Here is a 144,179-nt window from a genome sequence, read left to right as displayed (position 1 = left end):
TTTGAAGTCCCCAACTCCATCTTGTATCCCTGGCCTCCATTTTGAATAAGCAAAAGTGACTCCACCATTAGATGAAAACTCTAGGTAACATAGTACTGAAATTGGCAAGGAAAGCAGTGATGAGTTAATTATTGAATATGAGGCTTTCCACATGCTAGGAACATTAGAGACAATGTTGCAAAGTGGTATGAGAACACCAGCAATGAGGCAGTTGTTGATCACGAGACTGGTTTCGTTATAAAGTATGTTGCGAAATGGCTAGTAATGAGGTAATTGTTGATCAAGAAGCTAGATATGTTGGAAACAAATTTTGCCAGTGGTATAGAATCTGGAGAGTTCTAACAGAAAGATATTATCAAAAGCAAGCAAAACAACATGCCAATCCAGTCTGTCAGAAGAGAATATGAGGAGAAACATAGAAGACATCAGGATCTGTTTGTTTCCATCTTGCCCAAACTGTCCATCCATCTGCTCCATTAAAAGAGGGAGAAGATCAAGAGTAGGAGAAACCAGAGAGAAAACATCTAAGAACTGTTACCAACAACTGTGTCAATCATTTATCAGAGGGCTGTATCTCTATCTTCTAAGATACTCCGTAGTCACCCTGGAGACCCATAACTGAGCAGAACAGTTTGGTTATAACATCTAAGACAAGTGGGCTGCTTTTAGAGAAACTTTGGCAAACCCAGGAGCAGGGAATAGATAAGCTATTCTGGGGGTACCTAGATTCTGTTTTCAGGGTAACAAATTGAGGAGTCAAACATGAGAACATAACAAAGAATTACCATGCTGGGTCAGACCAAATGTCCATCTTGCCCAGTATCCTGTCTCCTGACAGTGGCTAATGCCAGGTGTCCCAGAGAAAATGAACAGAGCAGATAATAATCAAGTGATCCATCCCCTCTTGCCCATTCCAAGCTTCTGGCAACAGAGGCTAGGGACACCATCCTGGCCCATCCTGGTTAATAGCTATTGATGGACCTAAGCTCCATGAACTTATCTAGTTCCTTTTTGGACTCTGTTATAGTCTTGGCCTTCACAACATCCTCTGGCAAGGAGTTCCACAGGTTGACTTGGCATTATGTGAAGAAATACTTCCTTTTGTTTGTTTTACACCTGCTGTCTATTAATTTCATTTGGTGACCCCTAGTTCTTGGGCTATGAGAAGGAGTAAATAACACTTCTTTATTTACTTTCTCCACATCCATCAGGATTTTATACACCTCTGGCATATCCCCCCTTAGTCATCTCTTTTCTAAACTGAAAATTCCCAGTCTTATTCATCTCTCCTCATATGGAAGATGTTCTATACTCCTAATCATTATTGTTGCCCTTTTCTGTACCTTTTTGAATTCCAATGTTTTTTGTTGGTGGTGGTGTTTTGTTGTTGTTGGTGGTGTTTTTTTGAGATTGGGGTGACCAGAGCTGCATGCAGTACTCAAGATGTGGGCATACCATTGATTTATATAGAGGCAATATGATATTTTCTGTCTTATCCCTTTCTGAATTATTCCCAACATTCTTTTCACTTTTTTGACTGCTGCTGCACATTAAATGGATGTCTTCAGAGAACTATCCACAATGACTCTTAGCTCTCTTTCTTGAGTGGAAACAGCTAATTTAGATCCCATTATTTTATATATGTAGCTGGGATTATGTTTTCCCATATGCATTACTTTGCATTTATCAACATTGAATTTCATCTTCTACTTTGTTGCCCAGTAACCCCATTTTGTGAGATTGCTTTGTAACTCTTAGCAGTTAGCTTTGGACTTAACTATCCTGAACAATTTTGTATCATCTGCAAATTTTACCACTTCACTGTTTATCCCTTGCTCCAGATCATTTATGAATATGTTGAACAGCACTGATCCCAGTACAGACCCTTGGGGGTACCACTATATACCTCTCTCCATTCTGAAAACTAATTATTCATTCCTGCCCTTTGTTTTCCACCTTTTAAGCAGTTCCTGATCCAGGAGAGGACCTTCTCTCTTATCCCATGATAGCTTACTTTGCTTAAGAGCCTTTGGTGAGGGACTTTGTCAAAGGCTTTCTGAAAATCTAAATATACTATATCCACTGGATCCCTCTTGTCGACATGCTTGCTGACCTCCTCAAAGAATTATGGTAGATTGGTGAGGCATGATTTCCCTTTACATAAACCATGTTGACTCTTCCCCAATTAATAGTTTTCATCTACATGTCTGATAATTCTGTTCTTTACTATAGTTTCAACCAACTTGCCCAGTATTAAAGTTAGGCCTATTGGCCTGTAATTTCTGGGATCTCCTCTGGAGCCTTTTTAAAAAAAAAAAAGGTGTCACATTAGCTATCCTCCAGTCATCTGGTACAGATACTGATTTAAATGATAGGTTACATACTACTGTTAGCAATTCTGCCATTTCACATTGAGTTCCTTCAGAACTCCTGGGTAAATACCATCTGGTCTTGTTGACTTATTACTGTTTAATTTATCACCACCCTCCAGTAACAGTAGGAACCTAGAAGAGCTTTTCTATTTGAATAAGCCTGTTATTGGTATATGGAAGAAGATATTGAGGAACAATATTTGATCCCTCTGGGGACCTGGAGATTGTCTATAAACTTTTGGTCTGTTGGTATAATAAGTAGCTTAGTTTTAAAGAAACATTTCTAGTCTTTAGACTCACTTCTGTGGTGGGTGGAGACATGCAGACTCATTACAATGAGTGATGATAGGTTCTTAGCTGTATAATTTCCATACATGTGAAACTGAAAACATTTTTAAACTGTCATTTGAAGCTTAAAGGTTTTGCTCATATCACATTTTAGGAGAAGAGAGACTTTATCTTGGAAAATGTACATCTGGATTAGTTAAAGCCTTTTGAAGTGGGCCCGACTATCATTTGTAGCAGAAGTTCAGATCAGTTCATACTTGATCCAGATTGATATGGCTGTCTTAATATTTATTTAGTCAAACTTTTGTATGGGGAGAGGAAAGGGATTTTAACTCTGGGTAGCTCTAGCACATAGACTACAATGGAGAAGGAAAAGCCCTTGAAACTAACCCCAATCCTTGCCTCATGCATCTATATCAGGGGTTCCCACACTTGGTTCATGGCTTGTTCAGGGTGAGCCCCTGGCAGGCCATGAGATGCTTTGTTTACCTGAGCATCTGCAGGTACAGCCTCTCGTAGCTCCCAGTAGCTGTGGTTTGCTGTTCCTGGCCAATGGGAGCTGAGAGAAGCAGTGGCTCTGCCCACACTGCTTCACGCAGCTCCCGTTGGCTGGGAACAGTGAACCATGGCCACTGGGAGCTACGAGCTGCTGTACCTCTGGACGCTCAGGTAAACAAAGCGTCTCATGGCCTGCCAGGGGCTTACCCTGAACAAGCCATGAACCAAGTGTGGGAACCCCTAATCTATATAATGGGGAGATTCACAAAGTTAGACATTTGCCTGCCTATTACCCCAGTAAGACCTGATCTGTTAGGTGTGCTCTGAACACAATTAACCAGCACAAAAGGCAGCAAGGAGCTACTCCCCTTAGGTCCACCTGCCCAGTGGTTACAGCACTCACCTAAGTTAAAATCCCCACACTGCCTGATTCAGAGCAAAGACTTGAACCCAGGTTTCCCTCATGAGTGACTTAGCCTCTGGATTATATATCTCAGTCTCCTCTTGAAGCTGTTCAACTTTATACAAAACATTCATTGGCCCAGCAAGGGGATGTGACTGACTTACTAGTCTACTGCTTAGGGCACTCACTCGGAAGATGAGTCCTGCATTCAAATGTATACTCTGATTCAGGCAAACAAGGGATTTGTACCTGTTTCTTTTATGTTGTGGGTGAGTGCGTTAACCACTGAAATATTGAGTTTTTCACTTCAGTGTGTGTGTGTTAGTTTGTTTTTTGGATAAAGGACTGCCCTGGTTTAGATTCCTAACTACATGGGAGGGATCAGAGTTCTGGATCCTGAATCCAGAGAGGCACCTAACTCCCCTTGAGGGGCAGGCCCTAAGCCTTACCCCTCTCCTCAGCATTTCTTGGATACCTTAGGCAGCTCCCTGCTCAGTGAGCTGGCTACTGTGAATTCCTTCTTGGGTACCTAATTCTCCTAATACAATGGACAGGGAGACTGGGTGCCTAACCTGGAGTTGTGAATTCCAATAGACAAGAGGGCACCTCTTGTGTATTTAGCTCTTAGTGTACTATATTTGAAGCCATTGAGTGTTACCCTGTGGGTAAAATATTGATCATTATATAATAATTGTGTTAAGACTCTTACAGTAAATCCATATTAACCTTCTAAATGTTAATACAAAATGTCTGAGAGAGAAATTATTAATTCCACCATCTTTCTTATTAAAAGTTGCCAGGTATCTGAATAAGTAGCTAGTAGGTGGTTTACAAATTGTGGGCATGAAACTTCCCTACACCCCACAAATGGTGATAATGGGAGTAAACTCTTGAAATCAATGGTGTTAAACTTGTGCAGTGCCTAGCACATTGGAGCCCCATTGGCCGTTAGGCACTACTCTAATAAACATGCTTAGTATTAATTGATGCAGATAAATTGGGCTCATAATGGCAGTCATGAAAATGTAGCCAGCAGAAGACTTATGCCCTGGACATGAAAGCTTGGCCCTTTGTGTGTAGTAATCAACATCATTTAATCTTAACACAATGAGGGCTTTTAAAATAATATAGATAGCTTAAATCTAAAAGAAAAATCACACAAATAGAAGTGGAGATTTTACAAGATGTCCCAGAATACCGAATTAGCTGAACATCCCTATTCCACAAAATGACAACTGGCTTTGTGCCCCAACTGAGCATGACACTCATATGTATGAAATACTGTATTAGCAAACGTCAAGTCACAACCAAAAGTAATATTTTTAAAACCATTTGCTATTGCATTTTCAGATTATTTCCTCTGCTTCTACAATCAGTATATGTTTAACCTAATTTATTGCATTATCTACATTTTATATCCCATTATTTTATCAGCAGTGAACTCTGGCCCTGTTCCAGCATGGTCATTTTGTGTTGCAGTATATGAACTCCTAATAAATCCTACCACTTCTGTTCCGTGGATTGATCTATAAATATTGTCCTTAGTGTACATTGGTGACTCATGGCACTGAATGTTTTTATTCATTGCTTGTGCTGTGATTCTTCACCTCTCCATCTGGGATGTTCCTCAGTTTTGTGTTGGCCTAAATTTTATGTAACTGCAAGATCAGAGGAAAGGTACAGAAGAAATTGCATCAGCTGTACAGCTAGCATTCCAAGTTTCATTACTTTTGTACTACAATGAGAGTGGATGGATATGAAAAGCAGTGATGGTCTCACTGACTCGAAGGACAGGCCTAGTGTTTCATATTAAATGCACAATCCAAGCCTCCTTAATAGGACTACATGTCATATACTATACATCACATGCCTTGAGAGCATATAGGGCCATTTTCCTAGGGAGAAATTCACTGCTGTTGAGAGGACAGGAACAAGACCTTTACACTGCATCCTATCCTGAAGGTTTAAGTCTGTCTTAGGGGTGATATCTTTGTGCTAACTCTGCACAGGGTGAATTTCAATTCATGCAATTAGGCGGGTGAAAAATGAAGGTTCCTTTCTGTAATGTGAGGTTTAAATGAGGTAACATGCATATGAAAACAGCAACACTATTAGCTTATTTTCAGATGTATTTGTGCTGATAGGAAACATGACTGAAATCCTGAAAAGTTGAATATAATTTTCAGTGATTTTTTTCATGAGTGCTATAATTGTCTTGGTCTGAGCACTAAACCACATTGGGACTAATACAATCAGACAGATTAGGCCAACCTTTTTTGGTGGAAAAGCACAAGTCAAGTTTTGATGTCCTGACCACTGTGTTCACTACAGTGAAGCTGACCTTTTTGCACTGGTATGATGGAGCTGTTTAAGCCTGACTGGCGCAGTGAGCCTTTCAGGCATTCTTTTGCTCCACTGCCTGATTTACTGTTAGCAGGAATAACAAGCCCAAGAGAGAATACATTCAAAATAAAGTGTGAGAGGGAAATAAATAAAACAAATGGAGAAATGGACTGTATCTTGTTTACCACTAAGAGCTCTCTTAATTCTTACACATAAAAGAGACAATTTTGTTAATATTACTGCTACATTTTTTTAAATAAAGATCCACTGCCTTGCAGAGTTGGTGCCAAGAGAGCTGTGGCAATAATGTGATCAATTTAGATAAATTAAATTGATCTATTACAGATAAACAGTATGGTATCAACTTCTAAGAATTTTGGGAGGGGTGAGATCTGAGATCCACAGCACACAGGAGGCGCTCCTTAACTTGCAGCATCAGGTATAAAGATTTAGGCCAAAACTTTCCATATATGTGTGCCTAAATTAGTCACCAAGATAAGCAGCCTGAACCTCAGAAAAGGGAAGCATGTTTGATTGTGTGTACAAGCAGAAAGACCACTGAATTAGATGCCTAGCTGTAGGCAGTTACATCTGAAAATACTGATGACCTTAATACAGTATTGCTAAACAAAATAGTCAAGACAAAGGGCCCAATTTATCCCTGAAGTACCTTGATTTCAGTGGAGTTAAACCACAGATGAATTGGGGTCCATTTTTTTTAGCAAATTGTTTTAATTTAATTTAAGTTTCAAGATATATTAATCTGCCTTAATTCTTCAAGCGGTGAGCTATAATCACACAAGGCACATGTGTGCACAAACAATCATTGCTCTATAACATGCTGTGATATTTAACATCTTGTGATTAGCATTACATTCTTGTTGACAGTGTCCAAATGGAATACATTTCAAGGTGTTGGCAGAGAGGGAAGGGCTGGGGAATCTTTTGATAATACAAGTTTTTTTGTTTACTCTGTTGCATTCTAAAGGCAAACTATCTGCTTTTCAGAAGTACCTTTAGCCAGGGATAAGAGTCACTCTTGGCAGGGATGGCTTAGCAGCATCCAAAGATGGGGCTGAGCACTACTAGACACAAGAAAATCCCTTTATCTTTCCTGTTTCAAATAGTGCTTGTTGGTGTAGTTAAGGCTGTGCAAGTATTTCCTTTTTACAGTAAAATCCCTAATTTCAATTCAGCAATACATTTTGCTTCAGTCTGAAAAAAATAATTTATTTGGCTAGCTTTAAAAAAAGATACTCTAAGAAATGATTTGTCATCACTACTGTTCCTGTTTGCACCAATTTCAATATTACGCTTGTGTAAAACTGGATTAACTCCAATGAACCTAGCATGAAACTGGGGCAAATCTCTAATGAAACACGCTCTCTAGCTCTTTTCTGATGTTAATATCAGAATGTCTTAAAAATTAAATGGAATTTGAAAAAGTGAGTCCACATTCTAAACTAAATTGCTTTAATATTATGGCAGGTGACACCAGAGGGTGCTACTATCTATAGTCTTCCAAGTTCTTTCATAGCATGCAAGCCACGTTCAGTCTTGGGAAGACATGCTGTAGTATTTTTATGCCAGGTTCTAAGTAGAAGCAATGATCTTTGGAGAGGGGGCTGTGTGAGCAGCAATATATATATATATATAGTTTTCGTCTCTGATTTGAGTAAGTTTTTGACAAAAAGCAGAGCGGTGCCTTGGAATCAAGTATTGTTCTTGGTCTGAGATTCTTGACAGATAGGATTGCCTGTATGATATTAGACCCCTTCTATTCCAGGACTATGGGCTGTGTGTGTAAATAAAATACATTAAAATTAATCATACCCACTGAGCAGTTAACCCACAATGTCCTGGACAAATGGTACTGCTTGGCTGGAAGGCAACACTGGTGCCTTCCAGTATGGGATGCTGGTGTTGGATGAAAAGGCAACTAATATATATTTTAAAAATCCTAGATATTTGTCAGATAGTTGCTAGTACTGGACAAACATGCCACCTAAAAGTTTTGAGGATGAGGGAGGGAGATGAAGGGCTTAATGAAGTTTGGTGTTAGAGAATCTTTAGACTTTCAGAATATAGTTGCTTAAGTTCATAATGTTCAAAATAACCTAATTTGAAAACCTACTGTGCCTTTGCAAGTAAATTTCTTTGGTTCTGACAAGTCACATGAGAGGAGGATGGGGAATGGTCAGGCTATTAATTTCTAATGTTACATTTCAGAAGCTATAGTGGGAGGCCAAAAGTAGCAGAATTCAAACTTACAGCAATATATCAAGGTAGATAATTGTGCTAGAAGCATCTGTTTGGTCTCTCATGTCTCTTTGGACATAGCTCTGAAGTCCAAAACACTCCACCAGAGACTAGTTGGGATGTCAAGTGCAGAGATTGGCCTAGAGGGTTGAAAGATTATAGTTGTGGGGAATAGTCCAGTCTGAGAACAGTTTGCTGTTCTCCTTCCCTATTTCTTCATCCATCAGCAGCCTCTCTTGCTCTAGAGAAGGGGATGCAGGCTCTCACTCTTCATCTAAAATTTCTGGATCTAAGACAGTGAAATAAACAATAGGTTAAAACACTTCATAACTATGTTTGAAAGTTCTGGCCTAGGTGATTTCTCCAAGGTCACATAATGTCTGTTCCTTGTAGAGCAAGGAATAGAATACAGATTTTTATCATACTCAGTTCTGTGATTTAGCAGCAAGACAATTCTTTCCTACTTGTTTTAAATTGTTTGCACAATTAAGATTTTTGACTTTTGTAGATTATTGAGTTAATGAAGTTAATCAAAATAGAATCAGTGAAATACACGCCTGGTTATTCTTACTTTATCTGGCAGTGTTTTGCAAGAAAATTAGAGCTAAATCAACAAATCTAGCTAGAAATCCTCTGCCAATAGCAGGCAGGCACTGGTATATATCTTACAGTATGCCATAATGAAGTGGGGAAAGTGACCACCAATAGAAAGTTGATTATTTAATGAAAGTGTCAGGAGAGCAGAGGATAAAAAATCACAGGTACATAAAGCTGTTGCTATGGTGTTCAAATCTTCTGCCAGTGGGACTGGATTTAGCACCTTAGACTGAATTACAAAATCATACATTCCAAAGCTGCTTATCATTTCAACAGTCTAGTAGTAAATGACAGTAGATGCATTACCAGTCCATGATGCCTAAGAGTACATGAGTAAAGATTGGATCCAGAGTTTCTAAAAGACTCACTCTTTTATTGCCATCTGTCTCTTCGAACGTACACACAAGGTTTATAATGCTGAGATCATGAGTGGTATTGGGAGGAAACAAAATTCAGTGACTGTAGGAGTGTTCAGGAGATGTGAGACCACGGAGGAAGAGGGATATATGCAATGTTTGCAGGTCTAGTCAAAGGTCAGACTTAATGATTTCTTTTCTTTTAAGCATAAGTGCTTTTGTAGTTTTGTAGACTATGTGCAATATTTGGGGTCAGGGAGGAGAGTGTGAGAGAACCTTAGTAGACTGCATGCAATGTGAGGCCAGAGAAAGATAATAGACAATAATGGAAAGTCTTACTAGCTAGCAGAAGCATCCATAAACTTTACTTGTGAGGTTAAGAGTTGAGGACCAGCAGAGAGTTCTGGGGCAGTGAGAGGGGGAGAAGAGACATACCTAATGAGGAACACAGCGGTGAGAGCAATAAGACCCAGAAGAGAGGACTAAAATAAGTAGTTTCTGGGAAGATGATCAGAAAGGCTAGGAGTATCAACAGTTATGGACAATTGGAGTGAAAAGAAAAAACCAAAAGGAATAGTTCCTTGGAAGCAGGTCTGGAAAAGCTGAAACACGGTGCCCAGTAAGTGAGGGAATTCTGAAAGGATTCAGTGTGAATAATGGCAGTGTAAGCTATAAGAGTGTAAAACTTATGTGTAAGTTATTGAAATATCTTTAGTGTATATATAAGGCATACATTGGTTCAGGAAGGGGGACAACTCCATGACCAGGCTGATTTCCCCCATTACAAATTGTTTATCAAACATTCCCATCCTCTCATCTTCCCTTCTCTTTCTTTCTGCATAGGATCTTGCCATTTTTTTTCCATGAGAAAATTGGAAAACTACAAAATCCGCTCAGCTTGTCTTCCTATCCCCTTCCCTGTCCTACAGTTCTTTCCTTCTCCCATGTCATAGACACAAGGATCTGTTCTGGTCTTCTCTCTTATCCCCTCTGCTTACACCAGTGACCCTCATCCCATCCCATCCCATCTCCTCATCTTCCTTATACCCACTCTTTTCCTCTTCCTGTCTTCTGGCTCTTTTACCACACAATACAAGCATGTGTTATTCACTCCTATTGTTTTTAAACTACCTTGACCTCACTCACTTCCCCAACTATTGCCCCATCTCCCTTCTCCCTTTAATCGCTAAGCTCTTAGAAGGCACTGTTTACAAATGTTGATTAAAGCTACACTTCCATCATAGTCTCTCTCCAATCTGGCTTCTGCCCCTTGCACTCCATTGAAACCACTCTTGCTAAAGTCTCTAATGACTTCTTCCTGGCCATATGTCAAACAGTACTCCAACTTATAGAATCACAGAAATATTGGGCTTGAATGGACCTTGAGAGGTCGTCTAGTCCAATTCCCTCATCCCCTCACTCAGGCAGGACCAAATGTACCTAGACCCTCCCTGACAGGTGTTTGGAAGTTTTTAAGAAGAGGTTGGACATTGACAGGGATGCCACAACCTCCCTTGGAAGCCTATTTTGGTGCTTAAATACCCTTAGTGTTAGAAAACTTTTCCTAATATCTAACCTAAGTCTCCTTTGCTGCAGATTAAGCTGATTGCTTCTTGAACTATCTTCAACAGACATGGAAAACAATTGATAACTGTCTTCTTTACATAACCTGAACAAATTAAAAGACTGTTAATGGGTCCCCTTTCAGTCTTCTTTTCCCAAGACTAAACATGTTCAGTTTTTTAACCTTTCCATGTAGGTCAGGTCATTTTTTTAACCTCATCATTTTTGTTGCTCTCCTCTGGTTTCTTTCCAGTTTGTCCACAGCTTTCCTGAAGTGGGGTGCCCAGAACTGGACAAAATACTCTAGCTCAGATCTCACCAGTTTTGAATAAACAGGAACAATTGCCTCTTATGTCTTGTGTGCAACACTCCTCTTAATACACCGTGGAATGATATTACTCCTTTGTTGCAGCTGCATCATATAGTTAACTCATATTCAATTTGTGATCCACTATAGCCCCCAGATCCCTTTTTAGCAATACTTCTGCCTGCTAGTTATTCCTCATTTTGTAGATGTTCATTTGATTTTTTTCCTTCCTAGATAGAGTACTTTTCACATGTCTTTATTTAATTTCATCTTATTGATGTCAGACCAGTTCTCCAATTTGTCAGTTACTTTGAATTCTAATCCTGTCCTTCAAAGTGCTTGCAACCAGCTTGACATCATCCACAAATTTCAAAAGCATACCCTCCACTCTATTATCAATGTCATTAATGAAAATATTTAATAGTACCAGACCCATGACTGACCATGAGGGTCCCCACTAGATACATCCTCCGAGTTTGACAGGAAACCATTGATAACTATGCTGAGTATGGTCTTTCAACCAGTTGTCTTACTCACCTTATAGAAATTTCATTTAGACCACATTTCCCTAGTTTGCTTATGGGAATGGCATGTAGAGTGTGTAAAAATCCTTACTAAACACAATATATAAATATAAATATCCTCCTTGACTTGTCAGCCACCTTCAACACCTTTGAACATGCTCTTTTTTAAATCAGTGATTCTCTCCTCTCCTGGTTCTCCTTCTACATCTATAATTGCTTCATCAGTGTGTCTTACAGAGAATCCTCCAATGCACCCTCCAACTTTGTGTAATGATTCCCTAGAGCTCTGTTCTGGGTCTCCCTCCTTCTGTCTCTAGAACTTATCTCTGAGTAACCTCAACTTCAAACACAAATTCAACTAACATCTCTATGTGGATGACTCACAGACCTATAATCATTCTCCTCTTTTGCATCATGGCTAACAGGAAGCCAGCAGTAACAAATCACTTTGTGCCACCCACACATACTTTTATTGTCAAAATAATGAACTTTTAAATTTAAACCATAGGTACTAAAAGAGATCATTTAATTTGGAACTGGTCTCAATTGCTTTAACACTAAACTGGTTTGTGGATGTGGATTTTAGTTGGAGAGTAAATTTGGCAACACACTGTTTGCACCTGGAGAGTTCCAAAGCAGAATAATTTAATGTGATTATAGTGATTCAGTAAAGCTTAACACCATCACATCCTTGGCAAAAGGCCTGTGTTGAGGTTTGATAGTACTGTAACATGCTAAATTTCACATCTTTTAATGCTAAATGATATTAAAATACATTGTACCCTGAATATCTGTAAAAATCAGGAGAGCCCCCAGCCCACAGACAAACTGAACATCAAAGAGGATGAAAGCTGAACTATGGCATATCATTGCCCTTGCCTCAGAGGCAACTTGACCTGCTCTGTTTTATTGTGAAGTACTCACTGTTTACTTTTTTAAAAAACACAAAGCTGGAGTTTGTTGGCAAGTTTCAGATTTCTTTCATGAAATCAGGAAAATAAGAGAAGGGAAGAGAGTAAATAAAGAGAAAAGTGAATATGGGAACATAACTTAAAATAGTAAATTCAAAATGAGATTTAGAAGAGAAAACCTACATCCTTCAGTTCAGTGGAGGTTGGATTATATGATAAAGGAAGAAAAACAAACAACTTGATAACCATAAGCAAGATTCCCATCCCAGCTATGCCCATGGATACAGATTCCAGTTCCATTATGATTTAGTTGGTGTTGGTCCTGCTTTGAGCAGGGGATTGGACTAGATGACCTCCTGAGGTCTCTTCAACCCTAATCTTCTGATTCTATATTCTCTTTTACTGACATGCAGAACTAACATTTGCCTTGTCTTCAATGTTGTGATCCAATCCAGAGGACCAAAAGCAATTTTATATGAGAGCTGGTCAAAAAAATTGAAACTTTCAGCAAAAAAAGGGACACATTTCATGAACATTTTCACATAAATGTTCCTATTTCTCTACCACTTCCTTTTTCGCAGAGTCAATACTCTATTCTGTAAATAGCATTGTGACCCTGGCAAACCATTCATTCAATATCTGATTTGTAGCCTTCTGGAATAAGGCTAGTGTCAGCATGATCCCAGTTGGTGTCTGACTGGTATCTGTATAGAGATTTGTATAATACAGGAGACCTACTACCAGCCTTACTGCAGCCTCTGTACTCAGTTCCATCAGTGTGAGAGTCCATACAAGAGTGGACTCATCCACTATTATTGTGTAGGCCCTGCCACAGTAAGGATATGCAAGGTTATTTCTCTCAAGTTGTTCTCTGTTCTTCCTGGCCCTGCTCTAAAGAGTGCAAGACTTTTTCCTTGCTATGCCTCATTAGTTTTTATTTTTATTTACTTGTGCTGGTTTTTCCTGTTGACATTTTCTTCTGCCTGTAGGTGTTTTCTTAATGTGTCCCTTTCAGCACACTGCTTGCATATCAAGTCTTTGAACCAGCACATTCCTCCTGAATAACCTGTCTTGCTGCATGCTTAACATCCCTAAATACATGACATTGTGCTTGAAAATGTGTCTGTTATCTTATGCGTTTTCATAGATGCATTCAGCATCTGGGACTATGCTCTTTCAATAGGAAATGGGTTTTTTCTCTCCCACAGCTTTCTGATAAGTGAAACTATGCTTAGCATTAGGGAGCATGTCTATTGCCTCATGTAGGCTACAGGGAGACCTGTCATGAAAGATGTCATTTAACACAGCATGCAATTTGCAATGTTCAGTGATCCTCTTGAAGACTGTCAGAAATAGTGAACCAGTTTCCCACTCTTTTTGGATTCTTTGAATCCTGAACCTCTCTACAATCACCAGCAGCTTCAGAACAAAATATGTATGATCACTTCACAATCATTATGTAGGTTTTGTTTTGTTTTGTTTTATTCCTGTTCCATCTGACTGCATAATAGGGTGAATGATTTACTCTTTTTTACACATACCAGGATGGGGACAGCTTCTTTAGTAGGACACTTGTAGCTACAAAATACTTAATAAAGCACCTTGACTGCTCCGTATTCTTCTCACTAAACTGTGTCTGGTAATAGCTGCCTTTGGGTGACCATTTTTTTTTTTAAATTCTAATTATCTCCACTGAGGCAACAAACACTTGACCACAACCAACTTAGATCTATTCAGCTGCATTTAAATAATATTGGAGTTTCTACCTTTTTAGTTTGTGGCTCAGTTTTTAACTTTACCATTCTCCTTCCTCCTCTGTATTAGGATCTGTTTTTCCCCTACAGGGAGCTTCTGTCTCACTTCAGTGTATCGAAGGTTCCAGGAATACAGTGTCCATTCTTTTCATGTACTAGATATCCTGACAGGTAGCCAGTTGAGTCTTGTATTTCTCTTTGCCTGTTCTTTCTTTCCTCCTCCGTTTTCCTGTGTCCTTGTTCCTGATAGTGATGTCTCAGTAGGGTTGTTTGTTCTTGTCGTTTTTTAGTGGTGTAAGGACAATCAAGTAAAACTGGTAAAAACTGGGATTTTTTAAAAAAAGTTTTATTTTTAATTTAAAATTATTTGGTAGGAAAAAAATCAATGATTAAACTGACACTTCAAAGTGAAACTAACTTTTCAGTAAAAATATCATTTATAATTTTCTATTCCACCTCCCTCCACCCTTTTATTACTCCATTTTTTGTAGGAAAAGATATATTTAAAAAGTGAGGCAAAACCCACTTTCCCATTTTTAATTTTTTTCCTACTGGTGTAAAAATAAAAGCTTATTTTTAAAAAGTCAAACAGTTTGAAGGTATTTTTGAAAACTTGTTTCCAATTTTCTTTGTTTAAAATGGGAGGGGGGAGATCTCTAAATGTCAGTCATTGAAACCTCATTTTTGACAAAGTTTTTCCATTGAAACAATTGATCGGCACCACTCCTTAATTAATCATAAGAAAATAATAATTAATAATAAAAAACAGCTGCGGGGATAGTAGCAAACTCCTTTCTTATTTCACTGATGCCATCCAAGAATTTCAAAGGTAAACATGAGCTATTCACACACAACACCAACACACATAGGATCTTTACAATGGGGCATGTCTACACTGCCCCATAGCTATGAGTAAGGGTATGTCAGTAGCTGTGCATATTCAAATGCTGTGCTTCAACTCCCCCATGTGGACTCACCTGACACAAACTTAAAGGTCCCTAATTTGAGTTAATGTAGTCCTCTTTGAACAGGCCTATGTTAGTGTGAGCTAGGATCTTCAATTTCACAGCTGAAGTGTCCATATTTTGAGAGAGGAGGGGTTGGAGCACATCACTTTATCATGCATAGCTATCCACATTCCATTACTCAGAACAGTGGAGCGGTATGGACATGCCCGTAGTCATATGAAAAAGGATTAAGAAGCCTCTTGTACAAAAAAGCATTTAGGTTAAACTCAACTTTGTTCATATTGCAAGCAGACTTTCTCCTGCTCACTTCTTCAAAATTGTTGGCAAAAACCCTTCTAATATCACTTTCATTTATAGAACATAAGCAATACTGGAGTCATTCTGAAATCATAGCACTGTATCACATGGATACAGGATACACTGACTGTTTATTTCTCTCTTTTAAACTATAAAAATGGTGTTGTGGGGAAGGAGGACCTGGGAAATTATAGATCAGTCAGCCTAACTTGGATATCAGGCAAAATACTGGAATCAGGGGCTCACAGAGGTTTTCCGGGGATCAGGGCACATTCTGAAACAGAGTCCCCACCTTCCAAAAAGTATCAGGGAGATGAAAGTTTAAGAAGTGGGGAGGGGACATGCGTTCAGAGAGGGCCCATCCCTGAAGGTTCACTCTCTCTCTTGTAAGGATGGGGGACAAGAGCATGTCTGCCCTGAATGTGGTTGATAGAGTTGCTCCTGGTTCCCCCTCCACCTGACTGTTCCTATCTCCAGACTCTTGGCCTGCAGCTCACCTTGGTGCGATGATGCACTGGTGGCAGCAATAGTGGGAGTGAGATCTTGGCTCAGGTGGGGCAGGTTGGTCACTCCTTGCACTATCGGTGGCATGTACCAAACTTCTGTCATGCTGTGACCCCATGTACCCGGTTCCAATGCCTTTCACTCAAATCTGGCCCAGCCACACCCCTTTTGTCCTCTCCCCTGACTCCCTAAGCGACCCTTACAAAGTGATTGTTTAATAACTTGTTCTAGTAAACACCTAGAGGATAATAAGGTTATAAGGAATAGTCAATATGGATTTGTCAAGAACAAATCATGCCAAACCACCATCATTTCCTTCTCTGACAGGGTTACTGGCCTAATAATAGGGGGGGAAAAGCAGTAGACATGATATATCTGGACTTTAGTAAGGATTTTGACATAGTCCTATGTGACATTCTTATAATGTATAATTCTTATAAGTAAACTAGGGAAATGTGGTCTAGAGGAAATTAGCATAAAGTGGGTGCATAACTGCCTGAAAGACTAATTAAAAAGTAGGATCAATGATTAACTGTCAACAAGGAAAGCATTTCAAGTGAGGTCCCATGGAGTCAGTCCTGGGTCTGGTTCTATTCAATATTTTCATTAATAACGTAGATAAAGGAGACTATGCTTATAAAATCTATGGATCACACCAAACCGGATCAGATTTGCTAGCACTTTGGAGGACAGGATTAGAATTGAAAATGACCCAGATAATGGGAGAATTGGTCTGAAATCAGCAAGATTAAATTTAAATAAAGACAAGTGCAAAGTATTTGATTTAAATGTACAGATCCACAGAAATGGATGGGGGAGTTGTAGTGGGTCACAAACTGAATTAACAATGTGATTGATATTTGCCTTTTTTGCAACAATCTAGGATATATTAAGAGTGTCACATTTAAGACATGGAAGATAAATGTTCCACTGTACCTGGAATTGGTGAGGCCTGACCTGGAGTACTGTATTCAGGTTGCAACAAAGAGTCCTGTGGCACCTTATAGACTAACAGATATATTGGAGCATGCGCTTTCATGGGTGAGCATCCACTTAGTCGGATGCATGCAACGAAGTGGTTATTCACCAATGAAAGCTCATGCTTCAATACATCTGTTAGTCTATAAGGTGCCACAGGACTCTTTGCTCTTTTACAGATCCAGACTAACAAAGCTACTGCTCTGATACTTGTATTCAGGTTGGGGCACCACCCATTAAGAAACATGGATAAATTGAAGAGAGTCCAAAGAAAAAAAATAAAAATGAGAGGCTTAGAAAACACAACCTCTGAGGAAATGTAGAAAAACTTGTGACTGTTTAGTCTAGAGAAGACTTATATCTTTGAGTGGGCGACATAATAAAGTTTCTCAGAAAGAGGAAAGTGATCAGTTGTTCTCCCTAAGGGTAGGACAAGAAGTTTAATTTGAAGCACAAGAGATTTAGGTTAGTTATTAGGAAATCCTTTCTAACCTTAAGGATAGTTAAGCACTGGAATAGGTTACCAGGGGAGGCTGTGGAATCTCCATGTAAGATGCGAGCAGACCAAGTGCCAGCTCATGCCAAGGCTGCTAGGCCTCACTGAACTCTGACAAACACAGTCTGGCTCAAATAGTCAGTATTGTTAAAATAGGTACAGAGATATTCAGTGTTTAGACTTCATGAAATTCTTGTGACTTGCTGCATGAATTAATCTCACTTATTAGATCTGTATCCTACGTTCTAAGGTAATACGTGTTCGCTTTGTAACTATAAAAGTGTTTGCTATGAAACTGGAAACCCCTACAGTCAGGAGAGAAGCATTACCAAGTATAAAATACTAGCTTACCTCAAGAGGTGTTATCTTCTGCCCAACACAAGAAGACCCATAGACACTGGACAAAAAATTGTGGAATGTCAGTGGACAAAAGAATTTAATTGCTCCCACCACACCCATGAAGAGGGGATCTGCACAAACCTTTGTCCCATCACAGTTAAATTCTTGGGGAAGGAAATAAATCCCTGATTAGAAAGATTTGTATCACTATGTGGCTTGGGATTTGGAGAGGACAATATTTCTAAGCGTAAGCAAGGGATCCCCAAGTTTGACTTGGATTAGCTCTATAGAACATAGAAAGCTTGCATATCACAGCATTTTCTATTACATTTTGGAACCAAAGATGATAACTCATTTGTGTGTATGTTTACCTGCTTTACCTTTGTAAGTAACTCTCATTTCTTTTTCCTAGATAATAAACATTTAGCTTGGCTATATGTGTTGTCTTTGGTTTGAAATCTGAGGTACAATTGACTTAGAGTAAGTAAATGGTCCTTTGGGACTGGGAGTAACTGGAATATTGTTGTGATTTTTGGTGAAAGGGACCCTCTATCATGATGGCAACTTTATCTGTGTGGCAAGATAAACCGGAGTACCCAAGGGAACTGTCTGTGACTCCATGGTTAGGCTGCTATGGTGATTGAGGAGTTCACCCCTGATACTTGGTTGAAGAAATCTAAGTATGCCCTAGGTTGGCACTCATGGTTGTTAGCCACTCCAGAAAGCTTGACACTGTGATTGGAGGTTTTAAAGAACTAGTTAGACAAACACATCTGTTAGGTATGGTCTTAGATATACTTAGCTCTGCATCAGCACAGCAGTATGGACTACATGGCCTCAAGGTCCTTTGCAGCCCTATGTTACTATGATTTTTTAGATCCTTATAACTGGATGAAAGGCTTGATCCTGAGCCCCCTGATCCTAATGCAGCAAAGTACATAAGTATATGCTTGACTTTCAGCATATGAGTAGTATTATTCACATGCTTAATTTAGATTTTTTTTAAAGAAGTATTTAGCCATTGCTCCACTTAGCATTTCAATCCCTAAGTCTCATTGAAAGTCAGTGGGATTTCCTTAAGTGCCCACATAATTTTTGAAAATGAGATTTAGGCTTCCAAATCCAATACACATTGCAACTCTGATTACAGCTATGTCTAAATACCTTTAAAAAACTGGGCCCAAGAACTTTGCTTGATTGGAGCCAGAATGGTCAGCATCTAGCAGGATTGACACCTAAATGCTTGAAAGTTATTCCACAATTTCCAAATGAGCTGTAAAAGTATATATTTTGCTTTTGTAATTAGAGATGCTAGAATTGCATATGTCCTGAAACAAATATTTAACTATATAAAAGATTCATAATCATGTATTTGGGTGACCAGATGAGAGAAGGAAAATATCGGGACACATGGGGGGGGGGGTGTCCCCTGTCAGAGCAAAAAATAAAAAAAGCCGAGTGCTGGCAGCGGAGCAAAAAAAAAAAAAAAAAAGAAAGAAAAGAAAAGAAACCGAGTGCTGCCGGTGGACAGAAATATCGGAACAAATTGTGTCCCAACCAAGGATCGGTCGGGACTTGGGACAAACACCTCAATATTAGGACGGTCCAGATTTTATTGGGACGTCTGGTCACCTTATCATGTATTGTAACACTTGAGTGAAACTGATTCTGGCACAAGACCTATGCCACACTTAAGTCCCAGTCAAGTCCCATACTCCTTATTCTGGCCCAGAGCACATGAGCGAATATCATCCTAAAATATCATTCCTTTACCATGCTTGGATGCTGAATTCCTTTGCTCTGTTCTTTATCCAGGTTCTTATAGAGGCATCTGTGTATATTATATTTGGTTTCCACACATTTGATAAACTCCCAGGTTCCAATATCTTCTCCAGATATCTTGATTCAGATTTTTATATCTTGTCTTTTAAAATTGTATATTCTTCAGGGCAAGGTCTGTTCTTGTGTTTGTACAGCACCTAACCCAACCTAGTTGTGGCACTTCATTTGCTACTACAATGTGAATGTCAAATAATATTTATTTTATTAATTTTGCATGCTAACACGGACAGTTACTTAACATTTCTTATGACTAATCTGCCTTCTTCTAAATGAGTGAAAAATAAATACCAAAACAAAAGACAAATGCATTGCTAAATTAAAAAGCACATTCATGCATGGGATAAGAAAAACAAGAATTAAGATTTAAATCCAAGCAGTTTTATATAATGACGCTGCCTAACAGCATTATTTCTATGATTCACTGAGAACAATTTAGCAAGGGCAGGTCACAGGATCATTGTGACAATTAACTTTTTCATATTAGTCTGAATCTATTTATATGTATTTTCTTCTGCTTAACATGACAGGGCATGACAGGAGCAAGTCTACAACAGAAACATAAAGAAATTTGTTATGGGAAGACATATAAAAAAAATTTTATAGATTACAATGCTCATTTTCTGAATACATAGCATTTTAGAAAACACTGTGGGCTGATGCTTATTCAACTGTGCTCAATTTTCCGAGTATTTGCATTCATGAACCAGTGTTTTATATTGTAAAATAAAATATAAATATGTTAAAGGAGGAAATTTGAATTTAAACATAGTAATTTAAGCCATAGTACTGTCAGCTCTGTAGTCTTCAGTTCATGTTCATCATTTTTTGATCATCAAGCCCAAATTTTCATTTATGTCAACATTGTATTTTATCTAAAACACTTTTAAAAAAGTTGATAAATGCATGGTGGCAAAAAGCATGATGAGATTAATAAAGTATTGAGTTTATTTTTCTTTTCAGAAACAGAATTGTTCTCAGTGAATCAGAGAAATAATGCTGCTATATGACTAAATTCTGCCCTCATAGGTATGCCCAGCCCTGTTTAAGTTAGTGGAACCCATGGGCATGAATCTAATGGTAAAATTTAACCCTAAATATTTGAGGACCTCCTAAAATGAAGGTACCAAACTGCCTGTATCAGGGTCAGGCATCTTCCCCCAAACAGGGAAGACACCATTTTCTTCTTCTTACCCTAGCAGAAATAGCTCTCCTTGAAGTGTTCAGTGCACACAGATAAAACAAACATCTAACAAAATCTACTTTACTGTTAGGCAATGCCATGCTTAAAGGTTTTCCAGTCCTTTCCTTCCCCTTCTGGTCCAAGCCCTGAAAGCCAGAGTCAACTGGCATGGGCCATCTCTGGGTATTTAACTGCAGTGATAGACTTACCCTCTGTACCAAACTTAATATTCCTTTAAGTACTGCCTGCGGTGCAACATGCCCGTTTATAACTGATGCAGCAAGACATGATGGATAACAGTATCCTCAATGTGATGCAGCATGACCCAGAACAACTCAATGAACATGTCACGTTATATTACAAATGGAAAGAAATACCACTTTGGGGTTAAAAGCAGGTACAAGTAGATAATTGCCCATGAAATGTGTGCATTTCCCATCTCCAGTGGATTGATGAGGAAAGAGGCTTTTGAGGCTGCTAGCACATCTCTACTATTAGACCAAAGTGAAAAAACAAGCTTTCAGGGCAAGGGCCTTATTCCAGTGCCCTATGTAGATCTCTAGATTTAGCATCACTTGAAAGAAAGTGTACAAATGTACAAAATTATCTTATAGCCTCCAAAGCTTGTTCTCTACAGTCAGGGAATCACTTTTGTGGCCTTCAGTTCACTGATGCAGCAGATAACCTTCGATCTCAGTGACCTTAACAATATTTCAGCAATTGTTCTTTCACATAGAGGAACTATATTTCAAATATTTTTCCACTGTATTTATAATAAGTAGACTACTCTTCAGCATGCAGCAAACAGCAATTTGTTTTCCACCTTCAGTATTTCTCTTCAACATTCTTTTGACCTTCCTTAGCATGGGCATACTGAGTTAGTGAAGACCCAAACAAGAATAATTACTTTTTGATTTTGTGACAGACAATTACTACTTAAAATCAATAGTCACCTGTGTTTCTTTCATTGTTTGAGGCCTATGAAGTATTCCGTGCAGCTATACAATACTGGATATCATTTAGCTATCACTCTTTTTTCTCAGCCCCATGATGGGGTTATCATTAGGGAGCTGGTATTTCAATTCCTTTCAAGTGTCAGGTCACATGCTAGGTATACTACAGACTAGAAGCTAAGCATATTATGTGCTTCAGATGTTTTGTCACTTTTGCTACCATTAAATAGTCACGTCTAATATCAATGGACTGGTAGGACTTGCAGAAGTCAAAGGCTGCAGGTACCCTAGTTACAAAGTTCTAGTTAAACAAGGTGTACAGTTAGTTCTGAGATGAAGCCCTTGGAAGAGACAATAGATGTGTTCAAAAATAAATCTGCTTTGTACTCAACTTGCCCCACCCCCCGAAAAAAGAATAGCAAACGGTGGGTGTGAAGAACCTCCTGCTGAGGGTTAGTATCCAAAATACCCTTCAAGGCCTGCCATCTCTATAAGGGAAATAAAGCCATAAACCCTTATTCTCAGAGACTTGGGCTTGGGTTTGGGTTTTCCTCCAGTAGTCTGAAAACTGTCAGAACCATGTTCGGAGGGGTACTGTCACAGCTCGCCAGACCAAGATGTCTTGTGCCCCTTACTAGTCCTGTAACAGTTGAAGTTCAACTTTAAAATTGCCAGCTGGGCTTTTAACTCCACAACAAAATAAACAGCTTGTTGCAAACTTCTATCAAATATACAGTAGTGTTGTGAGGCTCTGACCCAGGTTTTGGTATTTTTGGGCACTCCTCTTCCCCTAGTTACACCCAGCACTCCTCTTTAGGATAAGCAGACAAACCTTCTTATCTCAGCTGGTGGATCCTGAGTGGATACTGTCTCCTCATGGACCTTCTAGCTGCTGGAGAACCAAGGCTTGTTGGTTCTGCTGATAGCAGAGCCTGAGTTGCTTCTCTTGGTAGTGCCCAGAGGTCTAAACTCATTGCCCCTCTTTCCCTGGTGACATTTTTCCTGTGGGCAGGTATGTCAGGGACGCAACACCTCCAGCTGGGAGCAGAGAAGGACTAGTGCATTTTCACAGGCACAGTTTCAATACCTTTGAAAAAATATTCTCCTACTGGTCTGCTATGTCAAATGCCTATCAGCATTTAAATGATTATAGCTCTAGCTTCTGACCTGCGGTTCAGGCATCCTAGGCGGCCTCTGCTCAGATACTTAACTCTTTATCAAGCACTGCCCCTGCTTTGTAGAAAGTGAATTCAGTAGCAAGGTCTGTGCTGGCTGCAGCTTCAGTCTCTTGTTGGTGGGGATACTTCAGCTTCTGTTGGCACCACTACTGCCAACTTTCCGGGTTTCTTTTGCATTGCTTAGGTGTATTTAAAAAAAACCACTTTTTGTGAGTTGTTTAAGATGCTTCTCTTGTGGCCTCTCCTGCTTTTCTTCCTGGTTAGATGTGATACAGGATGACCTTACTTGATCCATGCTCTGCACCTATGTGTGTGCAGACTGACACTTGTGAAAACTTCAGTTGCATTTAGAACCCTTAATTTAGGGTTTGTTTTTTTTTAATATCTTGGCCTTGGGTACACTGGGGTACTATGCATAAAAACCCTTTTCTTGCTAGTAGTGGAGGCCATTCCACAAGAATGTGTTCAGTTCTCATTGAAGTCAATGAGATGATGATGCTTGGCACCTTGAAGGATGAGCTTCTTCAACTTATTCAGTGTATTTCTATCCCTTTGATATATTATTACATCTTGAATATTAACTCTGTCCCTCTCACTTGGGGGAAAATCCTCGTCGTACTGAAGTATATAAGGCATTTTCCTTTGACTAGGATTTGGGTTCTCCTGCTTTCCTCAGAAGAGATGCTCTGAATTCAGTACACATCCATAAAGCAGTGAGTGTTTTTGTTCTGCGTTTAATACTAATCACTTCTGTCACTACCACCATCATGACAAAACATTTCTTATATGGCTGTGTGCTATACCGCACATTGATTCAAAGTGCAGCAGAGAATGCTGAAAAGGAGCTAGAGAGATAAGATGGGTGTAGTAATATCTTTTGCTGGACCAACTTCTGTTAGTGAGGAAGACAAAGTTTCGAGCTTACACAGAGTTCTACTTCAGCTCCTGAAGTAAGCTCAAAAGCCTGTCTCTCACACCAAAAGAAGTTCGTCCAATAAAATATATTATCTCACCCACCTTGTTTCTCTAATATCCTGGGACCAACATGGCTACAACTTCATTGCATACAAAAGCAGCTAGACAGTCTTGTTTAGGTGAGTTAACTCCATATTATCTGTAGCTTCCTAACTTCACAATATGGGAACAGTGTGACCAAATTCTTCAAGAATTCTAATACCATCCTCACTTCTGGTGTCTTCCGGTGACACTCAACACATGGTACATCATTGTCTGACTTACAGATGGTACAAACCCATTGAATTTCTTGAAGTGTATCTAATGTAAATTAGGGCAAATTTTAGCTAATGCTTTGTTCAGCTCTCACTGTCAATTAAGTGGTGTCTGTTTAGGAAACAGTCCATTCTTTAATTACTCTAAAAAGCTTTTGGGTACCATACCAAAACCCAGCTAAAAAAAGGCTTCTATGTAAGAGCTCATTTAAGACATACAGTTTGGATACATATATATTTGATTAATGACTGAAGGTATTTAACTTGAAACTATGAGAAAATGAACACATTAGTCCAACTTCAACATTGATATTTGGGTCATATTCCCTTGAAATCAATGGGATTTTACCTGATTTTGCCAGCAGCTGCTCTGGTCCATCATGTACAATGATACCAGTCAGGACTTTGTTCTTTCCTTCTCAGTGAGCCATATTGAAATCTTTTGCCTTTTTAAAGACCACTATTAGGCAATTTTAAGAACATAACAGCCACACTGGGTCAGACCCTGGATCTATCTATCTCAGTATCTTGTCTTCTGACAGTGGCCAGTGCCGATGCTTCAGAGGAAAAAGAAGAGAAGAGGGCAAATATGGAGTGATGCATCTCCAGTCATGCCCTCCCATGCATCTGTTAGCCAGATGCTTAGGGATACCCAGAGCATGGGGTTGCATCCCTGATCTTCTTGCCTAATAGCCATTGATGGACTTATCCTCCATGAACTTATCTAAATATTTTTTCTTAACTCCATTATACTTTTGACCTTCAACATCCCCTGGAAATGAATTCCACAAGGTGACTGTGTTGTGTGACTATGTTGTGTGTTGACTTTGGAATGTTTTAAACCAGCAGTCTATTAGTTTAATTGGGAAGGGGCTGAGTAACCTTTGTCTATTAACCCCACTTATATTTAGGTTCCTTACCAGAGGGTACCACTTGATCGAGAACCCTCTTCTGAAGCCTAGGCCTCTTATCAGCTGTGGGAAGGGTCTCCCCTCTTGGGATGAAGTCCAGGTGCCTCCTCATGCTATGCTCCCTAGGCCTCATTGAACATTGACAAACACATAGCTGTAAACCAGTTTGGCTCACCTGTGTATTAGCTTTGTTAAAATAGATTTTAAGTTGGTAAGAATGTGTTTAGGCTTGATTAAATGCTTATAGGATGCTGCATATGTTGATCTCACTTATAACATCTTGGTATAAAGTTGTATTGAGTGTTTGCATTGCAAACCTCTGGAATTGTGTAACTTGTCAAACAGAAAAGAAGCATTAATTAGTGTAAAAGTTTGGGTCCTGCACACAAGGCCCATTGAAACCAAATGAGTCATTATGAAACAAAGAACAAAGACTTTTTGATTTCCAGCCCCCTGCTCCCGCACACACATACTAATGAAGAGGAGACAGAACTGGTGTCAGTGTCCATCAGTTTGAACTCTGGGGGAAGTGAATAAAAATGCCTGACAAGAAGGAACTGTGTCATGATGCTGCTTGGAATTCAAAGAGGGCAATATTTCTAAGCATATAAACAAGAGATCCCCAAGCTGATCAGTTTGGGTTAGCCCTAAAGGACATATAAAGCTTGCAATTTATAGCAGCTACTACAACTTCTTGGAACTAAAGACTATAACTCATTTGTGTGGGTGTATGTTTAACTTTTTTATATAACTCATTTCTTTTTCTAGTTAATTTTTTTAGTTAGTATTATAAGTGTGCTTATGGTTGGTGGAAGGGCTATGCTGATAATGCTCAGTCAGGACAAACTGCAAAGAATAGGGTAGCCGATCCCCAGAACTGATGATTTATTCTTATATATTAATTCACCAAGCCAACAACAAAACAGCTTCTGTTATGCCTTACTGGTTACTAAGCAGCTAAAGTTCAGTTCCCTTTAAGCAAACCAACCTTTGGCTCCCACCCAGACAGCCAAGTATATATAGTGAGTGTTATTTAAAACCTTATTCACGATATATAAAATTCTACCAATTCCAAGAGATTGGATACATTAATCAATGAATATTTCAGATCTTATCCATATACATGGTGACATGCTGACATGCTTATAGCTAATTCTTGTTAACTAATTCTAAAATGTATTAAAAAAGAAGAGTTGCTATGGTTAAAAGATCATTTATATATATATATATATATACACTCACACAGATACAAATAAAGTTCTCAAGTCAGTTTCATAGCAGATACGGTAAAGCTGCTGGTTTGTAAAAGTCCTATAAAAATCCTTCTAGAATCAGTTCAGTAGGTTCATGTATAGAGTTTGTTCCAATTATTCCATGAGAATTTGCAGTGATAATCCAGGGTAGACCTCTCCTCTTGTGACCTGAGACTCTCCTGACAAAGTTTAAGCCTCTTGACAGCAGACATCACAAAAAGCATTCTTTGGATGAAGAATAGGTAATGCACATAGTTGTTTTGAAATAAAGCTCTATTTCCTGTGCATGATGGTAGCTAGTTGAATTCATTAACATAAGGCAACCATTCAAGCAGTTCCCAAGTAGTTAGATGGAGTCACAAATTTCAAAGAGAAATGAAGACAATATTATTATGCCATCAGTCCTTATAAATGTTAATATTCCTTTTTTTATCTCTGAATTAATTGATCATAGTAATGAAACTTTAGAGACAGGAACAGAAGTTTAGAATCTACAAACTAATTAGATCACATTGTTAAACTTCTAACAAGATATAGGTAAACACAGACAAATACACTTATTGTCTCTCCTTTGATTGTCTAACAATACACACATACATACATATTTAAAAATGTAGTCTACTTAACGTGGCTTTGATAACAATTTACAGGCAATGGCCAGGTTTGCCATTTTCAATACTTTTGTAACATGTCCTTAAAGGTTGATTTTGGATCACTTAGCCTGCTGGCTGCTTAACCCTCGCTGGCTCACCATCACAATAGGATTGGCGTGCCAAAGGATGTCGAACCCTGCTCTGAATTAAGGCAATTGTAGTGCTCAAGGTTTCACCCTTGATACTTGGTTGGTGAAATCTAAGTATGGAACACACAATGAGTTTGGGGTTTGTGCCCAGTTTTTTAACAATCTGCCCTGAGGCTGGCACTCATGGTTGTGAGCCACTCTAGACAGCTTGACAGATTCAAACCATGACAATGCTTTCTGAGGACAGCATATAATTTCTTTCAACCGAAACACCCAGTTGAAAAGGGACCCTCCCCAGCCTGGTGAAAAGGAGCGAATGAGTGAGGATGGGAGAGATCAAGTGATGAAGGATGGAGTGAGCAGGGCCGAGCCTCAAAGAAGGGGCAGGGCCAGGGTGTTTGGTTTTGTGTGATTAGAAAGTTGGCAACCCTATGGCTGCTACCAGGTAAAGTCCCTCTATGGGGGCCAGGTTCTACTGAGACTCAGAATTCATAGTTCTCTTTCAGACCCTCTCCCTCCAGAAGCATTAGTCTTTGAATTGATTTCATGGTAAGCCCCCTCACCAGGTTCTTCCTGAGAAGTCCTCCCCTGGTGAGCTTTCTCTTTCTGTGTCCTGATGACTGTTCTTCCCAGGGTTCTCTTAGCCCACACCTACGGGGCTTAGCTTCCTTTTTATCTTGCCCTGTGCTTCCCTGCCTAATTAACTGCCTCCCATTAACTCCGTTAGTTAACTAGTCCCAGGTTAACCTGAGTTGCTTCATCCATCTTATGGAGTGTGACTGGCTGTACAGCTTCCACACAGAGGAGGAAGGTGTCAGAGAGGCCCGGCTGAAAGGGACAGCCTCACCTCTCTGGCCCTGTCAATCATGTATTATTGGAGGAAGTTTTTAAAAAGGGGGAAAACTGCAGTTGGGGATAATGGAGCTGGACTGGTCCAAACAGTTGACTGCAGGAGGGACTCCTGAAACTATGGCAGGAGCTCCCATCCAGGATATCTTCATCCTGACCCTGAGGAGAATACAGCAGATTCCCAGGTTAAGATGGACAAACTGAGCCTGACTCAGATGCCCAAGCCAGAGCAATTTCCCCAGATCCCACTATGTTGGTGATGGATCGCTGGTGGTACTGTAGACTTGCCCACACTTTTGTTGTGGCTACAGGGAGAGATTATCCCAAAATATGTTGGAGTTTGTGATTTTTTCTGGATCATCCATCTGAAGAGACTTAAGAGAGCCCTAAAAGCTTTTTTTTCCCCCAATGAAAAGTTTCCTACTGAAAATTTCTATTAAATTTTTTAGGGATTTTTTGGGGAGACATGGGTTAGAGCAGTGCTTCTCAAAGACAGTCCTCTGCTTGTTCAGGGAAAGCCCCTTGTGGTCCAGGCCAGTTTGTTTACCTGCCGCATACACAGGTTTGGCCAATCACGGTTCCCAGTGGCAGTGGTTCTCTGCTCCATGCCAATGGGGTCTGCGGGAAGCGGCATGGGCAGAGGGATGTGCTGGCCGCTGCTTCCCGCTGCCCCCATTGGCCTGGAGAGGAGAACCATGGACAATGGGAGCCGCGATCGGCTGAACCTGCGGATGCGGCAGGTAAACAAACTGGCTCGGACAGCCAGGGGCTATCCCTGAACTAGTGGTCAGTTTCTCTGCTCTAGTCTATTCAAATTCTTATTTCCATTAGGACACAGTAGAGGATTTTAGGGCAGTGGCGTTTACCAAGATGTTTTTCCTTACAGAGATTCACTTTTCTTTCTCCCTTAAATAGCACTCTTCAGCAAAATGGCTTCTCCTTTCAGTCACATCTAGATTTGCACACTGATAGGTCAGAAGAAGTCTTTGTCATTAGAGTTCCCTTACAACTTAGTTTTTACACAGTGCAAATATTCTTGCTTAGCATTTACACTGTGCAAAGTTTCTGACTAAATAATGTTTAAACACACTCTAACTTGGGTCTGTGGGTACTTAATATTGGGTTTAAAGATCTTCTATCTGTCTTCAGTGTATGACACATCTGATTTTTTTAAATATTATTTCTATTGTGTCTGTCTTCCCACACCTTGCCCAGTTTTCTTTCTCAACAAGTGTATGAATGTAAGGAGTTTTAGGATGATTATTAAGCATTGTAAAAACTATCATGAAGAGTTTTAAGATGTGAAACATGATCCATTAGGACAATGCCCTTCCTGGTATTACTGCCCTCCTCATGCCTTTTACTTTCAGAACAAACATATGGTACAGACTGGATAGTCAGAATTCATCTGGTAGAATGAGCTGTTGAAATTGAAAGATTTTTAGCACTTAGCTGGAATTGGAGAAGTCTCTATTAATGGGTTCAGGAAGACATCTTATGTGTCACCAATGTATTTGGCTGTCCTGTTCTGAAAGGAGGGCAGAAGAGCTAGTGTATATATTTTTGGATTCTTGTGAAAATGTAACACACTAGTTGTACTTCTGTCTTAAGAGGAATTTGTTGTGGGTGTAGAATTGAAAGTGCAGCAGATGAACCCCTGATGGTGGTGATCCCAGACCCACAAATTCATGTGGAAAGAGTACAATGGAGGATTAATACTGTGCAGACTAGAAGTGAGACCCCTTATATATGTGCTATTATGGCCATTTTTTTTTCTTTAGCCTCATGATTTTGTTTAGAGTGTTTCATATCTTTTCACTCAGGAGAGATGGATTTGTCAGAGTTCATATCAAATCATAGAAATCTGTTTGTTTCATGTATTTTTCCTAATGACATTATTGCTGATCTGTAGTCACATGAGATAAGACCTACCCCTCTGACTGGCTTTATTATGCGATTCTTCAGTTAGGGCCACATTATTTACTCTGCGGTAATGAGTGGATGAAAATACTTTGGATCCAGGTCAGTGGACATAACATGAGAGTACTCCCTCTGCCACATCATTCTCTTTCTCCCATGGCTTGCAGCAGTCTGTAGGCCTACACTCAGGCAGTGTCTAGGAGGGGTTAGATATTAAGATGTAGACCAGGATTAAGCAGATGTGGAAGTAGGTGAGATCTGGAGAGGGATAAACACTGTCCACTGAATTATCTCCACCCTAAACTCCCCTCTCCTGAGGAGGATTTCTGGAGGAAGTGTCAGGGAGGAAAACCTCTCCAGCAGGAACATAAGAACAGTCATACTTGGTCAGATCAGAGGTCCATCCAGCCTAGTATCTTGTATTCCAATAGTGGCCATAAACCACACTGCTTTGAGGCATAATCCAATGCAGATAGATTGGCCTCCATAGAGCCTATAAGATTGACTGATTGGTTTTGGAAGATAAACCCACTCTTTTATCTGAGAAGCAAACCATCTCCCCATGCCCACAGAAGAATTCATCCTCCAGCCGTGTGAGGAGAAGTTTGCTTTCTCCTGTACAGCTATAGCCCATGTAGAAGGCAATGTGGTTCCATACACAACTTCACCCCAGACTTTATTTTACATTCTGAATTAAAAATTTTTTAGCCTTCCAAATAGAGAAGAGCTCAAGGTTTTTCTTCCACAGTTGCCTGTGTCCCCTTTGCAGAAGACATCAGGCTTATTTGTTTCTTAACTATTTTTAGAACTATTAGAAGTTCACATTGATTCTTTCAATGTGAGGCATTACATTTAATGCACAGCAATTCTGGTGACAATGCAACATTAGTAAAATGTTGTTTATAAATAGCATGTATTTCACCCCCATCTTGACTTGACAGTTGAAAGGTGTGTGTGGGTATTTCAGAGGATGTCAGAGCTTTTATTCTACCGTCATCAAACATTTCATTATCCAACTGACCTGTTGAGTGAGAAAAGGTCTATAGTCTGGATTCCATCCACTTTTGTTTTTGTTTTTTTAAAGGGATAACCACTGCATTATCAGTTTACCCTTGGGTTCTGTAGTAAGAATCTTTCTAGCATGAGGTTTCCTGCTGTGTTATACAGAAATAAAAGGTAGAGAAATTTCAGACCAATAGGGAGGACAAAATGGCTTGGACCCTATGTTAATAGTAACACAAACTCCATAAAAAACATAGGTTCACAGACAACCCTTCCTGTTCCTGTGGCCCCGAGAAAGTGCAAGGGTATGCAACATTTTCAGAAATCATCAAAGGAAGTTTTTTATACCTCAGGAAAGTTGGAGGTTGTCCCCAATTTGAGGGACTGATTCACCTAAATTTGACTTTAGCTCAGAGTCTTTACAAAATCTTCATAACATTATCTATTAGGATTCTTAATTTGGCCAAAAAGTAATTTTCAGGTGTTATATTGGTTATCACATAAAGCATTTATATCCCATATAAAACAAATATAATGAACACTGAAAGTCTTATGGCTTAAGTTCCAACTGAGTACAGTCAAACTTATGGCCTGGTCATATGACCATTAGTTATGTGAGGGATGTGCAAAGATTTAGTCTCCGCAAAAAATGAAGAGTGGGATTTTATTTTAGTTTAGTTTAGTTTAGTTTTTGGAGACAAAGGTTTTCTTTCCTTTATATACAAGGCAATTTTTAGTTAAATAATTTTCCACCAACAGCAATTGACTGATAAAACTCCAGATCAAAATGAGTTATAAACTATCTCTTTGCTGCACAAAAGTCTGTATTCGTTGCTGTAAATGTCAAAATTTGTCTTTCTGAAATGTATGAACTTGTCTGGAAATCTGCAAACATCAATTTTTAAATATGAAGAGTAAAACAGTCTTTTCAAAATAACACAAGTGACACAGACATCCAAATAATCACAAACTCTGAGTAATTATAAGATCTATGAACAAACAACTGGGAAATTCTGAAGGCATTCAAGTGACCTTGCAGAATAAAGAGAGAAAGTTATGCCAAATACAAATCTGCAAACAGATTACCTGCCACATGAATTTTGTAATTGTTGCTCTGTCTTTTAAAGCATTTTTCATCAGCAGGAGTGATGAGTTCTTGAGTGAGCATGTTAAAGTCTTGTCAGCATTTAAACATTTTGCATGCAGTATTGTAATGAACATAACAGTTTAATTACAGTATTTTATTGTATATAATTTAGCAAATGTATATCTCTTCAGTAGTTGCGGGGCAGTGCAGAAACCCCATGCAGGTAAGGTGTTAATGCAGACCATGAAGATAGATGATGAGGACCAGCTGAGGTGAATTATGACCACTGTAGAGATTTGGCTTTCAGACAAAACTCTGAGTGGAGAGAAGTGACTGCCTTCTCAGAGCCCCGAGGAGAGGACTCAAGGTTACTGAGCTATAGGATCCTGTAAATGGCTAAGCCAAGCACAAGAGGTGGTCAGTGAGTTAGGCTGATTTGTGTTTCTCTGGAGGGGACTGGCTGAAGCCAAGCCATTCTCCTTTGCTTTTCTTGGATGGATGGCAAAAAGTCACAAGGCAGCTTATTTTGTTCTCTGCTTGTGTGTCCTAGAGGGGAAAGTCACCTTTCAGTATGGCTGTAGAGCCACATCACCCTGCCTGTGGGTGGAAAACCAGGATACAGTCAGAGAAAAGATGGGGGAGGACTTGCACCTGACACAGAGGTAAGGCACTTTTCCACAGTAGGGCACATAGTTCTGAGCTGCCAGTGATGTAATAATGCTATAGTCGATGAGAAATAGTTGCTGGAATATCTAGAACATAAATGTGGGTTTGCTGAAACAAAGTTAATGAACCACACTGTATACTTTCTTACATCTTGTGCGGTGCTATGGATTCCAATTGGCTTTCGTGGACATAAGTCAAAACAGTGATTACTACAGTTACTTCACTCTAATGACTACCTGAAAATGCTTTATTTAGAGCACATGGTAGAAACTTTAAAAGGACATTATTCTATAATTGGAGAGTTCTCTAAATGACTTGGATGGGACCAGAATTTGTCCTCCAGATTTGTAAATGCCTACTTAACGAAGTTATTCAAAGCCCTGTGCATGATTTTGTTGCACGGCATTGATTAAAATCAATAGTTACATAGCTCAGATTCTTTGAAACTTTTTGAAAATGCATCCCCTAATGCCCATCCACGTGCATCCCAAGAGCTGCACACACTTGAAATATCAACATCTTAACCTTCGCAAGGGCAGTGTCTGAGAGAAAAATGATCACTTTGATCCTCAGCATGACTTTAAGAATGAGCAGCCAAGATTTTGAGATAGTTTCAGAACATTGTGGCTCCTGCAGCTCAGACAAACAATGCTTTATAAGCTCAAAATCAACAAGTCAAAAAGAATGTATATTCTTTTGGTGGGTGAAGGGAAAGAAAATGAAATGTCAATGCAATATTAAGGTTCAGTTAAAATAGAAGTCAAGATGTTTTCAGCAACTTTATATTGTAAGACATGCTTGGGGATTCTGATCACTTCAACAGAACTCTGCATAGTTAAGGGTCCACATGGTACTTTAAATAAAATGCCAGATTTCTGCCTTATCTCTGCCTCTAAATATTTTCACACTATCTGTAAACAATGCACTTTTATGGTACTGTGTAAGGATGCGAATAACTCCGCCATCTGATTTGAACAGATATGTAGAGTTTTTATATTCCTGCTTTCCTTCTTAAGCATAACCCTGAATGCACGACTGCGGATATTTTAAACATGGTTTTGAACATACAAGAAACACAATATGGATAAGAAATAAGTAATGTCAGACTCTTAATTCTTTTATTTCCTTATGATTTAGATATTAATTGTACAACTCTAAAAATGAAACACTATTACTACAAAGTAAATTTTTTAGTCCAATAAAGCCTAGTACTGGAAGTTAAGCAGTTTAGCCTTGCTATAGGATAGGAAACTTAAAGTGCTGCACACCAAGATGTGCCTATATGACTTAATAGCGATCAGAAGTGACTTTCATTCAGAGCAGAACTCTTATCGTAGTTCTATTAGCAGCTTAGCAATTCCACCATATATTTGTAATACATAGTGTAGCAAAATTATTTTAAAGAGAAAATACTAAGATACACTGTCATAGCAGACAGTGCTCCTGGCAAATATGATGCACACTTACTAAAATGAATGCATGTTAAAGACAACACAGTTTTCCAGGTACTGATGCATGTATTTCTGGAGCTAATAAATTTCGATTATTTAAATAAAAAGAACAGGAGTACTTGTGGCACCTTAGAGACTAACAAGTTTATTTGAGCATAAGCTTTCGTGGCTACAGCCCACTTCATTGGATGTATGTAGTGGAAAATACAGTAGGAAGATATATATATATATATATAGCTATAGACATAGATATCTATATCTATATATATATATACACACAGAGAACATGAAACAATGGGTGTTAACATACACACTATAAGGAGAGTGATCAGTTAAGGTGAGCTGTTAGCAGCAGGAAAGAAAAATAACTGTTTGTAGTGGTAATGAAAATTGTCCATTTTCAGCAATTGACAAGGAGATGTAAGGAACTGCGGGGGGTGGGGATAAGCATGGGGAAATAGTTTTACTTTGTGAATTGGCCCTTCCATTCCCAGTCTTTATTCAAGCCTAGTTTGATGGTGTCCAATTTGCAAATTAATTCCAATTCACCAGTCTCTTGTTGGAGTCTGTTTTTGAAGTTTTTTTGTTGTAATATTGCGACTTTTAGGTCTGTAATCAAGTGACCAGGGAGGTTGAAGTGTTCTCCAACTGGTTTTTGAATGTTATAATTCTTGATGTCTGATTTGTGTCCATTTATTCTTTTACATAGAGACTGTCTGATTTGGCCAATGTACATGGCAAAGGGGCATTGCTGGCACATGATGGCATATATCACATTGGAGCTAGGTTTAACTGAAATATGTAAATAATTGCTAAAAGCTACTTGTGTAAATAAGTGCAACCTCACTGAGATTACATTATGCTTCCTAAAATCAGTTTATCTAGCTATGTTGACCAAATTACATAAGTGCCTCAACCCAAGCAACTTGGATGAAACAATACAGCATTAGAATCTGAGTGAAACACTTTTGCTTCTGTAAACATATAAATATGTGGAAGTGGAAGCACGTTTACAGCCTGAATGGATCTATTTGAATACAAATCACTGTGGTGTCAGTCTTACCATTAGAACAATGCAACATCACTTATTTTGCTTCCTCATCTGGCAGCATCTCACTTATTTATTATCTTGCTACTTGCTTGCTCTCAGCTAATTATACAAGTGTCTGTAAGAAGATCTTTAAATCTTTCATGTCATGAAGCAAGCTCTAAACCAAATTTAATTTCAAAGTAGCTATATAATTGATCAGTCTGGCTGACAGTTTCTTTAAGATGTTTGAAAACCTTCACAAATTATTTTGAAAGCAAGTGATTCTGTGCACCATAATCATTGTATGTTCATGTTTTAAGGAAGGTTTTACTTCAAACAGAGCTGGGCATATCCCAAAGTCTCTCCAGTTAGGCAGTAAGGATGAACCATTTTGCTTCCAATTACCAAAAGAACACACACAAATTGACGTAAGCACAGGGTCTTCATCTATATTCTCAATGGAATGTCAGCTCTTGCCTTTGTACATACTAAAGTCAGTGTCTTTTGCATAACTCTGAATGGTTAGAACTGAAATCATGATGTAGGCCACCAATATCAATGAAATTCTTATGCATAGAGCTTATGCACAGAGCTTAGCCTGGCACCTAACAGCTGATGATCAACAAATCTTAGGAACCACCACATAAGGCCTCCCTTCACTCTCAGTTTAGCTTCCTTCAGTGGCTTGGTTCATCTTGATGCTGTATCTAATGAGGGAACATCATTTAAGGTCACAGTGGTATTTGCTCCACCTCCCTGAAAAGAGAAGAGGAGCACATCATGCCACCAAACTATCTCTGACTATCTCTACTAAAAATAAAAAGCCTATGACAGCGCATATGGCTTTATTGAACTCATTTTGGTACACAGACCTTGGGTTTATCCTTACTTTGCTGAAAGACACTATTGTTCCAATAGGCTAACAAGGCAAGTTAATATAATATAATATATTTTCACATGCTGAATGAGACTATATACTTCCCCCAAGTAGGTCCCAAGAAAATGTAAGCAGCTTTTCTATCAACTGTTCTAGATTGCAATAGGGGCCCAGTTCAGGTGACAAAACAATATATTCTATTGGCTAGTCTAGGTATGTTCTAACTAACTAAAGAAGCATAATGGGCTGTCTGGAAAGACAGTCCCCAACTTGCTGTGCTCTAAGAAATGAAAAATGAGAGGCTAGTTTACCAGTCTGGAGTTTATTTCAGCCAGGGGTGGATGCTGAATCAATGGTAGCTTCTAATTCCACCCCGGGCTTCACTCTACCAGCTGACTTTGCACTTGGAGATGGTATCCTAAGAGAGGGAACACATGTTCCTGTGTAAAGATGCAGTAGGACAAACAGCCTGAGTTTGTAGATGAAAGGTAGGTGCTGGGAGCAGCAGTGTACATGGAAATTATAAGGTCACACTGCATGCTAGAATCTGTTCCCTCCCCAAAGGGACGAATAATCCCTTAATCTATGACTGAGGCTACAGGATCAGTTTGGATTGGTTGCTAATGCTGACTGTAATTAATTGTTTAATAATAATGCTAGGTCCTTTCTATGGTATTATGAGGCCATGTCTACACTTACAGTTTTGCAGCGCTGGTAGTTACAGCTGTGTTAGTACAGCTGTATAGGGCCAGCGCTGCAGAATGGCCACACTTACAGCACTTGCAGCGCTGTTGGGAGTGGTGCATTGTGGGCAGCTATCCCACAGAGCACCTCGTCCCATTTCGGCGCTGTGGCTTGTGGGAAGGGGAAGGAAGTGTGAGTGTCTTTCCGCTTCCTGTTCCAATGCCCCGTGGTGCTTTGCTACACATTCCGAGCAGTTTGGCGGCATTGTGATTCTACGGCGCTTTTTCTGCGATTTTTGTTATAAATGGAGCCTGAGCAGCTGAGGACCTTATTGATGAATGTTGCCAGCACATCACACATGGCAGTGGAGCTATTCCTTCAGCTGCAAAGTGAGATTGACAGTGACAGTGAGGAGTCAGACGATGATATTGAATCGCCTCACTGTGAAGACAGTAAATTGCTTGTGGCAGTAACAGACGTGCTCAGCTCCATGGACCGGCGCGTTTGGGCTCGGGAAACCAGCACTCAGTGGTGAGATCACATTGTCCTGCAATCCTGGGATGACGAGCAGCGGCTGCAGAACTTTTGGATGAGAAAAGCCACTTTCATGGCACTGTGTGCTGAGCTCGCCCCTACCCTGCGGCGCAGGGACACGAGATTGAGAGCTGCCCTGCCAGTGGAGAAGCGGGTGGCTATAGCAATCTGGAAGCTGGCAACTCCAGACTGCTTCAGATCGGTGGCAAACCAGTTTGGAGTGGGAAAGTCTACAGTTGGAATGGTGCTGATGCAAGTTTGCACAGCCATTAATCGCACCCTGCTAAGAAGAACCGTGACTCTTGGGAACGTGCAGGACATTGTGGATGGCTTTGCAGAAATGGGGTTCCCTAACTGTGGAGGGGCAATAGATGGGACGCATATTCCTATTCTGTCACCACCCCACCTGGCATCAGAGTACGTTAATCGCAAGGGGTATTTCTCCGTGGTTCTGCAAGCGCTTGTGGATCACCGTGGGCGTTTCACTGACATTTACTCAGGATGGCCTGGAAAGGTGCACGATGCACGCATCTTTAGGAACAGTTCCCTGTTCAGAAGGCTGAGGGCTGGGACTTTTTTCCCAGACCGCAAGATCACAGTAGGGGATGTTGAAATGCCCACTGCGATCCTTGGAGACCCCGCTTACCCCTTAATGCCCTGGCTCATGAAACCATATACAGGGAAGCTTGACAGGAGCAAGGACCGGTTCAACTACAGGCTGAGCCGGTGCAGAATGACTGTGGAGTGTGCTTTTGGCCGTTTGAAAGCCCGCTGGGGCTGTCTTTATGGGAAGCTAGATTTGGTGGAAAGCAGCATCACCGCTGTTATATCCGTGTGCTGTACCCTCCATAATATTTGTGAAGGGAAGGGTGAAAGATTCAGTGAGGAATGGACCTCTGAGGTTCGACGCCTAGAGGATGAGTTTGCTCAGCCAGAGAGCAGGGCTAATAGGGAGGCCCAGGAAAGGGCCTCAAGGATTAGGGATGCTTTAAGGGAGCAATTTGATGCTGAGAGCCAACAGTAATGTTTGATGCATTTGATGTGCTTTGCTTTACCTTGGTGTATAATATTTACCACTTCCAGCAATAATATAACGTAATGAAAAAGAAAAAAACCTTTATTCAACATACAGTACATAACAGGCAAGGGGGTTGGGGTGGTGGACTGTACATTCACAGGTTTGAATATGTCCTATTTTGATCACTATTCAATGTCTGCTGCACTTCAGGATTACTATGCTGCAGAATAATGGGGGTGGAGTGAACAGGGTAAGAATTATAGTTATCAGGGCTGGTAGGTGATCGTACAGGTGTTGGGGGCAGCTGGGGATAATAAGGAACTGGCTGCTGGAGAAAGTTGTTTTGTAGAAATACTGGGGAACAAGGAAGAGGGCTTTGGGAGGGCTGTGTGTTACAACGGTACATATTTGTCTGCATGGCTACAAGAGACTCGAAAGACTCAGTTTGGCGAGCCAGGAGGCTTATCATCTGCTTTGTGGTTTTTTTGGCAGACAATTCCTTTCTCCTGCTTTCTGTTTGCCTCCATTCATGTACACTCTGTCTCCATTCATACATCTTCTCTCTCCATTCCTGTGTCTTCCTACTTTCTCTGTTGTAGTGGCTCATAACAGATTTGATCAATTCCTCTTTTGATTTTCTAGGATTCTGTCTCAAGTTCTGCAACCTACGTGAGGCCGGTGATCCGGCTGCAGTAGTCAAGGTCACTAGAAAAAAGAGAGATAGAACCATGTAATACACAGAGGCTACATTGTTTATTATCACACATTGAAGGATTTTTTAGACTTTTGGTAGTATCCTTCTCACATACCTCACATAACACAGAGAAGGCAGGGAAGCTAAGTCATGGCGAGCAATGGGGTAAGTGGTTTTGCCCCGATTTCCCCTTGGGAGTGGGAATTGAGCAATGGGTCACTATGGTTTATCAGCAATGGGTACAGGAGGTAGCTGGTGTCCTGAAGAGGGGACAGTAGTGAACAGGAAGGTGGTGAGCTGCTTGGGGGGGGGGGTTGTTCTTTGGTCCGCATTCACGCCGTCCTGCTGGTGCGGGGGGAAGCACCGCGATGCTGGATGCCTACTTGGAGGGGGGGTTGGGAACACCGGAGAGCACCGCGGTGCTGGATGCCTGCTTGGAGGGGGGGTGGGGAACACAGGAGCGCACCGCGGTGCTGGATGCCTGCTTGGAGGGGGGATGGGGAACACAGGAGCACACCGCGGTGCTGGAGGCCTACTTGGAGGGGGGGTGCGTAACACTGGAGCACACCGCGTGGCTGGCTACGTGCTGGGAGGGGGGGGGTTAACAACAGAGCGCCATGGGCTGGGGAAACGCGAACCTGGTGCCCTGCACTCAAGTATCCCTAAACTCTCAACAGGGTTTCCTACTGCCAGACATATCACTGCTGCGTGTTACCTGGGAAGAGAGGGAGGGTCTTCTACAGGAATGTGGATACTTCCCTGGCCCCTATGCAGCTTGCCTGTGTGCAGCCATGGTCCCCCCACCCCTCACTGCACAGTGGATCGGACGAGTTAGCCTGACCGGGACAGGGACCACGGTGGCTCTCCCGATCAACTTGAGAAAGCAAATTGCAAACGCTCTTGCTGCAACTTTTCAAGAGATTACCGAGGAAGATTACAGAGACGTGATAGAGCAAATCAATGGGCTATTCCACGTTTAGGCATGCATGCAGGCAGCCATAACCAAAACCCTCCTCTCCCAAAACATAAAAATCTACTTACCCCAAGCACGATCCTCAGTTTCTTCCTCACCATCAACTTCCAGCTGCTGCGACTGGCTAGCCTCCTCCTGGCTTGAGAAGAGCTCCTGGCTGCAGGTGTACTGGGACTCCGGGGTGTCTCCCTCCACGCCAGTAACCTCACTGTCACCGTCCTCTACAACCTCCCCCACTTCTCCCTGTTCTGAACTCTCCATCGTGCTCCTAGGATTGGCAGTGGGGTCACACTCAAGTATGCCATCCAGCTCCTGGTAAAAATGGCAGGTCATGGGGGCAGCTCCTGAGCGGCGATTTCCCTCACGAGCTTTGCAGTAAGCACTCCTCAGCTCTTTAATTTTGACCCTGCACTGCAACGCGTCCTGTTCATGGCCCCTTCTCATCAAGGACTGCGATATCTGCCCATAGGTATCATAATTTCTCCTTCTGGAGTGCAGCTGTGCTTGCACAGCCTCCTCTTCCCAAACACTTATGAGGTCCTGCAGCTCTGCATTGGTCCATGCTGGGGCTCGTTTGGTGCGTGGAGGCATGGTCGCTGAGTGATTGATTGATTAATTGCACTCCACACCTGGCTGAGCAAACAGGAAGGGGATTTTTAAAATTCCCAGGGCATTTCAAGGAGGGGTCAGGTGAGCCCAGGGCAGTGGAGTTTGCATGATTACCAGAGAGGCTTCTAAGGTATGCTGGGATACCTGCTTATGCCACGGAGGTCAATAAAAACGCTGGTGGGTGTCTACACTTGCTGACCAGCGCTGGATCATCAGCGCTGGATCCTCTACACTCGAGGCTCAACCGGGTGTACAGCCAGCGCTGCAACCAGGGAGTTGCAGCGCTGGCCGTGCTGTGCAAGTGTGTAAACCACCTAAGTTGCAGCGCTGTAACCCCCTCACCAGCGCTGCAACTCTGCAGTGTAGACAAGGCCTGAGTCTTACAATTGTTTTGGAATATTTTCACACATTTTAACTTCTGCCTTCCCCAAAGTTGTAGAAGGGCTCTGACCTTGCGTTGAGGGGTAAGTATCTGGGACAATTAAGGAAAAAGGAGCACCACTACATAGGTAACTGACACCAGTAAAGCAAGTGTTAAGACACAATCTGTGTGTCTAATACATTTCTCCTTCCATCTACATTTAAAGGTGTCTGTCCTCTGGAACAAAGGGTTATATCAAATCTAACTATTAGTAATGTTGGTGCATGTGGTAAGTGAACTTATATGTGGGTTGTCTCCAACTGAACCATTGATTCCACCAGATGCGTGAAGTTTGGCAGTATGTCTGCTCCCTGATGGTACAAAGTGCAGGGTAATCAGAAATAATTGGTCTAGTTACAGCCCAAAGAATTTTGGTCTGGGCTGTCAGTACAGAAGATCACTTTCTAGGTAACCAACTAGTGCAAAAGTGACTTTGCTGGTTCCAAAAAATGAAGTGGGCTAAAAAACCAATTACATTGTTGATTGCATCTAGATTTAAACCAGTGTGGTGTAAAATCTGTGTTTTTAGGTATCACTGCCTATTACAAATTCTAGACAGAACTTCTTCTGAAAAGTTTCCTTCGTTAGAAATTCCATAAGCAAAGCAAAATCTGTGGTAAGCCACTCATTTCAATCCAAATTTTCCTTTCCTTATTATGTATCGGCAAATGTAAAATAATCATATTATATTTGCTTGTAGCTTGATTTGTGTTAAAACATCCAATATTCAAGAATTGATCGATACTTTTTTAACTTTATCCAACCGGCTTATGTAAGGAAACGTCCTTTATGTTGAAATATTATAATTGTACCCTTTATACTGTTAGTGTTTTGCTTTTTTTGGTGTGAATGCAAAATATGACTACTTTAATTTATAAACTTCTACTTCCTTGAAGCATTTACTACTTTTTCAAATTTTAGTTATCAATATGGACTTCTTTCTTTATTAGTTTGTAATCTGAATGCTTGGAATTTATGAACTCACAGAATAAAATACTACAATAACCTTTAGTGTTTTGTCAGATATAAATTGTTGATTTATAGGACATCGTATTAAACTGAAAACTTTCTTCTTGCAATAAGGGCTAGACTTTCTTGAAATTAAATATGCCAACTGACAAATTCCTTCCTTAAACACTGTAAAATTTAGTTAAGACACTTTTATTGCACAGGAACTGTGAACACTTAAGTCAGAATTTTTATGTTTGACGTAATTACCCATTAAAATGAGTAGGAAAGCATTGCTCAGTAAAATGTACCATCATAACTTCCTATGCACTTAATATGTAGAGGCCAACCTACCAAACAATGACACCCTTATGCCAATTCACATCATTTTGGAAACAATAATATGTACAATATTATGTATCAGGTAACCTTTGATTTAGGGTGTTAAATGCACAAATCACTAATAAGTTTATAGAATCATAGCACTGGAAGGGACTTTGAGAGGTCATCTAGTCTAGTCCCTTGCACTTAGTCCTGCCATAAGTATTATCTAGACCATCCCTGACAGGTGTTTGTCTAACCTGCTCTTAAAAAACTCCAATCACATAGATTCCACAACCTCCCTAGGTAATTTATTCCATTGCTTAGCCACCCTGACACGTAGGAAGATTTTCCTAATGTCTAACCTAAACTGCCCTTGCTGCAATTTAAGCTCATTGTTTCTTGTCCAATCTCAGAATTTAAAGAGATTTTTTTTTCCTTCTCTTCTCCTTATAATAACCTTTTATGTATTTGAAAACTGTTATGTCTTCTCATCTCCAGACTAAAAAAACATTTTTTTCAAACTTCCCTCGTAGGGCGTGTTTTCTAGACCTTTAATCATTCATGTTGCTCTTCTCTGGACTTTATCCAATTTTTCCACATCTTTCCTGAAATGTGGTTCTCAGAACTGGACACAATACTCCAGTAGAGGCCTAATCAGTATGGAGTAGAATGGAAAAATTACTTCTCATCTTCCTTACAACACTCCTGCTAATAGAACCCAGAATGATGTTTTCTGTTTTTGCAACAGTTTTACACTGTTGAATCATATTTAGTTTGTGGTCCACTAGATCCCTTTCCCCAGTACTATTTCCTTGGCAGTCCTTTCCCATTTTGTATGTGTGCAATTGATTGGTCCTTCCTAAGGGGAGTACTTTGCATTTGTCCGCACTTAATTTCATCCTGTTTACTTCAGACCATTTCTCCAGTTTTTCCAGCTCTTTTTGAATTTTAATCCCATCTTCTAAAGCACTTGCAACCCGTCTCAGATTGCTATCTTTCACAAACTTTACAAGTGTAATTTCTATGCCATTATCTAAATTATTAATGAATATACTGATGCGAACTAGACGCAGAACTGATCCCTGCGTGACCTCACTAGATATGCCCTTCCAGCTTGATGGTGAACTGCTGATAACTACTGTCTGGGAGTGGTTTTCCAACCAGTTATGCATCCACCTTATAATAGCTCCATCTAGGTTGTATTTCCCTACTTTACTTATGAGACGGTCATGCGAGACATTATCAGAAGCCTTACTAAAGTAAAGATATACCACATCTACCACTTCCCCCCCATCCACAAGCCTTGTTACCCTGTGAAAGAAAGCTATTAGTTTGGTTTGACATTGACAAGATTACTTCTTGACAAATACATGCTGACTGTTACTTATCACCTTATCATCTTTTAGGTGTCTTCAAATTGATTGCTTGGTTATTTGTTCCATAATCTTTCTGGGGACTGAAATTAAGCTTACCAGCTATAGTTCTCTGAGTTGTCTTTATTCCTTCTTTTATAGATTGGTACTATATATTCCTGTAGTTATCCCTTGCTCTCAAGTGCTCCTAAAGTGAGGAGGGAGGCCATTCCACCTCAAAGCGACAGGCAACAATAGTCAGGCTCAGGCTCGCTGGGAGATGCTTGTGGTGGGGCAAGCGACAAGCAGGCTATAGCTCAGAGCATCCTGGTTGGGGCAAAACAATTGTTAGCAATCTAGAGCTCTGGCTTCAGGTGAGGTTGAGAACTGAGCAACCTTTAACCCTGAGCCTCCCAGCTAGGATGGACAGAAATCACCAGTCTAAGGCTCTGGCCCTCTAGGTGAGGCAGAGCAGGGAGCAGGCTTTAGCCTAAGTATCCCTGGCTAAGGCAGCCAGCAAACACACAATCTGGGGCTCTACAGACAAAACACAGCACAGGCCTTCCAGACAAGGGAGAGTTAGCTACCACCTCAGGGGTGGGGTTGGGGGTAGGTCAATCCGGGCAGCAGCATAGCTAGTGGGGAGCAGGGGAAGCAGCTGCTTCCCCTCAGCACATTTTTTAAAAAGGGGTGCCTTAGGTAGGGTTACCATGGTGCCAGGAGCTGGGCCCACGCTCTGCTTGAAGCTTGGCCAGCCTGGCTTCCCCCAGCATGCTGCATACCCCACCCCCGCCGATCAGCTGTGTCTCCCAGCAAGAGGGAGACAGCTGATCCTGTGGCAGGGAGGGGAGGGGAGAGGAAGAACTGAGTTCCAGCAAGCTGGGCTACTGCAGGCAGGCTTTGCCAGCTTCCCCTAGTGTGCTGCATAAACCCTGCCCCCTCCCAGCCTTGCCGATTAGCTGTCTCCCAGCAGGAGGGAGACAGACAGCTAATCAGTAAGGGGAGGGGGAAAGAACTGAGCTCCAGCAAGTTGGGGTCCTGGGAGGAGGAGAGGCTGGGGCATTGGGGAAGAAGGGGGTCGGTTGGGACATGCCCCTATATGGGCCAGGGGCACTCACCCACCAATCAACTGTTTATGGGATCCGTGGGGGCCCACGAGCCATCAGCTGTTTGGCGGGAGCAGTAGGGTAGCTACCTAGGGGAGTGCGAGTGCTCGCTGTTTAGCTGGTTTTTGGCCGCCAGCCAATTAGCAAGGGGAACTGCTTCTGGAGCAAGGGGCTGAGCAGCTGAGAGACTCCTCCTCCTTCTCCTATCTGCTTCTTGTGGCACTGTGGCAGGTGTGCTTTCTCTGGCTCTGCAGCAGCAGCTCCTAACCGCTCACCCAACTAAAGGCAGCCAGTAGCAGCAGCTAGTATGTGTATTTCAAAGGGGGTCTTTCTTGTGGTGAGGGTGGCTTGGGGGGGGACTGGAAATCCTCCAGGTGGCTGTGAGAGCCAGCACCTGGCTGCTGGTGGGATGGTCGTCTGCCTGGTGGGGGGCAGGGGGCTCAGCAAGAGACATCTCCAAAAACATCCCCTGCACCTGGGCAACTGGACCAGGACAGGCATTGGGGCGGGGGGAGGGGCATCTCCTGGTCTCCTGTGGGGTGTGGTGTCCCTGCTTGCCCTCCCTGCCCAGGCAGAGTTGCCTGCCTCTCAGATACAGTGACCATGTAGTGTTCTTGGTTCCTGTTTCTGGCATTTGGGTGACTGCCTCTTAGGGGGTGAGGAGTGGAAGGGAAGAGACAGTGGGGAAGGGATGAGGTGGGGGGGTTGGAGAGGAAAACTGAAACTATCAGGGGAAATCTTCATAGCAGTACAATCTCTGCCTTGTGGGTGTGGATGGAATTGTCTCCCAAGGGAAGGTTGGAATGAAGTATCTGCTGTTGTAGTATGCGTTTAGTCCATGTGCTCTGGCAAACACAAGTCCAGGCACCATGTTGGGGGGCAAGGAGAGGTAGCCTGATTTTCCCTCTCCTATCAAGGGAAACCTGAATTGTCTCCTAAGGGAAGGGCTTGTGATCATGTTGGGAGGAAGAGGAGGCATTGCTGAGTCCCAGGGTTGAGTAATTCTCTGGTGATAGTGGTCATTAAGTTACTAATTGTCATTCACTTGCTGCACACAATGGCTGGTGATGGTTGTTTAACATCCACCCAGGCATTTGGTCAATGCCTTATTTGTTGGGAGTTGCCCTCTGTAACTTCTCTAATTTCATCCCACTCTCCTCTGAGTACAAATTCTGGTTCTAAGGGCCTGATGCCTGGATCCCATATTGCCTTGCACTAGGCTTGGGAATTAGTGCCCTGACATGCAACTCCTCCTATTGTGCCAGTGTAGATCCTGCTGTTAGTACAGCTATTTGCAGGTGCCCTTGTGTTTAGCTGAAACTTTGGACTTAGTTTAGTGGGGATGGACTCAGAGACTGATAGCTAAACTGACACTACTATCCTGCTGTGTGGATCCCAGTGTGCTTGTACTGTGAATTTTTGGCATGCACATGTGGCTGTATTAATCTCATTGTGCTGATAGTGCTACTGCCTTGGTGTGATGATGACATTATGCTAAGATGAACCATGAAAATAGTTTCCTGGTGTGATGGTCCCTCTGTGCTGTTCATGTGAATCTTGCATTTTTGTACACTGTGTTGGTGTAGCCCTGTTGTTCCCAGGAAATTAGAGCCACAAGGTGAGTGAGGTAATATCTTTTATTGGAGCAACTTTTGTTGGGGGGAGAGAGAGAAAGAGAGAGAGAGGCCTTGGAGTTTTCATGGAGTTCTTTCTTCTTTCTGAAGAAGAGTTCTGTGAAAGCTCAAAAGCTTGTCTCTCTCACCAACAGAAGCTGGTCCAATAAAAAATATTTTACCTCACCCACCGTGATATATATTATGCCCCCCCCCCCCCCGTATATTACCTCACCCAGCTTTCCAGGAGTAAGTTTTCATGATGACATGGAAAATGCTTTAACTGGTCCTGACATCTCTGTATCAGCCGCTCTAGCTTGCACTGCAGCCCAGTACCTGGGGGCTGAGTGCCTGCAGTGCTGAGACTCTATGAGGGACGCTCAGACCCAGCTGGGAGGGGAAGGGCATCTCCTCCTTGGCCTCTCTTTCTTGCTGCCTCATTTTTATAAGTGGCCTCATGATGGACAGAGCCAGCATGGCTAGGTGCTGCATTGGAGAATCTCCCAGTGCAGTCCCCCACCCCCTCTCCCCCATGCGAACCTCCAACAGACCCTGCTCACCTCTGCCCGATTGTCTCTCTCATGCGGGGGACTGTGCCCCCCCGCCTTGCTCCTGTGTGCTGCCTACTTCCAGGGGCCACACAAGAATGATATTATTTTATAAATACGTGTGTTATTTTGCATTTAAAATTTAAAAAAGTTTACAGTATGAAATATAAAATAAGTAAATATCATGTATTTTTATTATGTTTTGATTTTATATACAATATTGTAAACCTTTTTTATATTTTAAATGCTCAATAACACACATACTTATAAAACAATATCATTCTTTTATTTTTATTTTAAGTACAAATTAAATAAGTATAACAAACTTAAAAGTATGTAACTAGTAATTTGATATGGTGGCAGGTGGCGCTTTTTTTTGTGTGTTCGCTCCTCCTGATGTTAGAACCTGGCTACGCCACGGAATCTGGGCCCACCCTACTTCACCTGTTCTCAGCCCAGGGCCCTAACAGTGACAAAAGGTTTCTCCATTGGGTCAGCATGTATCCCATTGAAACATGCTGACTTGTGCTCTGGAGCAAAACTGGACTAAAGTCTGGCTTACCTGAGCTACCAGTCTGGATGCAGTCCTCCGTCTCCTTCAAGGGCTAGGAATTGGTCTGACAATCTTTTAAAACCCCTTTTCCTTATATCCACACACTGCCAGGACCGTATTTGATTAGTTTTTGGCCTCTTGCCCCTGGTTCCAGTTCTAAGGGACCATAATTAGGATTCCGACTGCTCGCATAATCCTCTTGAATGGATACATTATGCAGTGCTAGCATAATCCTCTTCAATTGATACATTATGCAATAAATCCAGTTGCTCCATGGTTACATATACAAAAAATCCTTTAAAAAAATCTAATTAATTTTCAAACTGTTATTTTGAAGTGTGTATTTATCATAAAATGTATATTGCTAAATCTTATAACCCTAGGTCAAACACTTGGGCTAAGTTATACTAACTGTTAGATCGTGTTAGGCCTCAAGTTTATTCCAAAGCCAATTTCAAATCTTCTTATCCCTCTACTTTCATTATATCTTTATTTTTATTATCACTTGCGTATGCATCTCAGTTTATAGTTTGAGCTTAAGTAGGGACCTCCCAATATCAGCTCAGGGGTGAAAGGTCAACAAATGTAAGTAGTAAGGCTGAAGACATTCTTAGAGGTGTTGAGCACCAAGTAATATAGTTCCCCAAATTACTAAAAATGTATAATCTACTAGAAACAAAGTTGCAGAGAAATCTTGTCTCTGTTAACGCCACTCCGTACATAAAGCCTCTCCCATTATTGTAATTGCATGAGGTTCTTTACCATACCTTTGGAAATACCACAATTAAAGACAGGCTAAGTACTTACAATTTATTATTAGTATCTTATTACTAAAAGAAAAAAAGAAAATCAAAACAGAACACAAATAAATAGTAAAAATTGCCCTTCAGTCACAGTCACCTCTGTATGTTTCTCTGTGGAGAGCTTTTAACAGTGACTACACTTTAGGATTAGGTCCAATAGGGAGACATACCTAGGTAAAATACAGCTAAAATATATTAATCCAGATATCAGTAGTGAGACTTGTCTTATTGGAATAACAGGAAACTAAAATGGCTTATAGAAGGCCTATGGAATTTCTTTTAAGTGTTAGCAAATCCTGTTTGGGTTATCATGGGAAGCCAATTCATAAATGGAGATAGGTAAGTGATCTTAACTAAGTCATATAAAAATTGAGAGTATTTAAATAGATTACTTAAAAGAAGCCATTCAAGGAACAGTCTTCAAATTAGAATACAATTAATCTTGCATTCAATCCCACTAACCTTCTCAGTTTACCAGTGTTAGCTTGTCTTCTCTCTAGAATATAATGTCTAAACTAGGGCTGTCAATTAATCACAGTTAACTTATGTGATTAACTAAAAAAATTTTTTGATTAAAAATTAGTCATGAATAATTGCATTGTTAAACAATAAAATACCAATTGAAATTTATTAAATATTTTTGATGTTTTTCTACATTTTCAAATATATTGATTTCTATTACAACATAGAATACAAAGTGCACAGTGCTCACTTTATAGTATTATTTTTATTACAAATATTTGTGCTGCAATAACAATAAAAGCTAGTATTTTTCAACTCACCTAATACAAGTACTGTAGTGCAATCTCTTTATCGTGAAAGTGTAACTTATAAGTATACATTTTTGTTATATAACTTGACTCAAAAACACAACGATGTAAAACTTTAGAGCCTACAAGTCCACTCAGTCCTACTTCTTGTTTAGCCAACTGCTAAAACAAACAAGTTTGTTTACATTTATGGGAGATAGTGCTGTCCATTTTCTATTTGCAATGTCACCTGAAAGTGAGAACAGGAATTCACGTAGCACTTTTGTAGCTGTCGTTGCAAAGTATTTATGTGCCAGATATGCTAAACATTTGTATGGTTCTTTATGCTTCAGCCACCATTCCAGAGGACATGCTTTCCTGGTGATGATGCTTGTTAAAAAAAAATAATGCATTAATTAAATTTGTGACTGGACTCCTTGGGGGAGAATTGTATGTCTCCTGTTCTGTTTTACCTGCATTCTGCCATATATTTCATGTTATAGCAGTCCCAGATGATGACCCAGTACATGATCATTTTAAGAACATTTTAACAGCAGATTTGACAAAATGCAAAGCAGGTACCAATGTGAGATTTCTAAAAATAGCTACAGCACTTAACCCAAGGCTTGAGAATCTAAAGTGCCATCCAAAATCTGAGTGGGATGAGGTGTGGAGCATTCTTTGAGAAGTCTTAAAAGAGTACACTCAGATGCAGAAACTACAGAACCTGAAGTACCAAAAAAGAAAATCAACCTTCTGCTGGTGGCATCTGACTCAGATGATGAAAATGAACATGCGTCGTTCAGCTCTGTTTTGGATTATTATTGAGCAGAACCCATCATCAGCATGGACACATGTCCTCTGGAATGGTGTTGAAGCATGACGGGATATATGAATCTTTAGTGCATCTGACACGTAAATATCTTGTGATGCTGGCTATAACATTACCATGCGAACTCATGTTCTCACTTTCAGTTGACACTGTAAACAAGAAATGGGCAACATTATCTCCTGCAAATTGTAACCAAACCTGTCTGTTTGAGTGATTGGCTGAAGTAGAACTGAGTGGACTTGTACGCTCTAAAGTTTTACCTTGTTTTAGAATGCAAGTTTTTTTGTACATAATTCTACATTTTGTACATAATTCTACAATGTTCCTCTTTCATGATAAAGAGATTGCATTACAGTACTTGTATTAGGTAAATTGAAAAATACTATTTTTTTTTTACAGTGCAAATATTTGCAATACAATAATTAATGTAAAGTGAACACTATACACTTTGTATTCTGTGTTGTAATTGAAATCAATATATTAGGAAATGTAGAAAATATCCAAAAATATTTAAATAAATGGTAGTATATTATTGTTTAATGATGTGATTAATCAAGATAATTTTTTTAATTGCTTGACAGCCTTAATCTAAACCAACTGGTATTTAACAGTTTCTGTTAGTACCTTTTTATATTGAAAACAACATTTCAATATAGCATTAAAATACTTTCAACAAAATTTTTAAATCCAATATCTGACAGTGCTTCTGCAAACTCCATGTCACCTATAGAGTTTAAGTTTTGATGATGTCACTTTGCAAAAATAGTGCTTGGGTTGGCAGATAGCTGCTTCTTGATGTTATATTGTGACTTCTTTGTTCTTGTTATTAATTTTGTTGCCACTGCTGTTTGTTTGCTTGCTTGTAGAGGTGTCAACTTGAAGGTGTGATGAGATGAACAGCCTGAGCTGGGAACATAAGTGTAGGAGAGAACATAAACAAGTGTGCATAAGAATAAGAATACAAGAGTAAGTTTCTGAGCAAATTTGTGAGGGTGTCTCAGTGTACCATGTTAATTCTCTAAAGCCCTTTCATTCCAGGGAATTAAAGGTTTGTCAATTTACAGCCTAGGGAGAAGATGATGTTGAGTGGTCTGAAAGTGTCTGCTATAAAAGAAAAAAAGTGATGGTGCTGTGGAAGAGGTGAACCTCTCCATGACCCTCAGACATATGCAGTGACAACAGTTCAAGGAGCTGTGCACTAGATTAGTGCCAATGTTCTCAGCCACCCCAGGATAGACCAAATGGGCATACCACAGGTAATGCTCACCCAATTAGAGCCTAACCTTACCGGGTCGTTCCCCAAGCCAAAACTGTTATAGAATAGGAGATCAAGACATGCTACAGATGGATGTAATCTGCCCCTCTGAAAGTGCCTGGGCATCTCCAGTGGTTCTAGTTCTCAAACCAGATGGGGAAATACTGTAAGCTAACTGCTGTAACTCCTGCTGTAACTAACTGCTGTAACTATCCAATGCCACACATAGATGAGCTATTGGAGAAATTGAGACATGCCCAGTTCATCTCTACCTTAGACTTAACCAAAGGATACTGGCAAGTATCGCTGGATGAATCCACTAAGGAAAGGTCAGCCTTCAACACCCATGTAGGGCTGTATGAATTTAATGTGTTCCCTTTCGGGTGGCGAAATACACCCCACACCTTCCAGGAACTTGTAGATAGTCTCCTAGCAGGATTGGGAGAACCTGCAGTCGCCTACCTTGACGATGGGGCCACATTTTCTGATTCATGGGCATAACACCTAGAACATCTACGAAAATTCTTCGAGTGCATAAGGGAGGCAGGACTAACTGTTAAGGCTAAAAAGTGTCAAATAGGCCAAAACAGAATAATGTATCTTGAACACCAGGAGGGTCAAGGAACTATCAACCCCCTACAGGCCAAAGTGAATGCCATCTAAAAGTGGCCTGTCCCAAAGTCAAAGGAACAGGTCCAATCTTTCTTAGGCTTGGCCAAATATTACAGGTGATTTGTACCATGCTACAGCCAAATCGCTGCCTCACTGACAACCTGACCAAAAAGAAACAGCCAAATGCAATTCAGTGAACTGAAGAGAGTCAGAAGGCCTTTAACCAGCTTAAAGCAACACTCATGTCTGACCCTGTGCTAAGGGCACCAGACTTTAACAAACCTTTCCTAGTAACCACAGATGCATCCGATCGTGGTGTGGGAGTAGTCTTAATGCAGGAAGAACCAGATCAAGAATTCCATCTTGTCGTGTTTCTCAACAAAAAACTGTCTGACAGAGAAAGCCACTGGTCAATCACCAAAAAGGAATGTTATGCCATTGTGTATAGTCTGGAAAAGCTATGCCTATACTTTTGGGTAAGGTGTTTCCACCTGCAAACCGAATATTCTGCACTGAAGTGGCTTCATACCATCAAGGAAAACAACAAAAAAAACTTCTTCAGTGGAGTTTAGCTCTCCAAGCTTTTAATTTTGAAATACAACACATTTCAGGAGCTTCTAACAAAGTGGCTGATGCACTCTCCTGTGAAAATTTCCCAGAATCGAGGAGTTAAAATTGCCCTTGAAATGTGAGAAATATTGTTAGTTTTTATATAATCAGTAGTATATCTAGAGGTGCATGTGTCTTATTAATTCTGTTTTCATATAGAGCTCCAGGAAGAAATCACAGCCGATGTGGAACAGGCTGTCCAGCAGTGTCCGTGATTTGGGGTGTGTGTCATAAACATACAGCTAAGAGTAGCATATAATTTGTCCTGAGCAGCTGTACTGAATCTTTACCTGTAAGGGGTTAAGAAGTTCAGATAACCTGGTTGCACCTGACCAAAAGGACCAATAAGGAAAGAAGATACTGAAAAATTTCTGGGAGGGTGGAGAGGTTTTGTTTGTGATCTCTTTGTTTGTTCCCTCTCTGGATGGACAGAGAGACTAGGCAGGAAAAACATCTCCTGAATACATACCCGAAATGAACCATCTAAGATTACAAAAATTATAAGTAAAGGCAAGAAAATGCATTAGATCATCTTTTGTTTTAGCTTGTGAATTTTCCCTAGGCTATGAAGGAGTTTTATTCCTGTTTTTTGTATCTTTGCAGCTGAGTCTAGAGGGGAATCGTCCGTGTTTTAAATCTTTTTATTACCGTGTAAAGATACATTCCATCCTGATTTTTGCAGGTGTGATTCTTTTACTTTTTCTTTAAATAAACGTCTTCCTTTGAGAACCTGATTGATTTTCAGTGTCCTGGAGACAAAGGGTCTGGTCAGTACTCACAGTAATCTCAAGCCTCCCCAGGAAAGGGGGTGAAGGGGCTTCAGGTAATATTTTGGGGAACTAGTGATTCCAAGTGACCCTTTTCCTGATTTTTTTTTTTTTGGTCTAAATCACTTGGTGGTGGCAGCAATACCATCCAATGACAAGGAAAGAATTTATGCAAAGGGGAAGTTTTTAACCTAAGCTGGTAGAAATAAGCTTTTTTGGAGGGGGAGGGGGAGGTTCACGCAGGTCCCCACATCTGTACCTCAGAGTTCAGAGTGGGGAAGGAACCTTGTGTGGCAAACCCAGGACAAATGGCTACAAAGAGAGGAGTAGTAATTTAGTCCCAGGGGGTTATAAGTCCTCTTCCTATCCACTGAGGGGAGAGAGCCATGGGGAAATAAGGTTCAGCTGGCCCCAAGTGCTGGAGACCTTTTTAAACTCTCCCTAGCATGGAAGCAGGGGGGGAGAGTGAGAGAAGCAGAAAAGCTGCTAGCAAGTTAGGTGCAGCAAGGCTCTGAACCCTTCCAGCAAAGAAGTCTGCTCTTTGTCCCCAGAAGGAGAGAGAACCAGCACAAGGGACTGACTGAGGGAAGAATCAGCCAGACCCTGTGCTACCTGGAAGGATTTGCTTTGCCCAAGCTGGTGTCTCCAAGGCTAAATAGAACTGAGCCTGCTGAGGAGAAGCAGATACTTTGCCACACTTGATAAACTTTTTTCTTTTATTCACTGCAATTTCTGAGCTATCCCTTTTAGTTCAGTCAGGGTTTAATAGGAGTTGATATTCTGTTTAAAATGAGTCTCAACACTATAGAAAAAGTCTTTGAGCCCTTAAAATAGCCTTTTGGATTATTCTTTCTTTGAATGATTCTTTATCTTAAGTGGACATCAAAGTATTTATGGTCTACTTACTCAAAAATACTTGTATGACAATCAGGATCCAGCCACCCCAAGGGAAGAACAGAAGGTTTAAACCCCCAGATTTGAGCAGCTGAATCCACTGACTGCATACTGTATTATCATGCTATAAAAGTATATTGAGTAAGTTCTCTTCTGAAAGCTTTTAATGTTCTAAACTTAATGGTTACCATGGGAGATGTGTACAGAGTATGGTTATGAATTTATGTATGTGTGTGTCTAGAAATCTCTACTCATAATTAGTGCTGCAGTATTCAGCTACATCTCGCAGTAGGGAAACTGAGGAACAGCTAGACAGTGCTGCAGCCCAGAATGTGCTAGGTATGGTGACAGCCTGGTACAGGTAAGAAAAGCTGTGGGCCAGGACTCCACTAGGAGTAGGGAGGCCTGCTGGGTGAGATGAGACAGTGGTACAGTTAGACAGTGCTGTGGTCCAGAGTGCTGCTTTGAGCAGGGGAACTATGCAGGGCTGTTACGTGATGTGGGTCAGAGATCCTCTGGAATGAGGGAGACTCTTGGTGGTAAAAGTTCTGACAGATGCATGCTACCTGGAAAAGAGTGGGAAAAATCCATGAGTAACCTCTGGAGCAAGTGTAGATATTAAGGAGCTCCTGGTGTGAGGTGGAGCTGAAGCTGCACACAAATTATAAGCACAGTATTCTAGATGCACAAATAGATACATTCAAAACCACAGTCTGTATACATACCTCATAATGACTTGTAAGCTTAACACATTACAAGTTTTCATATAAGATCTTACTCAGTATACTTTTACAGTACAATAAGGCGGAATGTAGTCAGTTGGTTTGGTTGTTCATTTTGGAGGTTTAAACCTCTGTTCTCCCTTGAAAGAATGGTTCATGTCTTTTTCTGGGTTTGGTAAGCAGTTGCTTAAGCCTTGCTAGATAACTAACTCCCCAATTAATATAAATATTGATACTCAATGACTACTTATTAGCATGTCATTTGATTCCATATTTGTACATCAAACATCTCTCTCATATGCATCAAGAGTTAATAGCAGCAGGCAGTTAATGTAGGAAGGACACTCTAAAACACTTGCAAGAAGACGTTTATGCCATTTTTAAACTTTTGAGAGAAAACAAATGGTTTCCTCTTCAAGAAAACTAATCTTTTGAGACATTTTCCAACCATAAATTTTCTCAGTTTAAAGCAATGAGATTCAATAAGGATATTCCTTGAAACCTTTTGTGCAGCTTTAAAACTAAAGGCCTTTTTCTTTGCAAAAAAGGAAGAGTAAAGAATTCTGCTTTTGATTTGGGCTCAGTTATATAACTTACTTTATTACTCTGATAACACCATAAGTACCACTCCTCTCTGGAATATCCTGAATAAAGAATATTCTTACTCTTTCACACAACCAGGTCTCTTTCTAAAACACAAATATCCTGAGATCTTTTTATTGAGTTAAAGATCATATCTGTACTAGGCTAATGTCTTGTACAATGGGAAAAATATCCTATTCTCTGAGAAGATACTCATGGTGGTTTACCCTCTTGCCCAGGGACCGGCAACCTTCCCCACTGGCCATGGTTCGCCACTCCAAGCCAATGGGGGCTGCAGGAAGTGACACGGGCTGAGGGATGTGCTGGCTACCACTTCCCACAGCACCCATTGGCCTGGACGGTGAACCGTGGCCAATGGGACCAGCGATCAGCCGGACCAGCAGATGTGGCAGATAAACAAACAAAGCTTATTAGCTGAAAAATACATGAATTTCACCCAAATTTACCAATTTTTACATGAATTTACTAAACTATACACAGGACCGGGGCTAGGGTTTCTCATGCCCTAGGCGCACGGCCATTTCGCCACCCCCTGCTCTGATCCCGCAGATCCGGTGGAGCTGCCGCAGTCATTCCTGCAGAGGGTCTGTTGGTCCGTGGCTCCAGTGGAGCTGTTACAGGCATGCCTGTGGACGGTCGGCTGCTCACGCGGCTCCAGTAGACCACCCGCAGGCATGACTGCGGCAGCTCCACCGGAGCCATGGACCAATGGACCCTCCGCAGTCATGCATGCGGCAGGTCAACCGGAGCCGCCTGCTGCCCCCTCCTGCAAAATGCCGCCCCTCAAATAATCCTGGTGCCCTAATCCTAGGCTGCCTAAATGGAAACGCTGGCCCTGACTATACGTGAATTTTTGGGGTGCAGAGGGGAGAGCCAGATTCATAAGACTTGGTGCCATTCAAAAAAACTAGAAGGAGTGGGTGTGTCTTATACCCAATAGCTAGGCCATTTGCCTATGATGTGGAAGCCCTAGTTTAGAATCCCTGGAAAGCCCAGGTCTCCCAGATGAGTGGCCTAACCACCAGGGTGCTGGCTATTGGTGCTCTGCTTCTTATAAAATACATAAATATTTATTGGGGCCAAAGAGAAAAAAGAGAGTGACTGTCTAGCCTTGTGGTTAGGACATATGCCTGAAATTTGGGGAAACCTTGGTTCAAGACTCCCTACTCTAGAATGGAAATTTAAAATCAGGTCTTCCACATCCCAGCTGACTGTTCTAACCAAGTGGGTGTATGGGAAGGACTTCCCTATCTTGTGAATAGCCCTTTTTCATAAATATAAAGCTTCAAATGCCTGGAAACAAAGGTTTTTGTTTAGGATTGAACAAAAGCCATTTGACCCAAAATAAAACTTGTCAACTTTTTCAGTTTGCTCTAAGCTCTGAAATTTTTCATTTGTTTAGCATTTTGTTGTTGTGAAATTGTTTTCCAGAGCTGCCATTTATTCATCCAGAAGTATTTTATCGCTGAAGAGATATAGTCATCTAGCTCTTTTGGTGCTTGTCACTGGTTGAATGAAAGCAGAGAATTTCTAGGAATGTACTTAATTAGTTTGAAAATTTTGATTCATTACATAAGCATGTGAGCATATCCTACAAACATTGTGTGTAAAATAATTGAAAGTATCTCTTAAATAAAAAAAATGACATAAAATGAGAGTGCTACATAATTTATTAGGTTTTTTAAATCAATATTGAGGTCAGCCTCCACAGTGGTATGAGAAAAGACAAAGAGACAAAGAATTAAAAAGAAAAGTAACAGGTTAAAATAAATTGTGCCTACACTAAAGGGTGTGGAAGAGGTAGTTCTGCCTCTGGTTAACATTGCCTGGCACTTCCTTTTTATTAAGACCTTATTTTCAGTTGCTTACAATTGTGCCAAACTTCAAGGAAGGAGAGATATCTACTTGGATTTTGGTCAGAGTTAAAGTTCTGAAGTATAGTCTATGCTGCTCAATTTTGGTAATTGTGAGGTCTGTCTCTGGTGAAGTAGAGGGTATATACTGTTAAATAGCAAAACTCCTTGCTTTTATGGCTTTGTCAGGTATGTTGTATAGCAAACTTATTTAAAAAAAAACAAAACAAAACTGTATAATTGTTTGTGTTTATATACACACACACTGTGCATATAAATAAAACATAGTATGTTGACACTCTTCTGCAGCCATACTCTTATACAACTATTCCACACACTTATTCCTTTTTACCTTTACTATACAGTGTGAGAAATCCATAAACTCTACTTAGGCCATGGTGTCTTCACTAAAAGCAGCAAAGAATCCTGTGGCACCTTATAGACTAACAGACGTTTTGTAGCATGAGCTTTCGTGGGTGAATACCCACTTCTTCACTGTGGTGAGTAGACTGTTGATGCTTCCCCATCAACACTGCCTGCACCTCTCATGCTGGTGGAGTACAGGAGTTGATGGGGTTAATTATTGCATCTAGTCTAGACGCAATAAAATCAACCCCTGCTGGATCAATCGCTGCCCACCGATCCGGCGGGTAGTATGGACATACTCACATACCCTTAGAGTGTTAGATACTCTTCCAGAGGCCCCGACCTAAAGATATCCAGAAACGTAATTTGAAAGTGCAGTTGTTTGTATACATACTAGCAACAAGAGAGGCATTGTAAGTATCTGACTTGCTTATTACCCATACTGTCCCAAGTCCTTTAACTGACTGTTCAAAAAAGTGTGTCAGGTAAGAACTTAAGCTTTGAGTGTGTATTGGGGTGCAGGCTTTTTTTGGTTTGGTTTTTGCTCTAAGCCAATGTAGTTTTTTTGAGATTTACACCAGCACGAGCACATTTGGTCCTGTTGTACTTAAATTTTCTGGCTGAAATATCTTGCCAAGTTCCATTACTGACTTTGCATTTCATTAAACATGACTGATGCATCTTCATTGTAATGGATGAGCCATAGCAAAACACATAATATAAAATACTTGAAGGGGGAGAATAAAGCACTATTTTTTTAACAACTTATAAGCCTCTTAAAATGTTTGTTTTTCTTAGCTAACCCACTTGAAAAAAGTTAAAAGTAAAATTTACATTTTTTGTATCAAGAGCAATTATAGGAGGCTGTTTCTCTCACCTAAAAGCACTGTTCCCTTAACTAAGAAAGCAAGCAAATGTAAAGTGTTGGGGTGGGAATCAACATCAAGTCTATTTTTAAGTCAAATATAAAGACAACACGACAGGCTAAGTATGCAAAAAAACTAGGGGATTATGAAAATGCAGTGCTATTCTATCAATTATAAATACTTTGTGCAAAAGGGAAAGTGCTTTTATATATATGTTTTCCTGACACAATATTTCTTTAAGCTAGAGTTAAGTTATAAATAGGTATCTCTCTAATTTAAGGGGAAAACCTTTATGCTCTAGTTGGGAAAATCCTAATGTCTGAAAACCAGGAAATTCAATGATGCAGTTTAAAAAAAAATACCAGAGTTAGCATTCTAAAGAGATGTTAAAAAGGAAATATGAAGCTACAATCAGAGAACAACAATGTATATGTCTGTCATGGTTTTTCTGTATTTCAAATGGTTCTCTCTAAAGTATGCAAACTTCCTAAAGCCCCAAGGAAAAGCTCATGGAGCTTAGATTCCAAATATCATGAGACTCAGAATAAAATTGCAGAATGGCAACACTGAACCATACAAAGAAGTCTTTAATCCAAAAATAACATGCTTTTAGAATGTAGGTGCCTAAAAAACCTTAATGCAAAAATAAGCTGCCTAACACTGTAGATGCCTGAAAACCTCAATCCTATTGGTAAATGGTTAAAAGATCAGCTCATAGGCACAAGAAGAGTGAAGATGGGAGGCTAATATCACTACAGGGACCGGATTAGTGCTTTAACTGGGTATTTCTTCAAAACCATTTTTCAAATAGTTGGGTTTCATTAAAGTTTTAACTATGCATTTCTTAGGTTTCTCATGCTTCTGCAGTTGGCTTGTATGTTTTCTGACTCCTAAGTTAGTTGAACTGAAAGTGTAGATGTCATTATGTTTTTTTTGTTTTTTTTTTATTCAAGGTAGTTTTGGGTGGATATGCCAAAATATTGGACAGATTGATAATGGAATACAGTGTACGCAGTAGTTTGCAGTGTTGTAGCCATGTGGGCTCTAATATATTAGCGAGGCAAAGTGGTTGAGTTAATATCTTTTACTGAACCAACTTCTGTTGGTGACAGAGATAAACTGTTAATCTTACTCTGAGCTCTTTGTCTTAATTTGATTTCTTCAGTTTCCTTTTTATTACCTTTTTCCTTTCTTCACACTTTGGAAGATGTAGTAAATGTTGGATATAAGTGGGAGGAGAGAACAAAGGGAGCAAGAAGTGGCCATGAAATAATAGATTGAGATTCAAACTCTGTACATCCATAAGAATAGATCTAATAAAAACTATCCACAGCCCTGGCTATCCAATGGTTTCCTATAATGCCCATTATGGCTGTAGCCAATGCTTCCTGGATAAATTGGATGGGCTTGACATGATGAACTTCATGAATGCTTCTCTTCCCTTCCCTGATACAGAAAGATATGCTTCAACTCTGTCTTTTCCCTACAACAATCATTCTGTTTATAGGGGGAAAGCTTTTCCAAAGGAGATGGCCAATAAAGTGTCAGGCTCTAGATTATTCTGTTGATTGTGGGGGGAAGAGGTAATTCCACATCCAAAAGGTCTGAGTATGCTTTATACCTGATTGCCAGACATTTTGTCATGGATTGTGTGATTGGTATTCTCCCAGAGGAGTGCTGCTGTCTTAGCATATATTTGATATAACTTGGTTATGCCACATTAATGGCTTTTGAGGTAATTACTTAGTTATACACTATGGAAAAGCTTCACCAGGAAAGCCTGAGAAGAAACTCACCCCAGGGTAGCCAATAGTTCAGGGCCTAGGACTCTCCCCTGATCTGTGGGAGACCTAAGTTCAAATCCCTACTCTAAATCAGATAGAATAGGGACTTGAACTAGAGTCACTCATATCCCATGCATGTGATTCAACCACTGGCATAAAAGAGAGGGGCACATTTTCAGGTTTTCTCAATGATGTTTCCAAACTTCCTTTTTTTTTTTTTTTAAATGACTGAAATAAAAATAAAAAGTTGTTTTGGGACAAATGATCTATTTTGTTTGACCAAAGCAATTTTTTTAAAAATATTTTGTTTTCCCTAGAGCAGTAGTTCCCAAACTAGTTCTGCTGCTTCTGCAGGTAAATGCCCTGGTGGGCCAGGCTGATTTGCGTACCTGCCACATCCGCAGGTCTGGCCAATCGTGGCTCCCAGTGGCCGCAGTTCACTGCTCCAGGCCAACGGGAGCTGCGGTAAGTGGCATGGGCAGAGGGATGTGCTGGCCGCCGCTTCCAGCAGCTCCTGTTGTCCTGGAGCAGCGAACTGCGGCCACTGGGAGCCGCGATCGGCTGAACCTGCGGACGCAGCAGGTACACAAACCAGCCTGGCCTGTCAGGGGCTTTCCTTGCAGAAGCAGTGGACAAATTTGGGAACCACTGCTCTAGAACATTTTTTTGCTTTAGATCACGGTGAATTTTGTTTTGATTCACTCAACCAGCTGAGAGAGTATTTGCACAGCTTTGGTCATGACCAGTGCCTTGAACAGGGAAGAAAAATGGGCAGACAGCCAGTAGAAGGAATGAAGCATAGAAGGTCATGCTTATGCATCCGGTCTCCTTGACAGGGTGGCTGACTCATTTTTGATAAGATGGTGCCTTTTCATTGCTTTTTCCTCCCCTTTTAGCTTCATATACAGTGAGTTACAATAATCAATTCTGGAGTTGACAAATGTGTGCATCATTGCATCCAGATTCTAGTGTAGGAGGAAGGCGACTAGGAACTTTCTAGCAAGTTGAAGGTGGAAGAAGGCATTATTTTTACATTTGACATTACATCTAGACCTAATAAAGAGTTAAATAGGACCCAAGACTTTGCATCCACAGTTCAGTGGATCCAGACATAGATTGTGGAAAAATCCATTGCTTCCAGTAAGGCGAGGGGGGAGAAGGAGATTGTCCTGACTAGTTCTTGGAAGCATTTCCTCAGTCCAGAGACTATCACCTGGTCTTTCCTGGATACAGCCTGAACCAGCTGTTCATTCAGATGCTCATTTTCCTGTAGGTATTGAGACATCCTTATTACTGAGTTGGGTGTTATATCATCCCTGGCAGTGCAGCCTACAGTCATTTTCCTGACAGGTGAGTCACTTGGGGGAATTGGAGCACTTACTTATTGCCACTCACTGTTTCTTTCTGGAGAATGACTGAAGGTCCCCTTGTGTGGCACCTACTCTAGTTATATAATAGAAGGAAGTCAGCAGCACTTTGCAGGTTGCTGTCAAAAGCTGCAGATATTTATTGGGGTAGAGGTTCCAATCAAGACTAATGTCACCCTGTGCTGGGACTGTACATGACATAGCAATTTGCATGCCCCATAGAGTTCAGTCTGAAAAACAGAAGTTGTTGAGTTACAAGCAAAGAGATGCAGGCTCTCCCCACTGTCATGGTGAGGTTAACTTCTTGTGCCAGCAGGGGTTTCTGCTGTCCCCAAATCAAAAGCCCAATGGCAAAAAATCTTTAAAAAGCCCAAGGTCAAAAAATGTTGACAGATTTGTTGGAGCTTAGTTGTCACTACTTCCACAAATCTTTCATTTGGGAATGGGAAGATGGAGACAGAGTGATAGTTGGACAGGCTTTTTGCATACTGCTGGCCTTTTGAAGATTGGACAGATGATTGTATCTGTCAGGGAAATAGGTAGTCTCACTTCTCTGAAGGAAGCATTGATAAGTTGTTGCCATTGGGCATTGGTTATTCACTTTTGTCTGCTGAAAGGAACATAGAACTGTTTTCCAAGTGGCAGCTTGACTTCGAGAGCTGAGGTGGGGCTGACGTTATCAGGGTAGTGAGGTCAGTTCTAAGCAGTGCAGATCAGATTTCTGGCTTGGCAAGTTCTTGTCCTATTTGGCTGCTTTGCTGCAAAGCAGAATGAGAACTCTCTCTGCTTCAGTCAATATTTGGGACTGGGGCTTGGATCCTGCTGTCCAACTTGTTTGGTGGCACACAAAGTGAAAACAGCTCTGCTGGCTGTAATGGTGGAGAAGTTCTTTGTTTCTTTTATTGTGGTGGCTTTAGTCCTACTGGAAGCCTTCGTGCTTTGGCAGATGGATTTGAAATAAGTTTTGTTCAACAGGTTGTTTTCTGTCTGTTAGTTTGATAGTGAACCATGGTTATGTTTGTGGTCAGTAGAGGGATTGGCTTGAGTTCAAATAATCAATGATTGAAATTAAGTTTGTCTTCTAGTTTGTTGTCACCTTACCCCAGTAGCTTGGTAGCTTGCCTTCCTAACATAATGAAAAGCTAAGGTTTCTGGAAGCATCTCTGTTCAGCTTCCCTTATGGGATAGAGTAAAGTCCCTACTGATCACTGTCTGGATGAAGTAGGTATCAGACAAGAAGAATGGAATGTTAATTGTCACCAAGTTTCACTCTTAAGTTGAAGATTGTATCCAACTTCTATCTAATTCAGTGGGTCCAGACGTAGATTTGTGGAAAAATCCATTGCTTCCTGTAAGATCTGATCACCAGTCTTACATGTATTCTGGACACTCGGACATGCATTCTGAAGTTTCCAAGAACAATGACTATGGGATATTGCAGAACAATAGCAATGGGTCCATTAATTCCTCAAATACATCCACTGGGTTCCATCTGGAAAACTTGTCTCTCTTGCACATATCACAGAACATATGGACCTATTTGAAGCTTTGATTCTTAGGTAGATTGTCCTCTGTCTGAGGTTGGAAGTAAACAGGCCTGCTATTCCACTGCCTCTCCATTTTTTCCTTCACCTGGGCTATTTCTTGGTTTATGGAGTATTAAGTAGCCTAACACTAGCTGTACAAGAATGGGAGTTGGAGGGAAGACTAACCAAGGTCTTGATGGTGCAGATAAGGCATGGTGTCTCTCTAAATAATATTATAAATACTGTTGTTTTTGCTGGCAGATGAGCTTCCATTCATGAAGGAAAAACGTGACTCTCTTCTTGTTTTGGAGGCAGTTGCTGAGGGAGGGAGTAGCCTCATACATGATTCCAGGAGTATTACCCACCAGACGTCTGTGTTAAAGAGGTTATGGTTACATGCTAGTGTACTCATACTTTTCCAAAATGTGGAAATCAGTATCAGAAGGCTGAAAATCACAGAACCAGGAAACAAGCACACCAAAACAAAGCACAGCTGCTAGGGAAATTCCCTCCTCACCACACATCCTTTAGTCTACCCCTTTTAGGGCAGAAAATTCAAAATCTAAACTTCTGAAAACCAGGAAATGGAGAGTTAAGATAACATCAGTCATGTGATGCTCAGTCTGTGATGCCTTCTAGCTGTGGCCCTCTGCAGTTCCTATGGCTGCCATGGCAATGGTACTTCCCACACTGGAAAAGACAGTGGTGATACCACAACTGTATGAAAGCTCTGCTACTGTGTACTTAGGGAACAGGACTGGTGGGCAGACTTACTGGCTGGTGGCAATAGTGAGCAGAGGAGTGTAGCAGCCCCTCCTGATTTTCTTCCCCTTATTGGGGAGAGGACAGAGCTTGTCTGTATGCTGCTGCTCGTTTGATATTATGGTGGGAAGAACTGGACAAAGGCAGAAAGAAAATGGCACAGAAACACTTGGAGAACCAAGTCAAAAGAAGTAAGGTGGTGGTAGCCAGAAAATGCGATCTATCACTTATATGGTGCTATACAGACTCTGGACCAGATGCATTCCTGAGTGCATGTGGATGCCAGTTTCACCTTCTGTGCCTATGAGAGTATCTATGCCCTGGGGAAGGTGAAGCCAGAAGCATTGCTGCTGTCCCTTAGGGGTTCTACAGGTGAGGGCAGTTTTAAGTTCCGGATAGACTCCGCAGCAGCTCCACTGACAGGTGCTCCTTGGAAGATTAAAATAAAAGGTGTCAATAGAATGTATAGGAGAGGAAGAAATATAATTTTGTACTGAATAGTGTAAGATGTGTCATGGAGCAGGGATGTGATAGCATATCTTTAGGGACTCTGCACTACAAGAATAGTGCACTAGTATGATTACTTGCCACAGATATGGACATGCATTCTATAATGTGTGAATGCCAAAATATGATTCTATCAGTATGTGATCATGTGGGTTAATAGAAATTTTACTGGAATGAGTTTTGCTTGTTACGAAGCCATGAGTGGATGGTACCCATTATACCAAATTAGTATTTTTCATAACACACGTGCTAAACTTGATATGCACAGTCAATTAAAGGCAAAGATTTAGAAATGCTTTGGAAGGTTTAAAATTAGTAGCTTTTTTTTTTAATCTTGTGCACTTAGGTATGAGTCAATTGTACAGTTCTGAGGCAACCATAAAAACCTGTGTGGAGGGGCATGCCCTCACTCTGGTGGAGAGGAGACTAACAAACTCTTTTGGACCTGTTTAGCACTAATTAGGAGCACCTGTAAGACTTTCTCTGCCTTGGAGAGTGAGTGTGTGTGTGAGAGTTTAAAAAGGGAAAACCTGTGACAGGAAGGGGTAGCAAAAAAGATGGGAGCTGCTCTATCTCAGACTGCTGATCACAGCAAGCAATCAGCCAAGAGGGACATAGTTGCAAGACTCACTGCTCTGGATGCTGCAAGAAGAATGGCTAGAGATAGACCCTAATAAGACAATAGACTTGCTTATAGGCCAATCCCAAAGTCTGAACCCAGAAAGATTCCTTGAGACCCAGGTCACCTTTGCCTTTCTTTGCTTTCACTTGGATTCTCCTCTTTCATAATGGAAGGGAAAGAAAGGAAAGGACTCTTCTTATAGAACCCCTCATACGCTATGAACTTGGTGGAAGAACTGTCCCTGGGAGGACCCTTTCAGTGTGCCAAACCCCCATTAAGGTCTCACTCATTCACTAGGGTACGCCACTTGACTTCACCGTCTCCTTAGACGGAACCTCAGAGCCCTCAGCATGCCTGCTTCACACTGTGAGCGCCTTTCAGTGAGTCTACCTGAGTTGGACATAGAGGAAAAATTTGTATGCCCAAAGGGAGCAATGCACACCCACCTTTAGCATCTGCTGTGACACTCAGCCTGTACTGTAAAAGCAGTAGGGTTCATTAGATGTCTGGAACATAATAGTGAAAGTTCTCGTTTAGCACAGGGAACAGAAAGTTATGCCATGATCCATCTTGGTTAGCCCGGAGCCTTCTGACTGCCGTCTTGTCCCAGTTCAGGAGAAAAGTTCTCAAGTTTCCAGCAGCCCACTCTTAACAACCCCCTACCTGGTCCCTCCTCAGTCCTTGTTCTTGACCTTGGGCAAACATTATCAGCTCTTTGTTCTCCAACTGATCAAACATGGCTGGCTTCCTTAGGTGGGGTGGGCCCTGCTTGTTACTTGCTAGGTACCAAATGTCGGGGCAAGAGGAGTAGCCATTATCTTCTCAGAAAGAAGCCTGCACCCCATGTCCAGGAGATACCGGTAGGCATCCATAACCCCTGTATGTCTGGAACTGTGCACAGAGTAAACAGTCTTTTCTCACCACCTATATGCAGCATATAGGGGAAACTGAGCCATACTCTATTCTTACAAAATATTACAAACAATTCCCATGCTGTCACAAGGATAGTATAAACAACTTGAAGTCGGGTCTGGAGGGCATTAGGGGAGCCCCTACCCTCCACAACCAGTGAAAATAAGACCTAAGCAAAATAAGCTACTTTTACTAAATAAATTTTCCTGACTTTGAAGGCCTAGAAGCATGTGCTCCCCTGTCTTATCAAAAAATGATTAATCTTCTCTTTCCAACAGTCAAAAGCTCTTCTTTGATATCTTGCAGTGTTATGAGGTATTAAAGGCTTGGAGAGGCTTAATGTGGAGAGAGCAAATGAAGTGGTCAAAGATGGATATCACCTCCATAACACATGATTATATATGTGGAAATGCTAGTGAAAGGGAAAAAAAGTCAAGCTCCTAAAACCTGTTTCTAACAGGAAAATGAAACAAGGGGAATGGGTTATGCAATTGTTAACAATGATAGGTGGCATTAATTACTCTGATGATAGGAAGGAGGATTTAATCACAACAGGTGGTAAAATAGAATCTGAGCTCTCAAAAGCCCCATTTCAAGTCCAGTTCCAACATCACAAGCACAACTGTTTTCAATGAACTGTGAGGCTCTTAGCTTTCCCATCACTACTAATGAGTTGCAAAGGAATCCTATTTCTCCATCACATCACTGGAGACGTTCCTTTATGTTGCTTATCTGTGGATGTTTACAGGTGTGTTTGCTTTTATTTATTTAAATCCCGAAGAAACAAAACCAACACAGTTAATGAATTTCAGCTGCTTTGCTGTTTCTGCATAAATACTTACATGAACCGATATGGTAAGTGAATTGTAACAGTACTAAGTCTCACGAAGACACAGTGAGTGACTAGCAACATGAAAGGGAATGTGACTTGGGAACAATGACAGAATAATTGGATTAAGCATGTGCAGAAATAGAGATATAAAATGACTTCCTGAGAGTGTTTAATAGAAGCTTTTTTCAAGTCAGAATTGATCTGTAGAAAAACCAGACACTGCAATACTAATTTTACTTTATAATGCAGGATATTCATTTAAATGTGTTAACTAAATCTCCCAATACTAAACCATATTTTCCTATAAAAAAAATTAGTCAGGCAATAAACTGACTTGTGAAGGTGGCACTAGGTGTTATACATTCTAAAGAGATTTTTTTAATTGTCAACTAACTAAGACTGAAGATACCAGGCCTCTTCTCTCACACTTTCAGACATTTTAATCGTCAACTAGTCTGGATATACTTTGTTTTGTGGAGAGGTGTAAGTCATTTAAACCATCCAGAGTTTAGGACTACCAATTTTCTGGCAAAGTTTAACAAGCAAGTTTGCATATGGATTATTAACCTGCTTTTAAAAACCTGTCTTCTGCCATATTTCATAAGATCATATAGCACAGAATTCTGAGGCACAATATTTAGATAGTATATCTACCTAAGCTGCCCTAACAAAATGCATGGAGAGTGTACTGCTACTTGCAGATGCAGAAAAATATCTAGCCATACAGGTGACAATCTATGTAACTACCAACTTTGAGACTCAAGTATCAGAGGGGTAGCCGTGTTAGTCTGGATCTGCATCCGATGAAGTGTATTCACTCGCAAAAGCTCATGCTCCAATACATCTGTTAGTCTACAAGGTGCCACGGGACTCTTTGCTGCTTTTACAACTTTGAGACTGCAACTGTATGCTTTGTAAAAGGTCTGATTACTGGTGTGTACCCACAAACATTGTATTTACCAGTATACAGGCCTCAAGAGCAGTTTCTTTACTTGCTGCATCTGCAGACTCGGCCGATCGAGGCTTCCACTGGCTGCGGAAAGTGGTGTGGGCCGAGGGATGTGCTAGCTGCTGCTTCCCTCAGCCCCCATTGGCCTGGAGCGGTGAACCATGACCAGTGGGAGCTGTGATTGGCCAAACCTGAGGACGCGGCAGGTAAACAAACTGGCCCAGCCCGCCAGGGTGCCTTACCCTGGCGGGCCGCATTACAAAGGTTGCTGATCCCTGCTCTAGAATCTTATTTTCCATTGCCTTCAGCCTCATGTAGCAACTCCAGGCCACACAATTTAGTGGCATTATATAGTCCCTTTGTATAGCTGTTCTATGGAATGAGAACAATATAAAAATACATCCTTGGCAAACCCCAAAATGCCATGACACTCGAGCCAGGGCCCTTAGCATTAGAGTGTTAACCATCTAAACATTCACTTCTCAATTCTACCAATTTATCTATCTCTCAAAATATTTAGTGACAATAAAGTGACATTTTACAGGTTAAAAATAGTTTCTTGTGCATCTTGATAGGGACTTCATCTGTCCTGATTTCCCAGGAATCAAGATTTTGCCAAGTAGCAGTATGGTGCTCATTAGAATGCAAAGCCAAATTAAAAACAAATTTTACAAATTTAATCAGTATAGTACATTGACTTTGGAGGCTTCCAGATGTTAAGGATCAACCAAAGGGCTACGGTTTTCTTCCATGTTCACTACTTCTCTTACATCAGGAATCATGCATTCCTAGACATTGGACATTCAACCCTACACATTTTTCATAAACTATTTGCTTTGACTCTGTGGTAGTTACTGCCAGCACAGCTCAGGTTGGAAAACATAGTAGAATGTGTTGGACCATACTTCCTTCATGAGGTGAAACTATGTAAGCTCTGATTTTGTATCAGGACAAGTGGATCCATTGTTTACAATGTACGGAGAGAAGTGTGAAATGTTTAGACTTGACTCTGAAAGCAGACTCATATTAAAGGGGAAAACTTAGAGATAGTCATAGGCCCATCTAGTTCAGTATTTTGCTTCTGAAAGTAGATGCTATCAGTTGCAGTAGGGAAGAAATCTTGAAGTAAGTGGTTATGGGATAATCCGCCCCAGGGAAGCTTGTCTCCTGACACCCAATAGCTAGAAGTTAGTTTATGCCACAAAGCTTGAGAGATTATATCCCTTCCAAGTGATGTACATTCACTTTGATGCTCCATTATTTTCCCAGAACTAATATTGTGCAATGGAAATAGTTATCCCTTTTTAGAAAAAGGGATTGAATCCATGACCTTGATCTGACAGCCCTTAAACTTTGTGTATATGGTGGACTGGGGGTGGAGATGGTGAGAATTTAGATCTTGATCCAAATTTTACATTTGGCACCTAATGTGTCCGCAATGAACTGGAGAAAACCATGGATCCACACATCTCTTCACTCATGAAAATTTTGAAATCTAGAACCTAAATTTGGCTCAGGGCCTTATCTCCAAAAGTTCAACATCTTCTTCTACTATACTATTTTTCATCTAGTAAACACAACTATCAACTATATCCCAAAAGCTGGTCTCCTTTCCTTGAATGCATATTCCATGCCTGCCATCTAAAACTTCTGGAGTTCTTCCCTTCTCAACACTCCCCTAAACAAATGTATGATGTGAGTCTTCCCCGTAGAATAATGTTTAAGAGCCCTACAGTTCAATATTCACAAACCTCTCAACTCATGCCTTTTATAGAGTGGTTCAGTGGCATCCTCCTGGTCTGTGCTTAAAGCATATTAGTAGCATTAAATTAAGGCATCACTACTCACTTAAGCTGCCTGAACTAGGACTTGTTTTTACTTAAACAGCACAAAGTCTAGGTCATAGCATATGAGATAGCAGATGTGATAGTGAAATATTTGCCTTTGGGAGCCGTGTCCAATCATTCCTCACCAACTTTAAAGCACTAAAGATGTTGGAGTGTGTTGCCTTTTACAGCCAATTTTTATTAATTCATGAGCCCTTAAATTACTCTACAAACTACTGGATCAAAGTATTAGTGATGCATATAGTGCATGGTGCCTTGGCTGCCTCTGGAGACCTGCTGCCACGATTGTATATTTCACTGGGAAATGGTTGAAGCAATGTATTGTTCACCATGGAATTCCAACAGACATGCCACTCAGATGTTAAAGAGATAAGTGACATAAATACCACAGAGATAGATAGAGAGGGCAATTTAATCAATGTTTTGTTGTTTGAAATTTGAAAACGAAAGTAGGGGAAGATTTGAGGCTTTTACTGTAGTGAAAAATCCTAATGCTTGACTGACTTCTTACAGAGCATGAAGGCATTGTGTAGCAGGAAGATCACATGCTTCTCTTGATGTCTGGATATCCTACAGCTGTCCAAGCATGGATTCTCTGTACTTGGCACCAAATTCATCTGAGCAGGTAAACAATCTGGGATCCTTCCTGTTGGGTAACCACCCTGTTTTCCCTTTTATAGCTATCTTTTCTCTGAGGACTACAATTGTAGGCTCTGTTCTTCTAGACTGCTAGGTAAACAAATTAGCTCTTTGCATTGCTGATGACAGCTTGTTCCTCAAACAAAATTGTATAAATTAAAGTCCCAGGACATTCTGGTTCAGGTTAATGCAAGAATGTTTCTATTTCCTGTTTATATAGACTCTTATCTCCTTTCTGTGTGCCCCCTAGTGGCCACATTGAATTGTAGCTCTAAATATTCACAATTAACTCCACAGAGCTGAGAGGTCACATCATGTAACAAGCTACCTTAACCCTGCTGAAGCCCACCTGGTTATCCTACTTTAGCTCTTCTTGACCCTATGTCATGTTGCTGCTGGACACTGGGACATGTTGGCTGGAAAAATAATGTTGCCCTGCAATAAAATAAGTTTCTTGATTGCTACTGACAGTCTCAGGTAGAGGGCAACACTCTGGGCGGGGGAGGAGGGAAAGGGGGAGGGGGAAGGAAAGAGACCTCTTGGTAGAGGGCCCAGAGAAGTGGCATTCCCTACAATCTGAGTTCAGAAGAAGCTTGATCTCAATGTCTTTGTTGGTGAGGGGCAGCACAATAGTGCTCATAAAAGACCCTGTAAGGCATTCCTGGAAGATGGCCACAGAAGAGACCCTGCCAGGATTTTTCACAGCTACGATAAAGGAGCTGAAGAATCTAGGCCCCATTTTTGAGTAAAATTTGATGAGAACCTTCACGTAAACATCGCTTAGATATGACAGTGACATGTGCATGAGGTAGAGAGAATTCAGATTTACTGTAAGTGTATATTAAATAGCAGGGGAAACTACTGAAAGGTTTTTAAATGAAAAATAGTGATGGGTTGTAACTAGAATCCTTACACTATAGATGAAGCAAAAAAGTTCAGTCTACAATTCACAGGTGAATCTCAAAGACTGAGAAAGGTTGCTAGCAAACTTGAAATGGTGTCAGCAGAGAAAGAAGTCTCTTCCTTTTGGAACAACTTGTTGACAAGTGGTGGTCAGGTGTGACAGTCACAAGTACTTTCAATTTGTTCCAAGTACATTTTTTTCTGTCTGTTCTCAATGGTAGCTAATTAAAACATGATAGTTATGCATATTATGAAAGTTAGTTCAAGATTGGTGTGCTTTGTGGGCTCTATTTGCAAGGTGCTGACCACTGCAGCTCCAATCTAATCGGACAATTCAAGTGGTCTTATTGATTTTAACGAGACTGCTTTTCACATGACTGGATTACTGAATTGGATCCAGATTGTTCTGCACCTTGCAGAACTGAGTCTTCTAACCTTTGGGAACAGATAGAATTGATTGATCTACGATAAGATATTGAGGTTTGTTTTTGTTTTAAAATAACTCAGTACTAAAATGTTTATTAATATGTTTATGTGAATGCTTAAATTAAAACAAGACAGAAAAATGTATATGTCTACAAAAACTTGCCAGACACCCAAGAAAGAATTCTTACCCTCACTTCATTCCTGTTTAGGTTGTCTGTTTTTATATATTTAGTAACAAGACCATAGTTGCTTGTGATTCTTCTGTCACTTAAAGGTGATATTTTATAAGCAGGCCTGCACATTCACTGAAGGCAATGTTACCATACCCTACTTCCTACCTCCCCGCCCCCTCCCCCAACTTCTGTAGTGTGTATGACTTTGAAACCAAAGAAATTTGTCCCCTAACTCTTTTACCTTTAAAGAATTTAAAGATTTTTTACATATGTTCATCCACTAAAATATGGAGTTAGGTTTCGCCATATAACTGATATTGCAGTATTTGGTAGTGCAGAAAAATTTCTTGTCATTTGAACTTTTAATGTGATTACCATTATTGATAGCTATATGGAACTGTTGTTTTGATAATGCTTAATGCATCATATTTGTTATATGTACTGACTTAACGTTTGAATTTTTCATCAAAAACACCACTTATAATCTGAATCAAAATATACCTTAAGCCATGACAACCGTGGTATAGGGCATTTCCTGGAGGCTAATGACCATCTGGGAGCACTCAAAAGTATGGAGCCATTAATTCCAGCTGCTCATTAATTCTCAGGAAATGATTTTTGCTCTATACTAAGGTAGTGGGTATTATAAACTGTAAATAAAAATATAGTTTGAATCAGTATATATACACAGGACATTTCTAGAGAATACTAATATCCTGGACACTAGCTAGATCATTTTAATCTTCCATTAATTTTATCACTTAAAGACTTCTGCCCTTCTGGTGGCTTCCACGGCAACTGATTTTCTAAGAAAGGTTGCCATGTTAGCCCTATTTATATTTGTCTTTTTCTGAGGCAGACACATGAAGGTTTTTAGTATGAAGTCAGAAATGTGTATATGCAAGCTTCTGCTCAGATTATATTTTATTACATCATATACCAATACAACATTATTATCACTATCTGGAGTGGTTCATGACTATGAGTGCCAACCTGAGGGCAGATTGTCAAAAAGCAGATGGGTGGAATAATTGAATATGCAATGTTATTTTTCCAGCAATGTTGTTGTGCCACCGGAGATTTTCTTGCCTACATGATTACCAGTTGTGCAGTGTATTCCTTGGTGTATACGCTTTGAAATTTTTTTGATCTTCCATTCTTGTAATAAGTGCATATAAAAAAAAAACAGCTGAAACCAGACCAATGGTGATGATGGTGGTTACTGGATTCAGCTTTGAATATCCTAATGTCTGACCTTATCCTGCCACTGGATATGTAGTAGTTTACAGACAGTAAGAATCAGAAACATCAATCCAGTGTTCTTCAGCCTTCCTCAGTGCCCACATTTCACTTCTGTACAAAGAGTTGGAATAACTGTTGTTCTATAAATCTTTAGCTTTGTAGCAAGCTTGATACCACAGTGCCTCCACAGAGCCTGCTGTAGGGCCCGAAACATAGCAGCAACTGCTTATATAAGAACAGATGTCTGAATTGCCTAAGGCCATTGAAGCATTAGAGACTGAGGTCTCACTCCCTCATGTGGACTGGTGTTTCATGTGGACTGGTGTTTTGGTCTCCCATATTTAAGGAAGATGAATTCAGACTGGAACAGGAGCAGAGAAGGGCTACTAGGATGAGCAGAGGAATGGAAAATCAACCTTATGAGAAGAGACTCAAAGAGCTTGGCTTGTTTAGCCTAACCAAATGAAGGCAAGGAGAGATACAGTTGCTTTCTATACACACTTCAAGGGGATAAACACCAGGGAGAGAGAGGAATCCTTTAAGTTAAGGGCCAATGTTGGCCCATTTATATCGATTTGTTCTTTTGCCATCAATAAGTCTTGCCCAAATTCTCAGGATGTAACTGATTGCTATCTTTGGGGGTCAGAAAGGAATTTTCTGCTAGGTCAAACTGAAAGAGACCCTAGGGGAAGGGGTTGCCTTCTTCAGCAGCATGGGGCATGGTCATTTGCTGGATTGAACTATAGATAATGGTTGATTCTCTGTAACTTGCAGTGTTTAAATCAAGATTTGAGGAATTTAGTAATTCAGGCAGAGGTTATGGGCATAGTACAGGAGTAGGGGACGAGATTCTGTGTCCTGCAACATGCAAGCTCTCAAACTAGATGGCCTTAAAGTCTGAGATAATTGTAAAAAAAAATAAAGGTTTTAATATTCCTAAAAGGTGAGGGGGAAATATAGAAACACAGTAGTGAAAAATAAATTCAAACTTTCTTACTATAATTAGAAGTAGTAATATAGGATGCTTCTCTTGCAAATATTAAAATGTATTTTCAGAATTCCCAGGGACTTGGAACTCATGATAAAATACACATCGCATAGACCATTCACACATCACAGTAATCATCTGCAGAACGGGAACTTCTGAGGCTAATAGAAAAGAGAGACCCATGTTTATCTGACTGTTAACCCTGGACCTTTAGGTTGTCTTTCCTTCAGTGAAGAAAATAATAAAAGCTTTATTCCATGTAAGTTTTAAAAAAAAAGTAGTTAGAAGCTGGCTCCCAAGATAGTGGGTATGTGTATATAGACTATGATTTTGTAATATTATTGTCTGTCTGTCTCCTGAGTGGTAGCAGAGATTGGATATCTTTGTATACTTAGCTTCCCATGGAAGGGAAAATTGGGAATTTATAGTCTGGGTATCTTCTTAGTGCACCTTGTCTCTTGCATATGTACATCACTCACTGAAAATAGGTGGACACAAGAACATGCAGGCAATTCCCTCTTTCAGGAATCTCAGTGCAAACAGCATTCTTTCTTTTTAAGATGCAACTCTGCTTCAAGAATTGGCTTCAACTGGAGAATAAGGCAGAGGCCAAAAACTCCCTTACTGCTTGTACACCTCCCACAAGAAGCTTGCAGCAGAAAACCCCACAACACAACATTAATTTCAGACTAAAAATGCTTTTATGTTCGAAGAGAACCTGTAAGGCAATATGTTACAGCAATATATGCAATGTGATGAATTAGTCATATGAAAGTATTTATCATACACCTTGCACCACTTGATGTGCCAATATCCATTCCTGCCAGGATTAACTTTAATATTCCAAACTCATAAGTAGTTTGACAGCTACTGTTAATTTTAAAATTATCTGTCACAGGAATGTTTCCTCCCTTTCCCCTTTTAAACTGTCTTTCCAGGGTCCAGAAGCTAAGCAAGGTTCATTTAGTGGGTCAACTTTGTTATATGTAACCTGTTTAAGAGGCCATGGGTTTATATCTCCTGGCCCTGCAGAGCTACAAATAGGAGCTTTGTTTAGATTGTAAAATCTCACTATAGGCAAGGCAAAGGGTGGGAGAAAGGAAGCATATTCCATTTTACAGATGGGCAGCTGAGGCATATATGTGGTCATGCATGGAAATGAATCAGAGCTAGGAGATGAACACAGATCTCTGGAGTCCCAATCCAGAGCCTTATCCACAGGATCAATCTTCCTGCTAGTTGTAAAATAACTTCTGTAACAGATGTGGCATGTGCAGAGTACATGATGGTATGGAATATGGGCTTTATTGGCTCTCATTTTGCAACGCTTACCCAGGACCGGCGCTAGAGTTTTTCGCGCCCTTGGTGTACGGCCATTTCGCCACCCCTTGCACTGCTCCCACGGCTCCGGTGGAGCTGCCGCAGCCATTTCTGAGGAGGGTCCGTTGGTCCGCGGCTCCGGTGGAGCTGCTGCAGCCATGCCCGCGGGAGGTCCACCGGAGCCGCGCAGGACCAGCAGACCGTCCGCAGGCATGCCTGCGGCAGCTCCACCAGAGCCACGGACCGACGGACCCTCCGCAGGCACGACTGCAGCAGGTCCACCGGAGCCATCTGCTACCCCCCCTCCAGCAAAATGCTGCCCCCCCGAAAATCCTGGCATCCTAGGCGATTGCCTAGTTCCCCTCAATGGAAGCACCGGCCCTGCACCTACCAAATTTGTTTGTGGCCTCTGGAATAACGCAACCATCTTAAGCTTGCACCAGAAATACTAGCGTACACCCTATACTATATATTTTCACTATATAGACACGTAAACAATCTGCCTCCTGGAACACTTAGTGAAATGGTTGTCACCAGACCACTAGCTAATACCCCTCGCTATTTGCTGCAGAAACCCCTCTGGGGAAAGTGGGCCCCACACTGGCACACTTCCTGTATAACTATCACAGGCTTGGAATTAATCCTTCTCACACCAGATCTTACAGGATCTGTCACACAGAAATCTACAGTCAGATGCCTAATCCTACAGAGAGTTTTCAGTTTAGGCTACATTATTTACCGGAATATTTATATCCCAAAAAGATGATACTGAAACTTAGATACGACAGCAGAAATAAGCCAATCTATGATACAGGAATCTTATTTTGCCTCCATTGGTTTAGTAGGGCGTTGGCTCAGTGCACTGAACTACAAGGGAAAGTGGAATCCAGTGCAGTGGGTAGGTCTTAAAAATAACAATACATTGATCCCTTGCTTTAAGAACCCATTACACTGGCAAATGGTGCAAAGAAGTCTCAGTGTTATTGAGAATCAAGTCTCCTGTATTTGAGAAGAATTCCTAGAAGAGCAAATGTGATGATTAGCAAATCCTTCTGGTTCTCTTGCATGCAGTGAAGCCTAAGAAGATAATTAGACTGACTCAAACTGACGGTAAGGAAAACCAGCACTGTAGGGAATTAGATGGTACTGTTCTCAATAGTCCTTTGTAACCTTTTGCCATCATATCCGAAGTAATGAGAAAGGGGAAAGAGGTCATGGGAGAATACTCACCATAGTAAGAACGTATCTTTCCTGCAGAAACAGGTGATAAATCAAATGTACTACAAATTGTGATATTCCTTGAGGGCAAAACCTCCTCCTTTCTTTATGTCTGAGGTCTCTGAATATGGTACTCTATGAATTTCTGAGGCTGATGTGAATGTCGTTATATGCCAACAGTGGTGTAACAAGTGACCATTATTACCCTTCCAAAGTTAATCAGATTTTAGATTCAGGCATGAGGCCAATTAAAAACCTTTAGCGTCCCATGTCTGATGATGTGCTATGGCTGTGAAGCCATCCATCTGACTGTCAGTACAAGCTTTTCCTGTTTATATGTTCTGAATGAAAAAAAAAAAAGACAGACTGCTACAGCAGACTGATAGACCATATAAATCGATAAGAACAAACTGCAAAAATCAAGCAATGTGAATGGTGATAAATTATTGTAAACAATGAAAAATATCATGGTTTTAAGTAAGAATTATTTCTGCCCACACTTATACCTGGGATTCATACATTTAAAATGTGTCTGACGAAATGGGTATTAATCCACGAAAGCTTATGCTACAATACATCTGTTAGTCTATAAGGTGCCACAGGACTCTTTGTTGCTTTATACATTTAAAATGTTCATGCATAGTTAGTACCCCAGGATACTGATTTGTAATTAAAGTAAAAAAAAAATCTTATATGCAAATCAGTTCTTTGAATTGCAGATACTTATGACCTCTTATCAGAGATAATGAGACCTCATGCTGATAAAAGTTAACTGTGCCAAAAATAAATATGAACGTAACTGCAGTGGGATTCCACTGTGATCTATCATTGAAATTGAAGTATTTTAATTGTTCATTGATTAGATTCCATTAGTTTGTAAGGACTCAAAAGAAGCAGTTTAGTGGAGTTGATGTAGTTATTGTTCACTTGGCAAGCTTTATTCATTAAGTAAATTAGAAGCTGAATTGACTTTTGATGACACATAATTGGTTTATGTAAATAACTCACTAAAAATGAAAGTAAAACTAATGGTAAGCATTCTGGAACAATCTTGGTAACATTATACAAGATCATTAGATTTCAGCAATCACATTTCTTCAGGACAATTTTCAAAAATAGCCATTTGTTTCCAGAATATTTCATGATTATTTTTAAATATTTATGTTCTTAAAATATGCCAGCTGTGAATACACTAAAGTGATGACTTTTGCTACTGATTCTACCTAGTGCTCAAGTGAGATGGAGGAAGTAAGTAGGCCCTCAATCTGAGTGTTAGATCACTCTGAGGAGACACTTCTCTACTTGCACCTCAGCTGACCCCTCCCCTCATCTTCATCCTACTATTCCTACTGCTACCACAACCTTGGAATTAGAGCACAGAAAAATGTAAGAAAACAATTAGATAAGACTTATACTTCATAAGGTCTATTCATGGTGCTCTGTCTTTCCTTTCCATTTTTCTGTGTCTGACTTTCTCTACAAGAAAGATAATATTTTTGAACAATAATTAACTGTTACACATTGATTTTTCAGTTCTTAAGGTGCTGATTTCTTAGTGTTTAGTTTACAAAGGAGGACATAGTGGCAGAAAATTGTGAGTTCCTTAGGTCGGAGGGAGACAGTGGCAGACATGGGAACAGAACCCAGCTCTCTTGAATCCCTGTTCTGTGACCTGTATTTCTATCCCTTTAATTTTATCTCCTTGTGTGCTACTCCTATATACAAGTGAAACAGCTGAAATTATCCAAGGTATTCTCTCACAGTTCCTAGATTTGTGTAGTTGGAGACTGGAGTAAGGCATTTTCAGTGAACAGCTTTCAGTTATGGAATTGACTCCTGCTATTGGTTGAAAGAACATGAATGTCTTGACCACCTGGAGACATTGTGTAGTCCATATATTTTTCCTCAATCTAGTTGGGAACAACCCAGCCAAACTCATTAGTGGAGGGTGGAGGCATGTTTATTGTTGTGTATATCGCTGAGCTTGTACAAAACCATGTTATCAGCTGGGTATCTTTACAGTCTGAGAAGTAGTGGACTGAGTATGGGGCTAGGAACTAGATTCTCCTGATTCTGCCACCAAGTCACTCTGTGAGCTCAGACAAATCACTTAACTTCTCCATGACTGAATGACACCTCTAAAATGGAGATAATGTTTATTCATCTGTGTAAAGCACTGTATAGTGTCATCAGGAACTTTGTATTTATAACAAGATAGTAAACGATAGTACCACTACTCCATTACCTGCCACTATATAAACAATGATTAATAAGCCCATTAGTTGGGATGTTTCTGCTAAAATGTCTTCAGTGGGACTCAATGCAGCAGCGTGAAAGCTTGCAGAATCAGGACCTTAAGTTGTTATGCTGACCGTTGAGATGACTGTGGCGGTTCCCATCTTTCTTTAGTAGAGCTGGTTAAAATTTGAGTCAAAGTAAGTTAAATGGAAAAAAATGACTTTTATTAAACAAATTTTGCAGAATTTTTTTGATTAAATATCTTTTCCAACTAAAGAAAAAAATGTTCCTACTAAAGAAAACAAAACACGTATTTTTCCCCAAAACTTTCCACCAAACGATTTGCTAGTCTTCAAACATCACTATTCCTTGGATCTTTTAATTTTCTTTAGGGCTTTCTCAGACTATACATAGCAGTGATTCTCAAACTTCTGTACTGATGACCCCTTTCACACAGAAAGCCTCTGAGTTTTGTAGGAAGTTTTCCTTGCACTTTGCTGGCTAACTTGTTAACTATAGTTCTAATTTTATTTCCTTTCTTTCTCTCTCCCTCCATTTCTTTTGTAGAACTTAGATGATTGGATAAAGGTTACATGAGAACATTTTTTTTTAAGAAAGCAAGAATATGGAGGGGAGGAGAGATTTGGGGTGATGGAGAAGGGGAATGGAGAAGTGGAAGTGGGGATCTTGGAGGAGGTGAGTGTAATTGAGTCCTTGGTGGATTAGGTGGCCTAGTGGTTAATGCACCTACTTCTCCCCCTGCCTCACCTTCTTGGGGAGTCAGTTTTCAGTCTTCGTCCTCTTTTACTCAGAGGTGCAGTAAGGAATATAGGTGGTTTGAGTTCCTCCTGTAATGGGGGCAGTGGTAAGGGAGCCTGGATATGCCCACTCCATTAGTAATACAGCCTGAGTAACTGAATCAGGGACCAGAACCAAAACATTGGATTTAGGTCACCTATCACAGACCAGGAACTGGGAATGGTCAAAGAGAAAGCTGAAGAAAATGGTAAAATGACCTCAACCCATAGACTGAAATATCTTTGCAAAGAAAGGTTTGGCCAGCTATCAATAAAGCCCAATTGGTACTTCTAGAGAATTAACCCTCACCCACTCAGTTTGCATTTTATTTATTTCTTCTATCTGTGATTTTTTTTCTTTCTCTTGCTTTAAGCCTTGGCTCAAAAAAGCACTTCAATATGTGCCTGCAGTTAACTGTAACCTTAAATGCTTTGCTGAATAAAGGACTTAGTTTTTCCAAATCACATACCCAACAGAAGTTATGAATTATAGCCTAAAGGTGTCTATTTTAAGCAACTAAGGTTATAAGCAGGGTATTATAATATAAATGCATATAAAGGTCTGCAAATTAAAACTCCAAAGCCTAGTTCAAAGCCATGATCTTGTTTAATCAGCAACCTAAGAGATCTCTTTTCCCATCTCTACTCCAGTTAGCTAAATGATATTGCTTAGATAAACACTATACCTATTCTGATTAACTTCATGTTTATTCATAGAGTCAAAGAGTTTAGAAGTGGGGGAAGAAACCTCCCAGGTCATCTAGTGCAACTCTGCCAATGCAGGATAGTTCGCAGTAGGATTCTGCTAGGTATTTTGTATGCTCCAACTTCAAATGATTCAAACAGGGAGGCTTCTGCCACTTCCTGTAGGTTCCTGTAGGTATTCCCGATGAAGACATTTACCCAGATTAATAGACTTTACTCTTTAAAAAAAAGTCATGATACAGTTTGCATTTTCCTTTGCTCTATTTCTTTCTATTATACACAGACTAGCCAAAGCAATGACCAAATTTCCTTATTAGGGTATTTTTAGACTAGAGCTGGAGGTGTAATTTCCAGTTTGAGTTAACATAGCCATTCTCGATGTCATTGAGCTAACATGACACATATGGAAATGTTGCTACGATGGTGAGAAGGGCTAGCTGCCCTGAGTGTGTGCCTGCCCAGAACTTTAGGCATGTACTCAGGGCAGTTAGCCCCTCCTCCACTCACTCTGCCTTGACTACACTTTGATTTTTAGCCTGTCAGTTCAATCTGAGCTAGGCCTAGGAAATTAGGTCAGTGTAACTATGTTGCTCAGGGTTGTGAAAAATCCACACCTCTGAGCAACTAGTTAAGCTGAGCTAAATCACTTTGTAGACAGCAAAGAGGTGTAGACAGCAAAGAGGTGGATTACTTTCGCATATGGGAGAAATTCTTCCATTGTCATAGGTAGAGTCTACACCAGGAATCTGCAACCTTTGGCATGAGACTCGCCAGTCTAAGCACCAATGGGGGCTTTAATTCAGTGAAATATGTAAGTGAATGCTTAAAGTTAAGCCTATGGCTAAGTGCTTTGCTGAACTGTGGTGCAAGAAAAGATAGACAGGAATTTGGAAACAAACAGTATGCAATGACAGATCAGGAAAAGTTTGAGGGTTTTTTGTTTGTCTGTTTTAAGATAGTCCTCGTTCACTCTCCAAAGTGGGGCTTTGTTAGTGCCTTTCAACATGTATGGGTTAACAAACTGGGTGCTTGATACTGCCCCCATAGAAGTCAATAACAAAACTCCCATTGACTTTAATTGTGCAGGACAGGATCCTTAGTTGTTGTGGTGGGGATTCTGAGCTGGTTAATACTAATACCCTTCACATGCTTACCACCTCCTCTTGATATATTTGATTTGGGAATTAACACATTACAAAGCATCCATATTCTGTGCACTCAAGACTGCCAATTTGTGTGTCAGTTTGGTTTTCTTGTATCCTGATATAATGGTTCCACTCCATGCTGTTTGCTTGTATGTAGCCTAATCAAATGGAGGCACATATATTGATGTTGAACTCTAAAGAATGACAGATCACATTACAGCAATGACCCAACTGAGAAATTAGCACAAAGTGACAGCAGACTGAAAAGCCAGAATCAACAAGCAATATTATGGTCTATATTGTAGAGTCCTTATTCAGGTTGGTGAACATTTACACAAGTAATCATGAGAGCAAGTGACCAACATAAGTAAAAGTTGCACAGGCTAGCACTAATAGGAGGAAACTAGAATTAAATCATTCTCTAAAATCAAGGACTTTCATTTGAGGAAAGGTGAGTGTAAAAGATACTCTCCCAAAAATACAATAATAGTTGTAAATACAATAAATGTAATGGAATGCATTACCAAGAGCAAAACACAGTTCCTAAAGCAGGGAAGGAAAAAATAAATTGTGTGCAGTTGTAAATAAGAGACAGACAATAAAAAAAGGAAAACTCAGCAATATGTTTCCCTGGAAGATAAGGAGAATTAACTAGCAATACAGCCCAATAGACTGACAGAGCAGTGTAAAGCTTTCAAATTAAAAAAGATGTCCTTTTAAAGGAATTGTAACTTCAAGAAAATAAAAGGGAAAGGAAGTGAATAAGATATCTAGTCAGCATGAAAGGCAAAAGAAAGAGAACCAGTTCATCCAAATCTTGGCTAATATGAGGAAATGTTTTGTGAGAACGAGGTACCTGATGATTAAATAGGGCAGTGTGAATACTGAAAATAAGAATTCCAGCTAACTGGAGAGGGTGTGCATTCATTTCAGTTTCCAAAGGGAAAAAAGTGAATCTCATGCTGTTGCTGTCAGTAGTTGGGCATTTCATTATCTGAACAGTGTGTGACTATGTTGAAAATAACAGTAAGCCGACGATGTAAATTAGAGAAAAAGTGAATACACCGCTGGGCTATAAAAAGTTTCTATTTTATTTTTTCTGTTGTGAGACTTCCCAGACCTCATCTGCATAGTCTGACATCTAACTGAAGGGAGAGATATGAGATGAATAAAAATAACATCTCCTTCCCTAACTTACAGCAGAGATATCAAAAATACTTTTGGTCCAAAGTGAAGAAAAGGTCAAATGTTTTAAGGCTGGTACTTTGGAGGGTATCAGCACTTCACCTGCTGTCAGTTTTTATTGTAGTAATACACAGATTAGGATATGTGCTGCAAAGAGACTGCATAAAGAAAAATACTGCATGTGAATGTCGATCTTGTTGCATAGAATCAAATGTGCATTTGGTGTAATACTCCTTTTTCCCAGAGAGCTTGTCTCTTAGGGGATTATCAGACTTTTGAGCAGAAAATTAACTATCAAAGACCATTTATTATAATGCCTAGTTTCTGAGGTATCACATCAAAGTAGTCATTTTCTGCAAACTAAAAATTCCCTTAAAGACAGATGAATGACATCATTTCCCAGTAGATAAACTGCTATAATTGACACATCTTGTCCCATGGTGATATCAGTAGAGATTAGTATTATGACCCTTTCCCAGACTTGCAAGAACATCTGAATATTTAGTGTTCAATATGTGTCACCTTTAAAACAGATTTGTTTTGGTTTCTAATGACCAACAGCCAACATGTTGTTGTCCCTGAAGAGATGGGTCTGAACGACGCTACTGCATTCTTTTGAACTCTGGATCCAATCCAAATTCTGGTTCGGGACGATTTACAAGATTTGTCCAAACTGAAACAAGAGATCAAACTGCCTCAGAGCTGAGGATGTTCAGGTTTAAGCTCTAAAGCAGGATTCTCATCTCAGTTATGTCAATTTTATATCAGTGCAACTCTGCTTATTGCAGTGGAGCTGCTCCTCCTAATTTATGTCTGCATGTGGGAGGGAACTGAGTGGCTTGCTGATTTTTGTGTACTCCATTTGTCCTTTGTAGTCGCATATTTTCCCTTGCTCCTAAAATATATATTTTTTATTTCTTTATTGAAAGTGTTTAGTAAGATACAAACGGCAACATAATTAAACATAGTTATAGGTTCTTAGCAAAAATCAGTATGGTGTTCCCTGGGCGTGAAAATTAATTCTTTTTCTTTTAGAAGTTAGTCAACTATATCTCCCCATTATGTGACTATAGCTGATAATGTTTTAATGCCTTTTTGGAGATAAAATAATACAGAATATATTGAATTCAATCACTCAAACAAAAAAATCTTAGTGCTGAATTTGACTTGAGACAAATAAAACACCATACAAAGTTTTCCCTGGAGTAGTCTCATTAGAATGTTAGACATAAGTATTCACTAATTACTGACCTGTCCTGAAATTGGAGTCCTGTGCTGAAGGGAGAACTGATAGATGAGATTAGTCTATTCAAACTGTGAAGGGGATAGCATAGAAGAGTCTGGCATCCTTCCTGGGTTCAGATCTCTCAGCTCTGGCCAAAAACCCATTCCCGCAAAGCACATGCAACAAACTTATGTCTACTTCTTCTGTTCATTTCATTTTTATCATGTATTGGAGGACAGAGGGGACACCCTCCCCACCCACCCCCCAAAAAATCAAGTTCCACTGTTTCACCTGCTTATCAGTGCAGATGATCCAGAAATGTACATACAAATACAAATAATATGAAAGATTGTGAAAACTGAACAACAAAACCTTAATATCATTGTCCCCATCAATGCCAAAAATTAAGGCCCTGATTTTTTTAAAGGATTTATTACCGCAAACTCCAAAATTTTGGGAACAGTCAGTCAATTGAACGAGTTCAATAATGAAGGTTGTTACAAAAAATAGTACTATATAAAATTTTAATGACAAAGGTTCAGTTCAGTATTTTCTCTGTAGTGTCTTTTGTCTAGCTTGTTGTCTCAACACTCTTAGTTCCCTCATCCATAATTTTTGCAATTTAGATTATATGATTACATATCTTCTAATAGACATCATAGCCATGGAAGCTAACCCAGGTCTTTTAGATTCTTTTCTTATCCTACAAATAAATTATCCTTCACTAATGAGAATGTATAATTTAGAAATGTCCCACACTTTCCAGTGTTACCTTGGAATTCCACCCGTTTGATTTCTCTTCTAGACAGGAAAATATCTTGAATGTTATCGTTATATATTCCCCTTCTGATCTTCATGTAAATCAATGGGATTACTCATATGCTTTCAGTTAAGAATGTGCTTTGTTGCATTAGGTCCAGATTGTATATCTTTCTATATTGTTCTGCCATATTTCCTTAGTAATGTGCCTATCATAGCTAATGTTCCTAGCTTTGCTGATAACCTCTACTCTTGACTACTGCTCTCAGGAACTCAACTTTTCTGCTATAAAGTCTTAATTAGTTTTTTTCCCCCCACTTTTTTTATGACAAAAATATATTTAAAAGTTTGTTTGTGGAGGAATAATGTTGTTTATCTTTAAAACAAAACAAGAAATGGACACACAGCTTTAGAAGATTATTTAAAGAAGCTGGAAGTATAGAAGGCACTAAAGGAAGGACCTAGTGGAGAGGGGGAGTTCTGTGCTATTAAACTGCCAGATTTGGAATTTGTAATCAGTTCATTACGCATCATATTATGTTTTATCTTCTCTTATTTTCACTGAAGAACAATCAAGGAATACAAAACTGCTTTAGTGTATTCAAGAGCACTTTCTATGTTCTATATAAATGCACAATAGTTTGCCAACTGAGTGTTTCACAATATGGGATATTCCAGACAGATGAAGGATGAGGTGAGAATGGAAGCATTTATATAACAATTATTTTAATAAAAACACATGCTTGTAGTTATGCTTCATTTTCAGAATGTCAGCTCCCTGCTTAACCTTCTCTTTGTTAAACTCAATAGATAGACTCAAGGAGCTCAGTCACTATAAGGCAGGTTAGTGGGCTTCATTAACAGTTTCTAAAGAATAGGCTTTTATTAAAAAAAAACTATAAAAATATTTGTGCAGACAACATTCCAATTGTGAGTCAAGTGCAGTGTTTTCTTCATTGAGTCTGCTAGCAAAGAGCTTTAACCAATAAAGTTGAGGACACCATTTCATCTCAATGAAGAGTAAACTGTGAAGCTTCATAATCTGTCTGAAGGATAAAATAGGACAGACTCACAGTGTATCTGAACTTCTAGTAGGCTTTGAACATCCTACATGTCAGAACTTAACACACATTTTGACAGATGATTTTGAGGATAAATCTTCTATCTAAGAACATGTGTGATGATCCGCTATGTGAATCATTTATAAATCTCATAGTAAATATTATATTTGATCTTTGTTCATAAAGAAGAGGAGGTGTCAGTGAAATCATTCCTGTATTTAAAACCTGTCCTCCCCCAGCAAACCCTAGGCCCCTTTAACTCCCGAGCACTGGCCCCAGAGCTGGGTAGGAGCAGAGCCAGAGGCACCCTAGCTGCTATTCCTGGCTGAGATGTGAAGAGACGCTTCCTCTTCCCCTGCACAGGCTGCTCCCGGGCTGGGACAGACCTACCTCTGGGAACCTCTTCTGGCTGCAGGAAGCTCCAACCCTTCTTTCTTCCCCCATTGCTCCATGCAAACTCTGCCTCAGTGCCGCTGCTGGATGGAGTCTCCCTCTTCTTCTTATGGTGAGTTGAACTTTGGGTGGGAGGTGGTTTGGGTAAAAGGCAAAGGTACCAGACCCTTGTGTGCTGGGAAGCTCTGAGTTGTTTTACTTTGCTTGGGGGAGATTGCTAAAGGAATCCCCTGTGCTTTCAATCTGAAGCCATTCTATCAAAGTGGCACATAAGGGCAGGACATGGTGAAGAATGCAGGGCTGAAGCCCCCTCCAGGTGCTTGGGCTCTGCCTTGGAAAGCAAGTGCTGCAACAAATGGAAGGATTTATTTGCTCTGAAGTGTTTGCTAATAATGGCAACTCAAAGCCAGCTTTCCTTCTCCCTCAGGCCCCACTCATTCATCTTATTTGTGATGGTATCTCATTAGCACTTCCATTGCTCCTGGTGAGCCTGTTGTGGCTGTTTGATAGTGTACATGCTTGTATGTATTTCATGTAGAACATTTTGACCATAGCTGTAGTGTCTGGTTTTAGACACTGGAAAGTTGGCAACCCTCGTTACAGCTCTTCAAGGACAAAATCAATGTGTGGAGATGGTGGTGCAAATTAGGGGCCATTATACTGATGTTTACTGTAGCACTCTACCAACAGTTCAAACACTGGTTCATCACTAGATTATTTCACTGTGCTGTCAAAGGAGAAAGGGGAAGCCTTTACCTTTGTTTGGAATAAGTATAGGTCAGACCATTAAAAAGGGGTATTTTTACTTTGCTCCCAAAGCTCAGACCCAGCAATGGGGAGAGGGGCAAAGGGGGCAATTGCCCAGGGGTCTGGGCAATTTAAAAAGGCCTGAAGGCCTTGGCCTTGGCCGCCACTGTTGTAGCAGCAGCAGCCTTTTTACATAGCCCAGGCAGGCCACAGGGCAGGGCTCCTAGGTGTGTGCAGGGTGGTAACGGTGGCAGCAAAGGCAGCCGGGTGGGAATGTGGAAGCCCTGGCCATGCTGGGAAAGCACACCTCGTAGTGCAGCCGGCAGCTCTCTGGGCACAAGCCAGCACAGACGCAGCACTGCCCAAATGTCAGGCAGATCGTGCAGGCTGGGAGCCCATTGACTGTTCTTCCCTGGGGTCCAGAATTGCTGTAGGTAGGCCTTCCAAAGCTGCAGATTAACTCCAGAATATTTGTTAGTGTGAATTAACATCACCACAGGCACTGAAGAAATTGATATGAGACTATTGGTAGATTTAAAGCTGCGAGTATTTCTGAAGAAATGGATGCTCAGTAATGCTTCTGATAGTTTTGAGGACCATGATCCTGCAACTGCCTGGACTTAATAATACTTTGCACATATATATTACTTTACAAAATCAGTTAGACATCATAACACCCTAATAAAACTGATGAATAGCATTATATCCCTTATGCAGATGGGTAAGCCAATACACAGAGAGGATTCAGTGATTTTTACTGAGGTCAGAAAGAATGTCAGTAAAGAGAATGAGAAGCTAGAACTCTTTGGTTCTATTCTCAGCATTCTCAGAGACACAATCTCTAAGTTTTACACTCATGTAATTCAACTGTCACTTTGATTTTTCTCTGGCATAGAGGGCAAGAAGCCCTAACCACCTTCCTCGTTCAAACAAAATTCTCTTTCAAACATCTACATTTCCTAACAATGAATTTAAAACCAGACAACACAATGTTAGCTAATTCTTTTATTTTTTCAGAACACCTGATCATCCTTGTTAAAGCTATAATTTCACTGTTACTTTTCTCTTTTCCTTGCAACACTTCTTGGATGGACAGAGGAAAAGATAGTGTATCTCCGCTGATGCTTACTTGGGTTGTTTTAATCTTTTTCATAATAAAGATGAGTTACAATGAGCAGTCTTCAGTATTTGCTGTTCCTGAAACTACTCCTGAAGTAATTTGTCTTCTGAGACTTGTAACTAACTGCTTCAACATGACAACAATCACAAGTGTGTATTTCCATTTTACAGTTTTATATGGGAACTAAATCTGTTCTGTGTAAATGAAGCAAAATGAAATCCATGTTTATGATCCTTGTAAAAAAATGGAACAGGAAAAAAAAAAAGAAAAAAAACAACAACAATAAAGTTGTCTTACAGCCTGATTACTTTAGTATGGAAGCATGCATAATATCTTAAATAGAAAATCTGCCAATTAGAACAGCACAGTCTCTCATGAGACAGGTTCAAAAGTCAAAGGCTCAAGCTGCTGCTTAACATTGATACAGTCTCTCTAATTTTAAGGTATCCCATTACTGTAATACACTGTCGCCCCCTCCCCCTGCCAACATCTTAGGAAATCATCCTGAATCCAATGTAGAACTGATAAATGAAATTGTTTTTAATTTATTGGTGTAACTTCTGTTCACCATCCACACTACACTTGCCTACACTGTAACTTCTGTTCCATGTTATAATTCGGACCCCATTTTGGAGCACTCACTCCATTTTGTAAAAGCTTCCTCCAACCTTCATTTTTGCAGGCCCTGCTGTAATCTTATTAGTTTAGTTTAGATGTGTGAATGAGGTATGTATGGATGACGGACTCAACCTCCAGCCCCAGCCTGTCCTGATGAGATAAAGTTCAAATACCAACGGCTGAAGACCTAGACAACAGCCCTAAACAAAGTAAGAAGCATCCACCCTAAAAAGAAAAGGACAACAGAAGGAAGATCAAAGCCAGGTTCAAGGCTGAAAGTCACGCCTGCAATTGATGGGTGATCAATCTAAACCCAGAGGCAGTGTGACACAGCAAGACTTATAGACTTTGAATCCAAACTAAAAGCCTATAAAAAAAGAAGGGTGAGATGAGAGACGCTGGGTAACATTCTGCTGCCAACATGGAAGAACATTGGTGCCTGCCCAAAAGAGATCCAGCTCAGCCTTGTGCCCAGCTTTCCTGGCCAGTTAGCTGCCACAAGCTACGAACCCAAGCTGCAAAATCAAGCCATGAATTTAAGCTATCTTCAGGACTGGTAACTATGCAGCAGCTGCAGAACACCTGATGAATGTGGGGGTGTGTGTGTGTGTGTGTTTGTGTGTGTGTGTGTATAGGTATTAGGTATAATGTGAATGTGTGTGTGTGTGTCTGTATATAGGTAATAGGTATAATGTGTGTGTATAAGAATTAAGATATTAGTTATTAGTCATAAATTGTTATCATAATAAATGTGGCATCTTTGTCTTGTCCCCTTTAAAAAGATCCTGCTGTTTTTTTCCACTGGTCTAATATAATTGGTATAACACCAGGTTGATTCAAAATACAGTCTTCTTTCTTTCTGCTTGTTTTGTTTGCCTGGAATAAATCTTGTCTGGTAATGTCAAAACTTGCATAGCGCCTTAGAATTTGAAATGGAAAAAAAGATATTCTACTTATGCTGACATCAGGGAAATCTGAGTTAAGGAAAGACATTCCAAGTAGTAGCAAGGACAGAGTGCCATTAGAACAAGATCTGAAGGGAGCTATTCACAGCTCATCACTGCTTCCTTTACCTTCTCCAAAATAATGCAATGAAAGAATAAACTGTTATGATTAATACCTAGGGCATAGATAATAGCCCCACATTATTTGGGAGTCAAGATAACTTTACTTACAGGAAAGAGTGAAGTAACATGTAATTGTATATTCTATCAATCACCTTAACCAACTCCCCTCCCCCCAAACTTAGATGTTCACTGACAGAGCTGAACTTTGTGGCCTTGTTCTTTCTAAAATAGATTAGGCGGACAGAAACATAAATGAGTTTCTTTATATTTATATTATAAGTCTCTACTTTTCTGGCTTCAAACATTCAGAACTCTGTGAAGTTTTCATCTTTTGAGCTGATACTTTTCTTGCTGGGATTGACCTGACTGGGATTTTGACTTATTTTATTTCTTAGTGTCAGCAAAATTCCTGCCAGCCATCTTTGAATTAGGGAAGAAGAGGGAAAAATGCATCTTTCTATGTATGTATGTATTCATTATTTGTGTTACCAAAGCACCACTGAGCCCTATCACTGAAAAATATTACAACCATCTTTCATCAGCATTGCCAGCAAAGTGAGCTCTAAAAGTGAGACCTCCCTCCAAAACTGAGACTGGCTTAAATCATGTGAGAAGGATTAACATAAGATGTACACCCAAATGGAGGCATGTTGGGATGGGGGAGCGGGAATCCTTAACTCCATTCTGACTGATGGGAATGACACTCTTCCTAAAACATTGCCCTGCTCTCCGCAACCATTTTCCAGAGTTCCTTCACCTTGGACATTCCTTCATCTGACTGGAGCAAAATGAAAAACTGGAACTTCTGACCTAGAGTAGATTATGATATGTCAGCATTTGTTTTTGTCCCAGCTCAAGGCAAAATGTCAAAATATCAATTTTTTTAAGGAATGAACATTTCTGAAATGAGGTTTTTCAGAGATGTCAGAATGATCTTTTTTCCAGTCAGTTCAACTTTAAACTGTGTCTACGTAGGAGGCCATGGTGCCTCAATGGAGTTTTATTCTGGGTGTCTCATGCTTTCATTTTTCCCTATAGACTGATCCCCAGCTGGCCTACATATCCCACAATGCACTCATGTGACTCTTATGATGCATCTCGCGGGTCTGTCTTCGTTCTGACTGTGAGCAAGTTTGTGGTAAAAAGTAGGAGGGGTTGCTATTGCTACACCAGTCAAGGAAAGGGTTTTGCAGAGGAGTACTGCTCTTCTAAGCCAGGAAGAAGAGAGGGAGATCTCATCTGCTTTCAAATCTTGAAAACCCGGAGAGTTTTTTAGGGATGCGGCAAGCAAGACAGCAATTAAATAAAACAACATGAAAGCATAACTGGGAAAGAAATCATGCACCTTAGCTCTAAGCAAAAATTGGTGTTAGCACTTTGGGTTAGACCTATGAAACAACTGATTTCACTTCTCATTGATTCTCACAATTTCACTTTTTTTACTCCTGTATCTAAGGCATTCAAAACATTTTTGTTGATCAGATAGTTTTCTTAGGGCTTATTCCTGTGCATGGTTTGTATCAGTATAATGTTGGAAACATAGATACAATTAGGAACTAAGAATATAAATATTGCAACCTTGGAGAATAACTGGACCAGAGAACAAAGCTGGTCACCGGACATATTCAGGGTAACATGCCCATAACTTCATCTAATCAAAACCCAGCTACTTTCCCAGAGTAATCAACAATCTGACATTTCAGTTGCATATCCACAGCTCCATCCTCTGAAAATTAGAGTAATAAATAGCTCCTTCAACCTGAGCAAACGGATTTGTTTGGGGTTTTTTGGTTTAAAGTTTTCCTGTAGCTACTACATTACTATCCCCAGTGTATATACCGCTGCATTGTCAAAAAGGGCTTATTTAAGATTTAGCTTGATTTGACAGAAATTACCCTTTGTTCATTTTCTGGTTTTTATGCCCAATAAACATATGCAATAAGAGACAGAAGTCTGAAACTTTAAAATGGGGAGAAGATGTCAGCTTTCGTAGAGCTTAACGAGGAAGCTAGGCATGAGATAGACATGGAGCCTGGTTCATTGGATTTCCTGAGTTCTATATGACTGTATGAATTTGGATTTACTCACAAAAATGACATTACAAAAATTACAATTGCAAGGTCAAATATTCAAAGCTAGGATGCAACATGATACTATTAGGACTGTTGATTAATTGCAGTTAATTCACACAATTAACTCAAAAATTAATCATAATACAAATATTGTGATTAATCGCAGTTTTAATAACACTATTAAACAATAGAATACTGATTTAAATTTTTTAAACATTTTGGATGTTTTTCTACATTTTCATATATATTGATTTCAATTACAACTCAGAATGCAAAGTGTATATTATTAATTTTGATTACAAATATTTGCACTGTAAAAATTATAAACAACAGAAATAGTATTTTTAGTTCACCTCATACAAGTACTGTAGTGCAATCTCTTTATCGTGAAAGTGCAAATTACAAATGTAGATTTTTTTTGTTACATAACTACACTAAAAAACAAATCCATGTAAAATTTTAGAGCCTACAAGTCCACTCAGTCCTACTTCTTGTTCAGCCAATCTCTAAGACAAACAAGTTTGTTTACATTAACATGAGATAATGCTGCCCACTTCTTATTTACATCACTAGAAAGTGAAAACCAGCATTTGCATGACACTTTTGTAGCCAGCATTGCAAGGTATTTACATACTGGATATGCTAAACATTCATATGTCCCTTCATACTTCGGTCACCATTCCAGAGGACATGCTTCCATGCTGATGATGGTTTCTGCTTGACTACAATCTAAAAGAGTGCAATTCTGACTGTAACTTTTTGGTAAATAATCACAATTGAAATCACATTTTAAATATATTTATAGACTCAGCTGATTAAAATGATAATGTGTTTTAATTGCATAGGAATAGAAGGTTGACTGCCATAATCAGTGCAGCACAGTACCATAACAAAACTTATTAGAGGGTGAAGTAAGCACTTGTTTACATGGGGAAGGTAGTGCACAGCAACCTAGGGTGTGAATTTACAGCACACTAGCTACTCTGCACTAACTCCCTCTGTGGATGCTCTTATAGCAGGTGATTTAACTGACACTTTCAAGTGTATTAAGCTAAACCACCTGAGGACACCTTTAGTGTGCAGATAGTGTTTCCATAGGAAGTTAGTGTGGCGTAGTGAATGTGCTGTAAACTCATGCTTTAGCTTGCTGTGTGACACTTTCTTATGGGAATGTCTAGCTGCCAGGATGGTGGAGTGACTAGTTCCAGTTTTGAACTTAGGTACAATTTTTTTTATTTATTACCTGTGGAAAAGTTGTATAGGACTTAAGAGAGGTTATTCCAGGATCATTCTGTAGAACTTGAATGGAGTGTACAGAAACTACACTAAAACTTATATAATTTTACAGAGAATATATTCCTTTTTTGTTTTTGAACCATCATCGAATTCAATACTGGGGTTTAATTTTCAATTACATTCTCTAAGAGGGGTTAAAAAATAGAATGGTTATAATTCTCTGTTACATACTGTAGAACGTTCCCGTAGGTGTAATATGTTACAGAACATTGATCTCAGATTTAAATACAAATCGTTTATTTTTTAAAACATTTCAGTTGCCTCATCCCATCTCTCAAACTCTGCCTCCTTATTACTGTTTTTGTATTAGATGCAGCATGCAAAATACGGTAGAAATGAGGTGCTCACATAGTGATGGCAGCCAATATGGAAACCTGGATCTTAGAAACTTTTCTATCTTCTCAGTTTCGATAGCTTCCCATTTCCACAAGACCTACATTTTGGGAAATCACTTATATCTGTTAAATTTACTTCTTGAATGTGATCATTATGCTGTTTACCAACAAACTGTAATCTGTTTGGTGCTATGGTTTGTCCAAATAGATTGATTGTTTCCTCCCTAAGGGCAGCTTTTGTTCATATTAAGTCAATGGTAAAATACAAACAGATTTTAATATCCTTCCACTCCCCGTCCCCATGCTGGGTTCAGAAGATTGGTCAGACGAACAGAGGAATGACTGCTGGGAGGGGCTAGGGAAGGGAAAGAGCTCATGCACATAGAATCATAGAAATGCAGGGCTGCAAGGGACCTCAAGAAGTCATCAAGTCCAGTCCCCTGTCCTGGTTCATAAGAAAATCCATTTCTAATATTTAGAGCAATGAGAGAGCTATTACTGATCTCATAATAGCTGTCTGTCATGCTACCCCGACAGTCACAGAATTATCATTATCAGACTCATCAGTTTGCAAAGCACTTTGGGATAGCCTCATAAGGAATAATCTGATCCTAAAATATAACTTCATAAAGTAACATCATCTTTCAGATGACATGTGAAACTGAGATCCTTAGCATTTATGGTTATTGAAGATCCCACAGCAGTTTTCATGAGTATAGGATTGTAGCAGGGTATCCTGATTCAGCCAAACTCCAACTATATTATTTATGGTCTATCTGGGCTATTGAACTCATTGGAGTTATACCAATTTGCACTACCTGAAAACATGGCCAAATAGTCTTCATTCCCTTTTCTAAACTGTTATGTTGTTTTGCTGTGTCAAGCTAAACAGATGTCATATTCTGTCCCATAGGGGGCTGCATTTCAATGGTGAGTGGCATGACTCTCCTTTTTATCTGTCTCAAAAGAGAGTTTTAGAAGTTTAACTAATGTGCCGTAGGTGGAAGGCTTACGGATCTTCAGAAGTAAAGGAACTATATATGTTTAAAGTAATATAATTATATCAAAATCGGTAATATAAGCAGATATAAAAATAGCATATCTATGTAAAACTCAGATTGTACAGACAAAAGCCAATCAAACTCACATTTATTTGTTCCTTACTTTATTATATTATATTTAACAAATTTGTTAACTTAAAATGGTGATGTCGTTCTGATTGATGGCTTGTAAATTTTCCTTTTAATGTTTCCCAATTTTAAATATCACTATTATTATTTCTAAAACTTTGCATTGTTAGGAAGAAGATTGTACTGTTTATGGTAATGATATGTTCCTGTTTTCAAAATTGCTTTTCCTATGACAAAATTATTACATTTGTAACTCCTGTAGAATTTATAATGTTGCTTTGCGTAAGGCAACAAATTTTACTCTTTTCAGAAAGGAATAAAAAGAAGGTTTTTTTCCTTTAGTATGTAAAGTGTGCTGTTTTCTTAGTCTGAATTTATCATCTTTCTAAAAGCCAGACTGAGTACATATTAGGGCACTGATTCAGAAAGATACTTAAGCATGAGTCTTACTTAATGAGATTTTTCAATTTGCTGGCAGATGCAAAACAATCACTTTGGATTGAAGGAAACATTCATTTTCATTACAAGCTTTTTAAAAATGTTTTTGCACTTTAAAAGAAATTGAAGGAAATTCTAAAACTGTTCTTTTGACTGGAACAATGGAAATGTTTTCTTTCTTAATTTTTGGATTTTCTCTTTTTCTTTTTGCTGAAACAATGCAGCAAAATCAACACAATTTCACAAAATGTTTTGATGTAACTAAATCTGCATTTTTTTTGCCCCCCCCCCCCAAAAAAAAAAGTTTGAAAGATTTCACTCACTTCTAATATTAGGACCTTAATCAGCAAGATACTTAAGCATGATCTTTACATAATGGGACTACTCAATTATCTATCTTGCCGAATCCATCCTATATCTGCAAAATCTTCACAAGGCAGCAGCTGAAGCAATCTGAGGCTGTGTCTATACTAAAGACCTTACAATGGCACAGCTGTACCAATTCAGGTGTGCCACTGTAAGATCTCTCATGTAGCTTCTCTATGCCAAAGGGAGAGTGTTCTCCTGTCGACATCATAATTAAATCACACCGAAGGAGCAGCAGTCTCTCTCTTGGAGGGAAAAGCTCTACTGCTGCAACAGTGCTGAGCATACTACCACTTATACCGGTGAAACTTAGGTCGCATGGGATGTGTGTTTTTTCACACCTGTGAGCAACATAAGTTTTCCCAACATAAGTAGTGTAGATCTGGTCTGAGTCTTCCGTTGGCTTCACTGGTTCAGAAGTTGATTGCTTTATTCAAAGTGCAGCCAAAGTAGGCAGTACAGTTAAGGGAAGATTTTTCAAAGATATAAATGGCACACAGTCATTAAACTTCCATTTTAAATTAATGAGAGAGACAAGATGGGAGGCAATATCTTTTATTGGTCTGATTTCTGTTGGTGGAAGAAATAAGATTTTAAGCTTTGCAGATTTATTCCTCAGCTCTGGAAAAGGTAACAAAAGTGTCACAGGCAAATGCAAGGTGAGACAGATTGTTAAGCATAAGAGGTTAACACATGATGCAAGAAACCACTTAAAATGAAGTGGGTAATTAACACCTCTTCAGTCACAGGACAAAGTTGGTTTAGTAGGTTACAAATTGTTGTAATGGGCCATAAAACCAGGATCTCTCTTGAGACCATAGTTTTTAGTGTCTAGCAGAGTTATGAATTTAAGTTCCCATGCTCATCATGTGAAAGTGTTGTGCAGGTTTCCTTTGGGGATGAGGTGTGAGAGGTCACATCTGGAGTGCTCACTTTGTGAAAAGTGTTTGCCTATGTGTGATATGATGCTTTCATCCTTTATCATTTTTCTGTGTGAGTTCATTCAAGAGTGTAGTGATTTTCTGTTCTCACCCACATAGTAGCGTTGTTGGGGGCATTTAATGCACTTAATAAGGTACACCACCTGTTGTAACAGTCGTGTATAGGACTTATGAATTTTGAAAGGTGTGTTGTATGGAATATTGATCATCATAGCAGTGGAAATATGTCTGCAAGTTGTGCATCTGTTGTGCTGGCAGGGTCGGATGCCACTTTGAGTTGTGTTGGTCTGTGGGGAGCTTGCTTCTGATGATGAACACGATGAGGTTGGGGGGTTATTTGAAGCCTAGAAGAGAGGATTCTGGCTGCGCTTTCTGACCAGTTCTAATGTATTCCTTTCCACCTTGATGCACTCTTTCTCTATACGCATAGATAAATTTATATACATGTTTATACTAATTTTACTCTCCAAACATTATGAAAGGCAAAAGAAGGATATCTTATGTTCCTAGCTATTAGCAATGATCTAAATAATATTTTTAGGTCTAAATCTAGGGAATAGGGAAAATGAAAAAAAAATTCTTTATATAAAACCTTGTAATGACAATGAAATCTATTCACATTAACAAGAATGGTTAGGTTTATTTTTCCTCAGGAATGACATGTTTGGAATCAAAAAATTTCCTGCATTTCACCGGTAAACTGTAGGAGCAGACAAGTATGACTTAGTTAGCCATCAGTTCAATGACTTTAATACTAGTGTAGAGACTTTAATGTGACTGCACTGAACTGTATAGACTCTAATAGCAGCTTTCAGAAATAGCGATGGTTTGAGATTGAGTTTGAGCTGTCAGTCAGGACTGTGAGTTCATGTAAACAAGTTTAGCAGATGTCCATGTAATCATTTCACTCATGTAATCCACTCTGAAGAAGTGCTTGCTCCTAGAGGGCTCCTGAAGACTAAGAAAATATTTATAATACTTAAATGCATATACTTGGGAGGAATATGCATTCATGTAGTACTTGCATATGAAAGACAAGTAGAGTTGATGAACACATTTAAAGTGGGAAGAATACACAGCCTTAGACTTCAAGAGATATTATAGTGCAGAGTGCAAGATATAAGTTGTGCAACTTGAGATGTCCCTCAACTCATCCACATGCACGTGACTGGAAACGCTGTTGGATTAATTTGAGTGGAATATATGGGCTAAAGGTGCTAACTTAACCCAGTCCAACATTAAACAAGGTTCAGGATTTGGTATACAGAGACTTCACCTTGCTTGGTACCATGGCAAACTCACCATAAAAATCCTTTTAATTGTTTTTATTAGTGTCATAAACAGATAGCTAAGGGTTAATGTCTCTTTCACCTGGAAAGGAGTAACCTGAAATACCTGACCAGAGGACCAATCAGGAAACAAGACTTTTTCAAATCTGGGTGGAGGGAAGTTTGTGTCTGAGTTCTTTGTTCTTTGTCTTGGGTCTGACCCTCTCGGCTCTGAGAGTGATCTTTCTGTCTCCTGCCTTTCTAATCTTCTGTTTCCAAGTTGTAAGTACAAAGATAGGTTTATATTGTTTTCTTTTGTATTTACATGTGTGTAGTCGCTGGAATGTGTTAAATTGTATTCTTTTTGGATAAGGCTGTTTATTCATTTTTTTCTTTTAAGCAAATGACCCTGTATTTGTCACCTTAATACAGAGAGACCATTTTTATGTCCTTTTCTTTCTTTTTATATAAAGCTTTCTTTTTAAGACCTGTTGGAGTTATTCTTTAGTGGGGACTCCAGGGAATTGAGTCGGTAACTCACCAGGGAATTGGTGGGAGGAAGAAGTCAGGGGGAAAATCTCTTTGTGTTAGATTTACTAAGCCTGACATTGCATACCCTCTGGGTGAAGCGGGGGGGGAGGGGATTAGACCTCTCGGTACTTCTGTTTCCAGGACTGGAAATAGGGAGGGTGGAGTCCCTCTGTTTAGATTCACGGAGCTTGCTTCTGTGTATCTCTCCAGGAACCCAGGGAGGGAACACCTGGAAGGGAGAAGGGGGGGGAAAGGGTTTATTCCCCTTTGTTGTAAGACTCAAGGAATTTGGGTCTTGGGGTCCCCAGGGAAGGTTGCTGGGGGGACCAGAGTGCCCCAAAACACTCTAATTTTTTGGGTGGTGGCAGCTTTACCAGGTCCAAGCTGGTAACTAAGCTTGGAGGTTTTCATGCTAACACCCATATTTTGGACGCTAAGGTCCAAATCTGGGAAAAATGGTATGACAATTAGAGAGACAGAAAAGAAGGGAAAACAGTTAAAGCCTTTGAAATGTAAAATATTAAGTAAGGCTTTCATTTTAACAACAGTCCTTGTTCTCTTTCTCCTTAGCTGAAGAGAGTTTTAGGAGGAAAAAGCCCTTCTTTCACTGTCTTTTATATGGTATCAAAGATGGTGATAACTATGCTTTTGGGTAAAAAAGAAGTTAGTTGAGATAGGTTGGAGCTGTTGTTCTTGCTGCTGCTGTTAAACTCCAAACCTGTTTTATCCCGGGCAGTGCTTGGGATTTAGCTGGTGAGGGTGACAATGTTATCTGGGTCTCTCTCTCTGGCCCGGGCTAGTCAGAACATCTCTTTGGATTAGGATGATGAAGGCCTGGGATCCCAGGAGATGGTGGTTGTGGCAGCCATGATGGTGACGCTTTAGTAGCCTCTGTCTGTTCTTTTCTGTTTTCTTCCAAAGTCTCTTTCTTTAAGGTCCCACAAAGGGAATGATGGGAGGAATATTATTTTCCCCACCAATTAGGCCTAATATTTGACACACCAATTTGAGTTCTTTAACTTCCAGCTACATATCCTCTGTTTTTCCCAAGAGTGATTTCAGCATACTCCTTGAAATATATCAACACAGCCTTTATATTTGGATTATTTAGTCTCTCTGGTTTTCTTGCACCTGCTTATAACATTCATTACTGAAAACAATATTTCATTACTAATTTACAAGCAGGCAAAAGTTATATAAACCAATTGCTAAACTGACACGGGCACTTTGTGATATCAGGTCCAAAGTCATGTAGTGGTCTTCAATACCCATATTTCCACTAACATCAACCTGGTTCCAAAGTCTTGTAATTCTATTTGAAGTGTCTTCTAATCAGTTTCATCTTCATGACCAAGAGAGTTTTAATTGGCCAAGTCAGTGATTGAATAAAAATGCATCCACTAATGACATATAAAGGATTTTCACAAAAGAAATTGGGCCAGATTCTGACCTCAGCTGCACCTGTGTAAACCTGGAGTAACTCCTCTGATTCCAACATCTTGGAGTAGAGGTAAAACTGAATAAAATAAACCACAAAACCTTAAATTTAAGAGATTCTGTCAGTTCAGGGCCAAGTCGTACCATTTAATCTTTTGACTACATTAAGCATGAGCTAGCCCACCCCCATCTGGAAAAGCTTTGGGCAGGACTGTGCCTCCTCAAGTGTTCCAAGGCAGAAGGAGACTTTGGTGATTCAGCCTGCTTCTCTCAGTGTTTGGAGGGGTGGTACCTGTTTCTACCTCCTCCTGCCCCTCCATGCCCTCTTGGGACAGAGAGCTACCCAGGTGATGAGCAGAAGCAGCAGTCCCTTGGCTCCTCCAAGGGCAGGGGTAATAGCTGTCATTGGCCCTGGCATAAGGCATTAATGGGGGAAACTCCATGCACATTCCTTACCTACCCAGTACCCATAGCAGGCCTGCTTGTAATTCAGTCCTTTATATTCTGTCTTCTTGTTCTATCCTCAGAGGTTAAGAGGAACAATTTTTCTCCCTCTTCTTTGTAACAACCTTTTATGTACTTGGAAACTGCTAGCATGTCCTCTCTCGGTCTTCTCTTCTCCAAACTAAACAAACCCAATTGTTTCAATCTTCCCTCATAGGTCATGTTCTACTAGCCCTTTAATCATTTTTGTTGCTCTTCTCTGGACTTTCTCCAATTTGTCCACATGTTTCCTGAAATATGGTGTCCAGAACTGGACACAATACTCCTCTGGAGGCCTAATCAGTGAGGAGTAGAGTAGAAGAATTACTTCTCGTGTCTTGCTTACAATACTCCTGTGAATACAGCCCAGAATGCTTTGGGTTTTTTTGGTTTTTTTTGCAACAGCGTTACACTGTTGACTCATATAGGAACAAATTGATAAACATTTGAAAACATATGGATATATGTCAACTGTGTAAATTATTTTACAAAATTGTGAGAATACTTCTCAACTATATATTGGTCACTGGATACAATCCAATTTTTGGAAGTATGAATAGTTTGTGGGTACAAATCAGCCATGACTTCAGGGGAGCTATGGTTGGATGGAGGGAAGTTGATTTATACTTGTTGAGGTTCTGGCCTCCAGAATTTGAGGCAGGTCTTTCCTTGCATTAGGACAGTTTTGCATTGTTCCATTCATACATAGCTGTCCTAAATCTGGTTTATTGGACCCCTGTAGGATCTTCCTTTTGTAGAGAGAATGTTTAGTTGCCAACGACTCCCAGGCAGATGGACAGGTGCAGGGGAACAAGGGAGAAGACAACTTGGGTGATAGGGAAAGTTGTCCACAGGAGAAGAGACTCAAGTACTCAAGCATCATACATAGGGAATAGGGAAGTAGGCAGCTAGCTAGCACACTACGGAAATGGGAGGGAAGACAGCATGTTCAGAGGAGTAGGGGAGAAAGGGACAGGATGGCCAATCAGTATGTGAAGCTGAGAAGGTGAGTGGCTGGGGGGTGGGGGAGTAAAGTGCAGAAAAGCATATGCAAAGGGGGAGGAGGACCAGACAGCATGATTCTGTGATTCTCTGATACCTTTATATGAGGACAAGGAAGAAAGGTCAGATGGCAAAAAAAACTTGTAGAGGAGAGCAGCATGTGTGAGAGAGGAACAGAAAGGACTGGAGTCAGAGAGAAAGGAATCTGTGAAAAATTAACTCAAAAAATGTTTTTAGTTTTGTTTTGTTTGCTTTTAAAGCAGTAAAAAATACAAAACTACTTTTCCTTGCAAGCAATTGCTGTAGCTGCCACAAGAATTCTATGGGCATTGTGTTTGGGGGAGTAAATGGCCTAACAAGATTTTGCTATTACAATGTGGTCTATAATATGATCAAATTTTAAAAACCTTATTTTTTGTAAAAAACACAGCCAATATTCAATATTTATGAGTAATATTAATATTAACTAAGGTAACATGTGAACTTTATTAAGATAATTTCTGAGGATAGATCACAGGAAAAATTAAAATTAAAACAAAAGCAAAAACAAAAAAACAAACCTTCTACATAAGAGATGTAATCAGACAAGGAATCACAAAAAAAGGTAATACAACTCTGCTTGTGTTTTTCTCTAAGAAATTCCTCTTGAGATAAACAGTAATAAATTAGTGTGCAGACACATATCTGTCTCCAAAGGGTGAAAAATACACTATTAACTGCAAAGTACACAGGCATTATACAAAGCCTGATACGATGTCTATTGAAATACATTTTTTGTAGCAGTGTTTTTCTCCTTGTGACCTTCAATGGGTTTCAGATCAGTCCCCAAACTACTCAGCTAGGCAGTGTTTACTCACAACAAAATAAAGCAAAGCCTGAGAGTTTCCCTGTGCTATGGAAAATACAACTATTCCACTGTGAATAAATATTGAATTTTTAATAGTGGCCCCTGTATTATCATTTGCCACCCGTTGCTTACTTATAGTGACAAAGGAAATAATAGAGGCATGACACATCTTCTTTCTTCAAATAGCATTAGAATCACTAACTGGTGTCAGGCCTGGTAACATCATCGAATAGCCCTGGAAAGGCTACCCGTTCCAGTTTTAACTCTCAGTGGCATCCAGCTAAAACTTCATGGGAAATTATACAGCCAAGCTGCATATTTCTTTAACTGCCAGCGTGCAAACTGCAGTCATCATATGTCTTTAGATAACGTTAAGGATCTTATAAAGCCTGTCCAATGAATTAGCTGGCTTTAAAAATAAATACACTAGCTGGTCAAGCTCTAAAGCCCAGAGAGAGCTTTGTTATAGTCAATGGAGAATTTAACAGTACAAAATATTAGGACAGCAAAGATGAAAAACTGAGATTAGAAAATTAGGAAAAAATGGGGATGGATGGATCCCTCTTTCAACTCATTTTAAGTAAAGAACTGTCATGTGGCATGTTCTGGTGATGAAGCAGTAGCCGTTTAACAGATTTTGAACCTGAATTCTTTTCCCACTCTAGTGCTGTTAAATCTAGATTTCACTGGAGATACTTCTGGATTACACTGTTGTGCAATCAAAATCAAGCCTAAAATTCTGTATATCACAAGAGATGGAGGTTGATCACTCCCATCAGTGGAGTGTCCTCTCAAAAGAGCTCAGCTGTATCTATTAATAACTGAACAGAGCAAAAGTGAGTGAAGACAATAAATATTAGATAAAACCAGACTGTGCCTAGAGAAGAACAAGATGGCTCGGGGTGTAGATGAAAAATGTAATTTACTCCAGCTAATTCCTTGGTTCTTTCAATCCAAATACATGGTGTCATAACATTTCTTCCCAGATCTGGACCTTAGCGTCCAAAATATGGGTGTTAGCATGAAAACCTCCAAGCTTAGTTACCAGCTTGGACCTGATAATTGTTGCCACCAGCCAGGAATTATACAGTGCCTAGCTCACTGTGGTCTCCCTAAAACCTTCCCTGGGGGACCCCCAGACTCAGATGCCTTGAGTCTTACAACAAAGGGAAATAACCCCCTCCCCTTGTTTCCTTGTTACTTCCTCCCAGGCTCCCCTCCCTGGACGACCCTAGGAGATTCCCTGCTTCCAGTCCTGGAAACACAAGTACCAAGAAATCTAATCTCTCTTCCCCCTCACCCAGAGGGTATGCAAAGTCAGGCTTAGTAAATCTGACACAAAGAGATTTTCCCCCTAACTACTTCTTCCCATCAATTCCCTGGTGAGCTGCAGACTCAATTCCCTGGAGTCCCCACCAAAGAAAAACTCCAACAGGTCTTAAAAAGAAAGCTTTATATAAAAAAGAAAGAAAAAGACATCAAAAATAGTCTCTGCAATAAGGTGACAATATACAGGGTCAATTGCTTAAAGGAAAAAAATGAATAAACAGCCTTATCCAAAAAGAATACAATTTAAAACATTCCAGCAACTACACACATGTAAGTACAAAGGAAAACAATATAAACCTATTGTCTTACTATCCTTGTACTTACAACTTGGAAACAGAAGATTAGAAAGCCAGGAGATAGAAAGATCACTCAGAGCCAAGAGGGCCCAGACCGAAGACAAAGAACAAAGAACTCACACCCAAAACTTCCCTCCACCCAGATTTGAAAAAGTCTTGTTTCCTGATTGGTCCTCTGGTCAGGTGTTTCAGGTTCCCTGTGTTAACTCTTTACAGGTAAAAGAACATTAACCCTTAGCTATCTGTTTATGACACATGGGTCAGTTATTGTCATCCTCCCATAGAAGAAAAGATCTGATTGTCCTGTCACACTGTGTAAACTGGAAAAAACTTCATAACAGTCAGTGAAATTGCACTGGTGTGAGCACAAACAAGCCTAACTAGTCTGACATTACACTGACACAGGGTACTCTCCCTATTGCTGATGTTAACTTTTAACGTACGAGTGCTTATCAATATATTGTGCAAGGTTTTTTCCAGGTGTTTATTTTCCTAACAAATGCAGTTAATGATGGTCTGGCCTGCAATGCCAGTTGCATCTCACCTAGTGTAGAAAATGTCTTGTGTCTCCTTAAACCTGACTCTGAACATTTGTGCCCATATCCCTTTCATGTATAATGAGTATAGGCCTGTGAGTCTCTTGCTTCACCCACCAAGTCCCACATCTCTCTTTGGCACAGGCTGGTGGCTGTCTCATATATAGGAATGTAGAGATGCCACCCTGGCAATGAGAGGCAGCTGCCACTCTGTGCCAAAACTCAGTCCCTCCCTAGAGCATTGAACACAATATCACCATTAGTGAGGGGCAACAACAGTGAGGATGGTGGGGAGGAAGGTGGCAGCTTTGACATCTCCAGCAGTAAGAATGCCTCATGGAGAAAGAATTGCCTCATCATCACTATCTTCCCCTGTGGAAGGAGAGCCAACCCCACCTGCAGTGTCACGGCACTACAGGGAGGAAGCAGACAGTGTCAGGGAGTAGCTCACCCAACAGTGGCAGGACGCAGAGAGTAGGAGCAGCAGGACTGTTGGAAAGGGATACATCCTTCCCCCAGCGCAGCTAGTAGCACCAAACACTTCCCCTTCAGGAGCACCAACAGCAAACCAGTGTGCAAAGCTGTGTGATTGAGATGAGCTGCACTGCTAAAGGGGTACAGTGGGAAGTGGAGTCAGGATGTAGGAATGGTACCTGGTCTCTGCTTGCAGCATTCTGTGACCCAGACAGTTCACACTGAAAGAAAGAATTGTGCTTCTACTGTTTCATTCCAGGTTGTGGTGGGTTGGCAGTGAGTGCGGTTAACGTGCTCATGCTTCAGGGTGTGTACTTTCCTGGGCACCTCTCTAATTACAGTTGTTGTGCTTGGAGCGAGGGTACTGTAATTAAGTGTCTGGAGGTGAGGTAGAAAAGCAAAGGTTTAATATAATGAGAAATGAAGTGAAATTCATATACTAGAGAGAGCCTTTTCCAAATAATTCCATCTCATAAAGCACTCCAGAGATATGTCAAATGATAACACATTCAGCCACTGAAATGTCAGGTTGCATCACCAGAACAAACTCTTGCTCGCTGATCTTACTCTAAGGGCCTGACTCTGTTTCTAACTGCTTCTCAAAATTCCCACTTCCAAGTTAATCCTTTCATGGGTATCACATTTATTTCAACACTAGATAAAACAGCAGGGAAACAGAGTGTTGCTTTAAATAACTTGCAGGGTTGAAGCTTTTTATGGGGAAGAGAGCACCTGAAAAGAATACTTTTGATTCATCTGGAATCCCTCATGGGACTCTAGGCAGTATTATAGGATAGGTAGCTTTATATTCCCAAAAGATGTGGAATGCAATTCCCTTTATGCCAGGTACAGTTGGCTGGTACAGGGTGTGGGGAAAGGGCCATGACATTGTCACTAGTGACACACAGATTGTAACCAGAGCTGCCCCCTTCAAAAGGCTGTCAGGTAGGGCAGTCTCCTGTGCCTGGTTGTTCCCTTGGGTACCTTCACTTGGCCAGGCACTATCTGACTCAGAGGAAGGATCATTCATTTCATGCCTAGATCTGGAAAAAAAATGGAACAATTATTTGTGAAGAATTTATTTAAGAAAGGATAACAACGCTTGTTGGGTAAATGAATAGTTTGACCAACTAAAGTCTTCACCATCAAACTGACTTTTTGCTTGTGTTCTACAACTTGCAGAATCCAGAGGAATCAGACCCCTTGCAATGGTTTCTTATTTATCCTTCTCCCTTTCACACTGTATTTGCATCTCTCTTCTAATTTTTGTACACACAAGTAGTTTATGAGAGTGTCCAGGGAAAGAGGGACTTCTTTGAAGTGCCAGGGAAACAAGAATGAATGAAAATTGCATTGGCAAGACTGTATGCTGGCTTTTCCTTTTGCTGTGATGTAGAGAAGTGAATGTTCCATTGAGGGTGGCTGTATTGCTGCAGGTAATGCCAGAGCAACATAGATGTAGACAACAAATTAATATCTATATCCATTAAAATAGAAAGCTCCTATTTTTTTTCCTTTTATATGGATGTATCTTTCACTCTCCTCAATTTTTGTAAGTCACAATAAAACAGAGTGGATTGCACTCACACACAGAAAGCACACTTTAATTGCTGTTGCTTTTTTGTTGTTGTTGTCATGTACTCATACCACACTCTCCCAGGGTAGTCAGACAATTAAAATTAAAGAGATTTTCCCAAGAAAAATGGGCACTTAAAATGCTTTTTTGGAACGCACTACATCACCTCACTATTCTTTTTTTTCTCCTTCTCTCTGATGCTTAAACAGAAGAAAAAGTGATCCTTGATAGTGCTCTTTTGGGGCTCAATTCCTTTTTTTTTCTCATTTTCCATCAACATCTCCAGTGCATAGGCCTTAAAGTGAAGAAGAATTCTCATTACAACAATATAAGAATACAGAAATCTGGTTTCAATAGTGTTCACATTCTTTTTATTGTATTTTTTAAAATTTTAATGAATTGTGTACTCTATGGGTCAAAATCTGTAGGGTGAGAAGTGATTCTCCTTGTAGGAAATGTGCTCACTACTTTGCAGGACCAGTGAAAGGTACTGCATTGACATCCCTGGAGACTGAAGTCCTTTGCCTATAAAACAGGAATGGCAAGTTGGTGACAAAGGAAAAAACATCTCTATATGAGCTTCAGTTCTGGCTTGGGAGGGATCACCTGTAGTCCTAAGAGGGTGGTTATATCTCCACGTCTACTCAATTCTTGGCCTATCTACAAAGTCAGCCAATTGTCAGATTTTTTACACTCCAGGGCTCAATCCAGTCAAATATTGAAAACTTTCAGCTTCCAGTGAAATCACCTAGTACCACACAGGATATATCTCCTGCTCAGTAACCTCTTCCCCATGGTCATCAGCTCATTTCCCATAAACCACAAAAGATCCATCATGGGGTATCAGTTTTCACTCTTTGACGTCAGCCTCAGTAGGAAAACTGTAAATGTACTTTTGTGAAACTTCATATCATGTTAGCTATCCCCTTGAGCCATCCAGTCCCCTGAGCTTTTTTGCATTTTAACTCATATCTTATAGTACATAAGTAAAGCTGTGTGAGTAATCCACGATGAATAATTTATTGGATGAATTTATCACTTTCTGCTCTCTGGAGTATCTCCAAGCAGATTACAATTTTCTTAAATTTGTTATTCAATGCCTTTTCAAATGAATAGTTCCCTATAAGTATATGCTGTTCCAGCTGTGGTGTTTAGTTTTGATTGGCTGGGGGAGTTGCATTATATTGTTTCTGTTCCATGAGTGAGGAAAGAACAATTTTGGTACAAAGCATTGTGTGTGAGTGTGTGTGTGACATTCTGTACCTTGGGGGAGTGCCCTGTAATCTCCATGTTCCTCATTTAAATATAATTGTGATGCTGAATATAAAGCATTCTATGTGAGGTATCAGGGGAAAGGTTATGACCTGCTGAAGTCATTTTTCTATCTACATATTAATGCATATGCAGTTATGATAATTGTATTGTATAGTTGTCACTAAAATATGTTGTAAATTGGGGAATAGCCAGATATTAGCTCCCCAGAGACAAAAGCAAGGAAAGTAACCAATGCCTGGGTGGGGTGTCAAATAACCTATCAGTAACCATTGTGCAGTAAGGGAGCTACAATTCAGTGATTCATCTGCACAAGGTCACACCAGGGAAATTGCTCAGCATTGTCTGGGGACTCAGCAGTGCCACCGAACATGCCTGGACTTGTATTCTCCAAGCACATGGGACTGAGGGTATAAAACAGAACACAGCAGGCCCATGCTTTGCCTTTCTCCTGCCCCTATATATGCTGTACACAACGACACTGAGAAGACTTAAGACTCCAACAGAGGAGACTGGCCCACATTTCAAGGGTGAAATCTGCAATATACAGTGGGTTGAGAAAAACTGCTTAATCTAGATGTTGCCCAGTCTATTAGGTTTGAGAGTTTAGACTGCATGCTTACATATTTTTTTTCTTTTGGTAACTAACTCTGACTTTTTGCCTATCACTTATAATCACTTAAATCTGTCTTCTGTAGTCAATAAATTTGTTTAATCTTTACCAGTAAGTTTGCCTGAAATGTGTGGCAAATCTTATCAGGTTTGCAAAGGCTGGTGTATGTCCACTTTCCATTGCTGAAGTGGTGAACCAATTAATACATTTGCATTGCTCATCTAGAGCAGTGCAAGATGATATACTCCTGAGGTTCAGTGTTGAGGACTGTTGGGATTTGGCTGATGCCTTTTTCTCTGTATGATTCATGAGTGGCTCTGGGAGCATTCATGCAATCTAACTGGGTGTGGGGCTCCACATACGGTTGTACAGAGTGATAACAGCACCTGGAGGGGCTTGCTGTTTGTTACTAGCAGGGCATTGTGAGAGACAGCCCAGGCTGAGAGAGATAAGGGGGTACAGTGGTCCCACAGTCCCATGCTTCACTCTGGGGTCTTGTCACAGTGTGAATGTAAGAATTGGATGCACCAACTGCAAACGATATATATGTGTCTCCTGAAATTCACTTTTTGTCACTATTCAGACCTGTAAATGTTAATTTCATGAATGTTCACTGAAAGCAAGCACAGAAAAGTCACAAACATGGCCCAAAAATAGATGGGTAAATAAAAATCAAAACAATATTTTTGGGAAATTTTAGCTTTTTTATTTAATATTAAATTTTTACAAAATTTAATTTTTTTTTAATTTCTAGAATTTCCAGCCAGCTTTGCATCAACGTTAATTTATTCAAACTGCCAACAAATATTCATAGAATCTTTGAATTCTATGAAGCACATTCTCCCAGATGTACTCATTAGTTTTTTTATTTTTGTTTTTCCTCTGGATCACTCTTCATTCTGATCTTGCATTCCTGAAAATACTTTTTATCCTAACCTTCTGAGAAAATGGTGTGATGGACTTGTTTATCAGAGTTCAAATACTGTCTGGCCCGGGTCCAGTGTGTTGTGTGCATAACAGTGGAATCTGGCCTTTATAAATGAAGAAGACTTGTGGTAAATATTGTAGTCTTATTTTTTTGTCAAGCTTTAGTGAATAGGGTTTTTTTTTTTGTTGTTAAAAAAAAAAGAGAATTGTACACTGACACCTTTTATACATATTTTCAATTTTCTGAGAATTGCATGTTATAAAAGAGCTTCTGGTCAGCATCAAATGTAACCATGCATTGCCGTCACTGCAGCTGTGACATAGCATACAATCTGGTGCTTTAGTGTCATTCTGGTTTAAACTAACTAGAAGTTATTGTTTCCATGGAAGTGGTTTTACCACACTTATATCTTTGAGGCCTGATTCTCAGCTAGTGTAAACTGACATATATCCACCATCTTCAATGAAACTACAGTAATTTACATAAACTGAGTATCTGGTCATTTTCCATGAAAACCTCATTGAAATGAACAGTATATTTGCACCTTGGACAATGCATAGAAAGTTTGCAGTATCAATTTTGGACCTTTTGTTTTACATGACGTCACAGAATCCACATCAGTTCCACATTGCACATGAGCATTCTACTCTTTCACCACTGTCAGAATTATGTAACTTCATTAACTTCAGCTGAATTGTTCCTGATTTGCTCTGGTGTAACTGAAAGGAGAATTAGATCCTACTAGTCTTCTTTGACACCAGGAGCCAAATCTTCATAAATCACTGTAGCTCCATTGAAGTTAATAGACACATTTTTAATAGTTTCTGTGATTTTAATTTGATATTTTTAAATTGAAAAATAGAATTGCTTTAGTCACAAGGGAACCTCTAATTTCTCTGAGAGATTTTTTGCACCTTGGATTCTCTATCTTTTTTTTTTTAGCCCAGAAAGGACTCTTTAGATCTCCTCACAACTATTCACCCTACAGCCTGGCCTCAGAATTGCTTGTAAAATCATGCAAGGACAGTAGGATCAAGCCCAAAAATAATTTGGACTCTTTTGAGTTTTCTTTTAAAGAGAGGAAACTATCTGTACCTCCTTCTCTCTCAAACAATAAAATCCCACACTGTTCTGTCAAGTCAGTTTAAAGTATTTGGTTAGAGCAGGGATCGGCAACTTTTGGCCCCTGGCCAGTTTATTTACCTGCCGCGTCCACAGGTTTGGCCGATCAAGGCTCCCACTGGCCGTGGTTCACCACTCCAGGCCAATGGAGGCTGCAGGAAGGAGCACGGGCTGAGGGATGTGCTGGCTGCCGCTTCCCACCATCCCCATTGGCCTGGAGCAGTGAACCGCAGTCAGGAGGAGCCGTGATCAGCCAAAGCTGCAGACATGGCAGGTAAACAAACCAGCGCAGCCTGCCAGGGTGCTTACCCTGGTGTGCTGCATGCCAAAGATTGCCAATCCCTGGGCTAGAGGAAAAATACTTCAAAATCCACAAATATTAAATCTGTGCATCAGAGTGTTGTTTTGCAGTCTAAATCTGACATGTGTGCTCAGCTGTTTTCCAAAGGAATGTCTGGGAGTGGGGTAAAAGCTCAGTCAGCTGATTTGGGAAAATGGACAAAAACACTATAAACAAATTGGCTAGGGGTTAAAAATATGCAGTCCATAGTACATCTTCTTTCTTTGGGTTTGTCTACACTGGCACTTTACAGCGTTGCAACTTTCTCACTCAGGGGTGTGACAAAACAGCACAGCAAGTTTCAGCACTGTAATGCACCAGTGTAGACAGTGCAATGGTGCTGAGAGCTGTGCTCCGAGCTCTGGTAGCTATTTCCCTTGTGGAGGTGAGTTTTTTTACAGCACCTTAACTTTACAGCGCCAAGAGAGAGCTTTCCCAGCACTATGCCATGACTGCACAGCCATGTTAAAGCGCTGCTGTGGCAGCATTTTAACGTTGCTAGTGATGACGTGCCTCCTTGTTGTTAGACTTGCAGGACCATAAAAACATCATTTAAAAAAAAAAGATTAAAAGGAAGATGGAGGAGATTGGTATTTTAGTGCTTAAACCTGTGCACTTTCCCACAGGTGAATAGTCCATAATTATATGAGTGGTCCTGATAAATGCAATGGGATTGTGTGTATGGGTAAGAAATGACTAATGGTTACAGGATCTGAACTCTATACTGTAATTTCAGAGAATGAACATTACTAGGAACAAAATTCTCTTCTCGGATGTATGATAAATTCTGACACAGATTCTGCTCTATTTATATGTGTGGAACTCCTGTTGGCATCAATGGGAGATCCATGAATGTGTCACGAGCACAGCAGAATAGCAGAGTAGACAGGGCAATAGTCTCCTCTTATCTGCACAGCAGCTGACAGACTAAAAGGAAAGGAGGATCATAAGGGAAAATAAGACAGAGATTTTAAGACTGCTCTGCTTCTGTTTCGTCTCTAGAAAATTATTCTATTTGAATGTAAGAGACAGGAAAAGGACAATGTAGGAGTATCCAGAGGTGGCACAGCGGTACTATGGCAGTTTCTGTATGTTACAATTAATAGCTTCCTAATAGGGGTCATTATAACATAATTATGGATGGAGTCATATGTAGGACCTTGAAGAACTCTCCTGTCAGGAAGCGCTTGTGTGGGCAATAAGATAGGGGAAAGAATAAAGTCTGAATGGTGCACTGTCTTGGTTCACTTCTTTTTTTATGCTCTCACATAGAACTCTATGTCCTTTTGAGCAAAAGAGTTTGATGGTGTCTGGATGATGAATAGTGCCTCAGGTGCATTCAGGGAGAATGCAGATGAGGATAGGCTCTCTTATGTGACAAACTGACCACCTCAGTACTGAAGGTTGATCTGTAGTCACTGTCAGGACCTAATGTGAAATGGAAATGACCAATGAGACCCAAAGGACAGCTCCTCAGTTGATATAAGTTGACATAGCTCTATCCACTACAGAGGAACCATGCTTATATCTATTATCTGAGATGTGGCCCAAAACACAGACCTGAGATGTGAGTGCAGAATGGATGATTAGAGCATTAATAGGCACCAGGGAGGATTCAGACCCCTATTTTTAATGACATTTTCTAAAGTGAATTTAGTGCTCCTGAAAATTGCTGAAGTGAGAGCAAAGGGGACTAACTTCTGTCTGCAGAATAGATATAGTACAAGTTAAGGCAGACTGTTTTACAAATATGTTCCAAAGTTATCCTCTGAGAAGCAGTTCAAATTTCCCACATAGCCACTGGCTCTTCTGCAAAGACTGCAAGCCAGTGTTCTAATTATGCTGCATTCAGCTGATGGTTCTATATCCCAGAAGTTATCCCTGAACCATAATGTTCTATTTCAGAGTTCTTTAACAGATCTTGCATTCATTAAGAACAACCTATTCAGTATGAAAATTTAGGAGAGTGGAGGGCTGGGGGAAACATCCTTGGGAAACTATAGTTTCTACACTCAAGAGATAATATGGGAAAGTTAGACTGCATGCTAACTCCTCCTTCATCTGTATATGCTAGAATGCCTGTGAAGAAAGAAGGCATTCATTTAGGGCTAGGGTTCACTGAAAGGATCCAATTCCCATGAAGCAGGTAACTGTACTGAGAGAGATTTATTTTCATTTGATTTTACAAATGTCAGTCTGCCTCTGTGGGGCTTGGTGCAGAACTGTCGATGGGAGAGGGACAAAAGTGGCATTGTGGATTTCCAATCCTGGTGCCAGCCAGAGCCAGTCTGGCCCATGGTGCAGTTCAGGGCAGCCTCAAGACTACCCTAAATGGCATCTTACTGCCTATGATCTCAAGCAGGCATTCCAACAGCCAGGGATTGCTAAAGAGTAGTGGCAGAGTAATCTCTTGCTAGACTTTCTTTCCTTTGTCTAAATATTCTAAGTAGTGGCTGTAAAAGGGAATGGCATAGAGCTGAAAAATCTATTCCAGTCAAGATTTTCCCCAGATGCTGACAGAATCCCTAGGTAGCTGACTGAAGTGACTCTACAGCCATTTTGTACAGTTAAAATTGTGCATTCTGTAAAATTATTTTTAAGGTAGATAAATAGGTCAGTCATTTATTCAAGGACATATCTGAGTACAGTAAAAAAGCAGTTTTCAGTATTTTAGGCTAGTATAACTTCCAAATCCTGTGCAAGCATAGCACATGGTAGGTTTAAAAAAAATTGAGATTGAAAATTCCCCGGACTCCTGCTCTCTCCCTTCTCTCTGGAGTCCTTCTTCTCAAAAGTCTCCCTTAAGTTTTATTTTTCTGCTTTGCCATTACTGAAGGGATTGTGTATACAAATGTTGTGGATGAGTTTTACATTGCTGCAGCAATTACACCATATTGCAGAGCAATTATGCTAATAGGCCTATTACTTTTGTATGCAAATAGTTGAAATGAGTGCATAGAAATGCAACATCCACTTAAACCATACAGTGAAAAAAAATTGAAATGGGGATATATCATGGTTCTTCATTTTTTACCATGAAAATTGTTCGATTTCTCCTCTATTTATTTAACTCTATTTCACTTACATATCTCCATTTCTCTGTGTGTGTGTGTGTGTGTGTGTGTGTGTGTGTGTGTGTGTGTGTGTGTGTGTGTGTGTGTGTGTGAAACAGAGAGAGAAAGAGAGAGCATGCAAAAAAGAGAGCGGGTTTCTCTGCAAGATGGAAAGGTTATGATGAATCACAAGGAAATAATAATTGATTCAAAAAATATAATATGTTCATGGGGCTCTGTCAACTTCCACAAACAATTTGAAAAAAGCCCAATATCTATTAAAACTATACAACAGAAACCCAATAAAAATAAGTTACCAGATATGAAAAACCCTGGAAGAAATATTTTAGCTACTTTAGAAATGTCTTAAAAAAAGATGCACATCAGAATCTATAAAATCTCACTGCTAACAAATGTTATAGACAAAAAGCAAAACAAAAATAATCGCATTTTTTAAATATAACACTTGTGAAAATGGGCTTATTCTTAAACAGTGAGTAAATGCTTATTGGAGAAATGCTAATAATTTGGACAGAATATAGATGTTTATAAAATGGATTTCTTCATCTGAATTTCACTATTCCAAAAAGTTGGTAATTTCAATGCAATGATCAAAAATATACAAAATAGCTCAAATTATCTTCAGGGTTAGAAATGCATCATGGAGTTAATCCAGGGAGAGCTTATTTGTAAATTCTAATATGTCCAAAATGTTCCTGTTATTGTGGCTCGAATTCACCTAGCCAACTATAACAAGCTAAAATGTAGGACACAGGGAATTTTATAAACAGAAGGGTAATGCCAACAAAACACTTGAAGTGTAGTTCTGCTCTCACTTGCACCAGTTTTATACTGGTATAGCTTGATTGGCCCTAAGCTGTGGGTTCAAATTTACCATTGCAGTCAGACCCTGGTCTAACACCAATGGAATCTATGGAGTTACACTGAGGCCACGTCTACACTACAGCATAAAATCGAAATTATTAAAACCGGTTTTATAAAACTGGTTTTATAAAATCGATTTTAAGCGTCCACACTAGGGCACATTAATTCGGTGGTGTGCGTCCATGGTCCTAGGCTACCATCGATTTCCGGAGCGGTGCACTCTGGGTAGCTCAGTAAAAGAATGAGACCAATAACTTCGATTTCCGTCCACACTAACCCTAAATCGACATAGTAATATCGATTTTAGGGTTACTCCTCTCGTTGGGGAGGAGTACAGAAATCGATTTTAAGAGCCCTTAAAATCGATTTAAAGTGCCTTGTAGTGTGGATGGGTACAGAGTTAAATCAATTTAACGCTGTTTAAATTGATTTAACGCTGTAATGTGGACCAGGCCTCACAAAAACTGGAATAACGCAGTAGTGATTCAAAACCAAGAAGTGTCCATTGTAACTCAGGCAGAAGGATACAAAGTAGGGCTGGCTGGGAAACAACAATTCTGTTTCATGAAATATTTAGGTTTAGACATTTGTTTTTGTTTTAATGCAGAACACAACTGAGACCTTTCAAAATGTTTCAAGAAAGACTACCCCCGAATCACCCAGTGGTGAGAACAATCGGAATATGGGAGACACAGGTTCAAGTTCCTGCTTTGCCTATCTCAGAGCAAGGACTTGAATGTGGGTCTCACGCATATCAGGCTTTGACTGGAAATTCCACCCTGAAGTAAGAAATCTTCCTGGTGAACTTTTAGTCAAAAGAAATATGTTTCTGTGAAAAAAAATGGTTTTGACAAAACGGCATTTTTCAACAGAAAAAAAAAGTTTAATTGATTTGTTATTTTGTACCAGCTGTAGCACAGAGGTGGCTTTATCCCTCTTTTGAACTGTACTAATCTTGGGCCGTATGTATACTGGTACAACATCTTGGTGTAAGCTAGAGCGGGCTGACGCCTGCTTTATCCTACACCAGTGCCAATGGTCCGAAGGTGCCATTACAGCTGCCAGGGACTTTTCTGTGGACCGTAGAGAAATCTCAGCCACATCTCCTTTTCCCAGCACACTACACCAAACACAGAGGAGGAAGGAGGGTGCTGTGGCATAGGATCCTCTTATTTGTTTCTATGCCATCAGAAGATTCCCCTGCTAAATCAGCTTTTGGGCAGTTTTGCACATGTAGTACAGTATAAAGGGGCTGCAATGCAGTCCAGGGCTATTAACATCAGTGGAGTTACTCCTGATCTAGACAGCTATGAGAGGAGATCTAGGCCCCTTGTCTCTTGTGGGGAAGGAAGTAAAATGTTAACAATCCTTCTCAGTTTGTAGGCATATGTTCAGTAAGTTTCATGGGGAAATCCCGGCCTTAGGAGCTAATTAATTGATATTATAGCTTAACACTGTTGGAAAAAAAATGTATTTCTAATTACCTAGAGACTTTTCTTAAACACATGTAGCTGACCTTTTGTGGCAAGCCTGTTTTTAAACTTACAGTACAATTTTGACACCTTTTTAAAGGTGATGGGCAAAAGAACCTAGGAAATGACTTGGACCAAAATATACTATTATAGGGCAATAGCAATCAAGGTTAACGAAAACAACATTTATAGAGAGGAGTGATCAGAACTATGAACCAGAAACTCCTGTATTTTAATCCTAGATCGGATACTGATTTCCCACCACCCACCCTCACTCTCTTTAGGTAAATAACTTCTTTGCCTCAGTTTTACCCCCGAAATGTGCATTCCTTTGTGGAAAACACCAAAACCCAAACAACAGCAGCAAAACACCAACCAGACCAACAAACCAACGCCTAAATGATAGAAAGTCTACAAATAAATAATTAAGGGATCCAACCAAGGGACTAATTGGAATATAATACTTAATCACTCTAGCCCAACCAAATTACTCAACTAATTGTAACTTAAATTTGGCCCTTATTTTGCTGTTTAATGGCAATAAGTTGTTTAGATATATATGGTTTCTTTTTACACATTGTTTACTAAGAACTCTAAAAGGCACATAGTCCTGGTGTATGTTTGGTTTTGAGCTGTGCAAATAGCAATTTTTTCATTTCACTGGCTAGTCAAGAAAAAAAGAGTTCCAAGTCAAATGAGGCATTTTTGTTTAAACAAAATCAAAGTCTTTCATTTGATTTGAACCATTTTAAAATGTTTTTGATTTTTTCTAAAATAAACTAAAGGCATTTAAACTTGAAAACTGAACAATTGAAATGTTTTATTTTGAAAATGGCAACCCAAAACATTTTGGTTTTCCTGAATTCTTTAGGATTTTTTTTGCTCAAAACAGTTTGGTGAAACCAATATACATTTGTTTCAGAATTGCTGAATTTACTTTATTTTATTTCATTTTCCTGAAAAAAAAGTTTCAGCCAAAAACTCTTGCCCAGTCCTAACGCTGAATAATACCATACTCCACAAATACCAGTAGTTCCATTATAATCAATATAACCACTGGGAGTACAGCTTATCAGAATTTTAGCCAATGAGGTTCGCAGTGCAGAGTATCTTTTATAAATAGATTTTAGTTATTTTGTTAGAGGTTATGTTGATTATATGTTGCTGTAGGGTTATGCAAGAGTATGCAGAGCTGCAAGTTTGTGATGTTACTTACCAAGTAACTCTCGGATTTTCCATGCTGAGTAGCATTGCACTATTTATACATGTCATAATATATTGGGAATAGATATCCAGAAAAGGAAGCAGGAATTTTAATTTCCTAGTAATGTATTTTTTGACCTTTTTATATATTTATTGCAAATTTGAGGGCAACGTTAAGTAGCAGTGAGCAGAATAAATCGTGTGGATAGAAGTAAGTGATAAAGGATTGTGTGGCAATGGGAAACTAGATTGACTGCTTATTTGTACATTTCAAGGCTTTCTAACATTTGGATTATTTTGAAGATATAGATTTATTGTGAAATGCAGTGTGTGTGTGTGTTTGTTGGCTGGATTCCACCAAAATACAATTTCAACTCTAACATCTGAAAATACAATTTTATTTGTCATTTTTAAACCCCTCCCAAAAGTTTAAGCTGTGTTTCCATATATTGGGCCAGAAACTCAGCAGATGTAAATTAGCATAGCTCAACTGATGCATCAATCCAGGGATCAGCAACCTTTGGCATGCAGCATATCAGGAAAATCTGCTGGCGGGCCGGGACAGTTTGTTTGTCTGAAATGTCCACAGGATCGGCCGATCACAGCTTCCATTGGCTGCTGTTTGCCAATCCAGGCCAATGGTGGCTGCGGGAAACGGCACGGGCTGAGGTGGCCGCCGCTTCCCACAGCCCCCATTGGTCTGGAACAGCGAACCTCGGCCAGTGGGAGCTGCGATCAACCGAACCTGCGGACAGTGCAGGTAAACAAACCAGCCCAGCCTGCCAGCAGAGTTCCTTGATGGGCCACACGCCAAAGATTGCCAATCCCTGCACTAATCTGTGCAGTTGAACATCTGGACCAAGATTAGCTAGAGGAGGGTCTGGGTGTGAAAGTTCTTATAATACGCTATACTCCCCTCCTGCAAACTTTATTAAATTGGTTGCACCCCCTGGCTTGAAGTGGATTCCATTTTATACAGGGTTTACAGTTTGGTTCAGTGGCTCTCAGCACCCCCACTATTAAAATTGTTCCAGCACCCTTGAAGGTATTTTCAGTCTTTCTTCACTAAACACTGATCAAATTGAATCACACACCTTCCAGAAGCTTATTGTAGGTTTTATGTTACCTAGGCACTTCCCCTATGCAAAAGAGTTTTCCAGCAGTGTTGTTAGGGCAACTCTCCATGCCTTTTGTGCTGTAGGAATATGATTTTGCCTCAGCTTGTCCCGGTGTTTAGGAAACCATGGGGTAGATTTTCAGCCATTCTTTCCATAATTTAGTAAAACTTTAGTTCAAAGTAGTATAGAAAATCTGGGTAATAGCAAATGTAATAATTTGACAGATTGGAATCCGAATGGTGACACCGATATGCAGTTTTTATTCAAAATAATATGTAATTACTATAAGTAATGAGACCTCCCACCATCCATTAAAGGTATTAAGATATGAGTCTGTACTGTTTACTCAACACTTGAATTTTTGCCCTGTTTCTTTTGTTTTTCATGCACTAGAATCAAAATATACTATTATAGGGCAATAGCAATCAAAGTTAGAGAAAACAATATTTATAGAGAGGAGTGATCAGAACTATGAACCAGAAACTCCTATATTTTAATCCTAGATCGAATACTGATTTCCCACCCTCCACCTCCACTCTCTTTAGGTAAATAACTTCTTTGCCTCAGTTCTATCCATCTACCAACTGAGGAATATAATACTTAACAGCCTCACTAGGTTGTTGTCAGGACTAATTGGTTAATGCTTGAGAAATGCTTTGAAGATGAGAAGTGCTATGTAAGTATTAAGTAGTTTTTTTATTCTACTGGAGTCACATTAATGTCAGAGAATGTCAGCTTCAAAGGCTCTGCTATCACAGCATGAGCTGTCACAGGATAGATGAAGGTTATTTCAGTGTATCTCCAAGTCTTGAAACTGTTATCAGCCAATCTGACTCTCTCTTTCATTCAATCCATTCCACAAATATAAATAACTCTTGGGTGATCACATTAAATGCATTGTCACCTGTATAACGTAAAAGTGATCATTGATAGGAGAATCACAACATTGATGAATTACCAAAATCTCCCAGTCAGGGCCAGCATTAAATGGGGCTCAAGACATATATACTGTAGTGAAAGCCACAAATAATTCCTGAACAAGAGTTCATGAAAGCTCGTTTGGACAAAGAGCAGGATGTTAGAGAAGTAATTGTAATGATGTGTGAAGAAGATGTGAATACCTAGGAAGGAGACAGCGGATGAGGGGAAAATGGCAGAAAGAAGGAATAAGAGAGAGATTTGAGCTGAGTCCATATCCAGATTTTGGAAAATAACTCACCCCTCCAGCAAAAAAATTGGGACTTATAGGATCTGCAGTTTTGATTTGAACTACTATAGAGATATGGACAATGGAGAGATTTGGATCTAGGCCTGTCTGCAGATTCTGAAATCATAAATCTCAATTGTAAATTCAAGGGATATCCCTCATTTTAGTCCCAAAGCTACTTTTGTTCCATACAATTCTAGTGTCCCCTCAATTTTATTGTTTGAAATGTAAAAATAAAGGGTCATGAAACTGAGGCTCATAGAAAGTGTTATGTTTGCTAAAGTAAGACATCATGCTGCATGTTAACTTCTCTGAATGAATAATTTGTTGTGCCTTTCATCTTGGGTCTCTGTTGCACAATTCTTCCCAGCCTTGATCACTGGCAGGTTGAGAAGTGTGTCTGAAGTCCTGCCTCCCTGCTCCTTAAACATATCAAAGTTCAAAGGCATTGGCTCTGGGTTTTGGATTTCCATATTTAGAGGGAAATGGAAGAGAGGAATGGGGAAGAGGGGAAATGCAATCATATACTTTCATAAATGAAACAACGTGTCTGAATTCATTCCCATTTCCAAGCATATGGCTTCCACTATTTTTTTTTGAGAAACTATTCAATACCTTACCTTATTGTTATGAAAATGTTTATTATTTTCTTAATATCTAGCATGTTCTGTTTTTCTTAGATTATAAGAGACTGACTCTTAGGGATTAGGCACTTCATCCTGAGAAATGCTGAGCATTTCCTATCGATGTCAGTGGGATTCAATTCAAGGATGCCCAGCACTTCTGAGGATTTGGCTATTAAAATGGAAAAAAAGCCTGCAATTAGTAATCAATGCAGGGCACAATCCTGGGATGTCTCCATCCCAGGGAATACATGTGTGCAATGTCTGCATAATATAAGACGTCCAGAGCAAGATTGCTTATCTTGCCACACTATGCACTGCTGTATGCAGGAAAAATAAAGTTCTTAACTTGGACATTTAGGAGAGTAATCGTGATAAGAATTAAAGGGTTTACAGTGTGTGGTGCAGAAGAGATAGGAACAAATGAGAGCAGAAGAGAGTTGTCACAAGCAGGCATAGTAGGCTAGATAGTGAAATTTTCAGATAAATTCTCACCTCTGAGACTGAACTGATGCTGAAAAGGTAATCTGAAGTGAGTAGTCTAGGAACCATGCATATCTATATAGAACAGATATTAGGCTTGATCCTCCACTGCTGTGCAGTTTACTTTGCTCATGTGTAATGAATAAATGCTTCCAAATCAAAATTCTCTTTTCATTTCTATCGACGGTAACCTTTCATACCTACTTTGCAGATGTATAAATGATAACAGGAACAGGAGGTGTAAAGCGGTGGAGAGTCGAGACAATTATATATGGAACAGAACAAGTATAGCCTGGATGATATTGTCACAGTTCAGGGCAATGGCACCTGTTTTTCCCTTCAGTGTTCCAGCTTGGGCAACCGGTTTCTGTCTTCCAGTTTCCCAGCCATTACCTTTCCCAATGGAGATCAGAATTTCTCTCCCTTCTGACCACAATATTTCCAGGGTGCACATTTCTCTGCCATCTCTGTGTTATCCCCAGAAAAAGACAGGCTGCCCAAGCACACTTACTTGCATTCTCTTCAGAGACAAATAACTGAGTGTTTGTCATCACAAGTTATCAGATAGCTCTTTCTATCCAAGCCTATTTTATCCTTAAGGTAAAAACACTACAGAGAAAACATATTAGAACAATAAAAGAACCTTAATGCATGCTAATAAGCTTGCCAAAGCTCATCCCAGTCCAAACATGGGCTGTGACAGGAAGAGTCCTTCAACACCACGTTCATGGTGTTGCCTTTGCAGTCACATGATCATCACATCTTCAGCTCAAAACAAGCATCTAGTCTTATTGGCCAAACCCTCCAACTGTAAGCTAAGGACTGGGTCTCCTGGACAGAGGGCCTGTCTGTTCCTTAGAACAAGAAAGTCTCTGAGCCAATTTAAAATCAGCCTCACTATCCAAAAATCCTTTCTTTGTCTGTTAGTCCTTGGAGACTCAATTTTAACTAGTATATCCATCACTCTCCAGGGGGTGGCTTCAAAGGGCTGATAACAGAGGAAGTACATTAACTTCCTACTACTACTAGAGAAGGTGCATACAATACAACATACACAATTATCATTTTTAATACAATGTACCCCAAAGGTTTTAACCCTATTTCATAAGGTTTAACTTTATTCAATAAAGTTTGTCTTAATTCCATAAAATTTGTTCAGTATATGGCAGGCTATAGTCGGTCTGTTGCAGATAGTACCTGGATGATCCATTAGTCATTGGATCTGTGGCATGCATGGAATGCTTCAGATCAAGGAAAACATTCCCTAAGTCTTTGCTAAATTTAACTTCTAGCTCTTTGTACTGTTTCATCCATACATCGTGAGTCTGAATAGCTAATCGTATATAAGGAGATAAAAGTAGTTAAAAGAACACTATCATAGAAACCCTAAACATAAGGCCTAGAAATCTAAATTTAGCTTCTCAGACCTCTCCTGTGACACTGGTAAAAATATGTATAATGGCCTTCTTTGTATTCACTAGTTTGTCTTGTGAGAACTACCACCTTTGATATCAAGTAGTCAGTCTCTGAATGGTCCATAGTCAGTGCGTGTCTAGCTACTGATATTTCTAGTGACCGAATCCTCCATTGCCACAGTTTATCTCATGTGAGTAAGCTCATTCCCTGGATGGAGGCGGAATAATCGGCCTTCTCTCCCTCTTTCAGAATTTGGGTCCCATCTCCTATTATTCCATCTGTTTCCCTCCCATTATGAGACTCTCTCAGCTGGATGCGCAGGATAGCCAGTTCTGGAGTAGAACTGCTCTACAGTGTCCCACATATGTGGTCACTAGCTCTGTTCTCCTCTAAATCAGCAATTCTGACATCAAGAGGTGGCACTTCAGCTCTGAGGAGTCTGAGCTGCTTGAACACAGGTACACACATATGACGCTTGACAAAAGACAAATAGTTGTACCTTGTGCACACTGCAGTATACAGGGTGGCCTGCATGCTGACTAATCTACCTTCAGGGGCATGTGCAGGAATTTAAATTTGACTGTTTTTGAAATGGCATTCTCTGCCCCTGGTAAGGTCCCAGGGCTGGAGGGAGTTGTCCTCCGCACCATGGCCCTGGGGCCAGAGGAGCTTACACTCCCTAGTGAAGCCCCACGGCCACAGGAGCTTGCTTTTCCCCTCAGCTGTAGGGCTAGAGGAGTTCTGTGCCCTCGACAATTATTAGAGTGGGATGTGCCCCTGCTTACCCTATCCCCGTGTGCACGCCCCTGGCTGTTGGTGTTCTATCTTCATAAGCAAGTGGTGTTTTATACTCTTGACTGCATACTAATATGTAACAACGTTTATCTTTAAGTTAGTAACTAAATGTTTTTAATTGTTTGGTTTAGTTAACCGATTTCATTTGCTTTAGTCCACTCACATCCAATTTAGGAAGCTACTCCCCTTCAATGCCAAACCCCTACTAGATCCAAACTCCCTTGTTTTCATTCTGTTTCTTCTATCCACTTGAGTGACTTATCTCTGGGGCCTGTTCTGCAGAGATAGTGGGCACCCACAGCTCCAGTTAAAGTCAATGGGAGCTGCAGGTGATCAGAAGCTCTGATAATCAAGCCCTTCTTAACTTTGATAGATCATTGTTAAAGTACAGTAAGTGCTCCCTTAACGTCGTCCGAGTTAACACTGTTTTGTTGTTATGTCGCTGATCTATTAGAGAACACGTTCGTTTAAAGTTGCACAATGCTCCCTTCTAATGTTGCGAAGAGTCTTGTGGCACCTTATAGGCTAACAGACGTATTGAAGCATGAGCTTTTGTGGGTGAATACTCACTTTTTCGGATGCATGTAGTGGAAATTTCCAGGGGCAGGTATATATATGCAAGCAAGAAGCAGGCTAGAGATAACAAGGTTAGTTCAATCAGGGAGGATGAGGCCCTCTTTTAGCAGTTGAGGTGTGAAAACCAAGGGAGGAGAAACCGGTTTTGTAGTTGGCAAGCCATTCACAGTATTTGTTTAATCCTGAGCTGATGGTGTCAAATTTGCAGATAAACTGAAGCTCAGCAGTTTCTCTTTGAAGTCTGGTCCTGAAGTTTTTTTTGCTGTAGGATTGCTACCTTTAAATATGCTGTTGTGTGTCCAGGGAGACTGAAGTGTTTTCCTACAAGGTTTTTATATATTGCCATTCCTAATATCTGATTTACGTCCATTTATCCTTTTCTGTAGAGACTGTCCAGTTTGGCCGATGTACATAGCAGAGGGGCATTGCTGGCATATGATGGTGTATATTACATTGGTGGACGTGCAAGTGAATGAACCAATGATGGTGTTGCTGATCTGGTTAGGTCCTGTGATGGTGTCGCTGGTGTAGATATGTGGGCAGAGCTGGCATCGAAGTTTGTTGCATGGATTGGTTCCTGAGTTAGAGTTACTAGGGTGCAGTGTGCAGTTACTGGTGAGAATATGCTTCAGGTTGGTGGGTTGTCTGTGAGCGAGGACTGGCCTGCCACCTAAGGTCTGTGAAAGTGAGGGATCATTTCCAGGATGGGTTGTAGATCCCTGATGATGCATTGGAGAGGTCTTAGCTGGGGACTGTATGTGATGGCCAGTGGAGTTCTATTGTTTTCTTTCTTGGGTTTGTCTTGCAGTAGGAGGCTTCTGGGTACAGGTCTGTTGTTTGTTTATATATATATATATATATATATATATATATATATATATATATATATATATATATATATATATATATATATATATATATAGTTGTTTGGCAGATGCAGATGCCTGCTTTGTCCACTGATTGCAGAAAGAGCAGCCCATTGGAGCTAACTGGTGGGGGCTTGCAACCAGGGTGGACTTGCAGCCCTCCCTCAGGTCCCTTAAGTTCCCTGTGTGGCAGCCGCCCAGCAGGCTATCAATTGCTGGGCAGTTCAGGAGTCCCGCCCCCACTGCCCTGTGCTGCTCCTGCCCTCTGCCTTGGAGCTGGTCTCGGGAGCCTCCTGCTTGCTGTGCAGGGGGTATTGGGGGAAGAGGGGTGCTGATGTCAGGGTGTACCCTCCCCCAGCTCCTTCCCCTATCTCCTGTACCCCATCTCCACATAGCAGGGGGGACAGGACAGGGATCAGGATGGAGGGAGCTTGCTGGCAGCAGCTGCCGTCTCAAATTGCTGATCTACTTAAAAAGCCAATGTACTTAGAGTGGGGTCAGCATACTTGTAATAAATGAAACGGGAGGGGAGGTAGCTCCCTTTTATGGACACCCAGCCAGCCAGTTAGCTATAAAGTCCCTCTTGGTGGCTGTACTCTGCTTGCTTTGCCTGTAAAGGGTTAACAAAGTTCCCCTATAAAGGAAAAGGAGTGGGCACCTGTCATAAACAGATAGTTAAGGGTTAATGTCTCTTTTACCTGTAAAGGGTTAACAAACAGTGAACGAAAAACACCTAACCAGAGGACCAATCAGGAAACAAGATACTTTCAAATCTTGGTGGAGGGAAGCCTTTGTTTGTGTTTTTTGGGTTTTGCTTTGTTCTCTCTGGATTCTGAGAGGGACCAGACATATAAGCAGATTCCTTCAATCTTTCTGAAAAAAATATCTCTTCTGTTCTAGTTTTAGTAAGTACCAGGAAAAAGGCAAGTTAAGTCTTTTGATTGTTTTCTGTGTTTGCAAATGTGTATTTTGCTGGAGGTATTTTAAATTGTATTTTGCTGGAGGGAGGCTTCTCTCTAGTGTTTATAAGCTGAAAGACCCTGTACTTTTACCATCTAAATTACAGAGATAACTTTTACTTTTTTTCTTTCTTTTTATTAAAAGTTTTGCTTTTTAAGACCTGTTTGATTTTTTCCCCTTGTTGAGGCTCAAGGGAATTGAGTCTGTACTTACCAGGAAATTGGTGGGAGACAGGGAGAGAGAAGGGAGGGTGGAAAGGTGGAATCCCTTTGTTTAGATTCACGGAGCCTGAATCTGTCTATCTCTCCAGGATAGCCCAGGGAGGGAACACCTAGGACGGGGAGAGAAGTGGGGGAAAAAAACCTGATTTCTCTGTGTTGTGATTCAAGAAGTTTGAATCACGGTGATCTCCTAGTGTACCCAGGGCGGGAAAGTTCTGGGAGGAAGAAAGGAGAAGGAGGGGAAATGGTTTATTCCCCTTTGTTGTAAGACTCAAGGAATTTGGGTCTTGGGGTCCCTAGGGAAGGTTTTTGGGGGGACCAGAGTGCCCCAAAACACTACATTTTTGGGTGGTGGCAGCTTATCAGATCTAAGCTGGTAATTAAGCTTAGAGAAATTCATGCTGGTACCCCATTTTTTGGACTCTAAGGTTCAGATTGGGGAATTATACCATGACAGCACCTGACCAAAAGAGCCAATGGGAAGGCTAAAACTTTTTGAAATGGAAAGAAACTTCCCCTTTTTATGTTGTTCTCTCTAGAAGGAGAGACAGAGCAGCAATGCTATAAGCAGGAATGCTATGTAAGGCTTGAACAAGGTATAAAAATTCATCTTCCATACCTAGAAGAAATGATTGGACAGGGCATGTTTAAATAGATGCTTTTGTTTTGCTTGTAACCTTTAAGCTGAACCTCAAGAAAACTATCTTGAAGCTTAATATTTGTAATTGTTTCTTTTAAGACAGGGGTCGGCAACCTCTGGCACGCGGCTCACCCAGGGCGTGGGCTGAGGGATGTGCTGGCCGCAGCTTACCACCACCTCCATTGGCCTGGAGCAGTGAACCTCGGCCAGTGTGAGCTACGATCGGCCGAACCTGCTGAAACGGTAAGTAAACAAACTGGCCCTGCCCCTCCAGGGTGCTTACGCTGGTGAGTCGCGTGACAGAGGTTGCCGACTCCTGTTTTAAGATCTAGCAAAAAGCCAAAGTTCCAAATGTATCTCCTTTCTTTTTGTTTTTAATCAATTTTACCAACAGGATTGGATTTTTGATGTCCTATGAAGTTGTGCATGTTGTTTGATTAGCTGGTAGCATCAGCTAATTTCCTTTGTTTTCTTTCCGAGCTCTTCCCTGGAGTGGGAGTGAAAGTGCATGAGGTTACCCCATAGGGAGGAATTCCCAAGAGCTCCTTCCTGGATCCAAGGGGGTTTGCATTTGGGTGGTGGCAGCATTTACCAAGCCACGGTCAGAGAAAAACTGTAACCTTGGGAGTGTAACACAAGCCTGGAGTGGAAAGTATTAATTTTTAAAATCCTTGTGGGCCCCCATCTTCTGCACTTGAAGTGCCAGAATGGGGATTCAGCCTTAATAACACTTAAAGGGGCAATGCTCATCTCTCTCTCTCTCTCTCTCTCTCTCTCTCTCTCTCTTTCTTTCTCTCACTCACACAAACACACACATGGTGTGTGCATCTCTCTCTCTCACACACACACACAAACATTTTGGAAAGTGGCGGGAGCGGTGCAGTCCAGTGGGATAGCGTGGGTTCAAGATCACAATCAGTTTCCACAGGGAATGTTTGCAGCCACTGCCATGCATCTGTTGTGTCGCCTCCCTCCATTTGTGCTGCCTTGTACAGTGTGAGGCTACAGTAACAACGTGTTAACCCTTGAGGGTTCAGCCTAGCACTATTTTATTTAGCAGCAAGGCATTCCCTGGGAAATATCCCACCCTCTGACCTCCAACACCACATCCAAGCATCAGAAACATCTTTGCTGTGTACTGTATTAAATTGTTTGTTTAAAACTTATACTGTATATATGTGTATAAATATAAAGTCTTTTGTCTGGCGAACAAAAAATCTCTGGAACTAACCCCCTCCCATTTACATTAGTTCTTATGGGGAAATCGGATTCGCTTAACATCATTTCACTTAAAGTTGCATTTTTCAGGAACATAACTACAATGTTAAGCAATGAGTTATTTTGCTGTGCATTGTTAACCCTGTGTATTCCACCCTGTTTGAAGCATTTTGAAATAAGAGAAAAAAAGGAGCTTAGAGTTATCTTTATACCACATATGGTGTCACATTTACAGGTTAAGCCCTGCCTTAGACACACTTTATGTTCTTCTTGAGTGCGCTTTCAGGTAACAGGGCTGGTTTCCAACACTTTTTGTTTGGATGTATTCCTGAAGGTTTCATCACATGACATAATATTTAATAAAAGATAAATTCCTGGAGACTCCAGGACAATCTGGGAGGGTTGGCAACCCTAGCTAGAATACACCTCTGTATTCTCATCCTACACACTATTGCCATAATATTTGTACTAAGTATCCCTTGTAAGGTATCATTTGAAAATTCATAATTTGCTAATCAATATTGTCCTGGTAAAATATGTGTGGCAAAATTGTATGTGAAGTTATAAGGTTCCCTTGTATGGTGTTATTAACACATGTTCCAAAGCCTGCAACCCTGCATAAACAGAAGTTGGCAAACACTTCAGTCCCAAAAAAAGGAATGTGTGCTTCGCTTACTTTTCATTTAATTAGTAAACAGAGTCATCAAGCAGGAAGGGAAACAAAGGAAGTTCAAACAGTTGATAAAAAAACCCAGAAGGGAATGTCCTTCCACATAGACTTTTTAGCTCCTGGTTCTCAACTGGAAATGTTTTTTCAAGAGGGGAACTGAAACTATAAAAAGGAGAGAAAAACATCCTAAGGCACCCTCACCCTCACCGCCTGTTGTATTCACAGCACCTGAAGAGACACAGGAAGCAGGTACTGGAATCTGGGGGGAAAGATCCTAACCTGATAGTTTGATCAGCAGTCTGCTGGAGCATGTGGTGAGAAACTTTGCTGGAATCTAATATAGTTTATTTTAGACATTAACAAATGTTTTATACTTATTTTTCTGACTCATGCCAGACTTATTTCTGACTTATGCCACATTACTTGTATTCACTTAAAATCTCTCTCTCTGTAGTTTTTAAACTTATTTTATTATTTTATTAAATCCAGTATGTTTAAACTGAAGTGTCTGAAAAACTACTTGATATAATAAAATGACATATTATTCCCTTTCAGGAATAACAGACTTAAAACATTTGTTCTGTCCAGAAGAGAATTGGGCAGTACAAGACATACATTTTGGGGGAAAATCTGAGACCGGGGTGTATTGAGGTCACCTTGCAATGTAGCCAAGGGTGGTGAAAGCCAGAGTGTAACCAAAGTGTGGCTGGCAGACTGCAGTTACACTCGGTCACTCAGGGTGTGGCTTGCATTCTGGAAAGCTATTTGTGGGCAGCCCAGGTGGGAGCTCACAAGGCATTGTAAGACACTCAAGGTTGCAGGATAGGGGTGACCACTGTGACTGGACTGCACCCTGGTATGTAATGGATATTTCCCAGTAAACAGCTTCCCCCTTGTTTTCCTCAAGGACATTATCTATGTCATTATTCTACCATTTGTGTGTGTTCCTTTAACAACCCCTTCTGATCAAACGCTATGTATTCAGGCAGCAAAATATTACATAGGTAACCTGAAGGACATGTGATATAATTCCCTTATTCTCCAAATATGCTTTTTAGGCTAGATATTTAAGAATTTCTGAGGTGGCAACAAAATATATCATTAGAATAATTACTTTCCACATATAATTAGCTGGTAAAGTATTTCTTATTTAACATCAGAATTGTAGTATATTTGATAATAGCAATTACTAGGTAGTATTGTTTATTTTTAGAGTGGCTATAACACTTGTTATTCAGGTACTAAAATAAGACAGGAGGCTTAATTAAAAATTGCTGTAAGGGAATTTTTTTAACTCAACCGACTACAAAGAGAGTTAATTAGAACAGTTAGTCTGTTCAGAACTCTCTTTGTAATTTTACTTTGAAAGCCTTGTAACACACCAAGTAAACACATAATTTTAAGTGTTTGTTTCTGCATTTCAAGTAGAATATCTTACTATACTAATCAAGTAGCCAGGAGCAATTTTTTTTATATTTCAGCTTTTTAAGATCATAATATCCAAAAGGCACATACTGTGCTACCATCTGTTTATTTTTCTTACCATACAAAATGAGGCTAAACTTTTAAAATAATACTTTTTTTTTAAATAATATTTGGCAACACTTAGAGTGTGCCTGCCTGTGTGTGGTGAATATTGATTTAATTTAGACTTGCAAAAATGTGGTTTGTAAATTTATTCTCTAACATAGTGTTTTAGCATCAAGAACATAGCTTGTAAACTTTAAAAGTCTGTTTCTTGCTTTTTATGTATTTAGCAGAAAGAGATACATATTCATAAGGGGGAAACAATTTAACAAATGTCAAATAATAAAATATTTAACATCATAATAGCTAGAAGGGGAATGAGTATTCTTTAAGTGTGTGTGCGTGCACACCCTGCCCTTCTTCCCCCACCCTCCACAGAATACTCGATGGTCTTGTATAAAGGTTTTATCAGTATGACCACTGGTTCTCCACAGACCACAATTGGAGGAACCAGTAAGTTAATTCTTTTCTATGGCTGCTCTTAACATTCCAAACTTCAGGAGCTTCAGACCTGCCATTAATGTGTTTTAAAATGAACCTCCTATTTTTCCCTTTTTTCCTCCAAATGTGAAAAATCTTCCTCAAATTAACCTGATGCTGACCTCAACAAGTGACAGAGTCTTGTGAACTACATGGCAAGAAATAGTAGTGCTCTGTCACTAAGGAGTTGGGGAATCCAGTTTTAACCCCTTTCATTTATATTGTTTCTAGCATAGTAATTAGAGGGATACTTGTCCTCAACAGTGATACTCTAACTAACTAACTGAAAACTTGGTTTGGATTTGAGTTATTTTCCTTTCTTCTACTCTGAGGCATATACTGTAACCAGTGGGGCAGTTGGCTTCATATGCAAAGAGGTGCAAAACCTGTTAATTTTTGTAATACATTTATTTTAAAATATATCATGAAGAAAATCCATGATGGTAATGCGTGATATAAACATTGTATTGGAATACTTTATGATAACTTTCCTAATACATTCATGGCTTCACCACAGATTAATTTTGATTGGAAATATTACCAATGTTAATGAAATACCACCCTCAGACTATAATATATTGTGGAGAGACAAACATTACTTAAGTATCATTAAAATGACTTTAATTTTTTAAGCAAATTTTCTAAGCAATATATTGTTTCAAAGACACCTGAGGACTTTGGTAACAAAATTAATGGGAGGGCTATGATGTATTACATTTATCAGCTAATCAGTAAGGATTGACCAAGGGCACATCAAGTTCAGATTTTAAAGTCAGAAACGTCACAACCTCTGTTCCAAATGGTAATCTAAAGTGGGTTTCTCAAAAGCACTGGCCTAACTCTGCTTTTATAGTTCAAAATGGGTTATAAGCTGGTAATAGGGGTGCATTCTCTGTATTATCTCAGTTGTGCTATCCAAGGCCAGTTCTCGTGTGTGTACCTTTGTTTTACAGTTTCACTTTTCACTACATATATCTGTAAACTAAAGAAAGATGAAGAGGTTTTGCAAAGTGGCTTATTCTGTGGCCTTGAAACATCACTTCTTTTGTTTAACCACAGACAAGTAGGATAAGTTCCTTTTGTGAAAAGGAAACTAGGTATCATTGCAGACTCCTCTTTTCTATCGGGCGTGGATCCTCAGGGGGAAGGAGCCATGAGAGCAGTAACTGTCCCTGCAGAGCTGCTCCTATCTTGGCTTAGATATCCCTTCCTTTGGATGTCTAGGAATTGTGGAGCTGAGAGTGGGCCTGGCCTCCAAAATTCACAACCCCCAAACCTCTCTAATGAAAAGAGAATGTGAAGAACCTTAAGTAGTTTTCCTTCCTCCAGGACTGTCCCATAAGCTTTTCCATGTATTCTAGCTCTTTAATAGATAGGTCCTCAAGAGTTATGACCTTCATGCTGAGATTTTCAAAGTCATGTGAAATAATGGGGAAATGGGCATTCAAATTTCCTAGACAGCTCTGAAAATATTCAGTGTCCAGCTCCCCTGATTATTGATCAAATGGTACTGATTTGCCTGCTGCTTGAACAGTTCTCTTTCCATCAAATTCCATCAAATTCTCAAATCAGTTTTGCATGTTTACATCCAATGATTAAGTTTCTAGCAAAATATTTTTCAAGTTAATTTCTTGTTCACTCACTTTTAAGGTGAGACTGCAACGTATGGTAACTGGGAGAGAAATTACTCTTAAGGGTATTTGCTCAGCATGATCACTCATCCCAGGCCCAGCTAATTTGAAACCATAAAACTACTGAGTGTTCCCTTTAATTTTTATTCCTATAGAAAATGATACTTATGTTATAGAATCATAGAAATGTTGGACTGGAACAGGGCTCAATAGGTCATCTCATCCAGTCCTCTGTACTGCAGCAGAACTAAGTATTATCTAGACCATCCTTGACAGGTGATTGTCAAACCTATTCTTAAAAACCTCCAATGACAGAGATTGCACAACCTCCGTAGGTAATTTGTTCTAGTGCTTAACTACCCTGACAGTTTTTTTCCCCCTAATACTTAACCTAAGTGTCCCTTGCTGCAATTTAAGCCCATTATTTCTTGTCCTGTCCTCAGTGGTAAAGGAGAACAACTTATCACCCTCCTCCTTGTAACAACCTTGTATGTATTTTTATGAGTGTTTTCATGTCCACACTCAGTCTCCTCTTCTCCCGACTAAATAACACCAATTTTTTTCAGTATTTTCTTGTAAGTTTTCTAGATTTTTAATATTTTTTTTGTTGCTCTCCTCCGGAGTTTCTCCACTTTGTCCACATCTTTTCCACAATGTGGTGCCCAGAGCTAGACACAATACTTCAGCTGAGGTGCCGAGGAGAGTGAAAGAATTATTTCTCATGTTTTGCTTACAACACTCCTGCTTATACACCCCAGAATGGTTAATTGTTTTTGTAACACTATTACATTGTTGACTCAGTTTGTTTGTGATCCACTATAACCCCCAGATGCTTTTCTGCAATGCTTCTTCCTAGGCAGTCATTTCCCATTTTGTATTTGTGCAACTGATCATTTCTAGCTAAGTGTTATACTTTGCATTTGTCCTTACTGAATGTCATCCTATTTATTTCAGACCATGTCTCCAGTTTGTCAAGATCATTTTGAATTTTTATCCTGCCCTCCAGAGAGCTTGCAACCCCTCCCAGCTTGCTATCATCCACAAACTCATTAGTGTATTCTCTAGGCTATTATCCAAGTCATTTATGAAGATATTGAATAGAACCAGATCAAGGACAGATGCCTGTGGGACCCTATTTGATATACTCTCCCCACTCAACTGTGAACCATTGATAAGTACTCTCTCTCTGGATACAGTTTTCCAACTGGTTGTGCATCACCTCAGTTTGCCTAGCCTATATTTTTCTAGTTTGTTTATGAGAAATTTGTTTCTGGAGACACTTCTCTCTCCCTTTGGGAAAATAGGTCCCAATGGAGTGGAGTTTGAGGAACAGGGTGTTATTTCAGAGTACAGGTAGATCAACAGAAGGAAACAAGAGAACACAAGTTCACTTCTGACTTTGTATTATAGGCACTCCTGGCAGCATCCAGCATCCCTCCACTTTTCTTCCTCCATAAATTCTACCACTAGGCAAATGATCTCCTAATTCTTGCACTGGTTTTCTTAGGTTCTGCTTTTATAAGCAAGACGCCTCCAATAGGTGATCTGAAAGAAATATCACTTTGAAACCCCAAACTGTTAGAGAGAATATTTTTAATTGTTAAGTCTACACCAATAAAAGGCTTAACCCTGTAGCTGTACTCAAGAAAAACTATTATTTTCACTGGCATTTAGCTTGAGTAAGGACTGCAGGATTGCCCTCATAAGCTTTTCAAAATAGTAGCTTAAAGTAGAGTTGACTTTGAACCAAATCCAGGTCCAAATTTCTTATGCGCAGACGAGAGCAGGAAGGAACGGTAGACTCTATCCCTGATTGTGATGTGATGTGTTGTCCTTGATTTATTTAGCATTGCCCTTGATATCCATTTTGGAGAGTTGAGAACAAGGAGCAAATCAGAAAAAGGGGAGAAGTGAGAAAAAAAAAAGAAAGACAAAAGGGAAGGCATGGTGGTAGGATGGGAAGAAATTAAAATACCACAACATGGGAAAAACATTCAGGAATGCTAATTTAACAAGCATTTCAACACACTTGCAACGACATCAATAATTCTTTCCCTGGTATTCAGCAATCTTATAATTGATTGAGTCCTGGAAATCCAACAAAGTAGTTCAAGAAATAGCAATAATTTTAATTCATGCTCTCAAAATTTTACTATCAGAGGGGTAGCCGTGTTAGTCTGGATCTGTAAAAGCAGCAAAGAGTCCTATGGCACCTTATAGACTAACAGACATATTGGAGCATGAGCTTTCCTGGGTGAATACATGCATCCGATGAAGTAGGTATTCACCCACGAAAGCTCATGCTCCAATACGTCTGTTAGTCTATAAGGTTCCACAGGACTCTTGGCTGCTTTTTCAAAATTTTACTGTCACTTACAAGTAAGTGAACTGAAACTGTGACTCAACATCTGTTATTTACAGTGGGTACTCTACACTATATTGTTTGCATTCTGCAGAAAGGGTAGGGAGAGATTGCCTGACTGTTGTTTCCCCACTTGGGATCCTCACAAGTACAAAATATATGCAACCCAGTGAGGCACATTTTAAATCTAAATGACTGCTGCTCAGATAAGGTATGGCTTGCAACTAGCAAGATAATTTGGTTAGCAAAGCTGCAGCAGAATCTGTGATATTCAGAGCTGTAGTGTAAGAGAGGCCTGTCTCACTGCTTCTGACATCACCATGCTGTACATCACGTTCATCCGCCCTTTGATAGCTTCATTCTGTCAGACATCAGAGTGGGCAGCATAGATTGTGCTGACAAGAATTCAGCTGCAAGACATGACCAGAAAAGTAAACACAGTCTCGTGTTGTCAGAAAGACTTTGCTGGGTGAACTTAACAGGTCCATGCATGAGCACAAGGAACTCCTTGTCCAAGGAGTGGGCAGCCCACCAAAACCATTTGACTTTCCACCAACGTAAACTGAGTGCAGCAGCTGTTAAGCTAACTGCTGTTTGTGAATTTCGCAGTAATGGAGGGTAGCACAGCAAGGCTGTGGTTACATGAAACTTGGAACTCCACCTATGGTCATGAATCATCTGAAAGGCACCTGTTAACCAGTTATAGTAATGGTTGCTCATGTGACAGGCACATATTGTTACCGAAATGTCGGGTCCGCCTAGCTGAGAGCTAATGACAACCAGACAGGGATAAGGAAAGATTGCTTTATTTTGCAGAAGAAAGGAGAGCTTTGTACTTTGGTACAAAAAACTTTATTTTACATAAAAACTAAGAATTTTTTATATTCATTTATATACAGGCTTTGGTTGTGTTAGCATTTGATTGGTGGTTAGCAAACCCTGCATTTTTGCAACCTGCTTAGCAAAAGCCGGTTAAGGACCAGCTTTAACTGCTTTAAAACTGATAAGAGGAGACAGTTTAAAAGTTTAGGCTACTGTGATTGTGAGGTATTTAATTTTTTTTAATGGTTGCTAGCTATTATAAGATTATTAGCTGTTGGGGGGGGGCTGCTATTTGTGACAGTTTTTTGGGGGGGGGGAGCTGACAATTCAAATTGCCAGGCCTGTTATGCAATTTGCAATTAAGCTGGAGGGACAAATGTCCCGGGTTGACGTCCTGGGATTAGTACATGACCGAGGTAGGTTACCTGGTCCTTGGCAAACTGAAGCTTAGAAGGGGACGCTTTATGTCCCTTATTTGCTAAGCAATTTAGCAAGTAAATAGTGTCTGTTTTGAATGTTACCTGATTAGGAGAACAACCCAGGATGTTATTTATATACAAGAGATAAGTGGACCCACCAGGTAGCTTAATATTAGCTAAATTGCATGTCAGGATAAAGGAGAAAATGGTTGGCAGTTTAACATATTTTTGTGGTAGCCGAGTTCAGGTCAACTGTTTTGCCCTCCCGGTCTCTGGATCCATCCATATAAATGCAAAGATATTCCAGCTGTCTGGATTTAGGGGAATACTGAAAAGGCATTACAAAAGTCTGTTACCAAATAGCAAGCAGTACCTGCTGGAATGGCAGTTAGGATAGTGTGAGGATTAGGTACCATGTTGTGTTTAGCCTGGACGACTTTATTTACTGCATGCAAGTTCTGGACAAATCGGTTTTCCCTCTGGATCCATATCAGGTTTTTTAACTGGCAGAATGGGGGTATTGAAAGGAGACTTAGTGCGAACTAACACTCCCAGCCACAGGAATGTGGTGATAAGGTTTCGGAGGCCTAGCAGAGTTTTTTGGGGGATGGTATACTGACGAATTTGAGGAATTACAGTGCCTGGCTTCAAGGTTATACGCACTGGTTCTGTCTGGAGAGTGCCCAAGTCTGTTTTTAAAGTGCCCCATAGGGAGGTTTTTACCTCCTGTCTGAGTCTCTCGGGTAGGATCGGGTCCGCAGGCAGGATCGAGTCCTCTGAAGCCTGGGTCAGAACAGCACATAGCTGTGGAAGTTGGTTTTGAGGTAACCGGAGGATGATCCTGTCATCTGAAAAAAGATCTGAGCATGCAATTTACACAACAAGTCTTTGCCCAAGAGGTTAACTGGGGAATTTGGAGCTAGCAAAAAGGCATGGGAGGCGGAGACACCAGAGATTTTTACAGTAGCTTGTTGCAACACGAAACAGTTAAACGGCTTTCCGCCTATACCCATTCCCTTAATACTTTTATTTATGAAGCTTTTTTTTTTTTGGCTTGACAGTAACAGTGGAGAGGGCAGCCCCAGAGTCCAGAAGACAAGAATAAATGGTTCCTCCCAAAGTTAGATAGACCTGGGGGTTATTGGAGGAACAAACATAAGTGGTAAAATTATTTGAATAGGTGACAGAAGAACCTCCTGGTCGCTGTCATTTTTTACTGTTGTTAATGTCTGTTCTCCTCACAGTCATCTTGTGTTGCGGTGGGTCTGGGCCCAGTGGGTCAGTACGGGCACTCCCTCTTCCAGTGATCAAACTGCTTACAATAATTACACATATTTTGGCGTGTCCTGGCACTCCCTTCCTGTTCATTTTAGGTTGCCTTTTGGGGGGTTCCCTTTACCCTTTTTGTCTTTTATTTTTAGCTTTTACAAGAACTGCCAGCATTTTTACCTGCTTTGTTTTTTGTATTTTTTTTTGTGTGTTATATACACGGGTGGCAACGCTTACCAGTTTTTTTAGGGATTTGTTTCAGCACTCTTAAGTTGCTGTAACTGCTTTTTGATGTCCGGGGCTGACTGAGAAATAAAGGTAAGCCTGACTGTGGACTGTTCGTCCACGGTCTTGGGGTTTAGGTTAGTATAGGTACAAAATGCTTTACAAAGTTTTTTATAAAAATTAGAAGGGTGCTCCTCTTTCCCTTGCACAGTATTACGAACTTTTGACTAATCCTGAATTTTCTTGCCTGCCTGTTTGACACTTGTTAAAATGCAGTTCCGAAATCTCTTTAAATTCGCCTGGTGGGCTGGATCATTTAGGTTCCACTGGTCCGGATTAGCAAGGGATACAAGGTCATAGGAATGACCGCTGGCTTCCACACCAGTCGAGGCACCCCAAAGGACCCGCTCCTTCTCCTCTGTGCGTAACAAACAATCCAAAAGTTGGCCCACATTTTGCCAATCGGGATTGAGACTGAAAAATGGTACAGAATCGCCTATGGATGACATCCGAGTCGTCCCTGAGGTCAGGCGTAGTGGTTTGCCAATTTATAAGGTCCGCTGTGGTAAACAGAACAAGAACGTGCCGGTCCACAACATTCCTTTCTGTCGTTGGAATTGGGAAGACCCGAAGGGGTGCTTGAATTAAATTGCCCGTGGGTTTCTTTTCATAAACTGACCCCAATTTAGTGTGGGATGGACTACCCAAGACTTTGACCCACTAGTCGTCATTCCACCAGTAGCCAGTTCGTCTACTTGAGCTGTAGAGTCCTTAATTTTTTCGGGCAGGGGTTTCTGTTGTAGGGCTGCTATTTTTGAACCCACGGCTGCAGAGGAAGGTATTGAGCCCGTCCCACTTGGTAGTGCTGCTGCTACCAGTGGCTGAGGTCGAGGACAGTATATGAGGGGGGATTTTCTTTCCAAAAATTAGCCTCTTTGGGGGCAGAAGGTTTTTGGGTATAAAGGGGCTTGAATTTGTGGTTTTTTTTTAAGCGACGATGAGCTTTATTGTCCCACAAGAACCAATAATTCATTTGTCCCGGTGCCTGGTTTTCCAGCACCAGGCACAGAGGAGTTAAGTGAGTTGGAATGTTAAAAGACCAGTCAGTACCCAGGGCTGGCCAATCTTGGGTACAAAGCTGCAATAAATGCCTTTTTGACATTTCTTTTTGAACACCGGGCAAAGGCCATTTATTTAACATGTAATTTAAAGGGCTATTCTTAGAGGGTTTTTGCTGAGACCTACTCATCCCCTTTTCTGGCACTCAAACAGAGAATTAAACAGAAAGAAGGAGGGAATAATGGTCTAATTCAAAAAATCCAAGCCAGCAATCTTTGCTTATACTGACTGCTACAGGGGACAGAACAGAAGAATCTTAATACAACCTCAGGGCTTCCTCGCTCACCATGGCTTCCACCCTGAGGAATTAAGAACAGGAAGCTTAGTTCCGCCCACACACCTAACACTGAAAGGTATAAGACAGAAATACAGTAACCAAGTAACCAGAATATAACCAGAACCAGAACCAGAACCCAGGAAGTGTTTCCTTATCCTAGTAGGGCTCACCTTATTGGAGCATGACCCCAGGGGCAGCAGTGAAGTGAGGAAGAGGGGCTAAACACCCCAGTGGCGCCACTCCTAGTTCTCCGCAGCCGTCTGGAGTCCAATGTCCGAGTTAAGAGGGTCCCATCTGGGTCACCAGAAACTGTTACCGAAATGTTGGGTCCGCCTAGCTGAGAGCCAATGACAGCCAGACAGGGATAAGGAAAGGTTGTATTATTCTGCAGAAGAAAGGAGAGCCTTGTACCTTGGTACAAAAAACTTTACTCTATACAAAAACCAATAATCTTTTATACACACTCACACACAGGCTTCGGTCGTGCTAGCATTTGATTGGTGGTTAGCAAACCCTGCACTTCTGCAACCTACTCAGCAAAAACCGGCTAAAGACCAACTTCAACTGCCTCAAAACTGAGGAAACAGTTCAAAAGTTCAGGCTACTGTGTCCGTGAGGTATCCAATTTCTCCTAATGGTTGCCAGCTATTATAAGACTACTAGCTGTTAGGGGGGGCTGCTATCTGACATATGATAGCTTTGTTGATTGCCAGATTGCTAGTTAATATAAGTTGTATGCTTTTGTAGCATGTCAGAGTTATCTGCCGGACAGATAACAACCATGACTCTGTCCGATCAGCAGAGCTCCAGTGATTTGTAACCTTAGTTGTGCAATCAAAACTCTTTATTATTTGCCAAGACTCCAGAGTCAGTTGTCTCAGACCAAATGGGTAGCATGTGGGGAGTACTATTGCTTAGGAAAGTGAGGCTGTGTAGTGACCCCAGCAGGAAGCACTGAGCTAATGGACCTGCTAGAGCAGGCTTCCACAGTGATTATATCAAAGATGTAGAAGCCGTTCTACAATATCTCAGCAAATAGAGTAAATTCTTCTCAGTATTTACTCAGTTTTCCACAGTTAAGCAAACCATATCCTGCTATGTTGCAATATTTTTCTTTTTATGGCTTGTCTGATGTTTTCATTGATAATTCCTTCATCATCCTCTGGGCACAATAACTTCAGCTCATTAAACCATCTGTTAAATTAACGTACTTTTTATAGAATAGGATGCTTTCTTTGCTGTTTTTCACTCCTTTTCTAGAAAGTGTGCCTCTGCAGGGACAGTCTTAAGTGGTCCATGGATTGAAGGCCAGTTCTGTGGGACATTCTGATTTGTCAGTGATTTTTTTTTTCTCATCCTCTTCACAGCTGCTCAGTGCTTGAACTTTGGGTCTATGAGACCACTGGGAAGCTTATGTGTCTTTGCAGTGGTTGCAGCAGGTCTAATAATGGCACGAGGGCCTCTACAGGGCCTCTGGGTCTGTGGCCTTCTGAAGATGAGCTACTCCTTCTTCCAAGTAGTGAGTGTGTCCCCTGACCACAATAAGAGGAAGCTTAGTAGTGTGGAAACTGGCAAATGGACGGAGAAAGGAATAAGCAAGAATAGTCCTAGAGTTTAAGACCAGAAGACAGACATCTTTAGGTTATTAAATGCAATTGAGTTTAGTTAATGTCATTTCATTTATGTTGTTGCACTTCCCTGGCAGATGACCTATGCCAGTGGTTCCCAAACTTGTTCCGTCGCTTGTGCAGGGAAAGCCCCTGCGGGCCGGGCAGGTTTGTGAACCTGTCGTGTCCACAGGTTAGGCTGATCACGGCTCCCACTGGCCGCGGTTCACTGCTCCAGGCCAATGGGAGCTGCTGGAAGCTGTGGCCAGTCCGTCCCTCAGCTGCGCCGCTTTGAGCAGCTCCCATTTGCCTGGAGCAGTGAACCGCGGGCACTGGGAGCTGTGACCAGCCAGATCTGCGTATGCGACAGGTACACAAACTGGCCCAGCCAGCCAGGGACTTTGCCTGCACAAATGACAGAACAAGTTTGGGAACCACTGACCTATGCTATTGTGAGTTTAGGGCAAAAAGATGAGATGGCTATTCTGAGCTTTTATATTTTATTGATATTACTAGTTACTCTGGATTCTATAGCTAAAAAATTGGAGAAACAGACACCATCTGGGTTCCAGTAGTACAAGGAATTGTAAAGGGGTCTGAATGGCTTTCTGAGGAGCTGCCTGTCATAGGAGGTGTCCCTCTGTTAAGTAGAGATGGAAGGAGGCAAATAATTAGGGGAGGAGCAGGCAGGACCAGCGCTAGGGATTTGAGTGCCCTAGGCGGACTGCAATTTCGCCGCCCCGCGCTGGTCCCACGGCTCCACTGGAGCTGCTGCAGTGGTGCCTGCGGACGGTTCGGTGCTACGTCGCTCCGGTGGAGCTGCCACAGTCACGCCTGCGGGCGGTCCACCGGAGCCGCGCGAGCAGCCGACCGTCCACAGGCATGACTGCGGCAGCTCCACCGGAGCCGCGGAGCACTGGACCCTCCGCAGGCACCACTGCGGCAGCTCCACCGGAGCTGCCTGCCGCCCCCTCCTGCAAAATGGTGCCCACCATTTATTCTGGCACCCTAGGCGATTGCCTAGGATGCCTAAATGGTAGCACCGGCCCTGGGAGCAGGTCATACATGGTCTTGCTATTCTGTCATAACTTGGAGTCATGGGGTCTTCTCTAAGCTGCACTAGGTGCTGGGCAGATCCCTGAGCAGGCCAGAATTCCTATAGCATCAAATTGTCAGAAACCCACTTTACTTTCTGGCTGCCTGATCTGTGCTTTGACTTAATCTGGCTCAGATAAAGCAGTCAAAATGTACGCACAATCCTAAGAAAGATGGAGCTTTCGCAGCCCCAAAACACCCAGTTTATTTGGATGATGAGGCCTTGGGCAAAAAAAAAAATGTTAGTTATGCATAAGGGACAGCACAAGAAGCTGGACTCTACTTTTGCTGGAGAGGGGAAGCCAATAGGAATGTGAAGATCTCTCTGCCCTTCTAGAATGAGTCAGATAAGTTTTGGGAATTACAGGGAATCGTCTCACTGACCCTGTTCAAAATCAGAAGGCCATTCCTAATCACAGTGACAATCCCTCTGGATACTAGTCAGTTAAGACTGGGGGAGGTGAAGGCACAGCACAGTTCAGAATGCTGAGGCTAGCTAGCATGGCTGAGAGGATCTTCAAAAAGGGGAAAGGCTGTGAACCTGAAACATTCACACCTATTAATGTAAAATGCTGAGGGAATGAACTCAGATAAATAGTCAACTCACAAAATTGGCTTCAGAGGGACAAAATTGGGTGAGCATGCTATAGGGTGTATTGCTGAGGGGCCAAAGAAAAAGGCCCTGATCCAGTATGCACAGAAGTTAATGGAAAGACCCTCTTTGACTTAAATGGCATCAGACCTGGTCCAGAATGAGCTTAGAGACTGAACTATACTCTCAGCTCTAAAGGTGGTCCCCCCAAATCATGTTTCAGTCAGGGGAAGCATGCATTGTGCTTTATCTTCTCTATTGCTGTCAGTCCTGCACCCTTCATGAGTAGTCCAAACAAATAAATAAGTAAATAAAAACCCTCAAGTCAATTTCTGTTTCTGGATGAGTGTTTTTCTGGTTGTACACACATTTAAAATGCCTTTTTCCCCTTTTAATTTAATTTGTGAAAGACAGTTTGGCCTTTTAGCTGAAGCTTATAACTCCACTCCACTCCCCCCACTCCACTGAAGTCATCCATTTCACAAGGGTTTTTCCCTCTTTATTATTTGCTCTGATGTGAGCAGCAGCCCATGGAAAGAACTAGAGCGAACCATATAACATCCTTACTATTAATAGGCTCAGAAAACGCAGTCTGTGAAAATACACTAGTTCAGTTTAAAAAAAAATGGAACTTTTACCACACCTCATTCACATGATGAATGAAAATGCTGAACCATTTCTACAAGACAGATGAACATTCTGAGCTAAAGAAGATTGTTCAGGCAGAGTGCCTCAGTGAAATCTATGGTTATGAATGATGACTGCAGAACCTTTCTCTATCAGTATTAATGATGCTTAAAATGTATTCCTGAATATACACATCTGCTTACAAATATAGATAGATATGAAAGCATGTCATGCTCCATGACTCTTTTTTTCCTTAACAAATAGATTAGTGCAAGCGGATGCCATAGTTCAGCTTCATACGTTTACTAATGTAAATTGAAAAAGTTTCGTTATAGTTTGATGAATGTTCCTGCCTGCTTTGAATCCTCTGAACCATAATAATTTTTATCTAGAGATGTGCTGAAGTACCTGAGAATAATTTGGGCAGCTGGTGAACTGTGTTATCCACTAGTTCACAGACAGAACCTTTACCTGTTTGCTTTGCTTCCTTCCCCTTCAATAAATTTGGCCAGAAAATTGTTATCCACCTAGAGGAGATATCACTTCTATAAATGGGTTTTTATTTACCTTGTTCATAGTGTCACACTTCAGTCAAATGTGACATAACACACATGATATGATATAATGCCACACAGGACAAAGCACCATTTTGGAATGATTAAGTTGATGATGTAATGATTTGTGATTGTGATTCTTTAGTGGATCAATTTATGGATTTTTTTTAATGGTAAAGCTTGCCAACTGACAGCTCTGGGTGTAAATAAGTGAGACATTAACAGCTCAGAAAATAAATGAAGTAGGGACAATGCAAGATTTTCTATTCCATGCCCTATTGGTGTCTTCAACCTTGACCTAAAAGGATGATCCCCAATACATATGCATGATAATTCAGTCTTTATTTAAAGTCTTCCCCTCCCCCCGATTCTAACATTGGCTCTTATTGATTTTCTGTTGCCTGCAGTTTCTGGGAAATCATTAGAGTCACCTATTTCATTTTAAAATAGTAGCACATCACTGGGCAATGCAGAAAACATCTTAACTTGTTGGAATAATTTAAGGGCTCAGTACTGGGGATTTTATTGCACTATTTAAAGTGTGCCATAATTTGTGTCATACATGGAAAAATGCTTTTCTTTCTGATTTGTTTTAAAAGCAATTATTTTTGGAAGATGGTATTATGGAAGCAGTCTACATTACCATGTTTTCAAGGGATGGACTCAAGTTTAGGCATCCCTTGCTCTTATAATATCATGTTCAAGTTATATTTTGGGTATTGATAAATAAGAATAAATTGGCTCCCTTATAACTTATTGTAATTTTTAGGGGAAAATTACAGACATAGCAAGATGGTAATTGGTGATTGGAAACACCACCAGAGAGCGGCTACTCAAAGCATGTTGTAAAAATTAATTTAAAAGAATATAGTATCAGATCTGTTAATCTATGACCATTCCATCCAAAAATAGCCCCCAGTATTTTGCAATGTGCTATGTGCTCCCCTTACTTACTTACTCCCCTTGGGGAGTACTTATTCATGAAAGATGTCTCTCTGAAGCTAGTGAGACCCATCCTCCCGTCCAGTTAGTAAGCACTCACCAATGTGAGCAAGAGAGCTTCTCGTTTATGAAGATTTGCTTTCCACCTATAGGAACCTTTTTCCACTTGGTGAAATCCTGAAGCATCTCCTCTGTTCTTACTTAGTCCTGGGTGCAGCTGGTTCCCAAAGAAAGTGGCCAGGCTGCAAGTCCTCACTAATTCATCCTGCCTCCTAACCACCTGCTGCAGGTTCACCAGATTATCAACCTGAAAAACTGCAGGAGGTATCTAAATTTATGGTATCGTGTACAGTACGGACATTACACCACAGCATGGCTATAAATAGCAGTGTAGATGGTGAGGCACTGCTTATATGAGTAAAGTGCCTTAAGAGCCTTAACCCCAGAATCATAGGCATGGGAAGTAGGGGTGCAAGGGGTGCTGCAGCACCCCTAGGTTTTGTGCCCAGGGTCCCGGACACCAACCCCGCTACTGACTGGGGGCTCACTGCTGGCCCCGGGTCCTGTTTGGGCACCAGTCCAGGTTGGCCGCCAGCCCCTTGCCCGGGGGCTTGCTGCTGGCCCTGGGTTCCGCTCACCCATGGCTTCCCGGTCACCGGCCCCGCATGTGGGGTCCCAGACTCCAGGGGCCCGGGGTCTCCACTGCCAGCCCCGCAGGCAAGATACCTTATCCTTGTCTGTGTCCCTGTCTGCATCTGCCTTACCCTTGTCTGCATCCCCCTACTCCCAGAGCCACGGTCCTGCTGCCGGCCTGCCTCTAGGGCACGGTGAGGCTCACGGGCAGAGGTCAGGGGTGCAGCTCAGCACCCCCACTCCAAAAAAGTGTTCCAGCACCATTGCCCAGGGGATGTACCCTACATGGCTCTGTACATACTCAAGCAGTGCAACTCACATATACAATGCTATTTTTGTCAGTGTCATGGCCAGGGCTCCCTACTGCCTCTGCACTGCTGGAGCCTTTCACTGATGCCTGTACCTACACATTGCAATGAGTGTGGATACAGCCCGACTTTCTCTGCAGGGTGTAACTTCATGTACCCTACATGTTACTGCAGGTGTAGACAAGGCAGATGCATCAAAAGAGGGGTTTTGAAGGATATAAGGAAGGTTTGTGGAGAATGGAAGTTAGAAGACAAGGGGACTCACTATTTCCTCTTTCGCCACCTTCCCCCTTTCAGAATAAAAATCTAGGGCACTTCACAGAAAGAGAGAGGTGATTGA

The sequence above is a fragment of the Gopherus flavomarginatus genome, chromosome 2 (assembly GCF_025201925.1).
Source record: "Gopherus flavomarginatus isolate rGopFla2 chromosome 2, rGopFla2.mat.asm, whole genome shotgun sequence".
NCBI lineage: Eukaryota > Metazoa > Chordata > Testudines > Testudinidae > Gopherus > Gopherus flavomarginatus.
This window is presented reverse-complemented; position numbering follows the sequence as displayed.